Source organism: Phyllopteryx taeniolatus, chromosome 5, assembly GCF_024500385.1.
Source record: "Phyllopteryx taeniolatus isolate TA_2022b chromosome 5, UOR_Ptae_1.2, whole genome shotgun sequence".
In the NCBI taxonomy this organism is placed as follows: domain Eukaryota; kingdom Metazoa; phylum Chordata; class Actinopteri; order Syngnathiformes; family Syngnathidae; genus Phyllopteryx; species Phyllopteryx taeniolatus.
In genome coordinates, this window is record NC_084506.1 from 403,403 (window position 1) to 515,606 (window position 112,204).

The window sequence follows — 112,204 nt, forward strand, 5'->3', positions numbered from 1 at the left end:
CCGAATGACATTCCGATGTCACTCCTGTATATCGTTGTGAGGTGAATCAAGGAGGCGATATTACGCTAGTTCTTGGCATACAGGTTGATGTCATCCATGTACAGGAGGTGTACCCCAAACCACTCTTGGTTATGATCTGACTGAGCGGGGACATTGCATCTCTTTGGAATATGCCACTTTTGATGTTCACCTGTGCAACTGGCTTTGAGTTGGCTTCAACAGTTGTCTTCCACAGCCTCATGGAGTTCTTGCTGAAGGTTCTTAGGATCCTGTTGATGTTATACAGTTCCAGGCACTCCATTATCCATCTGCGTGGCATTGAGTCGTAGGCTTTCTTTTAGTCAATCCAGGCAGTGCACAGGTTGTTGCTTCTGGTTTTACAGTCTTGGGCGATTGTCCTGTCAACCAGTAGCTGGTGTTTGGCTCCCCTGGTGTTATTACCAATGCCTTTCTGTGCTCTGCACATGTATTGATCCATATGCCTCATTTTGGCCTCAATGATGCCTGATAGGAGCTTCCATGAAAGAAAGATTATAGATCAGTAGTTTGATGGTGTTGTTCCCTTCTGGGAGTCCTTCATGATAAGGACTGTCCGACCTTGGGTTAGCCATTCTAGGTGGGTCCCCGTTGTGAGCAGCTTGTTTATTTGTGTTGCCAGGCTTTCGTGGAGAGCAGTTAGCCTCTTTAGCCAGTAGGCGTAAATCATGTCGGGCCTTGCTGCTGTCCAGCTTTTTATCTCAGACATTCTTGCTTAGATATTTGCTTTTGTTATGACTACTGGTTCTTGTTCTGGGAGGTTGCTCTACTCTACTCGCAAGTCCGCCAGCCATTGGGCGTTGGTTTTGTGTGAGGCCTCACGTCCCAGATACTCTTCCAGTATTGCTCTGTCTTAACCTTGGGCGGGTCTGTTTTGGTCTTTCTACCTTGCCATTGAGAGTAGACATTAGCTGGGTTGTTGGAGAACATCATGTTAATTCTCCTGGCCTCTACCTCTCTCATGTACTTTTTCAGGTGGGTAGCTAAAGGTTTGAGTCTTTCCTTGGCAGTCTGAAGTGCCCCAGCTGTAGGCATCTTGATGTATTTCTTGGGCAGTTCTTTCTTAACTTTCACCCTTTGCGTTGCTCTATTACTGGGCTAACTTCTCTCCGGGTCACCCTTATTTTTGCCTCTAGTCTTCTCTTTCATTAAATGTTGACCTTCCGGTTTTTTATCTTGTAACCAAGCACCTCTAGGATAACTGCTATACTGCATATATTAGATGATTGGTCTCATTGATGTTCTCGGTGGGGATGCTTATCACTGCTGTGTTGACATCGTCCAGTCGGGATTCTGATGGTATTTCCTTCTCTAGCCTTAGCAGGCAGGATGTAGCTGAGTCTTTTTTCTCTCAGTTCAATTGCTATTGTTTTGTGCTGTTCTGTTTGTGGGGCTAGGAAACCAGTCTCGATGCTTGGGGGTGATGGTGAAACACAATGACCTGGTTTCTTGGCTCCCTCTTGCTGTAGCAGCTTTGTACCACGATGAGCTGGATTGTACCTCATCGATCTGCAACTTGCTCTTGCAAATATTTTATCACTGAGCCTGTAGTTGTTTCTTTCTCAATTTGGATGTGGAGTTTCCTTCCACATTCTCTGCAAGTATCCCCTTTTATTGGGGTTACGACCATAGGAGCACTACATCAATACCTTGTTTGTCTTCTGCTTTGCTCCATGAATGTCTTGCACTTGTTTGTTCCAGTACCCAATAATACACGCAGAAAAACATCTGGAACTCAGGAATGCTTGGATAATTTTAATTAATATTTGACATGATTATTGAGGCACCTTAGAGCCAATATAACATCCCAAATACTAGAAAAAGTTGTTCTGGTAAAATATGGGAACTTAAATACTAAAATTAGAGGAGTTCCAAAAACCAGACCTGAAGGATGGTGGAGGAGCTTCGATTTAAGGTACATTTAAGGCATTAGCCATGTTGCAATGGCTAGCTTCGTGTATAGCTTCTGTCAAAGCAGAATGAATGTGAGAGGTGCAGTTTATTGGATCTGCGCTCCACAATGAGTTGTGTAGCGCAAATCCTCACCATCAGAAGTTCTATCCATCCATTCATTTTCTTTACCGCTTCTCCTCACTGGGGTCGCGGGCGGGGTACACCCTGAACTGGTCGCCAGCCAATCGCAGGGCACATATAAACAAACAACCAGTCACACTCACATTCACACCTACGGGCAATTTAGAGTCTTCAATCAATGTACCATGCATGTTTTTGGGATGTGGGAGGAAACGGGAGTGCCCGGAGAAAACCCACCCAGGCACGGGGAGAACCTGCAAATTCCACACAGGCGGGGCCCGGGATATGAACCCCGGTCCCCAGAACTGTGATGCAGATGTGCTAACCAGTCGTCCACCGTGCCGGCACCATCAGAAGTTGATAAAGTAAATATAAAATTATGTATCGTTTGATACAGTGGTCTCTGTTCGGTACTCCACTGTATTGAGCGGTTGTGGTGCAACGGAACATCTTTGATCCGTGATCCGTATGGATCACTCTCCACGGTTCGTCACCCACGTGGTCCGCGGATTGGTCCAAGAGTATATGGGTGCAGTGTGGAGATAGATGTGATACATGTTTGGGATGGTCATCTCGTTACATCTGCGTAGCCTGCCGTTCAAGCCAAACCTCTCTGCTCACTCACCCTTTTTCAGTGAGAAGAACACCAAAGTACTGTGTTTTACCAATTACATGGTGTCTGATATCTCTAAAAAAAAATCCTGGAGATCACTAATCAGCTCCCAACTGTGAAATATGTCTTTATACACATAGGGGACCTGGATGTTCTCAAGCAGCAATAAGAGATATTGAAGTGAGATTTCATTGATCTAACAAAAGTGCAACATTTGGATGCTGAGGTTTTTATTCGTGGACATCTCCCAATTTGGAGATGAACGTTTCTCTAGGCTCAGTCAATAAAAATAAGTGGCTCAAAATATTGGGTACATTATCCATGAGTTTCATTGACAATTTCTGCATTTCTGGGAGAGAAGACATCTTTACAAGGCAGACGCTTTCTGTCAGCCGTGGCCCAATGGTTAAGATCATCGCCTGCCACCGTGGGGGACCTAGGTTCAAAAAAATCCCGACTGGACCATCCGCCAACATCCCCCGGACTCAAGGCTGTGGTGTCCTTGAGCAAGACACTGATACCCCGAAATGCTCCCTGGGCGCTTCAGCTGCCCCCTGCTCCAGTGTGTTCCACTAACATGTGTATGTGTTCACTGTGATGGGTTAAATGCAGAGAACAAATTTCGTGTGCATGCATGCATGTTCATGACAATAAAAGATGATTCTTCTTCGTCTTCTTCTTCTTCTTCTTAAATAGACAAGGGGTTAAGTTATTGACAGCCAAGATTTTTTTTACTGTGTACGTCATTCAGCGGCCCAAAAAGAAAACACTGGCCTTGGTGACACGGCTGAAGGACAAAAAGATGCAGTTGTTCCCAAACAATTGGAGGAACAGGAGATAAGGTGACGTTGAATCTCCCACACCCCTCCCTGCCCCATTGGAGCAAAGCAAATGCAATACTCACTCTCTACTAGCCTAAATTATCTGCTAGGTGTGACAGACAGGATGAAGACTATTGTCAATATTGGAATCCAACACACACCACGCCAAGATCTTCCTCCCACCCCCCCTCGCCTGAAACCACCATCCACTAAGATGCGAAGGGCCCCACCTCCACCCATGAAGAACCTTATCTGCGACTCTGACTGATATGTGCGGTGTATTTTCCAGAATAAGTCAGACCCCTATGGAGATCAGGCATTTTTGATCTCTGTAATTACAAGGGACAGAAAGTTGCTGAAAGAAATATGGCACAAAAAAAGTGGAACTACATACTTAGCGAGGATAAAATCTATCGAACCATTGTCTCCAGTTATCTCTGCGAGACTACCTCTTTTCAATATCAGGTCACTGGGTAATAAATCAATGTTGATTAATGACATCATTACAAACTATGATCTGGACCTTTTGTCACTGAATGAAAGGTGGTTAACAGAAAGTAGCTGTAATACCATTTTAAATTAGTCAACACCAGCGACTTAATTTTATGAACAAGTGTCGAACAGGGAAAAAAGGCGGTGGTATTGCTGTTATTTTTAAGTCATTATTTCAGTGTAAACAAATTATGAAGATCTCTGTTTTTTAGTTAAAGGTGACCCAAAGGGTATTGTTTTAATAATTTATAGGCCTCCAAGATACAATAGAAAATTTATGGAGGACCTTTCAGAACTGCTGTCAGTTATTTGTACTGACTACAACTATTTTGTCATAACGGAAGACTTTAACATTCATGTTGACAATAAATAAATAAAAAATCTAAAGAACTCTCTGCTATACTAGACACATTTGACCTCTCTCAACATATTAAGAGTCCAACCCACACTCAAGATCACATCTTAGACCTGGTCATCTCTAAGGATGTTGAAATTCTATCAATTGACATGAAGGATATGGCTATTTCTGACCATTTTTGTGTATTCTTTGAATTACAGATTCTTTCAAAAGTTCAGACAACCTCTGTCTATTAAGAAAAGGTACATAAATTACAGTACCGCCACTAAGTTTATGGAGACCAGTGCTGGGCCACAAACTGAATGCTGAGACAGTTGATGAACTTTTGGATAATTTCACTTGGAAAATGTCAAATGTCATGAATGGCGTCGCTCCTATTAAAATTTTGACAATCTTGAGGCAACCTAGGAGCACAATGATGGTAAAGACCTCTAAATCAAAGTGTAGGAAAGCAGAACGTAAGGGGAGAAAAAGTAAACTCCAAATTGACTATGACCTCTACAGACAAAGTCTTTGTAATTTTAACCAAGCGTTAGTCAGGGCGAGACAGCAACACTCTTCTGAAATCATCAGTAAGAACTTCAACAATACTCGCACTCTGTTTGCTGTGGTTGACAAGCTCACAACTTCCCCGAATCAGATACCTCCAGAACTCCTCTAACAGCAGATAAATGCAATGAATTTGCTGGTTATTTTAGTGAAAAAATACAATCTATCAGGTTACATATTAGCACAAATCAGCAAAATGATAAAATTATACTACATATGAAGCCACACAGGAAAAACTCTATTACCATGTCAGAATTTGATAGTTGACCAAAAAACTGTAGAGAAAACGATTCAGCAGCTGAAACCATCAACGAGCTGTCTTGACTCAATACCATCTGACTTTTTCAAAGCTATTGTGAAGACTGTGATAGCTGATTTGCAGAAAATAATCAATTGCTTACTTCAGTCAGGCGAGTTTCCGAAAGCTCTTAAAGTAGCTGCCATTAAGCCTCTGCTAAAAAATAGAACGCTGGACGCTTCCATGTTAGCAAGCTATAGACCCATCTCAAATCTCCCTTTCATAGCCAATATTGTTGAGTTATTTTTAATCAACTCAGCAATTTCCTGAACTTAAATTGACTTTTTGACAAATTTCAATCAGGGTTCTGCTACTGGTCTATAAATCACAAAACGGTTTAGGTCCTGAATACATGAATGAAATGCTAATGAATATAAACCCAGTAGGGCTCTGAGATCGACAGACTCAGGTCAAATAGTGGAGCAAACATGGTGAAGCAGCATTTAGCTATTATGCTGCACACAAATGGAATAAGTTGTCAACAGAAGTGACGTCAGCCCCAAGTGTGAATGTTTTTAAGTCCAGGTTAAAAACTCTTCTTTTTTCCCATGCTTTCTAGAGCTTTCCATTTTTAAATGATATTTCTTGCACTGTACGCTGTTTTAATTGTATTTTATTTTTTTCCATCCATCCATCCATTTTCTGAGCCGCTTCTCCTCACTAGGGTCGCGTGCGTGCTGGAGTCTATCCCAGCTGTCATCGGGCAGGAGGCGGGGTACACCCTGAACTGGTTGCCAGCCAATTGCAGGGCACATAGGAACAAACAACCATTCACACTCACAGTCATGCCTACGGGCAATTTAGAGTCTCCAATTCATGCATGTTTTTGGGATGTGGGAGGAAACCGGAGTGCCCGGAGAAAACCCACGCAGGCACGGGGAGAACATGCAAACTCCACACAGGCGGGGCCGGGGATTGAACCCGGGTCCTCAGAACTGTGAGGCTGACGCTCTAACCAGTCGGTCACCGTGCCGCCTTATTTTCTTCTCTCTTTGTTTTAAATGTTTGTAAGCTGTTTTTTGTTTTTAAATGCTTTTAATCATGTAAAGCACATTGAGTTACCCTGTGTATGAAATGCGCTATATAAGTAAATTTGCTTTGCTTTGCTTATATACACAGTGGGGCAAAAAAGTATTTAGTCAGCCATCAATTGTGCAAGTTCTCCCACTTAAAATAATAAGAGAGGCCTGTAATTGTCATCATATGCATACCTCACCTATGAGAGACAAAATGAATACAAAATATTCAGAAAATCACATTGTCTGATTTTTAAATAATTTATTAGCAAATTATGGTGGAAAATAAGTTTTTGGTCAATAACAAAAGTTCATCTCAATACTGTGTTATATACCCTTTGTTGGCAATGACAGAGGTCAACTGTTTTCTGTAAGTCTTCACAAGGTTTTCACCCACTGTTGGTAGTATTTTGGCCCATTCCTCCATGCAGATCTCCGTAGAGCAATGATGTTTTGGGGCTGTTGCTGGGCAACACAGACTTTCAACTCCCTCCAAAGATTTTCTATGAGGTTGAGATCTGGAGACTGGCTAGGCCACTCCAGGACCTTGTAATGCATCTTACGAAGCCACTCCTTCGTTGCCCGGGCAGTGTGTTTGGGATCATTGCAATGCTGAAAGACCCAGCCACGTTTAATCTTAAATGCTCTTGCTGATGAAAGGAGGTATTCAAAATCTCACGATACATGGCCCCATTCATTCTTTCCTTTACACAGATCAGTCGTCCTGGTCCCTTTGCAGAAAAGCAGCCCCAAAGCATGATGTTTCCACGCCCATGCTTCACAGTAGGTATGGTGTTCTTTGGATGCAACTCAGCATTCTTTCTCCTCCAAACACAACAGGTTGAGTTTTTACAAAAAAATTCTATTTGGTTTCATCTGACCATATGACATTCTCCCAATCCTCGTCTGGATCATCCAAATGCTCTCCAGCAAACTTCAGACGGGCCTTAAGCAGGGGGACACGTCTGGCACAGCAGTATTTGAGTCCCTGGTGGCGTAGTGTGTTACTGATGGTAGCCTTTGTTACTTTGGTCCCAGCTCACTGCAGGGCATTCACTAGGTCCCCCCCGTGTGGTTCTGGGATTTATGCTCACCGTTCTTGTGATAATGTTTTCCCCATGGGATGAGATCTTGCGTGGAGCCCCAGATCAAGGGAGATTATCAGTGGTCTTGTATGTCTTCCATTTTCTAATAATTCCTCCCACAGTTGATTTCTTCACATCAGGCTGCTTACCTATTGTAGATTCAGTCTTCCCAGCCTGGTGCAAGTCTGCAATTTTGTTTCTGGTGTCCTTTGACAGCTCTTTGGTCTTGGCCATAGTGGAGTTTGGAGTGTGACTGTTTGAGATTGTGGACAGGTATCTTTTATCCTGATAACGAGTTCAAACAGGTGCCATTAATACAGGTAACGAGTGGATGACAGAGGAGCATCTTAAAGAAGAAATTACAGTCTGTGAGAGCCAGAAATGTTGCTTGTTTGTAGGTGACCAAATACTTATTTTCCACCATAATTTGCTAATAAATTATTTAAAAATCAGATGTAATGTTATTGTCTGGATTTTTTTTCTTATTTTGCCTCTCTTAGGGGAGGTATACCTATGATTAAAATTACAGGTCTCTCTAATCTTTTTAAGTGGGAGAACTTGCACAATTGGTGGCTGGCTAAGTACTTTTGTGCCCCACTGTATACACACACACACACACACACACACACACACACACATACACACACACAGCATGCAGTAGGTTCAAAATATCCAGAATATTTTACACAAAACACTAATTGATTTAGACAACAGTGTATTTTAATTAATTATTTTTTTGTTACAGTTTTTCTTGTGAAAAAAATACATGAGTCACATACAGTACATAAATACATAAAGCCTCCTGTAAGAAACAAACTAATCCCAAACACTACCAAACAGCATCAAATTAATTTGGTCTGACCTTCATGTCTCTCTTTAAAATACCGTTTCAAGAGCTTTTCCATTAAGTGGCTGTAAGAAGTGAGGATTTGACTTTGGGACAGGCCGATTTGAGCTGTTTTGAATACTCTATATTTTACATTTAATACAGAATATCCATCCATTTCCTGAACCGCTTATCCTCACTAGGGTCGAGGGCATGCTGGAGCCTATCCCAGCTGACTTTGGGCGACCACCCTGAGCTGGTCGCAAGTCAGTCACAGGGCATAATACAGAATACAGACTCTAAATTGGCCATCGGTGTGAAAGTGAATGTTTGCTTGTCTATATGTTCCCTGTGATTGGCTGGAGGCGGGTCCTGGGTGTACACCACAGCTTGCCCAAAGTCAGCTGGGATAGACTCCAGCTCATCCATGACCCGAATGAGGAAGTACTATCGAAAATGAATGCATGGAAAAAAACATTGACTCGGTATCTGGTATATATGTTGGAAATTATCATGCTCATAATTATAGAAGGCGGCACGGTGGCCGACTGGTTAGAGCGTCAGCCTCACAGTTCTGTGGAGCAGGGTTCAATCCCCGGCCCCGCCTGTGTGGAGTTTGCATGTTCTCCCCGTGCCTGCGTGGGTTTTCTCTGGGCACTCCGGTTTCCTCCCACATCCCCAAAAAAAACATGCATGAATTGGAGACGCTAAATTGCCCGTAGGTGTGAATGTGAGTGCGAATGGTTGTTTGTTTGCCTGTGCCCTGCGATTGGCTGGCAACCAGTTCAGGGTGTACCCCGCCTCCTGCCCGTTGATAGCTGGGATAGGCTCCAGCACGCCCGCGACTCTAGTGAGGAGAAGCGGCTCAGAAAATGGATGGATAATTATAGAATTACAACCCCAATTCCAATGAAGTTGGGACGTTGTGTTAAACATAAATAAAAATAGAATACAACGATTTGCAAATCATGTTCAACCTATATTTAATTGAATACACTACAAAGACAAGATATTTAATGTTCAAACTGATAAACTTTATTGTTTTTAGCAAATAATCATTAATCATTAACTTGGAATTTTATGGCTGCAATACATTCCAAAAAAGCTGGGACACATGGGAAAAAAGACTGAGAAAGTTGAGGAATGCTCATCAAACACCTGTTTGGAACATCCCACAGGTAAACAGGCTAATTGGGAACAGGTGGGTCCCATGATTGGGTATAAAAGGAGCTTCCCTGAATTGCTCAATCATTCACAAGCAAAGATGGGGCGAGGTTCACCTCTTTGTGAACAAGTGCGTGAGAAACAGTTTAAGGGCAATGTTCCTCAATTGCAAGGAATTTAGGGATTTCATCATCTACGGTCCATAATATCATCAAAATGTTCAGAGAATCTGGAGAAATCACTGCATGTAAGCGGCAAGGCCGAAAACAAACATTGAATGCCCGTGACCTTCGATCCCTCAGGCGGCACTGCATCAAAAACCGACATCAATGTGTAAAGCATATCATCACATGGGTTCAGGAACACTTCAGAAAACCAATGTCCGTAAATACAGTTCGGCGCTACATCCGTAAGTGCAACTCGAAACTCTACTATGCAAACCAAAAGCCATTTATCAACAACACCCAGAAACGCCGCCGGCTTCTCTGTGCCCGAGCTCATCTAAGATGAACTGACGCAAAGTGGAAAAGTGTTCTGTGGTCCAACGATTCCACATTTCAAATTGTTTTTTGAAATTGTGGACGTCGTGTTCAAAAACCAGCATCTGTGATGGTATGGGGCTGTGTTAGTGCCAATGGCATGTGTAACTTACACATCTGTGAAGGCACCATTAATGCTGAAAGGTACATACAGGTTTTGGAGAAACATATCCTGCCATCCAAGCAACGTCTCTTTAATGGACGCCCCTGCTTATTTCAGCAAGACAATGCCATTCTGCACGTGTTCCTACATCGTGGCTTCCTAGTAAAAGAGTACGCGTACTGGACTGGCCTGCCTGCAGTCCAGACCTGTCTCTCATTGAAAATGTGAGGCGCATTATGTAGCGTAAAATACGACAACGGAGACCCCGGACTATTGAACAGCTGTAGCTGTACATCAAGCAAGAATGGGACGGAATTGCACCTACAAAGCTTCAACAATTAGTGTCCTCAGTTCCCAAACGTTTATTGAATGTTGTTAAAAGAAAAGGTGATGTAACACAGTGGTAAACATGACCCTGTCCCAGCTGTTTTGGTACGTGCTGCAGCCATACAATTCTAATTTAATGATTATTTGCTAAAAACAATCAAGTTTATCAGTTTGAACATTAAATATCTCGTCTTTGTAGTGTATTCAATTAAATATAGGTTGAACAGTATTTGCAAATCATTGTATTCTGTTTTTATTTATGTTTAACACAACGTCCCAACTTCATTGGAATTGGGGTTGTAGAAGAGCCAAAAAGGCCTCAATCTTCTGAAAAATCTGCTTTTGGAGCCTTAATGAATAAGATATTTTCTTCATTTACATTTAGTAAACACACCAGACATTTTGAGTGCAGCCAACTGAGTGGATAATGCCCCAGTCTGATTATGAGTATATTGTTCCGGACTGGGTCCAAAATTTGGACAATTCTGGGCTAAACATTTGGAACATTATCCTGTCTACTACAGACGGAGCAATTAATCTTCAGCATTCTTGTTTCTTCTCCTGCCCACCTGTTTGGGTTTGAAATGTACAGTCCAACACAGGCCTTGTGTTTCACATTTGCCCCCCAGGCGGTTCTCTTGAACTCTTGACTTCTAGCATCCGAAAATGACTATTACACACTAATAATACTCAGTGGAATAAAGCAAATATATTATATACGACAATACATGTAGTATTCATCAGGTGCAATAATGTACAGTATATATATACTGTATATTGTTTGGCCTACATACATTTTACAGTACTTTTCAGGTTCTCCCGAATCATTTGTTGTGCAATTTATATATAAACTGCTGCTAGGTCTTGAATGTATAGATTGTTTCCCCGGCACCCATTTATGGCCTTATTTTATGTTGTTAACTTCGGTAAATAACGGTTCTGTTTTCTGCTCCCTGAATTGCCCTATGGTATAAGTAAAGTTTTGTGAACCTGAAATGATAAGACCAACATAATTGTTGTCATCTTAAATTGTTTCTGACTACAATCTTGTTTTAAGGAGCATGCATTGTTTGGCAGAAGTCGTCTTTTAGAGCAGGCTTTCCCAAATATTTTCGACAGAAATTTGGCTCGCAGAAACAGGAATACAAGCAGGCAAAACTCAGCATTTTTATTTTCAAACAAAGTTGACTGACCACAACTGTAATTTGACTACCTGACAAAGGAACTGCACCAAAACCTAATAAAATACATATTGTATTTCCATAACCTTGCAAAAGAACACAACAAATGTTTAAAAAAAAAATCTAAATCTGAATTCCATTTACAAAGAAAATGTGTGCCAGAAAATCAATAACAACAGTTTCCACTTACACTGTAACGGCTAAATACTCACTCAGTATCAATTTGGGAAAAGCTGTTGGAGAACTATAAATGGATGTATTCGTGGATATTTCACTATTTGCTAAAGGAATGGTTGGAAATCAAATTGTGATCTACTGTTGCATGGCTCAGATGGTACCATTTACTTGTCATCCATCCATTTTCTGAGCCGCTTCTCCTCACTAGGGTCGCGGGCGTGCTGGAGTCTATCTCAGCTATCATCGGGCAGGAGGCGGGGTACACCCTGAACTGGTTTCCAGCCAATCGCAGGGCACAAACAAACATTCACACTCACAGTCACACCTACGGGCAATTTAGAGTCTTCAATTAATGCATGTTTTTGGGATGTGGGAGGAAACCGGAGTGCCGGGCACCCACGCAGGCACGGGGAGAACATGCAAACTCCACACAGGCGGGGCCGGCCGGGGATTGAACCCGGGTCCTCAGAACTGTGAGGCTGACGCTCTAACCAGTCGTCCAACGTGCCGCCCCATTTACTTGTCGTTCTGTGTTACACGTCAGTGTCTTTGATGATGAGCCTGCTGGGAGCAAGCAATTTGCATTTCAAAACCACTGAATTACATAATCTGACGTGACGTGCATGCTTGTCACTTTGCATCTGGGAGGTAGTACAATATGATAAGCAAAACAATGATCCACAGATCCAAAGTCATCAAAAAAGATTCAACGATAGGAGGGATTACGAATGCAGTGAATCCTTTTGGCCCTTTTATTTCCCTTGAGAGAAACCACAGGTCATATCTTACAAAACATAGTCATTCATAATATATATTGACCAGCCAAATGTTTTTCCCCATTTCCATAACACAAGTCAGGTTTCAAGATAATATCTACAATAGTCTTATGTATGTATGTGCTAATATAGGAGAACAGTACAATAAATCACTGTGGTTACAGTAACTGATTAAACACAGCAGGTAAGATAGGACAATATTAACAGGCTATTGCCTAGTGTCCCCTGTAATAATTCATGAATCATTAACAGAAGAAACCATCAACATTGAAGAGTGTTTTAAAGGACTTGCTGCCATCTTTACTAGAAGCACACCCATGATGGAATGAAAATAAGAACCCCCACCTTTGTTGAGCTAAAAGATTCTTTTGAAAATTCTTTTTTAATGTGTTCCCCTGAGTCCACACTGCAGATGAAGAGGGGCATGATTTCTCAAAGGGAGTTACTTGATGTAGTCTGAACTGAGTTGGTCAGTCTGTCTCATGACTTTTACAGTAGCAGTGATAATCGGAATTTTATATGGAATCATGACTTTAGTAATTAGGAAAATATAGAGTGCACATTTGGTAATAAAGAAGAATTCATATTTAAAAATCCCCCCAAAAAAGGAAAAGCAAAAGTGGGGAAAAGCAGCACTCACACCTCTGTTCTGGCTCCTCAGTGCAATAATGCTAACGTAATCAGACAGACGTTATCATCAGAAAGTTAGATTAGTTAAGGCAACTGCCAATTTTGGTATCGCAAATCCTTTCCCACCACCACTGCATGCTTGTAAGATTTAAAAGGTTTTAAATGAAATGGAATCATTAACAATACATGTATTTGAGAATGGGAGTTATGTTCTTTTTTTTACATATCACATTTGCATTGCAGCATAAACTCTCACTGAGAGTGAGTCTACTTTGCATGCGTTGACCCCGAGTTGAGGACAGACAGTAACAGCTGGAAGTCATACAAAACAAACAGGGTCAGTAGATGGAAAAACTGTACCGACTGGAAAGCCGGATTGGAAATCACCAAGGCAGCAAAACACAACCATTCTAACGACTCCAAGATTCACGTTTGGCAAAGTCTATTTCTGACCCATCTGGGCCACTATTTTTTGACAAAGTACAGTAAAGGATTTGTATACTCTCCATTGTGGATATACTCTACTCAGTCGCAATCTTGATACAATAAAAAGTAGAAGTAAGACAGCAGTGAATGTGCTACACATGCAAATTGCTGCATTTGTTATTGTTGATGGTATGCTGCCATTTATTGAGGGCATAGCTTTTTTCATCCATTTTCTATACTGCTGGTCCTAATTTGGGTCACAGCCACATATGGACAACTATCCACATTGACATTCATGCCTATAGACCATTTGGAGTCTTTAATTAACCTACTGCACCAAGCATGTTTTTTCAATGTGGGAGGAAGCTGAAGCTATTTGAATAAAAACCACACAAGCATTTGGACGATATGCAAACTCTGCAACGGAAGGCTTGTGACGACATTCGAAAAGAGAACCTTTCAACTGTGAGGCGGAACAACCTTGTTCCAATGATTATTATTTTTCAAATAAACGATGATCTTATGCCAGTTGGTTGCCGTGCAACCGCATAAAAGTTTCCTTTATGTGCACTGTAAACAAGTTGTTTTTCCTAATTTCCTACTGGTGCCAACTGACAAGAGTTGACCAAAACAACGCAGACAAAAAGCAATTACAGAAATAAAAAAAGTTCTGATAGAAGCATTTGGCTTTTAACAATGTATAGACATGCAATGCATGTTTTTTATAATTATGGTTTGTCACATAGTACAACACAAAACATCGTTACAGGATTTTCACAAAATGTTATTAGTATTGTCTTCACAAGCTAACCCAAAATGATTAACTCAATGCTCCCCCACAAATCCCTCATCCAGCAGTGGACCACTAGTAAAAATAAATAAAAGCCATGATTAAATACAGTTTGTTAAAAAAATAAACCATTTGATCAAAGCAAATGATAAACTAGACCAATAAAACATCACCCTAAAAAAGTAAACAATTACTGTAAATTGCTGAGTTTAACCTTCCTTCCCACCAAGTTACGCAGCAAATGTACAGCAAAAAAGTCTCCCTAAAACAGAGAGTAACAAGCATAGTTAGCCACTTAATACTTCAGTGTTTATAAATTCCCTAAACCCAGGTAATATGTGGGTGGAGTCGTGGACATTACAAGTGTGCAAAAGTGAAAGAGTGATGTACAGCAGCAGCTGGTTTGGTCTTCCTCAATTCAAACTCTGATTCGAAACATGCCTTGGCTCAACTGAAGGCGAAACAGACGACAGTTGGCGATCCGCAGGGCGGCGCAGGTCGTTTTGGAGAGGTCGCTGGCTAACATCGGCTTGGTACGATGCCAGGTCCCTGTGCTACGGCGGAACTCACGGATGTAGTCGAAACTGGTACCTGTGCATACAACAGCACTCAGATTATTGTTATTCATTTTAAAAATGTTATTATTATTTACTCATTATTATTATTTATCATCTATTATTATTACAATATATATTGTTATATATTATTATTATTTATTTATTATCTTTTATTGTATATATATTTTGTATTATTAATATCTTGGTTAGAAGATCGTCATTATTGGGGCTGTTGTGGCGTTTTACTGACCAGTGTCCAGGTCTCCCACTACATAGATGCTGGCTCCAATGGGAACGGCACCGTAGACAAATGATGAGCTCGTCTGGATACACAGGTTTTGGTCATCTAGGAACATCCACCTGCACAAAACCGCATCATCGCAAGTGTTACCAGAAGGTAAGTTGATCACCTCGCTTACATTCCCCAAAAATACAACATCAAATCAGTAACATTTCTTGTAACGTTGGACGCTCACGGCCAACCCAAGGTGCACTCTCAGGGGGCCGCAGGTGAGCGGGACGGAGCGGTCCTTTCCTCCAGGGCAATTCCAGCGTGAACGGGTTTCTTCCTGGTTCTGTTTTGCTGTCCAAGTTCAGAGCGCTTGTAGCAGAGATACGAGGTGGCGGGGGTGGGGACTGAAATGAGGCTACATTCAAATATTGCTTGAAGTTTGAAAACTTCCAGTGGGAGTCTGCCATCATTTAAAGTGCACCTGATTAACTCCAACTAAAGTTCAGATGTTCTAGTCAGCTTTTCCTCACATTTTTGTAGTCACATCTTATGGCACAAGCTATGGTCCATAGAGGGATATTATTGCACAAAAGCCAGGAGAAGGGTACAAAAAAAAAATATCCCAAGGCATTAAATATACTTGTCCAATGGAACAGAGTGAAGACAGTCATCATCAGGTGGAGAAAATATGGCACAACAGTGACATTACCAAAAACAAGAGGAGACTCGAGTGTAAACTCTCATGCAGCGCAACAGGTGTGGTAAGGTTTGCAAAACATCACAAATTAATGGGCAGTGATGTAACAGCAGGGGAACAGTGTGCCGCTAGCAGAACAACTCAACTGTTTCTTGGCTCGCTTTGAGAATCCACTGCAACACTCATCTCCCCCAAACTGTGCCAGATGTGTGTGTGTGTGTATACTCTTGCGTACTACTTGTATAAAATAATAACAATAATACATTATTAATAATGACAAATAGATTTATACAGTGCTTTTCAAGGGACCTAAGGGTGCTGAAACTATGTTGACATATATTAGTTAATAGCTAAAAAAAATGCATTTGTATGATTTCTTTTATCTATTGCATTTAAAAGTTGGCTCAGTTGGTAGAGGGGGTTGTCCAATGACCGAAGAGTCGCTGGTTAAATTACTCCCAGTGGGCCTGGCAGCTCCCTTGCATGGCGAGTGGTGAGTGAATGTGAGCCTCTGTAAAGCCTTTTGAACACTGTGAGGGTGCAGATACAGTAAAGCACTATTCAAGTGTATTCCATTTACCATTTACTGACTTACAGACAACACTAAAAAAATAAAAATAAAACACTTGTCAACTTGTGTAGCAATGTAGCTCAGAAAGTTGATAAATAATGTAACTAAAACTGATACAAACCGCCTCATGTCATCATGGTAGAATTCAGACTTGCAGGTCATCATATGACGTTGCTCTGGGTTGTCGTTTTCTTGACTTCTCACCCCACCAAACACGTAGAGCTCCTTACCGATGCCACACGCCACTGATCCAAACCTAAGCAGAAAGATTTCATTTTGAACTTCATGTGAGGTCTCAGCAACTCAGAGCCATCATTATATACAGTATATGTTTTACAAGCAAGCTCTTTGATTCTTGGAGATGAAATGCTGTGTTCATGAGTGAAAATCCAGTCAAATCTTTATGGGTGCTTTGTTTGGGCCATATTCTCCCGTAAGTGTGTAAGCCTTCTTTTTATGCGCCTGGCTTGCACGTTGTCAAGGTGCATCGATTCTCCCGTATGTGACCTCTGACGCCCCCCGTGCATACTGGGCGAATACATGCACAACCACCCATGAGGCGTGACTCATCAAAGTCTCAGGGAGGCTTCAATAACTGACAATTGGAATTTCCTTGAGACATGATTGCCATAGAAAACATGTCGACACTTTAAATGTGAAATTAACCCCCATATAGCGGATCTGGAAGGTAGGCGTCACCAGTGAGACGTGAACACAGCTTGTCTTAAGACGCTACTTTGAAGGAGCATGCTGCCATATATTAAATACTGTACAATAAATGGAATTTAATCAGAATAATGTGCTTATGAGTGAACACGTTTGGAAGGCCATCAATAGGAAAGTGAGTGAGCTAGCTGTTGAGCAGCGTTGCCCAGCAACCATACTAGCGCCACACACGCGACGCTTAAACGGATTTTACAACCGACAATGACATTGATCAAATAAAAACAAAATGATTAAAAATGTAACACACCATTGCGCCATTAAGATGACTGCAGTTATTGTAAGTGGTGCTTTCAGACAAACTCCAAGCCACCATTCAGCATGTCCATCCATCCATCCATTTTCTGTACCGCTTCTCCTCACTAGGGTCACCGGCGTGCTGGAGCCTGTCCCAGCTATCTTCGGGCGAGAGGCGGGGTACACCCTGAACCGGTCGCCAGCCAATGGCAGAGCACATACAAACAAACAACCATTCGCACTCACATTCACAACTACGGGCAATTTAGAGTCTTCAATCAACCTAGCATGCATGTTTTTGGGATGTGGGAGGAAACCGGAGTGCCCGGAGAAACCCCACGCAGGCATGGGGAGAACATGCAAACTCCACACAGGCGAGGTTGGGATTTGAACCCCGGTCCTCAGAACTGTGAGGCAGATGTGATAAACAGTCACACACCGTGCCGTGCCATCCAGCATGTTTGAACCAAAAATGCCCCCTCACAGGTTCAGTGCCGTGAAAAGGTACTTGCCCCCTTCTCAAATTCTTATATTTTTCCATAGTTTCTCTACTTTTATGTTTAAGATCATCAAACAAATTTAAGTATCAGACAAATATAACCCAAGTGAACTTAAAATGTTGATTTTAAATGATGATTTCATTTATGAAGGGGGGAAAAAAAACTATTCAAAGTTACCTAGCCCTGTGTGAAAAACCCCCTAAACCTGATAACTGCTTGGGCCATCCTCAGCAGGAACAACTGAAATCAAGCATTTTCTACAACTGGTAATGAGTCTTTCACATCTCTGTGGAGATATTTTGGCCCACTCTTCCTTGCAGAATTGTTTGAGTTCAGTAAAAATGGAGGGTTTTTCGAGCATGACTGGCCATTTTAAGGTCATGCCACTGCATTTCAATTGGATTCAAGTCTGGACTTTGACCAGGCCATTCACAAGTTGACTTGCTGGTGTGTTTTGGATCATTATCCTGCTGCAGAACCCAAGTGTGCTTCAGTTTGAGGTCACAAACTGATGGCTGAACATTCTCCTTCAGGATTTTCCGTTAAAAAGCAGAATTCATGGTTCCATCAGTCACGGCTACTTGTCCAGGTCCTGAAGGAGAAAAGGAGCCCAAGATTGTAACGAGACACACACCTTCCAAAAAGCTCAACTTATTCTCGTCAGTCCATATATTATTCTCCCAAAAGTCTTGAGAATGATTCAGGTGTTTTTTTTGTTGTTGCAAAAGTAAGAAACCCCCCTTTATGTTCTTTTTGGTCAGCAGTGATTTTTGCCTTGGAACTCTGCCATGGATGACATTTTCCCCCAAGTCTGTTCCTTATTGTTGTGTCATGAACACCGACCTAAAATGAGGCAAGGGAGAGCTGCAGTTCTTTAGAAGTTGTGCTTTGTGGCCTCCCTCCTGGATGGTCATTGCTGTTCTCTTGGGGTAATCTTTGTAGGCCGGCCACTCCTGGGAACGTTCACCACCGTTCCATGTTTTCTCCATGTGAGGATAATGACTCGTCCTATGGTTCGCTGGAATTCTAAGGCTTTAGAAACAGCTTTTGTAACCCTTTCCGGACTGACAGATGTCAATTAGTTTATTTCTTGACTTTTCTGGAATTTCTTAGGATCATGTCATTTTGTTGCAGTATTTTTACATCTTTTGTACGACTTGATTTTGTCAGACAGGTTCTGTTTAAGTGAATTTTTGACTGAACAGGTCTGGAGGTAATTAGGGTTGGATGTGATCAGTGAAAATTAACCAAAAATTGTTGCTTAGCCAAAGTTAATTCATGATTTAACAAGGGGGGTAATTACTCTTTCACACGGGGCCAGGTAACTTGGAATATTTTTAAATTAAATTACCATTAAAATACATATTTGTCTGATGTTTATATTTGTTTGATGATTTTCAAAATGCAACATGGGGAAACTATGCAAAAATATAAAAATTTGAGAAGGGGCCAATACTTTTTCATGGCACTTGTACATGAAAACTAGTCTGCGGCGGTGAATTTCTTTTCACCAATTAATATGGTATCATATGTCGACATTCGGACGTCGATTGGAGTAAAGTAGTAGGGAAACATTTATGGCTGTTGGGCAGCCGTCGGAGGCTCAGGGCACGGGAATGAATCAAAACGTGCAATATGATATTTCACCTTCCCGGAGCGCTAGACTTACAATAACCTCTGGAGTGCGCATAAGCAAATGCGCTAAAGTATTTGGGAGTATACGCAGTCAGCCAGATATGAGAGGGAACGCCCACACTTCAGGGTTACTCCACCCACAATGTGCAAATAGCCAGAAGGTGTGCAAATGATAGAATTAAGATGGCAGAACTGGCACAGTTAGAAAAGCGCAGAGGTGCGTGCCTTTTCTGATTTTAAGCATATGGGAGAATATGTCCATTTCTGAGGGGTGAGATGGAGGGATGTGTCCGCTGCATGATGTTCCACATGCACAGTCCACATCATATTCGACCAATGCATTTGGCAGCTTGGTGCTGACTCCACGAGGTAAAATATCTTCTAGCGGCTTGAATATGCTTTGCAGTTTGTACTTGCTTTTTTAGATTTAGGGCTTCAAAATGCAGCCACATCTTGCTACACCCCTCGTTGCCATGGTGTAAAACCCATAATCGCTATTGGCTCAGATGTAGGTGGGATAAGGTGCACGCAAGTTCTCACTTGCATGAGACATGACTTCTCTAATGGGCTGATTTCAGTAAAATAAGAGATAATCCATACAACATGCCACACTAATATGTCAATGGAATATGCTATTCTTTAATCAAGTAAAGTGTGACTCTACGTCTTCATCATTTTTTGCAATATTCTAATATGACTGAGCAGATATTGAAAACAAGTCAAACTGAAACTAAAACTGACACTGTTGGTGCTGTGACAATGACCACAAAGATGCGTTTCATTTCCTGTTGTGCAACACAGTACATTGAAGGTCAGACAGCACAAGTTGAGTGCATTCTTTCGAAATGATAAAAACCTAAACAAATCAAGTCTTCAATGTATAACACAACAACAAGAAAGGTAAAATAAATAACATATACTGAAATGCAAGTTTGCATCAGTAAATGTAAAGAAAGAACATCCATCAATTATCAAACTGCACACTCACAAGACTACGAGATGCAAGACTAGATGATTACCTTCTCTCCTTGAGAGGACAGAGGCCTGTCCATTGCTGGGTTTTGGGGTCAAAGCATTCAACGGAGTCGAAAAGTTTCCCATAGGAACCCCCACCCATGGCATAAATCTTCTTATTCATGGAGGCATAGCAACCCACCTGGGGGGAGATAAGATACAGTACTCATATTCATTATTTGGTCACAGGTCTGTCAGGTTGCTGGTTTCATATCAGAGCAAAAACAAAGGCATGAGTTTCAGCACGGCACATAATGAACGTCACCATGTTCCCGGTGGCCACGGAAACTTTTTTCACCATTATTGTCCCCTATAACCTGTCCAACATAAGTCAAGTAAAATTAAAACTTTGAATGGGGAAAAGGGTACAATAACCTGTTTGCATTAATATGCACACCCTCTAACTAATACAATGTTTCAACACCTTTGGCTTTCATTACAGTCGTCAGTCTTTTTTTAGGTCAGTCTATCAGTGTGGCACATCTTGGTGTGCCAATATTTCCCAGCTCTTCTTTACAAAAAATTCGAAATCTGTCAGATTGCGAGGGCCTCTCCTGTGCACAGCCCTCTTCAGATCACCCCACAGATGCACGATGGAACTGTTCAAAATTCCCTCGACCTCGATGATTTTGCCACCACCAGGCTTCACTTTTGGAACTGCGACCAAAAAAAGTTCAAGCTTTGTTTCATCAGATCATAACCCATTTTCCCGCATTAATTTGGGAGATTTTAAGTGTGTTAATTTTTTCTTTATAAGGTAAGGTTTCTAGCTTGCCACCCAACCCCATAGCCTAGACATAAGAGACAAACGGGATGAGAAGATGGGAAATTGTTGTCACATGTACTAAACAGCCAGTACTTGCTAGAAATTCCTGCAGATTCTTTAATCTTGGTGTCAGTGTCTTGGCAGCCTCCCTGACTAGTTTTTATCGCATCTATTTGTTAATTTTGGAGGGATGGCCAGTTCTTGATATTGCCATTGCTGTGCCATATTTTTTCCACTTGACAACTGTGTTCCATTGTACAGCACCAATTCCAATTAAGTTGGGACGTTGTGTTAAACATAAATAAAAACAGAATACAATGATTTGCAAATCATGTTCAACCTATATTTAATTGAATACACTACAAAGACAAGATATTTAATGTTCAAACAGATAAACTTTATTCTTTTTAGCAAATAATCATTAACTTAGAATTTTATGGCTGCAACACGTTCCAAAAAAGCTGGGACAGGGTCATGTTTACCACTGTGTTACATCACCTTTTCTTTTAACAACATTCAATAAACGTTTGGGAACTGAGGACACTAATTGTTGAAGCTTTGTAGGTGGAATTCTTTCCCATTCTTGCTTGATGTACAGCTTCAGCTGTTCAACAGTCCGGGGTCGCCGTTGTCGTATTTTATGCTTCATAATGCGCCACACATTTTCAATGGAAGACAGGTCTGGACTGCAGGCAGGCCAGTCTAGTAACCGCACTCTTTTACTACGAAGCCACGCTGTTGTAACACAAGCAGAATGTGGTTTGGCATTGTCTTGCTGAAATAAGCAGGGGCGTCCATGAAAAAGACGTTGCTTGGATGGCAGCATATGTTTCTCCAAAACCTGTATGTACCTTTCAGCATTAATGGTGCCTTCACAGATGTGTAAGTTACCCATGCCATTGGCACTAACACAGCCCAATACCATCACAGATGCTGGGTTTTGAACTTTGCGTCTATAACAGTCCGGATGGTTCTTTTCCTCTTTGGCCCGGAGGACACGACGTCCACAATTTCCAAAAACTATTTGAAATGTGGACTCGTCGGACCACAGAACACTTTTCCACTTTGCATCAGTCCATCTTAGATGAGCTCGGGCCCAGAGAAGCCGGCGGCGTTTCTGGGTGTTGTTGATAAATGGCTTTTGCGTTGCATAGTTGAGTTTCAAGTTGCACTTACAGATGTAGCGCCGAACTGTATTTACTGACATTGGTTTTCTGAAGTGTTCCTGAGCCCATGTGGTGATATCCTTTGCACATTGATGTCGGTTTTTGATGCAGTGCCGCTTTAGGGATCAAAGGTCACGGGCGTTCAATGTTGGTTTTCGGCCTTGCCGCTCACACGCAGTGATTTCTCTAGATTCTCTGAACCTTTTGATGATATGATGGATCGTAGATGATGAAATCCCTAAATTCCTTGCAATTGTACGTTGAGGAACATTGTCCTTAAACTGTTCGACTATTAGAGGTAGGTAATTGTATTGTATTAAACTGTTCTTTTTTGCCACCTGTCCCAGCTTTTTCGGAACATGTTGAAGCCATAAAATTCTAAGTTAATGATTATTTGCTAAAAACAATAAAGTTTATCAGTTTGAACATTAAATATCTTGTCTTTGTAGTGTATTTAATGAAATATAGGTTGAACATGATTTGCAAATCATTGTATTCTGTTTTATTTATGTTTAACACAACGTCCCAACTTCATTGAAATTGGGGTTGTATATTTAATGCCTTGGAAATTCTTTTGTACCCTTCTCAAGATTGATACCTTTGAACAATGAGATCCCTCTGATGCTGTTAAAGTTCTCTGCTGACCATGGCTTGTGCTGTAAGATGTGACTACAAAAAAAGTCAGAAAAGCCTACTAGATTAACTTGAACATCAGACCTTTATTTAGTTGTAAAAGTTGACCTTGACTGAGTTAAAAGTAAAAATATCAGCTGGCTCAGTAGAGAACAACAATGTGCAATGTTGGCCATGATTCTTTGTCTTAGGTTTTAATAACTAAGGGGTCAACCTAAAACAGAATCATTTATTGAATGTAATGATTATTATTAATTTTGAATTATTCTGAGATAGAAAAAAAGATCTAGATCTAATTGAATTGCACTTTTGCCCTGCGATAGGTTGGTGACCAGTCCATGGTGTACCCCGTCTCTCACCCAAAGTCAGCTGGGATAAACTCTTGCTGACCCACAACCCTAATACGGATAATAAGTGGTATAAAAATGGATAGATGGATGAAGTGTTCTATTCAAGCAGAGGCATGTACAGTTTCAAACCCAGAACAACACGACTATGGGGCCGAAGTTTACTCCACACTTCCATGTATTATTCATGTTTTTGCCAAACATTTTATAAGAATAAAATATTTTATTGTCAAGATGTATTGTTTTATTAATGTACTAACTGCAAATTGCTATATGCTTAAAATGTACTGTAAATTGGGGATGACGCACCCCTAGTGTTTAGATCCTTGATAGCTCCTGGTGTCGTCCTACATATCTTGCTAACACATTGTAGTTAAATGTGACAGGCAACATTCATTACCTGCTCCGCAACGTTTACCTGCTTATTAAACATTTGACTTTTTTGTACAAGTTGTTACCTTGCGGATCATGGTCATACTGGTCTGCATCTTCCAGGTATTGACATGAGGGTCAAACACCTCTACAGTGGTCAGTTCACTTTCTGCATTCTCCCCGCCAAGAATATAAATCAGACCATCCAGCTCCACCACGCCAAAGTTCTGACGAGTCTGCACAAATAGGTGTCATAACATATGTGAGTGCTCTCCTGTAACGTCCTCGACAGAGCAACATGGCGCAACGACTACACACACTTTAGAAAATCTAAAATTGTAGGACAAGCTATGGAAATATAATTGTGTGAGAAAAAAAATCAACTCAGCTGGTTCGCAAAAATATTCCGAAATAACCTTCAACATCAAAGGCATGTAAGGCTGTTTAACATGCACAGTACAAATAATTACAAATAAAGCTAAATAAAAGTCATTAAGTAATGCTTGTGTGTTTGTCAATGTCACCATTAAAAAATGTGGATGAATCTATTCTAGGAGGGAATTTCCACAGAAGTGTTGTTGAGCACTCTGACAGGTGTTTATGTCTGTCTAGTGACCGCTATTGTCACCACGGCAATATCATAAACCACAAGCTGTAGTCACGACACTTTATAGGTGTGTAATTAAGATGAAAGTGAAGGGTAAGTCCAATGTGTGCTCTTCAACCTCTGACACCTGGCGAGTGACTGGTGACAACAATAAAAATGTGTTGCCTCAGAATGTCTCCATGGTGTTGCAGTTGTGATTCCAGCAGATAACAGGTTATACAGTATAAACAAAGATATATAAACAGTGGGCATTCACACCTCTTAATCGTTGTAGAAAATTCATTTAATGCATTATTATAATTCTCATCATTATTATATTTTTTAAATCCACGTACGGGCCGGCCCACCGCTATGGGGGTCAGGAAGGTGGGGGGTCGGCAGCAATTTTTCACCAGCTCTTTCTCTGTTTAACAAGGGTTTACCGCTAAAGTTCAATGCTCCAGTCTCGCATGGGTCGCTGTGCTCTCTTCCACATAATTATGTCACCATATGCGAGACTATTTGAGCTGCTTTTAGAGGCTATGCAATGACCCGCTTCGATTGGAGAGGATTGAACCCGGCTGCGGTGATAAAGCAGTTCATTGAACGCATCATCACTATTGTCATCATTGTTCGCCCATTTCTATTTATTTAAATCACCTCACTGGTCAGCATACAGATATGGGTGTGGGATAGATTCATTTCGTCCGCGGACATATTTAATTCACCCGCGGTTATCACGTTGCCACCAAGTGACAACCCTCCATCAGGGCTCGAGACTGCGACCCTTTATTCAGTGTGTGCAAGTAAAAATGTTATTTGGTCGCACTTTTGCGAGTGGATGTTTTATTGCGTCCTTAACACAGTCTCACTGTATAAGACATGGTGGTTGAAAGTCAATGTCTTTTTGGTCTTTTGGTGGTTGAAAGAGCGCGTCCTTGTGATTATGAACCGCCAACGGGCGCGTGCGCACGCGCGTTCAGCCCCCTCGCCACGGTGAGAGGGAGCCTCGTGTGGCGCAGCGGTCCTCTGCGTCTTCGGGCGAGGAGGTGCCACTGAAAACAGCTCAGATAGTACCGGTACCCACTCAGATTCATAATGACATGACATCGACCAGTCTACCCCACTTTTTTTCCCCCCATCACTCCCTCTTCCTGAAGTCAGATCTCCAAGGAATCTTACAAGCCCGACATTAAACTCATGCTATCTGCTTCTCACGTAAAACACTACCTGTATAGTTAGGTTTTGTTGTACGTTTGTAAGGCAGAGAAGCACTGGGAGCACATAACTCTGGCCTTACGTGTCGCAAGCTTTATAAATTCTGACGCACAGTGGAAGTTGGACACACCGTCACTGCATCACGTCATGAGTGAATCTCACTACCCACAGTGTAAAACGTGGTGTTTGCTCAACTTAAAACAAAGTAACAATTTACACTGCACTCACATCTTTGTAACTTTATATCTGTTTAACTAGATACGTCTTGTGGCATGTACTGAACACGAGCTGCATTGAAATACCTTCAAAATATCAGTGGAAATAGTTACATCTTTTTCTTTACGTGCGGCTGGTGGTTAAAGTCCTGAAAAACATGTTGCCAGTGGTGCGGTGCCTGATGTATGGTTCAGAGAAAAAAAATAAATAAATTAATTAATTAAAAATTACAGCATTTTTTTCCATTTAAATTTTTTTTTTATGCTCTATGCACTATAGTATATATAATCCGAATAATACTACTTCTGTTATGGAAAATGTGAATTTCATGAACAGTTTACATTATTTTTTATGTAAATGTGTTGTTGTTTAAAATACAGTTCATACACAAATCTCAAAATAAAACATATTTTGCAATTGGCATGAAGTTTTGGTGGGTGATTAGCATTCCAGACAAGTTTAATCATGTATGACTACTGTTGATCAGGTAGGCATTTTGTTAACAACCAATACATGTTTTTTGTGTGATATGGTTTATATACACACGCACACACACACACACACACATGCACACACACGCACACAATATGCATGGTCATGTTGTACCTCCCCAAAAAGGGTGCGACCAAATCATGTGCTGGTGCGACCAACTGAAAACGTTGGTCGCATCAGTGCTACCACTGCAAAAGGATGCAGAATTGCTCTCTACATGCATGCGAGACTGTCATAGTGCTGCACTTAAAGGGAACAAATGAAGTTAAGCTGCTTTGATCAGCGGCAAATAAAGTGTGTTGTGTTTACGGCCACCGGCGCAGACAGCCCCTTTTGTTCAATACACCAGCTACGCGCGTTTTGCGAAATTACGACAACCCGGTCTAACCCGCTCCCTCGCCACGTCGGGTTTGTGCTCATCAGGAAAATAGAGCCCCATGTGGATATACTGAAACAACATCTCAAAACATCAGGCAGAAAGTTAAAATTTTAGACCCGAAGCATACTGCCAAACGGGTTACAAAGTGGCTTCAGGATAACGAAGTCAATGTTTTGGAGTGGCCATTACAACGCCCTGATTTCAATTCTATAGAAAATGTACGGGTAGACCTGAAAAGACATGTGCGAGCAAAGTGGCCTACAAACTTGGCTCAGTGACACCAGTTCTGTCAAAAGGATTTGGCCGAAATTCCTGCCAACTATTGTGAGAAACTTGTGAAAGGATATCCAAAACATTTGACTGAAGTCATACAGGCAATTATTGAAGGCAATTATACCAAATACTACTGTACTAATTAAATGTATGTAAACTTCTCACTTTGAAGAAAGTAATTAAAAACTGTCCCCCAAAAAAAAACAAATCCTCTCATTATTCTGGGATTTAACAAAAATATATTATTCTTTGGGGGTAATCCTAATTGACCTAAAACACAGAAAGGTTTGATTTCATTTCAGACAGTGAGAAAAAAAGTATGTGTAACTTCTGGTTTCAACTGTACATGGATTTAGAAATTAGTGTAGATTGTGTTAAAAATGTGTATACAATAAACCCTTGCTATACCGTGGTTCACGCTTCGTGGTCCCACTATTTCGCGGCTTTTTTTTTTTTTCTCTTATTGCGCAATACCTATTTATTTATTTATTTTAATCAGTTAAGGCAATTGATCGTAAAATAGTACAGGTAGTTTCTCTGGGATGCAAACCAAATTTTTTGTACTGTATGTGTTATTAATTTTGTTTGACTTTTTTTTTTTTTTATCCATTGCTCTTGCATGCTCTCTCTCAATACATTCTGTTGTTTTAAGGGTGTTTGAAGACCCTTAATCAATTTAAAGGGGGGTTTATTGTATTGTACAGCTAAGTAAAGTGAGTATAGTGATGAAATTTTAATTAAATGTTTTTATTTTATTACATTTTTAATCTAATGTATTATCATCTGTCCATTTTCTAACGCTTATCCGAGGTCGGGTCTCGGGGGCAGTAGCTTTAGCAGGGATGCCCAGACTTCCCTCTCCCCAGCCACTTCATCCAGCTCTTCCGGGGGGATCCAGAGGCGTTCCCAGGCCAGCCGAAGGACGTAGTCTCTCCAGTGTGTCCTGGGTCGTCCCCGGGGTCTCCTCCCGGTGGGACGTGCCCGGAACACCTTACCGGGGAGGCATCCGGGAGGCATCTGAATCAGATGCCCCAGCCACCTCCTCTGGCTCCTCTCAATGTGGAGGAGCAGCGGCTCTACTCCCGGATGACCGAGCTTCTCACCCTATCTCTAAGGGAGAGCCCGGACACCCTGCGGAGGAAACTCATTTCGGCTGCTTGTATCCGGGATCTTGTTCTTTCGGTCACGACCCACAGCTCGTGACCATAGGTGAGGGTAGGAACGTGGATCGACCGGTAAATTGAGAGGTTCGCCTTTCGGATTAGCTCCTTCTTTACCATACCGGACCGATACAAAGTCCGCATCACTGCAGACGCTGCACCGATCTGCCTGTCGATCTCCCGTTCCATTCTTCCCTCACTCGTGAACAAGACCCCAAGATACTTGAACTCCTCCACTTGGGGCAGGATCTCATCCCCGACCTGGAGGGCATGCCACCCTTTTCCGACTGAGGACCATGGTCTCAGATTTGGAGGTGCTGATTCTCATCCCAGCCGCTTCACACTCGGCTCCAATGAGAGTTGGAGGTCACGGCTTGATGAAGCCAACAGAACCACATCATCTGCAAAAAGCAGAGATGCAATACTGAGGCCACCAAACCGGACCCCTTCTACACCTCAGCTGCGCCTTGAAATTCTGTCCATAAAAGTTATGAACAGAATCGGTGACAAAGGGCAGCCTTGGCGGAGTCCAACCCTCACCTGAAACGAGTCCGACTTACTGCCAGATATGCGGACCAAACTCTGACTCCGGTCGTACAGAGACCGAACAGCCCGTATCAGGGGGTTCGGTACCCCATACTCCCGAAGCACCCTCCACAGGACTCCCCAAGGGACACGGTCGAACGCCTTCTCCAAGTCCACAAAACACATGTAGACTGGTTGGGCGAACTCCCATGCACCCTCGAGGACCCTGCCGAGGGTGTAGAGCTGGTCCACTGTTCCACGGCCAGGACGAAAACCACACTGTAATGTAACTAATGTAATTATATTTATTATAATACCTCATGTACGCAGTTAGCGCAACAACATTAGCAATAGCATCAGGAGCTAACATAGCAAAGGGAGATGTTACTGATATGATCGCACCAGGCTCATAAACCATTATGGTGACGTAACCTAAGTTTGCATGTAAACACAAAGACTGTTATTCACTTATTACAGTCCATACAGAGAACCTAGTTCCTGTTTACATTCTTGTGACCAATAGGAGAACATCCTCAAATTGTTTGTTGCTATGCATTCAAATAAAATTTGTCACAATAGTTAGTTTAGATGCATAGATCTGTAATTGCATTTTTGGTTGAAATTTCTTTTGTGATAAAATCAATAACTGTTTTATCTGTAATTGAGTGAAAGCTAATAAGTGAGCAATTTGCAAAGAGATGCAGGAATTGATCAGTATACCTGTAACATTGTGGGTATAGGGCTCCATGTATTAGAGTCTGGGTCATACTTCTCACCAGTGCTCAAGACGATATTGTTCTCATCTGTTCCACCCACCACAAATAGAAATCCCTCTAAAACAGAGGGGAAAAACATGTTATTAAAAAGGTATTACAGTACTTTCTGGGCATGTTAGACAACACATTTAACACGTTATTATAAGCCCTAATTCACTGTCGTCCTCTGCCGCCCTGTCACATACCAGCTGCGACCACCCCATGGCCTACACGGGCAATGCTCATAGGCTGCAGCTCAATCCAGGCTTGTCTGTTGGTGTCATAGAGTGGACACATGCAGCGAGTCAGAGCTGTGGGTTTCCTGGTCCTGAATGGAAAAAAACAGATTTGCACTCAGCTAACTTCTTCTACATGCACTCTCATTTTCACACACAGGCCACTGACAAGGCATGATCATTTGACTGCAGTGTATAGAGGAAATTTCATTCAGATGCATTTTTTCCTCTTCTAAATCCAAGGGGGAGAAGTGTAATAAAATCCTATATAAACAAAACAAATTACAACCTGGCAGATGTAATGTCTAAACAATTTAAATCTTTGTTCATTTTAAACTACTGCCCAATGCCCTGCTGCAAGTGCAGGTGGGCTTGATAGCTCAAAAAAAAAAAAAAATTTTAATTGCATATTTGACGGAGGGACATATTTTTTGCCATAAGTAAATAGTAATACTATTAATAATAACAGGAAGGATGTAAATTAAATTTTAAAAAGTCTCCTGCAGTGTTTTGCCACTTTGTAGTGTCATTTGCCGTTAAAAGATACATATTTACCAAACAAAAGAAACACAGTCTTATTTTAGCACAATGGTTGATCAGATTAAAGTGACACAAAACAGGCCCAAAAAATGTCTCTTAAATTCGACACACTACAGAAAAGAGTAATTTTAAAAAGCCAAACAATTAATAAATTGATAAAAAATAAATAAATCAATCGCAAAGTATGTGAAATCAGGCTTCAAAATGGTCAAGAATTGAGACATTCTTTGAGCTTTCAGATGCTGTGGGCGTGTCGCTGGATGCGCTGAAAATCCTGCCTCCAGCTGTCAAACAAATATTTCTTCTATCGCGGATTCGCTGATCCTCTGTCGGCAAGCAGTGCGAGAGAGGCGTGATACACAGCACAGGCTTTCACAGGCCGCAAAAAAGTCATTCTGCCCCTTTGTTTCTGTTGAAATTCAGTGGGGTGTTAATCGATGGACAGACTTGTCAACTGTGAGGCATAGCGAGAGGAATGTGGGGTGGGGGTGGGGGGTGGGGGAAATTCCGTGGTGCACGCATTGTGAGTTGCAACCTGCGGTTGCAACAACTAGATGACCTTTGCCCCTCCTCTTCCTCGCCTGCGATGCGAGTGGCTAAAAGCCCTATGCTGTTGCACCGGACCATCTCCGTGTACGCTAACCACTGTCGGCTGGCGTGGGGTCGCGGGATGGCGCATTCTGTACGGTTCACTGCTGCCTCGCAACACAGCACGTGTGGAGCCAGAGGGCAGAGATATGTTAGCCCAAACAACACCAAACACATTGCACTTCAGGGAAGCTTTTTTTTTTGTTTTAGTCCCACCTACAAAATCAGGAAATTTAATGGGTGAAAAAGAGTTTTAAGCCATATCTCAACAACTCAGTACTATATTGTTCTCAGTCTTTGCACGTTTTCAGCACTTATCTTCAAACAAATGCAATGTATTTAGAAACAAAACAAGGATTTACATTTTGGGGCACTTTAAGTTTGGGGATCACTATGGAGTTTGATTGAAGCTATTTCTACATGAAACAACATCAGACAGTATCTCACCTACGATCCTCTCCGCCAACAACAACAATGCACTCGGAGTAACCTCGAGGCTTGAAAGCAGCAAGAAGTGCTTCGCCTTGCAGCTGACTCTCTTCTAGCACTGGCTGACAGTGCTCTCTGATCACCTCTCTCATCAGCGGCTCCCCCAAGGCCTAAAGGGATATGATGACGCACACACACACACACAAGTTAAAACCTGGCCGAGCAAGAAATATCAGTTCGGCATAGAAACCTAAACCTATAAAGAACTGGATGTGCAGACTGGACATTACACAACACAAAATAATAGGCTGGTTCTGTACCTGTTCTCTCAGGTAGCTCACATCTAAGCCTTGCAACCACACTGCAGACATCACTTCCCTCATGTGCACCTGCAATTATACAGAGATTAGGTTAAACATACAAAAAAAAAAAAAGAAAAAAAATCAGTTCAGTGCTAGTGTTTTCTTTGTATGGCTGAAAACATTCAAACTTCATAGACAAAGAATATTTTTGTGATCACTGCACCTAAAACAAGTACAAACTTTGCAGCTATAAAAGCTTCCACTCCTTTGGTAAGACTTTCTGTAAGCTGTTATGTGTGAGAGTTTTTCTTATTCATCCAGACTTGTGGACTGACTTGTGAGGTCAGAAGCCATGGTGTTGAACCTGAGCGAGGGCCTCGCACTTACATCTCTTCAAGGTGTTTGATGGGCTTGAGGTCACCGTTCAGGGCAAGTTTTTTTCATACCAAACTCCGACAAGCATGTCCTGAATTTAAATTATATACAAATTCATTATGGACAAATTTATGCTTGCAAATTTGTGGGAACCGTTTGGGGATATTTATTTTTCTTCTACTACCATGACTGTGCCTTTGTATACAAAGAAAGCTCCAGTTAGGGATGCTTGGATGAGTATGATGTGCACAATGTTGCACAAATTCATGACCCATCAAACACCTTCTAAATTAACTAGAGCAGAGATGCTGAGCCAGGTCCAACCTCAGTGAGCACATACCCTGCGAGATTCCGGGTCGTGGGCTAACCATCGCACCACAGCCTCCAGCACATGCTTTTCATTGCCGACGTTAAGCTTCTCCTCAGACAGCACCTCACATAGTCTGTCAGGTGGCAACTCCCTGAACTCCTCTGTCAGTGCCACATCGCGGAAATGCGTGTGCAAGTACTCCATGGCAGCGTAGTGGACGTGGTGCAGGCAGTAATGGAGGGAGAAAAGACGGATGCCAATACAGTTCTCTGCTGTGATGCAGCTTTCAAGGAACTGGCAACACAGCAACTTGAGCTCAGTCATGAGAAGCAGGTCAGATGCCTGCACCATGTCCTGGATGGTCCCTTCACTCAAAGTGATCTGTATGTAAAGGTTAGGCGGACGTTAAAACACAAACACGTACTTAAACAATGAACATGGCGAGGTAATACAAGCCAACCAAAAGCAACCACTCCTAAAATCGAAATGTACACTCACTTCACCACTGAAGATGTAGTCCAGAATCTGTTTCATGATGGGCATAGAGACCCCCTGTAGTTCAATTCTGTAGGTTGACCCATCTTCTTTTGGAGGATTGTAGTTCAGTTTGGTCCTATAAAATTGCATCATTAACATCAGGAATGGGTGAGTACCGATACCAGGTATTGGTATCAGGCCAATACCGGCCTTATTTCAATTTATTCGATCCTTGTGAAGGATGACGATTCCAGCCACAGATACTGACATGCATGGCTGACAGAATGTTTTTCTGTGTGAATTGCATACTTCGCCATCATCTCAAATCAGAATCAGAATTATCTTTATTTGTCAAGTATGTCAAAAACACACAAGGAATCTGTGTCCAGTAGTTGGAGCCACTCTAGTACGACAACAGATGGCCATTTGACAGAAAATACTTTTGAGACATAAAAACATATAACACAGTACGGAGAGTCACTGAGCAATGAAGGTTACTGGTAATGCTGATACATTTTTTTTTTTTGGACAATTGTGCAACTGTGAAAGTGTCCTTTTCAAATCTGCAGTAGAAGGTGTTCAAGTCATCAGCTAGTCCTTTACTGTTCTCTGCTTGGGGGGATGGTCGTTTGTAGTTGGTTAGCGATTGTAATCCATGCCAGATTGACAGAGTTGTTAGCGGTAAACTGTTTTTCCATCTTTTATGCATAATTTTTCTTTGCAATGTTCATTTCATTAGTCAGCTGGTTTCTAGCGCAATTTTACAGGGCTCTATCCCCACTTCGATAGGCGTCCTCTTCAGCCTGGCGATGTTGCTGAAGTTTGACAATGAACCACGACTGGTTGTTATTGAACGTGCGAAATGACTTTACTGGTACACACACATCTTTACACAAACTTATATAGGATGTGACAGTCTGCATATTCATCTAGGCTGCCAGTTGAAGTTTCAAAGACACTCAAATCTGTGCAGTCTAAACAGTCGAAGTTCTGTCTTTGTTTCATTGGTCCACTTCTTCACTCTTTTCACCACAGGCTTCGCAGATTTAAGATTATGCCTTTATGTTGGTATTAAGTGAATGAAGCAGTGATCATGCGAGCCCAGAGCTGCACAGGGGATAGCACGGAATGCGTCATTTAGCGTGGTATAGCAGTGGTTTAGAGTGTTGTTTTCCCTGGTGGGACAGTCAATGTACTGCTTGTATTAAGGGAGTTCGTGCTTGAGTTTAGCTTTGTTAAAGTCTGCAAGAATAATGAGAGGTGAAGAGGTGAATCTGGGTTCTTTTTTCAAGTTTGTTTACTTGTTTGGCGAGCGTTAGCAGTGCGGCGTGCATGTTAGCCGGGGGATAAACACAGGAGAGTATGAATTAAGCTTGAACTTAAAGTTTAAAAAACAGCAACTCCCAGTCCGGGCTGCAGTGTGTGTTGAGCTCCGTGACGTCGGTACACCATTTTTCATTGATATAGAAGCATATCCCGCCACCTTTTGTTTTCCCCGATAACTCCGTGACGCAGTCTGCCCGGTATTGTTGGAAGCCCGGAAGCATTACTGCGCCATCGGGGATGCGTTCACAAAGCCATGTCTCTGTGAAGCACAGGGCGGCAGAATGTCCAAAGATTTTACTGGTCTTTGTGAGAAGATGAAGCTCCTCCATTTTGTTGGGTAGGGAGCGTAGATTTGCGAGGTGAATCGACGGTAGCGGCATTCGATATCCTCTCTTACGGAGTTTGACCTGCACTCCGGCTCGCTTCATTGTGTGGCGTCGCATTCGCCTTCATGCGCCATAGACCACGGCAGCTCCGCCGGTGAGTAGTTCCGAGAAAAAACTGAGTGGATTTGTGAAAGTTGGTGAAAGAAAGTAGACCTCCTATTGTTTAGCAAGTCTTCCCTTGTGTAAGTAAGTTGCGTATTGTCTCCAAAGACAAATGAAAAACACAGAAACATAGACAGTACTAGAGAGCATGTCACCGAGGCGATTACACGGTTAGGTGCCATCTTGACCAGACTATGCCCATTAAGATGCCATGTCTGCAAGTATATATTGTATGTTATTGATATATATATATATTATATGATTTATAATAATGCTGAGAGTGCATTATTAGTGTGTTGCTAAGGAAATCTATACATTTATTTGTGAACTCAATTTGGGTGGTGATGATGACTTTTTGAATTGGGGTATTTCATGCATATAAAACCCCAATTCCAATGAAGTTGGGACGTTGCATTAAACAAATAAAAACACAATACAATGATTTGCAAATCATGTTCAACCTATATTTCATTGAATACACTACAAAGACTTTTAATGTTCAAACTGATAAACTTGATTGTTTTTAGCAAATAATCATTAACTTAGAATTTTATGGCTGCAACACGTTCAAAAAAAAGCTGGCACAGAGTCATGTTTACCACTGTTACATCACCTTTTCTTTTAACAACATTCAATAAACGTTTGGGAACTGAGGACACTAATTGTTGAAGCTTTGTAGGTGGAATTCCTTCCCATTCTTGCTTGATGTACAGCTACAGCTGTTAAATAGTCCGGGGTCTCCGTTGTCGTATTTTACGCTACATAATGCGCCTCACAGATGCCGGCTTTTGAACTTTGCGTCTATAACAGTCCGGATAGTTCTTTTCCTCTTTGGCCCGGAGGACACGACGTCTACAATTTCCAAAAACAATTTGAAATGTGGACTCGTCGGACCACAGAACACTTTTCCACTTTGTTCCTGAGCCCATGTGGTGATATCCTTTACACATTGATGTCGGTTTTTGATGCAGTGCCGCCTGAGGAATTGACGGTCACGGGCATTCAATGTTGGTTTTCGGCCTTGCCGCTTACATGCAGTGATTTCTCCAGATTCTATGAACCTGTTGATGATATTATGGACCGTAGATGATGAAATCCCTTAATTCCTTGCAATTGTACGTTGAGGAACATTGTCCTTAAACTGTTCGACTATTTTCTCACGCACTTGTTCACAAAGGTGAACCTCACCCCATCTTTGTTTGTGAATGACTGAGCAATTCAGGGAAGCTCCTTTTATACTCAATCATGGTACCACCCACCTGTTCCCAATTAGCCTGTTCACCTGTGGGATGTTCCAAACAGGTGTTTGATGAGCATTCCTCAACTTTCTCAGTCTTTTTTCCCACCTGTTCCAGCTTTTTTGGAATGTGTTGCAGCCATAAAATTCTAAGTTCATGATTATTTGCTAAAAAACAATAAGGTATGTCAGTTTGAACATTAAATATCTTGTCTTTGTAGTGTATTCTATTAAATATAGGTTGAACATGATTTGTAAATCATTGTATTGTGTTTTTATTTATGTTTAACATAACATCCCAACTTCATTGGAATTGGGGTTGTATTTACCTTACACATTTGCTTTCATCGACTGAGAATAACAGAAAGTTATTATTATTCAGTGCATTAATAAGGTATGTTTTTCCTGTTGAATGCAGTACAGTCCTCATAGCTAGTTTACTTACCTGTGTGTATTATATAGAGTGCTATACTCAAATTTTGACAAGTTTTCTGTACCTATATTTTTTAATAATCTGTGTTACAGTTTCACACTGTAGTTCAATAATGTCCAAAAATAAATTCCGGTCCGACTTCAACTGGATTCATTGAACTCTGTGTTTAACTGACTTGAGTAACCTAAACGCTAGTGGGACTAGGACATTCAGAAAGAAAGGTAAATTTGTTCACAATAATCTGTCATTGTTAGTTGAAATATTATGTATCAAAAGTGGTATCGGTACCCGGTGTTGGTGAGTGTTGGTGAGTACTCCCTAATTAACATGAGTAAGTTCCCCCTTGTACTTTACCCCTTTACTTTATAGACACGTTACCATTAGGGATACCATTAGTGGAATTAAGATAAAATGTCTCACTCATATTGCCTTACCGAATATAAGGGCTGGCTGCAGCCAGGATGTTTTTCTGGACAGGAAGCTCCTCACTGTCCACCACCAGCAGTGCATCATGGAAGCTTTGCTCTTGCCAGAAGGTACGAAGAACTCTGAGGAGGTTCTGGGAATGTTGAGGGTCAAATACCCTTGAACCAGGATCACTCGTTGCAGAATCTGGCATGCTTGGACTTAGAGAAGTCTGGTTGTGCGCTCTTAAATCCTGTTTACTAATGACAGTTTACAGATCAGCGACAGTGAATTTGTCTTTTAATTGTGATGAACACCTCAATGACAAAAGGCTTAGAGTCACATACCAACCACCCCCACATAGTTTCTCAGCCAATGACTTGGCAGCTAGGCTGGCCGAAGTAACCAGAGCGAAATAATCACTTTCAAGCAGCGGCCGAAGCACTATCACAGTCAAAAGGTACGCTGAGCTGCAGTGGTAGTGTTAGCACATTTTAGGATTGGTTTACAGTGTTCCCATTGTGTTTGGTTATGTGTCCATGCACCAAATACACATTATTGTCTATGAACTGCTACCTCCACATATTAATGTGCTTTCAATCTATTTACTCCCACTTTTTTTCCCCAACACTCTGGGCATCGGCGAGATCATTGTAACGAAAGCCTGACTTGCCATTGGCTAATTTAAAAAAACCAACACGTGTCACCCCTAAAATTCTCCCAGTATTTTTTTGTACATTAACTGCTGAGCCATCATCATTCTACCTAAATGTCTTCTTTTCTTTGACTTTTTTTTTTTTTTTTTTTTTAAATGTTATTTTAACATAACGTGTACCCAAGCACAAAGACAAAACAGGCCTCCTTGAACGACATTATCGTCTCTTGAAAAATAAATTACTAAATAAAAATAAATCCAATCCTTTAAATAATAAAATAAATCCTTTACAACAACACACCACAGGGGGGAGTAGTGAGCACATTCATCTTGTCCTGTGTCGGAAAAGCAACATGACTCACAAAAAACTGTTGTTATCGTATACCACGAATGCTGTAAATATGATCAAGCTCTCAAGTCAGTAGAATTCAGAAGATGTATGTCAACTAGAAAGACGGATGCCATAGCTTAACAAAGCCGAGTCCACAAACTACGACGTTTCTAAACGGAATTTGGCCCATTTGCGGTCAGAGACTTGATCGGCTAGCAGAAGGGTTATTTTTTAAATTTGTATCTGACTGGAGTCGTTCCCAAAAGTGTCACAATAGTTAGCAAAATTCACACATATGTGTTCGCAGAAAATGTCAATACTGGTGTGATGAAGTTTAATTTATTCCGCTAGCCTTTACTTACTGTATGTTTACACTTGTCCAAACTTGCTGTGTCATTTTTAAACGACTCCAAATTCAAGTGCAACAGAGATAAGCCTTACCTTGAGATGAAGAAAAGCGTGAGTCTTTCTAATGGGCGCAGTGTGTGAGTATTACCTAACTACATTTTTAAAGCGCACACACCACTTCACACTGTTTTGAGAAGACTCTAGACGTGAGCTTGTGCTGCATTTCTCGCCCAAGGAAAATTGCAGAATCCGATTTACATAAAAAGGCATAACCCTGAGTGGCTTTCATTTTATAATGAAAACATTTATTACATAAAATAGTATTATAATCCAGACAAACCATTGCTGAATACCCTAATACAAGTCGGGCCTCGTAATAAGAATTTATTTATTTTTTTTTTTTTAAGATCGAGGGTTTTCCGCTGTTCATGAACACACCACCAGTGTGGCGGAAATACGTAGATGAAAGGTGTCCAAATGCAGTTTTATTTTGTTCTATTCTAGATTGACCCTTGTGGGACACATAAAAGTATGTTTTTTTTTGGGGGGGGGGGGGGGTGAACTCAAATATGGTTTAAATTATGTGAGTAAAAAGATTGTAAGGTTTCAGAAAGCGGTAACGTTTACATTCCGAGAAAGTGTTTGCAAATTGGGTCGCCTGATTTTGAGAAGTACTTCCGGTTTGTGTACGGCTTCAAAATTTCACACGACTTGCAGTATCATATGGAATTCGAAAAAGTAAACAACACGAGTAAAACCCAGGTAATATAAATGCATTTTATTAGAGTAAAATAAGGAGCGACATTTAGGTGAAACTGCGTGTTGATTAGCCTCGTATATGATCGCTATTCAAATATTTCCACATTACTTACGTGTCCTTGTATAATTTGTTAATTGCTGATGATCTGTCTTGTTGTGTTTGTTCTGTAGACAGTGGAACCTCTGAAACTAATCAATGATTTCCTGACGAAACAGGTGAAGAGACGATTTCAACTCCAAATATGCTGCGCGTGCCTCGGAACGCCCTTTCTCCGTGGATTGAGAGTCTCATCCGGAGTTATGGCAGTGAGGAGGGGAGCAACGGTGGGCGACTGAAAGCTCATGTTACCTCTGTGGGGCAGATGTCTCAGTCTCAGGCCCGGAACTCGGAAGGCCCCACGGGGCTGCTCTTCCTATCTGATGGCGTAGTGCAGATGCCTGCCATTCTCACCTCATCAGCGTGGGAGCATCTTCAGGAGCAGGAGGACAAGGAATGTTTCACCAGTCTGCTCAATACCACCGTCTGTGTTCGAGACTACAGACTGCAGTTTCATATGGCCACGGAACCGACAAGATGTAGGTTCTTCTTGTCAGTTGGAGAGATGCTAACCACTGCGGCTGGCAGAGCCAAAGACAACACACCCTGCTGCACCTCTTCGCTCTCTGTCCAACAGAAAATCTATGAGACATGGAGGACGCTGTTGGTCCGAGAGACGCAGGACTCTCCAAAAAGCCACACTGACTTTGACCTGTCTGATCTACTAGGGGAGTGGCAGCGCGACAGTTTGCAAACCGTACTTGAGGATGTGCGGGAGAGACTGATGGTGCCGAGGAGTGCAAGTCTGCAGCCTTTCACATCCACTGCCGTTGCATCGGTGAATCAACTGGACATGTTCACTCCCACCGGCTGGGACATAGAACGGGCTGCAGATAACGCCACGGGATGTTTCAGCATCCCGATAAAGTGTCTCCTCATTCCAGAAGGATGTGCTATGCAGGGGCAAAAAGCAAATGCCGATGTATTGACAACAGATGGGGACAGGGAGTTAAATTTGCAACTTTCGGAGAGCACTGTTAATACTGAAGGCTGCCAAACAGCTGAGTTGACCGAGGGAGTGGGGGAAACCCAAAACTATGTTGATAACATCATGCATCATGACAACATACATGTAAATTTGACTAATAAGGACCTCACAGCTTCAGCGAAAGCATGGGAAATGTTTCTTCCACCACGATGTTTCTCTTTCTCAGATGGGTCCCAAGAAGCCATTGCAGTACAGTCTATTCAGTTCCACCGACAAAACTGTCACGTGAACAGAACCAGTACCCAACTTCCTATTACGAGCACGCAACCTGAGAATTTACAACACAGCAAAGGGAACCACAGCTCCTTACCGCCGTATCAAAAACTGCCACTCTCATCTGGCGGCAGTTACACAGCAACACCGACTAGTCAAATGCCTCCCCAAGACAAACAGACTTTGATTGAGAATGTTGACATGCAACAAATAACTGTAGGGAGACAATATAGAATGACAATGAGAAAAAGGGATCTGGAGTGTGTGCAAGAAGAGCGAACTACAGTCGCGGTGGAGGAGGCTCGGAAAAGTGGGAGCCCCCCGTCGTGGCTCTTTGACTCTGGGACAGGTTCTGGCACTGTTGGAGGTAGCATTGATATTCAAACTTTGGCTACTGAACAAGGAAAAACTACTGTTCACACCGATAGTGTGCCGTTCTCATACACTTACAATGTATCTGGGCAGAATCTCCACGACTTTAACCAGTTCACAGTGGAAGAATCGCTGCTGTCCTGGGCTGTCAAATATCTTGTCCTTCCAAAGCAGACAACACATCTGTAACATCTCCTCAGACATCCTCTGAGTGGACTATCTATCCTATTCATAGTTTATATTTTAACAGTTAGGTATACTGACTTTGCACGTTCTTGTCTCAATAAATATTTTTGGGACAAAAATGTAAGTGTTCTTCTGGAACGTGGTTAGTTAATATTGGTTAATGAGTAAAACAAATTGGGTGTTTTAAAAATACCCACACGAATCAACTTTCTTATTTGGAAGCTTCAAAACAAGGGTGAATATTGCACACCATCCATCCATCCATTTTGTGTACCGCTTTATCCTAACTAGGGTCGCGGGCGTGCCTATCCCAGCTATCTTCGGGCGAGAGGCGCGGTACACCCCGAACTGGTCGTCAGCCAATCGCAGGTATTGCACACCATGTAGTTGATAAATACTGTAGAAGCTAAATGATCAGTACATAAAATTTCACAACAAATAATAAAAAAATAAAATAATAATAATTGAAGCTCATATAAAATGAAGAGGCGGCACGGTGGACGACTGCCTCACAGTTCTGAGGACCCGCCTGTGTGGAGTTTGCATGTTCTCCCCATGCCTGCGTGGGTTTTCTCCGGGCGCTCCGGTTTCCTCCCACATCCGAAATAGGCTAGGTTAAAATGACGACTCTAAATTGCCCGTAGGTGTGAATGCTGATGGTTGTTTGTTTATGTGTGCCCTGCGATTGGCTGGCAACCAGTTGAGGGTGTACCCCGCCTCCTGCCCGATGATAGCTGGGATCGGCTCCAGCACTCCTTGTGAGGAGGAAAATGGAAGGATTGATGGATAAAATGAAGATTTCTCTGTGCTTAAATATGTTACAACACTAGGAAACTGAAGTCAACCTGTTTCAAATACATATAAAATAAGCAAACATTTCCTTGAAGCGAATTAATATTTTTGTGTTGAATTAACAAAATTTATTTGAAATAAAGGGTTTCATATAAAAGTATAATTCTGCAGTCATAATTAGTACAGTGTAATACATTTAACAACAACAAAAGAAACCAGGATTATTTTCTAAATGTCCGATAGATGTCGCCAAAGTTCCTGAAGGGAGGGAAGTCACTTCAGAAAGTTAACAGGCTCGTGAGCTGTCAGTCTGCCTTCCTGTCCGTCCACTGATAGAGCCGTTGATACGGATGAAGAAGAAGTGTTCTGTGCATATTCATATCTGCATTGCCGTCGCGTGTATCCTGACCAAGAGTCTTTCCCAGCTGACTTTTGGCAAGAGGAAGAGTACACGCTGGACTGGTCGCCAGCCAATTGCACGGCACGTATAGACAGACAAACATTCAGCTGAAAAAAAAAACCCTTGGAGCCAGTCGGGCCACCCCTCTAAAAACGTACTAGGACCAACACTGCACTCGCTGGCAACAGGTAGTAAGGGACCATGTGTGGGGTATTCTTGATATGTTGTCGTTGCAGTGTCTAAAGCAGAGCAATTGTTTTGTCTTTGATATGGGCCAATGTCTGCCATCTCTCAGGGCCTGAGGCAATTGTCTGGGTTGCCTTCCCTGCTGCTGTCATCAGCCAATTGCAGGGAACATGTATAAACATACAAGCGTTTCGTCAGATTCAGAGAACTTAATTTATCCTTGTGGTTTCACACCTATGGAATATTTAGAGATTATTACTAACCACTAGGTCACCCTGCAGCCATGTCTGAAACATGTATTATGTTATTACTGAATATTATTATTGTTGAAAACGCTAGTACAGCCCATTCAAAATCCTTTCCTTTGAAAAATACAACAATTTAGTCATTTGTGCACTCATAAATACATTAGCAAACAGAGGTTTAAGCATACTACAAATTGTTGTTATGAGGGATGCCTCTATTAATGCAAATCCTAATATCTTTTGCACTATGCAGAATGTGAAAGTTCCAGCAGTCATCCTGCATGCCACGTCTCATCTACTGTACTTGCATGTTAGTTTTATTTCCTCTGCTACAGTGAATCATCGTCTACTGAGAGACAAACAGAGAAAAGACTGAGTTTGTAGGTTTATTCCCTGAAATCTCCCAACCTCTAATGTAAGCAGGAGCCAGCTGTGACCACTTGTAAAGTTGTTGTAATTCTCCTTTGGCCTATAAACAGGAAAATACATAATATTAAGGCTTCATACACACATCTACAAAAAAAAATAAAAAAATACTCTTCACTCTGGCCTTGTATGGCAATGGAGTTCATAATGCCTGACTGCAGCCCATTAATGACTATTAAAAACCAAAATTTATTTTGTCCAGCTTTGGTAAAAGTAGTCGATTTGTAGATGTTATGGTGTAATTACTGTTGTTGTAGATCATTTCTGTATTTCTACAGTTATTCAATATGTAACTTTGCAACACTGCATAATCAAGTGCAATTACAGATAGGTTAAAAGGCATCAAAAGTACTGTAAAGTGCCCCAAAATCAAAAGGATGGGCACTGTTTAAAATTCTAACTGTGAGTCAGATTTTGCTAACCACCGGAGTACCCGGAGAAAACCCACTCAGGCACGGGGAGAACATGCAAACTCCACACAGGCGAGGCAGAACAGTGAGGCAGATGTGCTAACCAGTCGCCCTACTTTCTCATCATTATAGTTAATTGTAACCTTTTCGTGATGACCTTTCTTCACTGGTTGGCTGTGTGAAATAACGTAACATTCTATTGCCTTCAAGTTAAGTCCAAGTTACTGTCTCAAAACCAGCTAGTTTGTATATTGCCTCTTTTATAATGAGATCAGAGAGATGTGACAAAAGAAAAACTGTATCCACTTAAAAAATGGGCTTTTGTGTTTTTGTTTAATTTGATTCGTAAGTATTTAATGTATTTTAGTGTAGTGGTTCACTTCCAAGACCACATAGGGGGCTCACAGGGGTTTGGACTGGTCCATCACAGGGCTGACAAGCTGACTACACGTACAGGCAATTTAAAGTGACTAATTAAGATGTGTGTTTGTGGTATGTGGACAAAAACCAGAGCAGCCTGAAGAGAAAAAATTTAGCCAAAGCAAAGAGGAACATGAAAGGTCTACTCAGAAAAGTACAGCTGGACAGCAGATTCACACCCAGAGGCAAAAGCAGTAACCATCAAGCTTGGTAAAATGCTGGACAAAAAGTTCATTGTCAAATTTATAGTGCTTCATGGTAAATAAACACTGTCCCTAAATTCCATGTACAGTAATTATGTTAAACTTGTCTTCTATACAGTAAGATTTGTTAACTATGCTATTGTTCTTAAATTGTTGTTTGTTCTAAATGACTACTGACTTGGAAAAGGGAAAATGGGTTCAGTTGGCACCACTGGAGGATTGATTTAGTTGTACCACTGGTAATCTGAGACGAAAAGGGAATAGAAATACAAAGCAGTATATTGCTGAATGGGTGACATGCAGCAACAGTATGTCATAATCCATAAAATACTTTTTGGTCAAATAATTGGCAACATTAGAGAGTGTTCAAAAAGTAACCCACATGTCTAACAATGAGCCAGTAAAATTTATGACCGATAATAAAGACTTGCAATGGAATAAACAAAAAACACTTTTTGTCATTATTTGTAAAACAGCCATTATGACTTAATTGCAGTACAGTACATGACAAATATGATCTGTAGAAGAAACAACCATGCCCGAGGAAAAACAACCAATAATCAGAATCATCTTTATTTGACAAGTATGTCCAAAACACACAAGGAATTTGTCTCCGGTAGTTGGAGCCGCTCTAGTACAACAGACAGTCAATTTACAGAACACTTTGGAAACATAAAGACATTGACAAAAAATGATGCAGAGTCCTCTAGCACTTAGAGCAGTTCGAATGACTAATATTGCAATAGTCCGGTGCAATGACCATTGTGCAAAGGGCGCTGAGACTTCAAGGAGTGTATGCGGTTTAAAGTGACGAGTAGTGCGATAATCTGGGACAATGTTGGTTGTGCAACTGTTACAGATACTCCTCAATCAGTGTGCAAATGGAGCAGATGCTACTCTGGCATGAGTGGCCAGTATATGCAAATAGTGCAGCATGGCGAGACAACTACAGTGAGTGCACGAGTAATACATAATTGGCCCCACAGAAATGTGACAACGAACTCAAGTCAAAAAATTGCCAGCTTGTTGTAATGGAATTATAGGTTAGGTGTTTAAGAAGTTGATCGCAAGAGGGAAGAAGCTGTTGGAATGTCTACTAGTTCTAATTTGCATTGATCGGGAGCGCCTACCTGAGGGAAGGAGCTGGAAGAGCTGGTCACCGGGGTGCGGAGGGTCCGAGAGGATTTTGCACGCCCTTGTCTTAGTTCTGGCAGCGTGCAAGTCCTCAAGGGTGGGTAGGGGGGTACCGACAATCCTTTCAGCAGTTTTGATTGTCCGTTGCAGTCGGAGTTTGTCCTTTTTTGTAGCAGCACCAAACCAGACTGTGATGGAAGAACACAGGACTGATTCGATGACCGCTGTGTAGAACTGTCTCTGGAGGCCATGCTTTCTCAAAAGCCGCAGGAAGTACATCCTCTGCTGGGCCTTTTTGAGGACGGAGTTGATGTTGGTCGCCCACTTCAGGTCCTGAGAGATTGTAATTCCCAGGAACTTGAAGGTCTCGACGGTTGACACAAGGCAGCTGGACAACGTGAGGGGCAGCTGTGGCGAAGGATGCCTCCTGTAGTCCACGATCATCTCTACAGTCTTGAGCGTGTTCAGCTCCAGGTTGTGTCGGGCGCACCACAGTTCCAGCCGCTCTGCTTCCTGTCCATATGCAGACCCGTCACCGTCCTTGATGAGGCCGATGACAGTGGTGTCATCTGCAAACTTCAGGAGTTTGACAGTCGGGTTCACTGAGGTGCAGTCGTTCGTATAGAGAGAGAAGAGCAGCGGAGAGAGGACACAACCTTGGGGCGCCCCAGTGTTGATGCTGCATGTGGATGAGGTGGCCTCCCCCAGCCTGACCTGCTGTGTCCTGCCCGTCAGAAAGCTGTAAATCCACTGGCAGATGGCAGGTGAGACGCTGAGCTGGAGAAGCTTGGGTGAAAGGAGTTCAGGGATGATGGTGTTGAACGCTGAGCTGAAGTCCACGAACAGGATCCTCGCGTAGGTCCCTGCACTGTCGAGGTGTTCTAGGATGAAGTGCAGTGGGGCGCGAATGCTGGCGTACCCTGAATTTTGTGCAAGCGCAAGGCTCGCTGCGAGTGTTTGGCAATTTGGTAGACCGGTCTACGGCAAGCTGGGCATTCAGACAAAGCGAGGTTATGTCGTTTGATATGTGCCAAGTGACGATTTGGCAGCAGAAAGTCGGTCTAAACCTATGCATGCTGAAACCGCATCTAAATCTTGATGCAGCTGGTCTAAGGCGATTTTGATTAATTTGATCCGAGCACAGGCAGACAGATTCTGAGGTCCGCGGACATGTGTGGTGGGTGTCGGACGTATTCCATTCATAATTATGTGAACAGGGGGCATCAAACCCTCAGAATCTTTGTCGAAATCAATACATTGAACGCGTGATTATTATTATTATTATTATTGTTGCTATCTTTTAAATCCTCTCACTGGCTTGCACAGCTATGGGGGGTACAATTAGTTAGTTACTCGGACATGTTTACATCAACAGCGTTGATCACCAGCTCATTCTGTATTTAATAAGGGTACTGTTGAAGGACGACTTTTTCCTTGATCCTTCGTGTGTTCTTTGAATTTCGGGTGGTGAGAATGTTGGTAAATCAGAAGCTGGAGATGAACTTGTTTTCTCGAGGTTTTAATGCAGAATATTCTGGGCACACATGTAGTACAGACAAAGGCTGCAGTCCTACAAGAGTGCGAAGAAGTACAACCGAGGCAAGTCTTTTATACTTTTTAACAGGGTGGTAACCGAAACTGTTGCAGCTGCCACTGATTTTCCACTGAAGAGATATTTGTCGTTAAAACCGGTTCTAGCTGGTTTGAACAGGCTAAGTCAGACCTCTTGAGTGCAAGACCTCTTGAGAACAAGTTATCAGTTGCACAAGGTTACATGAGGTTATAAAGAAGCGCTTGAGCATGATTATATATGGGCAAGGCATAGCATACAATGTTATACAGTCTTCAGTACCCACTGACATTATCTATTGCCACACCAGCCAAGAGCAGTGACAATTATCCAGTCACGCAGGGATCACTGCGATTACGCATCATCCTCTTCCGCACAGACGTCTCCATGTGAGACTGTCATTGCGCCACATTTAAAGGGAATGAGAGGAGCCGCTTTGATTAGACATGAGTAAAATCGGCTGTGATGACCTTCTTTTAAATACGCCTACTTTCACGCATTTGTGAAATGACCACAACCCAGTCTGACCCACTGTCACGCAGGATTTACACCGTTCACAAAAATATAGCCATTAGTGTTATAGTAACGTAACGCTCATTATGACAAAGGTGCTTTTCTGGGGGTAACAAGGTCAGTGCAAGGATTATAGCTCACTTTACTCATATTAGCCCGCTCAGCCTGGCCGTTGGTCTGCGGGTGGAAACCGGACGAACGACTGGAGGAAGCCCCCAGCGCTTTGCAGAACAACCTCCAGACCCGAGAGACAAACTGCGGCCCCTGTCAGACACCAGATCAGCAGGAATACCATGAACTCGGAAGACATGGTCGACAAGGAGATTATCAGTCCGGAGGTAAAACAGGTTCTTGTGGTCGGTGAAAACTTGAAAAGGTTCCCTAGTACCCTCCAGGTAGTGCCTGCACTCCTGCAGCGCCAGGACAATGGCCAGCAGCTCTCTATTTCCCACGTCGTAATTGGCCTCTGCTGGGCTCAGGCGCCTAGAGAAAAAGGCGCAGGGGTGCAGCCTCCGGTCGACCGGGGACCTCTGGGACAGGACCGCCCCCAGACCTGAATCAGATGCGTCCACCTCGACAACAAAAGGAATGTCAGGATTTGGATGATTTAACACAGGAAACACAGGAAACTTCACTTGTTTAATATGATCAAAAGTGGCATCTGCCTTAGGGGTCCATACAAATGGTATTTTATTGGAAGTAAGTCTAGTCAGAGGTCCCACCTTAAGGCTGTAATCACGTATAAATCGCCTATAAAAATTAGAAAAACCCAAAAACCTCTGCAACTGCTTCCTAGACGTTGGAGTTGGCCAATCAACCAGAGCCTGGATCTTGGCTGGATCGGCCCGAACTGGCCCTTCTCCACGATTAACCCCAAAAACTGTACCAACTCCGCATGGAACTCACACTTCTCAGCCTTGATGTAAAGACGGTTTTCCATCAAGCACTGCAACACCATGCGGACATGTTGGCGATGTTCATGTAGATCACGGGAAAAGATTAAGATGTCGTCCAAGTACACAAAACAGAATACATTTATCATGTCCCAGAGCACATCATTAATAAGACACTGAAACACAGCGGGTGCATTTGTGAGTCCAAAAGGCATGACTAAATACTCAAAATGACCTAATGGGGTATTGAACGCAGTCTTCCACTCATCTCCCTCCTTCATCCTCACCAGGTGATAAGCATTGCGCAGATCTAATTTTGTGAACACCTTTGCAGACTGCAAAGGGGCAAATGCAGAGTCCAACAGTGGGAGAGGATACTTATTCTTTATCGTGATGTCGTTGAGACCCCGGTCGCAGGGTCCCGTCCTTTTTAGCGATAAATAAACCAACTGGCGACGACGAGGGACAAATCAACCCGGCAGCTAGCGAAGTCGAAATATAATTCTTTAATGCCTCTTGGTCTGGCTTGGAAATCTGATACAGCCTCGCACATGGTAGTGGAGCCTCGGGAATCAACTCTATGGAACAGTCGTATGGACGATGCGGAGGCAAAGACTGGGCGCGATCCTTACTGAACACTAGTTGCAAATCATGGTACTCAGCCAGTATGTTAGCCAAATTGATGTGCTTGTCTTGAACACGGGGGGTAGTAGTCAACATGGCAGACTGCAGGCAATGAGAATGACAAAATAGGCTCCAATTCACAATCTGTAGTTGATCCCAATTAATATCTGGGTTATGAAATTTTAACCACGTTAATCCCAGCACAACTGGAGCAGATTGACAGGGCATTACAAAAAATCGCCGCAATTTGATGTGGTTACCCGAAAGCTTTAAACACAGTGGAGCCGTAATATGTGTTGTAACCGCCAGGAGACGCCCATCCAAATCAAGTACTTTTCTAGGTTTGCTAAGTCTGTACAGTGGACAATTTAGAGCCTCTATCACACAGGAGTCCACAAAACACACATCAGCTCCGGAGTCAATTAACGTGGAAACCTTCACACTGCTGCCAAACCCCGATACTTCGCCCAGCAATTGAAGTCTCTTGTTGTTCGATCCAGTTCTCAATTCACTGGGTACCATGTCTTCATCAAAATACTCACACGATGAGACGTTCTTTCCGGAGGCAGAAGGCGCTGTCACCACCACCTGGCCGCTCTGCTTGGAACGCATAGCGTCACTTCCCCGTGAAGGTCTCGCCATGCAGGTGGATACCTTGTGTCCTGGTCGGCCGCAGTACAGACACGCCCCCGCTCTCATGCGTCTCCGACGTTCTGTCTCCGTCAGTCGCCCCCCGCCGATTTGCATTGGCTCCTCCAGGCCAGGCCTGGCTCCCTCGTCGACGCCGAGGTGGATGGGGGAACACAAGTGGCGTCTTCCTTGGCGGACAAAGAATGTCCCGGGGAAGCGGACCCAAAAACAATGCGCCTTTCAGTTGCCCGCTCGCGCTGCCGTTCCCTCAGTCGATTGTCCAGTCTAATGGCTAGTCCGATCAACTCCTCCAAATTAGTGGTCTCGTCCCGGGCCGCCAACTCATTTTTGACGGCAGGACACAGTCCCCGACGAAAAATGCCGCTCAACGCAACATCGTTGAATCCACTCTCTGCTGCCAGGATGCGGAACGAAATGGAGTATTCGGCTACTGACAAGTCCCCCTGGGAATGGTCCAACAACCGGCTACCGGCCTCCTTGCCCTTGATTGGGTGATCAAAAACTCTCCTCAGTTCAGATTCGAGTCTCCCAAATCCACCTCGTTATGCTGGGGAGCTCGGCGGCTGCGGTCAATTTAGTTATCAATGTGTACCCTAGTATTTGACCAACAACCAGTCACGTATGCCCAGGATAAGACGAAGGTTGATTTTATAATGAGTCTACTTACGGGTCAGGGAGACAAGCTTCCCTGGCGGGTGGCACCGAGGCCACCGCGTTGGTGGTGGGTGCTTCTGCCAGAACCGGAGGTGATCCAAGTGCACACACCTGATCAACCCAAGAACTCAGCGTACTGAGATGGGTTGTTAACGCAGTAATTGCCTCCCTGAGCTCGTGTAACGATGTCTCGTGTCTTCCTACCAAATGTCCCTGACTTGCCAAGTCTGAGTCTGTGGGATCCATTTTGGTCGGAATATTCTGTCACGGACGGCAATGCCGTAAGGGCAGATCCCAAAAAAGAGACTCTAGGTAAGAGGTCCGAACATTTTTAATTCAATGACAGAGCATGTGATGGCGAGGCATACGAAGCTAAAGGGACTCACAACCAGAGTGAATCAAAAAACAGATAACGCAGGGAGACACGACAAAAGGTCCGTGTGGTATAATCGTAGAGAACCTAAATTTTGACAGTGGTCAGAACGGTGGCAAACACGGGGCAAAAACGAGTGAATATTCCGACGCCCACACACTGTCACGGTGCCCCCTAAAAAGGCTGATGATTACAATGCATGACAGGTGCGTCACCGATGTCAACGCCCACCTTCGCTCACCCAGACACTGCAACACAAAGAAAAACAATTTGAAACACGGAGCCATGACATTATTATTATATTGTTATATAGGTGATAAAAGTCTTGAAAAGGGCTCTTTACCCTGCATCGCTGATCATAGCATGGGCAGAAATCTTGTGGATATGTGAATGCGGGTGGGATGACGCTGCGTTCAGGGGATTTTTTTCTAACGGCCTCTCCGAACAACTCAAACACGAGCTTGCGGTCCTAGACAAGCCCTCCTTTCTCGAGGATCTTTCCATCCGTCTGGATAACAGACTGCGAGAGACAGCATGAGAGAGGGGGCTCCGCTCGCGCAAAAACCCTCCTACTCTGAGCATCATGGCGTCAGCTTGTCACCCGCCTACTGCACTTTTGTCACTCACCGTTGCACCCGATAAGCCCATGCAGATTGGTAAAACATATTTAGATCCGGCGGCATGGTGGACGACTGATTAGAGCGTCAGCCTCACAGTTCTGTGAACCCGGGTTCAATCCCCGGCCCCGCCTGTGTGGAGTTTGCATGTTCTCCCCATGCCTGCGTGGGTTTTCTCCGGGCACACCGGTTTCCTCCCACATCCCAGAAACATGCATTCATTGGAGACTCTAAATTGCCCGTAGATGTGAATGTGAGTGCGGATGGTTGTTTGTTTGTATGTGCCCTGCGATTGGCTGGCAACCAGTTCAGTGTACCCCCTGCCTCCTGCCCGATGACAGCTGGGATAGGCTCCAGCACGCCCGCGACCCTAGTGAGGAGAAGCGGCTCAGAAAATGGATGGATGGATGGATGGAAGTTTAGATCCACAGGAACGTCAGCGTTGTGTCATCCAGCGGTCAATACGGTCATTTTATTTCCTCTTGCCCCCTCTGACCAAAAGACCAGGCTCACCGCGAACCGAGAGTGTCATGGTGAGCAAAACCTCCATTCCCTCTAGCTCTCCCTCCCGTATGACCGTTCCTGCTTGCATCATAGTTTCTGCTCATAACACCCCCATTACTGCCCTTATTGATTCCGGTGCCGATGACAATTTTAATCATGAAGATATAATTCACCAGCTCCAAATCCCTCTCAAACCACTTCCGTCCCCAAAAAAAGTCACAGCCCTAGATGGCCGAATCATTTCCCCCGTCACCCACCAAACAGTAGCTATCATGCTCCTCATTTCCGGTAATCACCGTGAAAACATTTCCCTCTTTGTCATTCCTCCCCCCCCCAACCCCCCTTTAGTTCTTGGTATTCCCTGGCTCCAACTTCACAACCCAGCCATAGACTGGACTCATTTATCCATCACCGGATGGAGTTCGCATTGCCATTCCTACTGTCTGCTCTCTGCCATTCCACCCTCAGAAGACCCACGACCCCCCCAGTGGACCTCTCACAAATTCCCGAAGAGTATTATGACCTCTCCCCATTATTCAGCAAGGACTTGGCAATCTCTCTACCCGTCCCCCCCAACCGCCCCACCACCCGTACGACTGTGCCATTGACCTCTTGCCGGGAGCTCCACTTCCCACCAGCCGACAGTTCAATCTCCCCCGTCCGGAGAAAAAAAGCAATGGAGGATTACATCAGGGAGTCACTGGCTGATGGACTCATACGGGGTTTTCTTCATGGAGAAAAAAGACACCACTCTCCGCCCCTGCATAGAGGACTTAATGACATAACCATAAAAAACAAGTCACGGCTACCCCTCATTGACCTGTCCTTTGAACCCCTCTGCGAAGCTCAGATTTTCACCAAATTGGACTTCCGTAACGCCTACCACCGCATCCGTATCCGAGAGGGGGACAAATGGAAGACAGCCTTCAATACCCCTCTCGGACACTTCGAGTACCTGGTCATGCCGTTTGGCTTAACAAACGCCCCTGCAGTTTTCCAATCATTTATCCATGACGTCCTCCGTGACATGCTCAACAGGTTTGTTTTCGTATACCTTGATGACATCCTCATTTTCTCCCGCTCCCCCGAATAACACCGCATCCATGTGCGCAAGGTCCTCCAGCACCTCCCCGAGAACCGTCTGTTTGTCAAATCTGAGAAATGAGAATTCCACCTCTCCTCAGTACATTTTCTCGGTTACATCATTGCAAAAGGACAACTGCAACCGGACCCCGCCAAGACCCAATCCATCGCCGACTGGCCCATCCCCACTACCCAGAAAGAACTGAAACGCTTCCTCGGATTTCCCAACGTCTACCGTTGATTCATCTGCAACTACAGCAAGGTCGCCATCCCCCTCACCAGCCTCACATCCACCAGCTCCCCCTACCAGTGGATCCCGGCAGCCTCCCAAGCATTCAGTGAACTCAAAACCCTTTTCACCAATTCTGCGCCACCTTGACCTCTCCCTCCAGTTCGTGGTGGAGGTTGACGCCTCGGACTCCGGAGGTGGAGCTGTCCTCTCGCAGCGGGACGTTCTAAAGTCCTACAGTCGGCCCACAACTCAAAACTAACTTGTCACCCTGGCAACACCCGTACTACCCAGTTCATCCAGCAGCACTTCTGGGGGCCCAGCCTCATCAAAGACACCCGAGAGTTTGTTCAAGCCTGCTCCGTCTGCACCCGAGGGAAGTCGTCACACCTGCCCCCAGCTGGTCTGCTGCGCCCCTTGCCAAGTCCTCGCCGCCCTTGTTGTCACATCACCACGGACTTCGTTACCGTTCGTTCGTAACTCAGTCATTCTCACTTTCATCGATCGCTTTTCCAAATGTGTCCTTTCTGTGCCACTCCCCAAACTCCCGTCCGCCCTCGTAACTGCTAAGCTCCTTGTTTTGCATATCTTCAAACTCCATGGTATCCCCATCGACATTGTCTCCGATCGAGGTCCCCAGTCTTCTTCGCAAGTCTGGAAGGAATTCTGCAAGGCGGTGGGCGCAGCAGCCAGTTTCTCCTTTTGATATCATCTGCAAACCAACGACCAGATGGAGCGGGCTAATCAATCCCTGGAAGCGGCTCTCCGCTGTGTGGCTGCACGCAACCCCTCCTGATGGATTACCATCCTCCCGTGGATTGAATACGCTCACAACTCCCTCACCAGCTCTGCTACCAGTATGTCCCCGTTCATGGCTTGCTACAGTTACCAATCCCCATTAATCAAAGAACAAGAGCAGGCAGTGACAGTCCCTGCGGTTCAAGATCACCTCCATAGAATCCAGGCTGTGTGGAAGGATGTCCGGACGGCGTTGACCCGGTCCGCCGCACGCGATAAAGAGCTTGCGGACTGTCATCGCTTCCCGACGCCCGAATACAAGGTGGGCCAATCTGCCGGGCTTTCTTCCCATGACCTTCCACTTCAAACCGAGTCCCGTAAGCTCACTCCGCGCTTCATGTGTCCTTTCCCCATTACCAAAATCATCAATCTCACTTCCGTTCAATTGAAACTTCTGCAGTCCTGAAATTTTTTTGCATGTGAGTGGGCTCTTTGCTTAAGCCTGTCTCCACCTGTGCCCTGTCTCCAATTAGCACTTGTCACCACCTACATATAAGCCTGCCTGTTCCCGGAAATCCTCGCCAAAGTATTGCAGTTACTTCCAGCAGTACCATGGCCCATTTACCTCACGTAAACCACTCTATTCCTCGTTCCCTTTTGACTCCTGTGTCTCTCCTTGTTCTCAGTGTGTTCCCCTGTGTTCCTGATCCACGTCATTCCTGCCGCCTGTCCTTTCCACTGCCTGCCACCTGTCCGCGCCACTGCGTGCCAACCCACCCAGGACCACCTCCATTACCTTTCCTAAATAAACTGTTCATCATAATCTATCTGCCTACGCCTGCTCTTGGGTCCAGCTCCTCTCCATACCTGACAACAAGCACTTAATGGTTAAGCTCATCGCCTGCCACCGTGGGGGACCTAGGTTCAAGACCCCGACTGGACCATCCGCCAACATCCCCCGGACTCACGGGTGTGGTGTCCTTGAGCAAGACACTGATACCCCGAAATGCTCCCCGGGCGCTTCAGCTGCCCCCTACTCCAGTGTGTTCCACTAACTGTGTGTTCACTGTGATGGGTTAAATGCGGAGAACAAATTTTGTGTACATGCATGCATGTTCATGACAATAAAAGGTTGTTCCTCTTCTTCTTCTTCTTCTTAAAAAAAATACTTTTCCCATATGTCCCCATTAAGGGTGTGTTATATTGTTCTTACACTTTAATATAAACTATGGTTAACTTATTTTTACACGTGTATGACTGTTAAGAATATTAAATTTCTTCAATTGTCTCTCAGGTTGATAATGGGTTTATGTTAGCAACAGTTTGACCATTAATTTGTAAAGTAAAATGAATACACACAAATCGGAGGTCGACCAGCATCACAAAACATGACTGTGTTAAGGAATTCAAATGTGTTTTAGTCCAATAAATATAGACTTTAGATTATCTGATAAAGTTGTTGAACTTTATCAAAGTTAATCTCACGTTCATTTGTTCTTTTCCCCCTCCACATGACCAAACCAGGATGTTTACAAATGTAGCTACACTGTAAAATGCTACCAGGCTTTCACAATATTTTTATTACATTATTTCACAGTAAAATACTGTATTTAGAATGTTATTGTGAAATCACTGTTTCAATGTAATATCTCACAGTAAAGTACAATATCAAGAATTTTATAGTGAAATCCCCATTTTACTGTTTTATTTCACAATAAAGTAGAAATGGTCTAATACAATACACTTTGATCTGGGATCACAATAAATTAGTGGAGGTGCCAGAAATTGGCTAAATACTACTATGACAGCAAGTGATGTACCTATATGCAATTGATCGGCGCAGTTTTTCTTTTGTTTTCTTTTGATTCTCTTTTGTCTTTATCGCACTGTTAGTGGCTGAAATTAATCGATTTCCACATTGGTTAAATAATATTGTAGCGACGGTTGAGTTGTGAAGCCGCTTGGTTCCCTGCATGCATGCCACCATGCAATGTTGAACTGTTGCTGTATTAAGGATATTAATCCTTATCGTTTGTGAAGGTTGGTTTGGAGGGTTGGCGTTGCGCTGTACTGAAAACGTATAGTAAAGTACTAATTTCACAGTTACATAGTTCTATTTCACAGTAATTCCATACTGTGGCAGGTGTGAAATTACAATGTGCAGTTGTAGTTTTACCGTCAATCACTAGTAGTCAGTCATTTACTGATAGATAGAAAAGAATAACAGTTATCGGCTCTGTTTTAGTTATTTTTGCCCTTTAAACAATGTTTTCATTTGAGCAAGTCCCAGCAACGAAGTGTGGTGTTTGCTTGTTCTTTCTGTGCGAGCAACTCTCAGCGTCAGGGGGTGGACGTGACATTTCAAACAGCACATCAGTGCGTTTATGTATTGGGTGGCCGGAAATTTTTCCCAAATAAACACAGCTTGATTCGACTTGGGTGGGCAGACTTATCAAGCGGCTAATTCTATAAACAGATGAGGGAGTAGGGCGGCAGCGGATTGGTCGCGTAGCAGGGGGACTTTCGGCGCAATGAAATTTGAATTCATGTGGGTGGGCTGAAACGGTTTACGGTGGACAACTTATTGCTCGGCGCAAAGTCAACATAAACGAGGCCGAAGTACAACAGTGATGAAGATTTCGAAGTGGAGCTCACGGAGTGAGCGAGAGAAGATCAAGCACTTTTCCTCCGGCGCGCAATCCGAGTGCTCCATCCCCGCGTCATGACGCTCTACCGCGGATGCGTGGCTCCATTCGGCGTGCCGTCCTCCGGTCTGAACCTCCCCGGACCTCCGCTGGTCTACTTGTACGGAGGGGGCAGCGGTGGCGCGGCGCCCGCCGCCCTGAGCCTCGTGTCGAGCCCCCAGGCCCCCCAGCAGCAGCAGCAGAAGCCCCCTTACAGTTACATCGCGCTCATCGCCATGGCCATCAAGAGCGCGCCGGAGCAGCGCGCCACGCTGAGCGGCATCTACCAGTTCATTATGGACCGCTTCCCCTTTTACCACGAAAACAAGCAGGGCTGGCAGAACTCCATCCGCCACAACCTCTCCCTGAACGACTGCTTCATCAAGGTGCCCAGGGAGAAGGCTCGACCCGGCAAAGGCAGCTACTGGACACTGGACGCCAAGTGCTCCAACATGTTTGAGAACGGCAACTACCGGCGGAGGAAGCGGAAGGTGAAGAGTCGACAGGGGCGCGCCACAGCCTCCGGGAAGGACCGTCCGTCATCTTTGCTGGTGGAGATGACGCTGAGGCGAGAGGCGCAGGGGATGGAAACGCACGCGGAGTCGAAGACGGTTCCGCAGCAAAATCCCCGCAAGCACGGACACAAAGCGATGAAGAAGCAGGACCAGAGGCGCACGTCGCCGCCGACCGATGACGCACCCTGCCGGCTCAGTTTCCCAATTGCCGACGACAACGAGTCGACTTCACTTCTCGCTCAGCTGGCTCCCGAGTCGGGTGTTCCGAGCAGGGACAAATGCACCACCTTCAGCATTGAGAGCATCCTCGCAAAAAGGGAAGGCGACCGAGGGCCGAGGCAGCGCCAAAGCACCGCTGGCGCTGCAAACCTGTTTTCAGACACTCGGCAGCATCACTTGGGATTTCCATTTTGCTCTTATTTGTCACTCTCTTGTCCACAAAAACCTCTATACTATAAATGTGAATAATGACTCACTCACAGCATTCGATTTGAGTCACTATAACGGCCTTTCCCAACCTTTATTGAGAGCCAAGGCACATGTTTCATATTCTGGGGGTTATGGAAACAAACAAAAAAAACTTCTCAATGCACACCACCAAACAAAAAATGTCGCCAAAAGTGGATACACTGTAAATGGCTTTAATATAGCTTCTGCCAACTGGTGGAAGCGCATTTAACGTGTTACTATATGCAACTTGCAGAGAGAGTTGAACAACGATACATTATTAAATAACCGATGACGTGAAACTCAATCATTTCCCACACGATAGTGATCTCTCGTGGCACGACGCACTGATTGGAATCACTGCATTATAGTGTACTTTCTATGCAGATGCACACCTAATGATTTGAACATGTATGCAATCTGCTATAACACTCTCTTAAATGTTCACGGACCTCTCATATATACAGCAGTTCCCTCCTGAATAAGATAACATGTTATAAAGCATACTGCAGTGTAACCCATCTAATTCAAATATTTTGTCTAAAGCCTTTTATAACCCTGCAAATAAGATTTATGTATGACAATGTAACCCAGTGATCTTTTGTTATTCCGATCCGCTGTGAATTTCATGTCTAAAATAAAAAAAAAAGAAAATATTAGTTTGGTAGTAATTAAACGTTTGTTTGAGTAGAACTTTTCCACAATGATAGACAAAAATAGTATTACAAGCGCAAGAGACACAGAGCTGGAACAAGGTGATCAAGGCCTTGGCTGTATGTGCCACCCCTTCACCTCCTGACCCCCAGAAGTTGACATGAAGTTCACATAGTTTCTATTTTAAACATGGATGTTGTCCATTAAGATTGAAATAGTTTCACATTTCAATCAAATTATAGTTTTCAATAAGTGGTTTACAGATTCTACAGGAAGAGCCCTAAAGGCACCATGTAGTCTGTGCAGGAATTGGAATAGAATACAATAAGAGCGACTTCTATTACGAAAAGAATTAAAAACTTTATTATACGCTTAAATTTGACAGTTATTTAGCACACACCATACAGCAAAATACTCTAAAGGGATTATACAGTAATTAACTATTGCTTTCACTGGATCATGGGATTTTGGCTGAAGTCACACACAGAATTACTGTATAAAAAAAACAAAAAACTGTAAAACAAAAATCTTGGGCACAGCAATACAGTAACATACTGTATATCAATTTTAAATTTTACTCAAGCAGGATTTAATGCAGACTTGGACAAACAAGTAATACACTAATAATTGTATTATGAAATCACCCATTTACTGTTATTTCATGATAAAATATTTGATTAGACAATTTTCTATGATAACGCAATCAATTAATGGAGGGGCCAAATGCAAAGGCTAAGTTTGAAAGAGACAGAATTGTGAAACCGCGGGACTCCCAGGATGCGGCGCGCCATGATAAGATGAATTGCTCAGGATGACCGTAACATGAGTTCTGTGTGTCGATTTTACCCGTAGTACGTTGAATGTTTCTCTTGTTTAATTCTTGTGTTACATCCATGTTGCACTTTGCTTTCATGAAACCCTGACTGTGGGTTGTGTGTGACGGAGTGACATCCTGGTCAGTTCTGCTGCATGCTAAACTAAACTAAGCTAAGCTAAGCATTATCCGGTGACTTATCAGCTGCATGGATGCAAGCGTGTGCTTTCTTGTGATTGCTCAATTTGGCCTACTTCTACAAGCCATAAGAGCTCTCGTTTGCCTTATGTGACTCATCATCACCACAATGAATAAAAACATAAATTTAGAACAATATAGTAACTCCCTGTTTTTAGTGTGTGATGTCAATCAAAATCCCATGATGCAGTGGAAAATATCTTTAATTACTTTATAATCACTTTACAGTATTTTAGTGTATGGTATCTTGTAAATAACTGTAGAATTTACAGCCATTTCTAAGTGTACGGTAATAAACAGTATGCCCATAATTCCCAGATGCATTGTAACATTCAGGGCTCCACAATGTTTAAAAATTTCAGTGTAAATAAGATGCTTATATAACAAGTGACACATGTTCAAAAACACAATTATACAAGACAGACAATGATCCAAAAATCTATTGTGTAGAAATACTGAACACTAACATTGCAGAACAGTTGCAGGTAAGATAACCAACACAAATGCTGCTCAATACTTGGAATGATCACAGCTGGTGGATGTGTATGACGTGGTGCATGACTCCGGAATCCAATTCAAACTACTCTCCTCCCCCTTTTTATTTATTTGAATTTAATTTACCTTAATTTAAGTTTACTGTAACATACTGGTTGCACTGCTCCCAGTAAGTTACTGTAAAAGCCCTATGAAATGTTTAACAGTGTAATGTGTTGGTCAATTCCCGTGGATAAATGAAAAAAACATCATCTTCTGAAACACTTCTCCAAGTATATGAGGTTTAATTAATTATTGAGGCTTGCTGGAACAGTGTATTGATAATGCTAGCCTGTCCTTTATAGTTACGGTACTTCAAATGCCTACTGTTGAAAATTCCCTTGAAACTCTATCTAGAAAAATACCAAAATAATAGATTTGTAGCTTAAAAGAGCACTTCAGTAAATGGTGTAGTCTAATTTTGGATTCATGCTTTGATTTGCAGCCTAATGAATTTTAAGTAGCATTGAGTTTTCCTTAACTTTGCTTTTCTTTTTGGTTCAGAAAACTATAAAGATTAGGACACAGCAGGCTTGAGGCTCAGAATAAAAGTTTCAACTGAATTTTTGATGACAATGCATGATTGGAACCTCAGTTTTCAATGAATCTCCGACAATGTATAATTTAAATTCCACAGCATGTGGTAAATGTATTAGAACTCCGACTGTATGCACATGTATGACACCTGCATGAAATCAGTGCAGTCAGTTGACATCAACACTGCAAACATACAGTCACCATGTCTAAATATAGTTTTACAGCTTGGACACCCACTGGCCTGAGAAAGCTTGGACAGTGCAAATCAGGAATGTTTGTTGAAATAAATACATCTCCGCTCATTTGAAGGAGGGACTCACAATTGCACACATTTCCTGTGTATACCACTCATTTGGCAAATAAAACATGCTAAAAATGTCAGAGGGGAAAGAATAGAGAAAACACAGATAGCAGCGTAGAAAAATAACTAAGATCAGATCAACAGTTAAGTGGTCCGTTTCTTTGGTGTTTGGGTGCATTAGTAACCAACAACAAATCATTCATCCATCCATCTGCATTTTTGTCTTCTCTGGAGTCCTGTATCAACAAAGTGATTAATAAATTCTACCGTTATCATATAGTGAGCGTTTGTACTGTAGATGATCATCATGAGAAGGCGCACTGACAACAATTACATTTGATGTTACATAGGCAAACAAATGTTTCCGATGGATTGACAACTGGTTCGCTACAACACCGTTTAAATTTATATGCATTTTGTATGTGTTTGATTGTTCTGTTTATCTTTTCCTTTGATATTTAAATATTATACATACCAAGGCTGTAATTTACATTGGTCAATTGGCTTGCACTAATAAAGACAGTTTTAGTATCCAAACAATGGGCTAATAGTAAACATGAAATTCACAAACACGTGTTTATTAAGAACATTTATTTATCCTAAAACAGGAAAATATTTGGTGTAGAAAGTTTACTCTGGTACATTGTTTAATAAATATTGATGTTTGTATATGTGAGTGTGTGCGTGTGTTTGTATGAACACTGGTAAAGGGACTTGTACACAGCAGCAGGATTACCATCCCATGACTGGGACCACCCTGACGCTTAATCCAACGACAAGGTGGAGCTTCATCACTTCGAGCTGCTACCCCCTCGGTACACGCATATGTAAACATGCACACGGTCTCACCGCATCTTCAAGACAAAGCTAAAACAAACTAGTTAAGATTTATACCACACAGCTGCTCTTGTACAAATCTAACATGTTTGCTGAATGTGTTATTGTTAGAGGGACACTGAATGTATCAGTTTTCTTTAAAAAGTACAGAGGCTTTGTCAGTGTGACACTGTGTGGTGTAACACGAATTAATGAACCGTCACCTGTATGTGCATTTTAATACTGCAAAAAAAAAAAAAAAAGAAACATTCCTGTATAAAAAACTTGACCAACAAGCACGGTGCCTTCTGACCATTTCATTTTTAGACATACAAACCCCAATTCTGATTCAAAGTTGAGACGTGTAAAACGTAAATGAAAACAGAATACAGGACAATGATTTGCAACTTCTTTTCAACCTATAGCCAACTGAATACACTAGAAAGACAAGATGTTAATGTTCTCTGGGCCCAAACTCATCTGAGATGGACTGACGCAAAGTGGAAGAGTGTGCTGGATTTTGACGAGTCCACATTTCCAATTGTTTTTGCAAATTATGTACTTACATAGTCACTGATGGTGTAGTGGTACATTCGCCTGACTTTGGTGCAGGTAACGTGTGTTCAGTTCGCACTCAGTGACGGTGTGAACGTTAGTGCGAATGGTTGCCCGTGTCTATATGTGCCGTGCGACTGACTGCCGACCAGTTCGGGGTGTAGTATGCCTTTCACCCGAAGTCAGCTGGGATAGCCTCCAGCGCCCCGCGACCCTGAACAGGATAAGCGGCGCAGAGAATGAATCAATGAATGGATGTACCTACATCGTGTCCTCCGGGCCAAAGAGGAAAAGGGGACCATCCAGATTGTTATTGCCGTAAAGTTCAAAAGCCACCACTTGTGATGATATGGGGGTGTGTTAGTGCCCATCAAATTCAAAATGAGTAAATAGTTGCAAAAAAACTAAGTTTATCAGTGTGAACATTAATTATCTTATCTTTGTAGTGTATTCAATTGAATATTGGTTGAAAAGGATTTGCAAATCATTGGATTCTGCTTTTATTTACATTCTACACGTCCAAATTTCATTGGAATTGAGATTTGTAAAAACTTTCACCAAGTACAGTACTCCTTCACAGCATTGTTAACATCACCTCCCTTAATAGTCGTTTTCAGTGGACGTGACATTAAAACACCTCTTTTGTAGAAAAGTAATCGAAGGCACGGTAAGTTTATTTGAATAACATATTTCACACACAGGAAAGTGCTTTACAAAGGCAAAGAAATACATTAACTCAAAGAAAAATTCTTAGTATAATGTATTACATTAAAAAAATTAAAAGACAAAGGGTAATTCAAACTGAATAACAATTCAAATGACAATAAAGTAGCATTTTAAAAAACAAAAAAACAAAGGCAATTAAAACGAGAATAAAATATTTTAAATGAAGCTAATAAAAATGCATTCAGAAAAATTAAGAGAATATTAAAGGAATAATTCCCAAGAAGGATGAAACAGTATTGCTTTTGCAATTTGCAATTCATCAGACCTCAGATATTTAGGAAGTTCGCACCACAGGTGAGGAGCATAATACCTAAATGCTTTGTCGGGAACTAATAATTTTGGCATGTATTTTGGTCCAAGACCATTCATAGCTTTGGGGACCAGGAGTAAGATTTTAAAATCTATCCTTTGACTCACAGGAAGCTAGTGAAGTGATTTGAGTACCGATGTGACATGATCCAGTTTTTTGGTGCTTGGAAGGAGTCTGGCGGCAGAAGTCTGAATCAGTTGCAGCTGCCTAATACATTATTTTATTAAGACCTGTAAAGACAACATTGCAGTAATCTACCCTACAGAAAATAAACGCAGGAACCTTTTCTGTCTTGTTGAGACAGAAAACCATTAATTAAAGCCATGTCTTTTAGGTGGTAATATGTCTAAATCAATAATTATGCCAACATTTCTGGCATGATTTGTCGCTTCTAGCTTTGGAGTCAAAGTGAGGGTTGAAACAATAACCTCTGTCTTGTCTGGAGAGAATTCTGGTACATCCACACATTAATTTAATGAATACACTTACAGTAACTAATGAAAGTAAGGAAGTAAGGGACAGTAGTCATGTGATGGCACTGAAATGGAAACTTGCCTATCATCTGCATGAGTATGATAAACTACAGTATGTGGTGGTATTCCATAATTTAAGCAAGGGAAAATATGTAGTGATTAAATAAAAGTGGGCGAAGATTGGAGCCTAGTGGCACCCTGCATGTCATCTTTGTTCGCTCAGGCTCATAACTACTAATTGAGACAAAGTAGTCCCTACAGTATCTCACAAGTTAAGATTTGAAACAAACAAAAATGAACCAATTGAACACCATCACTGTGCTGTAAGCCCACAAAACTGTAACACAGGTGAAAACCAGGAGCACCTGTTAATGTCCAACTCTCACTGCTATGTGCCTCACAGCATTCACAACAATAACGTACAAATCTCGGTCTTAATTTTGATTCAGTTACCCCTGTCATAGCTTCCTAAACGATCCTGTCATGAGTGAAGTTTTTTTTTGTGTGCTTGGTCAGGATGTGCGGCACATTAAATAATGCTTCTGTTGATGCACTGTGGGAAAGTACCGGTCAAAGTTGCTGTGGACTTTGGTAAAATGCAGTTCCATGTTGCATCTTTTACCGACTGCTACACTCGTGCCACAGATTGAAGGCCCACACCTGTCTCTCAGACACTTACGTTTGTGAAACAAAAGTCCGTTTCCCACTATTTGTGGAAATAATACATTTAAAGTTAGCCTACTGCAGAGGCAGACCTTGATCAGATCATCAATGAGAATCTTGACTGGTACAATTTCAGTTCGTTTAACTGGTGTTCACATACATCTTAAAAGTTCTGTTTTAGCCGTCTTGTTAGTCAAGTCAGTGATTTCATTTTCTGTAACATAAAATACTGAATGACAAACGAGGCATCTTGTGAACGTATGTCCTCAATTTATATTGTTATACATTTACATTAGTGTGTTAGCAGCAGTTAAAAGGACGTAGCTCAAAATCGTTATACAGAAATAGTATTTATTTGCGTTCACACATACACATTGCGAAAATTACAAATTGAATTCAAAACATGGGGAAATATTCATCACATTTGTAATTTCTTTAAAGAAGGAGAAGAAAATGGAATACTATGGTGTTAAACATAGAACTTGCTTTCCTGTGAATCACGGAACTAATAGTTAGCTGTGTAACCTTGCATGGAGTCAACAAACTTCCAGTGCATTTAAACTGGTATTCCAGCCTAGAACAATTGGAAAACATGCCACAATTATTCTAGCAGCACAAAAATGATCAACTTTTGACTAATGTCCATCCATTCCTTTCTATACCACCATCAATGAATCTGTATTTTTTTCCCCAAACAGAAATTTTAAGTTCCTAGTTAAGCTATAAGTTAATAAAAATAGGAACAGCGACCGCATTCTCCAGTCACGTTAGTTCCAAAAGATAATATACGTCAAAAGAAAGTATCCTAAGATATTGATTAAAGAGATTATTAGAGTGTCCATTTATAAAGTAAGATAATTTAACTCAAATAAACAGAATTTAGAGAATGTGCCAATAAATGGATACATTTAGCATGGTTGTCCCTTATGTAAAGGTCTGGTATTAATTAGATGGACGAGCGTGTTCATGCAGTGACATTGCAAACTGGCCTTTCAGAGCTTGTTAGAGGACGGCCAATCAGAGTGCAGTCAGTGTGACTGCTGTTTATTTTTACACAGCACTGAGTGCAGGCAGCTCCGACTACAACTCAAACACAAGAACACTCCAACACATTGTACAGCTACAGAGCGTCCTAATCAACACCTCACTTCTATTGACACAGTCATATACAATCACTCACAGTCACACTTATACACTCAGAGAAACGCTTTGCTGTGCAGTATTTTTCAAGGAGGGTCTCTTTCCTCAGCTTGACAGGATTTTGCTTTTTCTTGTAACCACACAACTCTCATTAGTCTCATGGCTTCATAATTATAATAAACTTAATTTCAATCTCTCTCAACACATAGTCCATCGTGGATATTGTGACTCATAAGCACATTATCAAGTGAGGTAAAAGATGCAAGACAACTCAGTATGTATCTCACTGATTAATTGAATTGAACACTACAAAGACAAGATATTTAATGTTCAAACTGATAAACCTGATTGTTTTTAGCAAATAATCATTAACTTAGAATTTTATGGCTGCAACACGTTCCAAAAAAGGTGGCAAAAAAGACTGAGAAAGTTGAGGAATGCTCATCAAACACCTGTTTAGAACATCCCACAGGTGAACAGGCTAATTGGGAACAGGTGGGTGCCATGATTGGGTACAAAAGGAGCTTCCCTGATTTGCTCAGTCATTCACAAGCAAAGATGGGGCGAGGTTCACCACTTTGTGAACAAGTCAGAATCAGAATAATCTTTATTTGCCAAGTATGTCGAAAAAACACACAAGGAATTTGTCTCCGGTAGTTGGAGCCGCTCAACAGACAGTCAATTGACAGAGAACACTTTTGAGACATAAAGACATTGACAAAAAACAGTCACTGAGCAATAAAGGATTAATAGTTGTCTGGTAATGCCAGTACAATTTATTATTATTTTTTTTGACAATTGTGCAAAAGATGCAGAGTCCTCTAGCATTTAGAGCAGTTCGAATGACTAATATTGCAATAGTCCAGTGCAATGACCATTGTGCAAAGGGCGCAGAGACTTCAAGGAGTGTATGCAGTTTAAAGTGACGAGTAGCGCGATAATCTGGGACAATGTTCGTTGTGCAAATGTTGCAGATACTCCTCAATCAGTGTGCCAATGGAGCCGATGCTACTCTGGCATGAGTGGCCAGTATCGGTCAACAACAGATATGCAAATAGTGCAGCGTGGCGAGACTACTACAGCGAGTGCACGAGTAATGTATAATTGGCACCACAGAAATATGACAACGAACTCAAGTAAAAAAATTGGCAACATATTGTAATGGAATTGTAGGTTAGGTGTTTAAGAAGTTGATCGCAAGAGGGAAGAAGCTGTTGGAATGTCTGCTAGTTCTAGTTTGCATTGATCGGTAGCGCCTACCTGAGGGAAGGAGCTGGAAGAGCTGGTGACCGGGATATGGAGGGTCCGAGAGGATTTTGCACGCTCGTCTTAGTTCTGGCAGCGTGCAAGTCCTCAAGGGTGGGTAGGGGGGTACCGACAATCCTTTCAGCAGTTTTGATTGTCCGTTGCAGTCGGAGTTTGTCCTTTTTTGTAGCAGCACCAAACCAGGCTGTGATGGAAGAACACAGGACTGATTCGATGACCGCTGTGTAGAACTGCCTCAGCAGCTCCTGTGGCAGACCGTGCTTTCTCAGGAGTTTGACAGCCGGGTGCGCTGAGGTGCAGTCGTTCGTGTAGAGAGAGAAGAGCAGCGGAGAGAGGACACAACCTTGGGGCGCCCCAGTGCTGATGCTGTGTGTGGATGACGTGGCCTCCCCCGGCCTCACCTGCTGTGTCCTGCCCGTCAGAAAGCTGTAAATCCACTGGCAGATGGCAGGTGAGACGCTGAGCTGGAGAAGCTTGGATGAAAGGAGTTCAGGGATGATGGTGTTGAACGCTGAGCTGAAGTCCACGAACAGGATCCTCGTGTAGATCCCTGCACTGTCGAGGTGTTCTAGGATGAAGTGCAGTCCCATGTTGACTGCATCATCCGCAGACCTTTTCGCTCGGTAGGCAAACTGCAGGGAGTCCAGCAGGGGACCTGTGACGCTCTTGAGGTGGTCCAGCACGAGACGTTTAAAGGACTTCATAACCACAGATGTCAAGGCGACAGGCCTGTTGTCATTTAGACCAGAGATTGCAGGTTTCTTGGGGACTGGAATGATGGTGGAGCGTTTGAAACAGGATGGTACTTCGCACAGTTCCAGAGATCTATTGAAGATCCGAGGGAAGACTGGCGCGAGTTGGTCCGCAGGATGGCAGGATGGGGACACATGGTACGGGCCTGCCGCTTTGTTAATCTTATGTTGTTTGAAGATGCGTCTCACATCCTGTTTGTGGATGGTAAACGCAGAAATCAGGTGTGATTGTGGACGGGGGTGCGGCTGGGTGGGTGTGGTGTGTGAAAGTTTCCTTTTCAAATCTGCAGTAGAAGGTTTTCAAGTCGTTGGCTAGTGTGCTATTGTTCTCAGCTTGGGGGGATCGTCACTTGTAATTAGTCAGCGATTGGAATGCATGCCAGACTGATTTTTAGTCATTAGCGCTAAACAGTTTTTCCAACTTTGCTGCATAGTTCCTCTTTGCAATGTTAATCTTTAGTCAGCTTCTTTCTTTTGTTTCTAGCGCGATTATACACGGCCCTGTCCCCGCTCTGATATCTCCTTCGCTTGGCGAAGCTGCTTAAGTTTGGCAGTGAACCACGGCTTGTTGTTATTGAAAGCGCGAAATGACTTTGGTGGTACACAAACCTCTTCACAGAAACTGATATAGGATGTGACAGTGTCCGTATATTCATCCAGGCTGCCAGCTGAATTTTCAAAGACACACCAGCCTGTGCAGTCTAAACAGCTTTGAAGTTCCATCTTTCCTTCATTGGTCCACTTTTTCAGTTTTCACTGTAGGCTTAGGGTTAGTTCTTGCCTGTACGTCAGTATTAAGTGAATTAAGCAGTGATCAGACGAGCCCAGGGCTGCAAGAAGTATAGCACGGTATGCGTTTTTTAGCAGTGGTCTAAAATGTTATTTTCCCTGGTAGGACAGTCGATGTGCTGCTTGTATTTAGGGAGTTCGTGGTTGAGTTTAGCTTTGTTAAAGTCCCCGAGAATAATGAGGGGTGAGTCCGGGTGTTTTTTTTTTCAATTTCGTGCGTGGGAAAATAGGACTACTGTAGTACTACTACAACTATTATTAATAATAATAATAATAATAAATTATTATTACTACTATTATAAAATAGTAGTAGAAAATAGTCGAACAGTTTAAGGACAATGTTCCTCAATGTACAATTGCAAGGAATTTAGGGATTTCATCATCTACGGTCCATAATATCATCAAAAGGTTCAGAGAATCTGGAGAAATCACTGCATGTAAGCCCCAAGGCCCAAAACCAACATTGAATCCTCGTGGCCTTGATCCCTCAGGCGGCACTGCATCAAAAACTGACATCTGTGCCTTCCGTGGTTGTGAGAACTACACGTTGTATACATTGAAAAAGTCTTAGATCTTTGAGTTTAGCTCATAAAAAAATGGAAGCAAAAACAAAGGAATTGCATTTATATTTTTGTTTGGTGTATGTGCTATATTTTTCCAGACTTGAACTGACAACCAATCTCACACAACCTCACCATAAAAATACATTTATTACAGCATCGTGATTCAACACAGACATGTCCATGCATACGAAAACATTCAACAAAACAATATGTATACCTGAACAAATGTCTGATAACACAGGAGCTGCAGTCAGTTGAAATATTCACTTTGTGTTCTCCGCCGTGAGTGCCAAGTTCATGAATTCTATATTCATTAATGTTTCTCGGAACTCAAAATAGTATGCAGTGCTATGAGTGGCAGCGCCGCATTCTAAACAGCTATAAAGATGCTTACTTTATTTACAGCACACCACTTTGAAACATACTGTAGGTGCACTGATATGAACAGAACAAGGCATTATGATTCAGGGGGAACTGGTTGGATTCCTGAAACTGGTATCAAATGTAAAGGCAGGGTATTACTGAATGTACTGTACAGGTAGACTACTGTATATAAATACTTCAAACACCATATCAACACAGGTAATGCGATGAACGGGAAAAAAAAAAAAAAAAAAAACATCCTAAAGCTGCCACATATATAAAGAAGTCAATCTCCCACCAGAATAAAAAGACAAACAAAAAATAACAGGTTTTCAAATTATTATTCTAGTTTTTAAGTGGCCAACATTTGTGCACAAAAGTGACATGATTGAAAATCATATAAAACAGTGCAATCGGGCAAAGAAGCTGAAGGGTATTCTGTATGGGATGTACAACAAATTGTAAAGACATGCATTCATCAAACAAAAAACAGTATTTGAAATGAGCATGGACAACAATGGTGGGTTGTTTGCAGTTTGACATCCGGATCATACACATTAATATTCCTAATGGAGCATAACCACATGTACAAATATAGCTGAATAATTCACAGAACGTAGGACATGATAAAGCCTAACAAAATGGCCACTATATTTTGCACAATGACTTCATCTGAATTACATAAGACAAATTATTTACTACTCTCGAATATTAACAAGCATTCAAAAGCACATATTGTGCTTCCAGTGAAGAATATTGCTACAGTAGTAGTGCACTACTCGAGGATGGCACAAATGTCAAATGTTAGTCAGTCACTCTTCTTAAATCAACACTTATCAAGACTTCATTCATCTTCCGTTCTGCTTCTCCTCACTAGGGTCGCGGGCGTGTTGGAGCCTATCCCAGCTTTCTCCGGGCGAGAGACGGGCTTTGCTACACCCTGAACTGGTTACCAGCCAATCGCAACTTATCAGGACTTGTTTGTCCAATTAAAAGGCATGAATAAAAAAATACAAAGAAATATTTAATTAGATAAATAGAGATATTCAAGGAAAATCTTTAAAGGGATCCTTTTTTGGTGATGGATTTATTGTGGAGTTACACAAGATCGTTTTTCATCACACTTTTGTTTGACTTGTTATAATTTAGCACAAAGACAGGAGCTAAACAGAAATTTTAGAGAGCCTTGCACTACATTATATTTTATGGATTTACAGGAGTATTAGGCCTACACTGAAAACAAAAAGTCAAAGTTTCGAGAATAAAGTGGAATCTTACAAGTTGTATTCTTAAAATAGTATTTTATTTATTATTATTTTATGTTCGAGCTTTGTTTCACACGCGGTTGTGTTTTGCTTATTTAATAAAGCTGTGAGCGTGAAAAGTAAATGTCAAGATTCCAACACGATCCAGAGTCTGAGAGACCAGCAGGCCAAATCTTTCTCTCGAGATGTTCATTGGGTAACACTATTAAATATTTGTTTAGAACAATTACCAATCATGATGACTAACCCCACCCTAAAAAAAATAAATAAAAGGGTTGACATTGTTTCACACAAAGAGACAATAAAAAACTATCACATTTACACTGCTCTGACTAACAATGGTGTTAATGCCACAAAACAATAACTATTTGATTGTTTGTTAAATGTATTCTGAAGTGTAAACTGAAAGCATTCTTGGCAATCCCCATGCTAATGCAGGCACACCTTTATGTTCTGTAATATTACCACTTTATTCTCATAAAATTATAAATTTGTTCTGAAAAGATGACGACATTTTCTTTTAAAAAAAGACCTCTCATAGTGTTACTCCTTAAACATGATGATGATCGACAATGACACAGTGCAGTTTTACTAGGCTAGTAACTTAAGCCCAACTGTTGTAACGGTCAGATCTCACTTTGTAACTAATGCAGTCAGACAATTTGTAACAACTAGATGATTGAACTGAACAGTCTTTATGCTATCTTTACAGTGGCCATAGATCCATTTTAATGTCATTATTTTTTTAAAATTGGCACACTTCAATCACAAATGTCCCTATTTGTATGAATGGAGGGACAGTTTTCAGAACAAACTTTTCTCTACTTTAAATGCTACTCAGACAGTTAGATGCATTATTTTTGTCAAAGCAATCCCTGAACTTGTAAATGTTATGGAGAGCTCGTAATGGGAAAAATATACTCAGTCATTGGTAGTATCAGATGAAAACAGTTATTAGAGGTCATTGCACTGTATACTAAACCTATGCTGAGCTGTATAGTTACAACACAGAAGCAGATAGGATTTTCAGGTTACTGGTACACACAGACTTGTTACACTATACATTGAAGCTGAACCAGCTGATTATTGCTGATGCAGGGTGTGCTTAGGAGAGCACAACCAAACTGGACGGACAGGCTTTGCTACAACTATGATATACAGTAGTTCACTACAGTAATGCGTTTCAAAATTCCAGTTGACATTGATTAGGCATGGCTCATGCGAAGATCGCAGACTTTGAAACTCAGCATGTTGTCCTGACACTCACTCTGTTGCCATTTTCTCAATATGGTCGCTTAACAACTTGTACTGTTCTGCAAAGATTTAAATAATGATTATGTCAACTTGGCATATAAAAAAAAAAAAAAAAAAAAAAAAAAAAAAAGTGGAAAATTTAATAATAAGTTGATGGTCATAAAAGGTCTAAGAACGTGACAGCTTGCAAACCATAGTGTATACATATATTAGAATGTATTACCTTTATTCAGGTTTCCAATGACAGCCTGCTTTTTCAAAAAATCATTGCACAATCTTTTACTGAGCCCAAATGCCAGCATGTTGTGAGTAAATGTCCTGAAAACAACCCAAACATCATACAGTAGCATAAATGATCATTTTAGATTACACAACAAAGCAACTCAAAGTCAAATTCGGGAATAAGAAATTTCGCAAGCCCACATAAAAAAGTGTGGCTAGCAATGCCATTTTAACTTTCATCTTTTCTGCTGGAATACTATACAACAGAAAGTCAAACTCACAGTTGTTGCCATGTGCCATTTCATTAACATGAACAAGAGCTATTTTGCCTTTGAATGTACTGTAACAGTGTATATTAATGTTTGCTCTATTGTTTTGTTTCTGTCTAATGCTTTCTTGACTTCAATGAAAATAAGGGCTTGCTCAAGATTTAAATCATATTTTACTCTTTTGAGTGAATTCCCAAATCCCTTTTTTTAATAGCAGGATAAAGCATTGAACCACTACCTTTGGAGACAAGACCTAGTGTAAGAATTCGTATGCGGCAAACAAGAAAAGCCCAGCTGTGAATTACCATGACCTGGATGATTGAGAATCTATAGACAAGGGCTGTGACGATACACTAGAGTTAAGATTCGACTTGTAACTCCATTTCCGAACCGCAGTTCGATAATTCATTACGACACAGTGCACTATTTTTTGAATCACTCTCTACACATCTCAAATGCTTTTTTAATATATGCTCTCATCTCATTTCCCCGGATTTCTTCTCTCATCGTAGGGACTAAAATAGTTTCTTGTAGCCGTTAGCTTAGACGGTTTTCAATTCGTTTATACATAGAATTGTATTTTTTTTATGCTCTTTTTCAAGCTGCCTCACATCTGGAGTTCTCTTGTGCACCTGACACTGAAAAGGGTTAATCAATGTTGCAACTTCCACAGTTTGAAACAGTAGGAGACAGAACTCGAGGCCATGTTCTACACAACCTGTGATGAAAATGTAAACATTTACTGAAGCATTTTGTGACTCATGACCCAACGTGACATGGATTTTTCATGGTGGGGCCATACAGACAGGATTAGCAAAGATCTGTAATGAAACTAACTCAAATGGTCCAATTTCCACATTTTTCTTGCTTGACAACAAAGAATACACAGTAGGCAGCTTCCTTACCCCAGCTGGCCAAAGGCAATATTCTCATCCATTTTGGAGGTGTCGTCCCTTTCCTCCTGGGTCATGTGACACCACTTTTCCCTGTTGACAGAAAAGGTTTGCCTTGATTTCTCAAAAAAAGGACAGGGCAATGATGGACATCAAACATTATCACCTTTCAACAGGACCGAGCTCTTGAAAATAATAACTTCCAAATTATCGGTTGTGAAGAGATTAAAAATAAAGTCAGCTAAGTGAAAACCTGTGCTTTAAAAGACAGAACATGACATTCATCCCTCTGACTTCTGACTTTTACGAAGTTTCCTATAAGGAAATGCATTATAACAGGGCAAGTTAATCAGCGGTCAGGAAACAAAGAAAACAAACAACCCGACAGACTTCAAAATATATCAACATTGTTAACAGGAGGGTGGATTTTCATGAATGTAATATTTTGACTATGTGACTGCTAATAGAAGGTACACTTCCTGTGAACAGAGTCTGATGTGTGCAGGTCAAAATACAGTAAAGGTCAGGTGGCTACATTTTCCATTACACGAAAACCACTACCTACTAATTATGTAGAATTTAGTGTACAATAGCAATGTATTGCTCAGGTAGTGTATGGTTGTGTCGTTTTACCATGCCACTTCTCTGTACAAGCTGAGAAGAACTTAAACCACTCAAATATCCGTTCATCATTGAGAGACATTACAGTCCCACACAGAGTACTCACAAAAAATTTCATGTAGATTTTAAGGATTAACTTAAAACGCACTATAACCTTAATAGGTGAACGTAATTTTACTCTCACTAAACATTAGAATGCACATGTCCAATGTTTCAAGAATTTTTTTTGGGGGGGGGGCGGTCAACTTGCTGTTCTCTAACAAGGAGCTAAACAAAAATCACAACAGGTGTTTGATCCATGAAATTTTCCAGGGATGTCCAATTCTATGCCTTTCTTTGACTCTTGTGGTCTTTCTGCATCTGTTGCAACCGGCTGATCGAAATCTGAAGTGACTCCCCTTTGAAACTTACTGTTTGAAGCGTCGTAGTGGTGAGGTACTGTTGTTCAGTGGTTAGGTGTTTTCTTGGTCTCATGAAGTCAAAATGATGAAGAGGACTGTTTAGGTACCAATTCGAATTTAACCAGGGAATGTATTGGCCATACATGGATTAAACACTACACGTATTTTTATGAGTAGTCTTTGGTATGTCCTCGCCTGGGACACCACGGGCGGAGAAGTGGAGTATGTCCGATTCAAAATTTGAGAACATTAATTCAACACGTACAACAAGACACAGTCCAACATTTCTGGTACCAAATCTACAGTATCTAACAACAGTCATTTTTCATGTGTTTTTGTGAAATATGTGACTGTAAAATGGTGAAATAGCAGGAGAATGTTACATTTATTTAAAAAAAAAATAAATAAATAAGGCAGCAAAGAGGAAAATGAACATTTGATGAAAGAACAAAATGATGCATTGAGGTGTAAAGTAACAGTGAGTTGGTTGCCGTAGATCTGTTAACTCTAGTTATACTGTAAATATATTTCCGTACAATGTCCAGCACATTCATGATATCAATTGTCGGTTACTGAAGATTCACTGATTGCACAGATTGTTTCAACAGAATCATAATAGCATGCAAGCCATGATGACATGCTAATAGATGACAAAAAGATAAATGAATATCAAGAGGGACCACAAAATTATAGGCTGGGTAAAAATTTTCACAAAAACATGACTATTGAGAAAAAAGGGAAAAATAAATTCAAATGTGCTTAAGGCCTGGTGCCTGTTTTTGTAACGATTTTGCCCCTTCCCAAGCATGTCTAACGCCAGACAATCTTAAGTCTTAGCCTAGAAAATTGTCCAGAGGTATGATGTGTGTTAAGAGTACATTCGTCCCCATTTTAGGGCCCAAAACAGGTCAGGGCTGACAAATATAAATAATGAATGTGTTCAATATTTACGACCAAAACGCTTCATGTGTGTGGGGAACACAGACTACTCCAGAGTCATGAAGCCGAGAATGGTGATGTGAAACACAATGTAGCCCATCAAAGTACCCAAGACTGACGAACACGGAAGTGACCGTAAATGAGAACAAATATGTCTTACCCGATATCGTTTTATGTAGAAAAGTGGGTTTCCCAGACGACAAGAAGTATTTTCCAAAGAAAGACATTTTCAGAGAACATCACCATTTTATAAGGCTCTCGTTTCCGGCAACCTTCAGGACCGTTTTTGATACATCGGCGCAAAGCTGGAAGTGTTTCTTCTTCTTCGGTTTTGTGAGCTCATATTTGATCATGCGATACTTCGAGGTCAGACGGTGCAACAGAATCTTTATGTGTGCGGTCTTCTGCAGTGAGATTCTCGGAGCACGTCACACACGCCGACCAACACTGTTGAATTATTTGTTTTAATCTTTGTGTAGCAGATAAAACTTTGAGTGGAAAAATATTTGTGTGGGTACCAGGGCTAAGTACCTTTTACAACAAGGATTAATACGCTTCCATTCTTCCTCTGATGCACTCCTTTGAGCCCCAGCAGTTTTAGCTTCGTTTTCTGTCCACTTCCAAAATTTGTCATTTTTCCACTCTTAAACTATGAAGGGATATGAAAAAATGTATAGTTGCAATTTGATTAATTTAGTTTATTTATTAAAATATTTTTTATCAATTAAAGTCATGGACAAATGTTTTGTCACTGACTCAAAATTTGCTTTTCATTAACTTTGCTGCTTCAGTTTTCATGTTTATGATGCGCATTGCTTCCAAATTGTTGGAATGTGCAGCTGGAATTATTAGCCATAATTCTCCAAAATTTGTATAAGTGAATAGCAAAAAAAGGTCAACATGTACATAGGGATGAAACGGATTATGCCTTACTGGAAAAACTGTGAATTTTTTTTTCAAACAGTTAGTAGTCCTAATAATTGTTGCCCCTTTTAGGTATATAAAATGGATGTGGATGATTGTATCTTTTCATGGGACAACACTGAAGAAATGATGCTTGGCTACAAAGTTAGTTAGTCAGTGCGCAGCTTGTAGAAGAGTGCAAATTTACTGTCCCCACAAAGTAACTCAACACACAGCCATAAATATCTAAACCGCTGGCAACAAAGGTGAGTACAGCCCTAAGTGAAAATGTCAAAATTTTGTGAGGCCACCATTATTTTTTTTCTTCCCTGTGTTCACCAGAACTTCACAGGTTGCCATCTTGGCTTGACATGCTTGGTCAGTCCATCACCTTTACCCTCAGCTTCTTTACTGGTCATCTTGGAGGTGTGATTGGGGTTATTACCATGTCAGAATACTGCCCTTGCGCCCAGTTTCCGACTAGGGAGGGGATCATGCTCTGCTTCAGTGTGTCACAGTACATTGTTCCGTCAATGATCTGTAGCTCCCCAGTGCCGGCAGCTCTCAAGCAGCACCAGATCATGACGCTTCCAGTGCAATGCTTGACTCTAGGCAAGATACACTTGTCTTTGTACTCCTCATCTGGTTGCTACCACACACACTTGTCACCTTCTTAACCAAATGAGTCATCAGACCAGAGGACATAGTTTTAGTAATCCATGTCCTTAGGCTGCTTGCCTTGAGCAGTCTGTTTGCAGGCTTTCTTATGCAACATCTCTGAAAAGGCCTCCTTCTGGGTCTGAGACGACAGCCATTCAGAGCAATTTGATCCAGTGTGCGATGCATGGTCTGACCACGGAAAGGATGAGCCCCCACCCCACCTCAGCACAGCACTCATACACCGATTTTCCAAAGACAATCTCTGGAAATGATGCTGAATATATACACTCAATTTCTTTGGTCCACTATGGTGAGGCCTGTTCTGAGTGGAAACTGTGCTGTTAAACTGCTCTATGGTCTTGGGCACAGTGCTCCAGTTCAGTTTCAGGGTGTTTGTATTCTTCTTGGAGCATATGTAGAGCAAAAATTATTTTTTTGCAGATGCTCATAGAGGTCTTTGCAATAAGGTGCCATACTGAATTCCCAGTAACCAGTATAAGCAAATATGAGAGTGATGACACCAAATCTAATCCTACTGAATGCCTGGATCTGGAAGTGTTTCTAACCTCTTTTTTTGATTAATGGCTGTATGTTTAGTTATTTTGAGGGAACCATAACTTTACAGTTATAAAAGCTTTACACATTGACTACCTAACATTGTAACAAAGTGTAATTTCTTCAGTGTTTACCCATAAAAAGATAAGAGGATATTTACAGAATTGTGAAGTCTGTACTGTACTCCATACAGGATATCCATCCATACATTTTCTGTACAGCTTATCCTCACTAGGGTCGCGGGCATGCTGGAGCGTATCCCAGCTATCATCGGGCGAGAGGCAGGGTACACCCTGAACTTGTCACCAGCCAATCGAAGGGCACATATAAACAAACAACCATTTGCACTCACATTCACATCTACGGGTAATTTAGAGTCTTCAATCAACCTACCACGCATGTTTTTGGGACGTGGGAGCAAACCGAAAACCCGCGCAGGCACGGGGAGAACATGCAAACTCCACACAGGCGAGGCTGGGATTTGAACCCGGGTCGTCAAAACTGTGAAGCAGATGTGCTAACCAGTCATCCACCGTTCCACTAAATATAGTATAAAATTTCTTAAAAGCTTTTCAAATTATAAATATTTACATAAAATCCAAAACAGAAAAGAAATCTGTTTGAATGCTACAGGATGCTTGTTTAATTTCTGTCTAATTTCTGAAGCTCAATGAGTGGTCTTAGATGAAGAGCCATCCATCCATTTTCTACCGCTTGTCCGAGGTCGGGTCGCGGGGGCAGTAGCTTTAGCAGGGACGCCCAAACTTCTCTCTCCCCAGCCGCTTCATCCACCTCTTCCGGGGGGATCCCGAGGCATTCCCAGGCCGGCCGAAAGACGTAGTCTCTCCAGCGTGTCCTGGGTCGTGCCTGGAACACATTACCGGGGAGGCGTCCGGAGGCATCCGAATCAGATGCCCCAGCCACCTCATCTGGCTCCTCTTGATGTGGAGGAGCAGCGACTCTACTCTGAGATCCCCCCGGATGACCGAGCTTCTCACTCTCTCTCTAAGGGAGAGCCCGGACACCCTGCGGAGGAAACTCATTTCGGCCGCTTGTATCCGGGATCTCGTTCTTTCGGTCACGACCCACAGCTCGTGACCATAGCTGAGGGTAGGAACGTAGATTGACCAGTAAATTGAGAGCTTCGCCTTTCGGCTTAGCTCCTTCTTTACCACAAAGGACCGATACAAAGTCTGCATTACTGCAGACGCTACATCTGATAGATGTAGATATTAAAAAGTAAATTTGGTTTGAAATTCCTAATTCCTGTTTGAAAGTCAATGAAATTGAAAGACCACTTTAATGCACTTATTGACGCTAGATGGTCTCTTAATGGCAGGTGGTCTTATAGATTCATTAAGCACTGTATATACAGTACAAACTGAATATTATAGGAAATTAAATAAAACATCGGACCAACTCTCACTGCCTTTCAAATCTAGTCTAACAAGCTATCCCATCAAGTCAAAGGCCTCTTTTCCAAGCTACGGTCCAACTTGGGTAGCCTAAAGTCCAGACCTCAAACGTAAAGACCACAAACCAGTGTTTAACAATCAAAAATCATTCCATTACAAAGAACCTTATGCGTCACATGAAGCAATGCGCATCAATACAGGACGGCCACAATAGCATCAGATTTTTCCTATAAATTTCAAGGGTCTTGCTTTTTTCTTTTCTTTTTTTACTTGTTTGATTTGCCTTTTTGAGGACAGCAGACAAACAGAAAACAGACCTCTTATCTTTCTCTCCATCTTGCGTTTCCCTGCTTGGCAGCAAGGCACAAGAAGACAAGGGTTAAAGTAGACGTGCAGAAAGAGGGAATACAGAACAAAGAGGAGCAAATTTTGCCTAGACACACAAAAGCACACAAAAGATTGTTTTCAAATATTTTAACAAATTCAGTATCATAAAATCTAGGAAAACACAGTCAACAAATCATTTGTTCATTTGGTGTCATAAAATGTTTAGACTCACCTTGTTGTTGGTGACCTCTTTTTCCTCTCACAATGAACTGCATCGAAGAATGCGGCGTTCCAAAATCGCAATGTGTGCCTGACAGGGAGCAAATATCATATGAAAAGAAAAAGATGGTTGAGGGTTTAGGTTTTTGTTACTTCTAAGTAAATTATTATCACATCAAGCCTGTTCTGCTCGAATTTGTATAAAAAGCACTATTGTTTGAACAGGTATATTTTTTAAATACAAATTTCATTTTAATAGTTTGTCCTAATGGCAGAACAGTGTTTTAGTGGATAGCACATCTGCCTCACAGTCCAGATGTTCCGTTTTCAACTCCCCTTGTGGTCTCATTCCCCCCAAAAATGTTAGGTTACACACGTGGACAAAATTGTTGGTACCCCTCTGTTAATGAACCCCCCCCCCCAAAAAAAAAAAAAAAACAAAAAAAAACACCCACACTGGACACAAAAATAACTTGAATCTGACAAAGTAATTAAAAATGTAATGAAAACCAACCGGAACCACTTTGGGTGGGTTGCGGACAGCTAGTAAAGACTTATTCCTATCCTGATTTCTTCCGCGACAGCACACAGTACATACCAAGTTCCCACACGGAACATAGTAGGAAAGCGACAAGAAATGTTACTTCCTTGTTCTCTAGCTACTAGTTTAAACAAATACAGTGCAGCTCGGCCTTTGCTTGATGGGCGTCATGTCAAGCAATACGGCTTTGGCGGTCCAACAACTCAACTGAAACTGCATTTAAAAATACAGTACATGATGCTGTAAATGTGTGTGTTTAGAGGCTATTTTTAAACAACTAAAGCTGTATTGCTCTTACTGTGACTTCTATGAAGGTGGGTTGCAACTTGGTAACAATAGTAAAATGCAGGTCCCAGGGTGACATCAGTTGAGAACCTCTGCTCTAATTAGCATCAAAAGGTGATTCAAACTTGTAATCAGCTTAGTCGACCTATTTAAAGGGTGACAATCACTGTGTGTTTTGGTGACATGGTGTGTACCACACTAAAAATGCACCACAGGAAGTAAAGGGGAGCGTTGTCTCAGGAGATTAGAAAGAAAATTATAGATAAGCACGTTCAAGGCTATAAGACCACCTACAAGCAGCTTGATGTTCCTGTGACTACAGTTGCACATATTTAGAAATTTAAGGTCCACGAGACTGTAGCCAACCTCCCTGGACATGGCCACAGGAGGAAAATTGATGACAAATTGAACAAACGGATAATATGAATGGTAATGAAAGAACCTAGAACAACCTCCAAAGAAATTAAAGGTGAAGTCCAACGTCACCTCCAGGTCCGTCATTGTTTGAGCCAAAGTGGACTTAAACTGCATGTTGACAAGCCACAAAGCTTCTGGGAGAATGTCCTATGGACAGACGAGACAAAACTGGAACTTTTTGGCAATGCACATCAGCTGTATGTTCACAGACGCAAAAATGAAGCACACATGAAGAAGAGAGCACTGTCCCTACTGTGAAACTGCTATGGAGGAGGCTCTGCTATGTTTTGGGGCTGCTTTGTTACATCTGGCAGAGGTTGTCTTGAATCTGTGCAGGGTACAATGAAACCTCAAGACTATCAAGGTATTCTAGAGAGAAATGTGCTGCCCAATGTCAGAATGCTATGTCTCAGTGTTAGGTCACTGGTGTTGCAACAGGATAATGAAACCAAAATACACAGCTAAAAAAACCCAGGAATGGCTAAGAGCAAAATATTGGACTATTCTGAAGCAGTCTTCTACGAGCCCTGATCTAAATCGAATTGAACATTTGTGGAAGGAGCTGAAATATGCCATCTGGAGAAAGAATCCTTCAAACCTGAGACAACTGGAGCAGTTTGCTCAGGAGGAGTGGGTCAAAATACCTGCTGAGAGGTGCAGAAGTGTGATTGAAAGTTCCAAAAATCGTTTGATTGCAGTTTGCCTCAAAAGGTTGTGCAACAAAATATTAAGTAATGGGTACCATCATTTTTGTCCAGGCCTGTTTCATGAGTTTGTTTTTCTAAAATAATAATGTTGAACAACAATTCAAAAGCAAATATGAGAGCGATGACACCCATTGTGTATTTACAGGAATTTCTTTCGTACATTGGCGTGAAAGACAATTCCAATTGAATCAAGTGCCTCTTTTTCTGTCTCGCTAAAATGGCAAAAATATTGGCATTCAAAAACTTCCATTCCAACCTGAATAAACACATTGAGTTAGGATAAATTAAGTCATAATAAACCAGAAGTCAAAACATCCTTTTAGTTAACATGCGCTTGTTTAGACATTTGGCTAACGACGTACAGTGGAGCAAATAATTATTTGATCCCTCACTGATTTTGTAAGTGTACCCACTGACAAAGACATGTACGGCCTATAATTTTAATGGTAGGTGTATTTTAACAGTGATAAACAGAATATAAAAAATAATAAAAAAATAATAATATAAGTTCACTCGGGGTTATATTTGTCTGATATTTACATTTGTTTGATTTTCTTAAACATTAAAGTGAGGAAACTATGCTAAAATATAAGAATATGAGAAGGGGGGGCAATACTTTTTCACGGCACTGTATATATATATTTTTTTCAATGCAATTTTAATGGCCGTCAATTATTCGCAGATTTTCGTAATTCACTGTTAGGCCCGATCCCTGCCCCTCACGAATAGCGGGGAACCATAATTGGAGTTTTCAGCCCATCTGTCATGTTTGTAGAGAATGTTATGGCAGTTATTGTTATTGCATGCACACTAAGATCATGCTGATTCATGAGTGCGCCCTGAACATAAAGGGACCATATGTAAAATGGATACTGAAGCTCAAGTCAATGAACATTGTGCAAATGGACAAGACAACAAATACCAGATGGGTTGCTGCTTCAGTTGGGTGTACAGGTAAACTTTTTCTCCCTTTTTTTCCTCTGGTGCCTCGGACACTACGGTGAAAGTAATGTGTTAAATGTCAACAAATCAAAAGAAATGAAGCAGTGCAACAGGAAATGTTTAATGTATTTTAAAAAACACACACACAATGCCCATTACCTGGCGATTTGGGTTTGGTCTCAACTGAATTTTCACCATCCCTGTAGTGGATATAAGAGGAAAGGATGTGTTAAATGGGAAAATCAGATTAAGTTTATGAAAATGACCAAAGGAACAAAATACATTTGCTTACTCTGTCTTCTGAGTTATTGAGCTTCTAAGTTTGCTTTCTAGGCCTCCAAAAAATCCTTTGACGTCAGTCTTCGATGAGTTTTTAAGGAGGCGCTCAGCAGCATCCTTCTTACCAGAGAGCCAGGAGTTGGCCTTGTTTAAGTATGAGTCCATACTAGCTGGAGGACCACCTCGATCAAGCAGCTCAGAAGGAGATGGCTGGGACTTTCCTTAATAGGAAAATATTTCAATAGCAAGTCCATTGAAATGTGTTGTCACTTAACCTTGAGTTATACATGACCTTCCACTCTATGTGATGTTATACTTCTTAATATTATAAGTCTCTGGCTGGTTGCAATTATTAAAAAAATTTCTGAGGGAAAAATAACCTTACCACTATAGTAGTACGTAAAGCACATAGTCATGAGGTTTTTGGCTGGGCTGTAGTCATCCATTTGGTAACATCTGCCAAAAAACAGAAGCAAAACACACATTATAATAATGCTTGCACTTGATTCCAACAGCAGTAATCGTGCATTTGATTCTTTTATCTATTGTATAATCCTAAAAATAGCACTTAGTCATAAATGTTCTTACTTTCAAACCACTGCCACAAACTGACTTACTCAAACAGCACGACCGCAAATGACTGCACCAGTCGGTAGAAGGTAGCTTCACTCACACATTTGGAGTGGCAGCGCTAAGTGGGAGGGAAGATAAAAAATTACAAATATTTGCTTCATTTCCTATACAGTATTCAGGTATAACAATTTTCAATAGGGGGGGGGGGGGCTTTGTCATTCAAAAAACATAATGAATGATTACACAGAGAGAAAAAAAAAGGTCATTTCTGTCATTGGGTATCTGGTATACAGGTACATCATCTAACAAAAACATGCTGTTAGAGTCATGATTTTTTCCTGTTTACCTGTGCACTAACGTATTTAGCAAACCATTCCCTGCCTTTGCCATTCTCGCCAGTGCATAGCTCTCCGAAACGAGCTCTCTCTTCTTGGTCCAAGTCCTGCCTGAGAAAATATTGTGCAAAAATCAAACAATGACAACATTGAAAACATAAGCCTACAGTTTAATAACATGTACATTGATTTATAAATTAGATATATATATATAAAAACATAACACAAGAGACAAACTATCAATAACTACTATGACAGATCTAATCTGCAGAAATGTACAAATTGATTCCTGAAAACTAAAATATAAAGTCACAGCGCCATCTGCTGGAACTGGAGGTCACTGTCCCACTTGGCTAAATGCAGATTGACTGTCAAAATAGTAAAAGTAAAAAAAAAAAGAATGTTACAACACAACAATTTAATGTTCTTTGTGCCACTCCATATGGGTTGGGTATGTTTTGTGTAATTCTGCTAACAAACATCTATCCATCCATCTCATTTCCATACCGCTTATACATACTATCCCAGCTAACTCTGGGCGAGAGGCAGGGTACACCCTGAACTGGTCGCCAGCCAATCGCAGGGCACATAGACAAACAACCATTCACACTCACTTTCACACCTACGGCCAATTTAGAGTCTTCAATTAACCTACCATGCATGTTTTGGGATGTGGGAGGAAACCGGAGTACGTGGAAAAAACCCACGCAGGCACGGGGAGAACATGCAAACTCCACACAGGCGGGGGCGGATTTGAAGCCATGTCCTCAGAACTGCGAGGCAGATGTGCTAACAAGTCGGCTACCATTCCAGCCGCTAACAAACAAATTAACTAAATAATCAAGTATCTTTCAGACTAAACTTGCATGATTTACTCTTGGCAGAGAAAATAAGGTGTGCCTTACCTTCCATGAAACACTTTCTCCACATATGTCTTCATGAACTCCCTTCTCTCTAAGACCTCAGCATCAGTCTCCTCACTACTCTGAACAGATGAGGATGAAGACCGTCTCAGCTCCCACATAGTTGAGGGTGGGTCCATGTCATTCTCACTGTCTGCAGACTCTGTTGCATCGCTTTGGTTTTCCTCTTCATCTTCAGGATGGTGATGTGAGCTTGACTTTGTGGGTGCTATGGTCTCAGGTAATAAGGGTTTCTGAGGAAATCTGGAGGACGGGTGCCCTGGGGACAAAAAGTCTGAATACCCAGGGGGGGTTTCTCTTGCCACATTAAGAGTTGTAGCCTCAGAGGGCATCTCAAAATCTATGAGGTTGTCCATTGCAAAAGACTATGCGGGTTCTTTTCTACTAGGTTTCAGATTGAGCGATGAAGCGCATGCTCTGCAGGAACATAACTGTGGCTGAAAGTAAGGCTGCATGAGGCTTCATTTATGTGGATAAGGTTGATTTCAAAGTTCTGGTGATATGGACATCAAAAACACTGCATCTGTAAACAAACGACAGAAAACAATATAACTAGTATTTGATAGCGCTTTGCTTTGAGCAAAATGTTGTTTGGGGATGCTTATGTCTTTACAACAGCAATTAGAAAACACTTTTATTTAGCAGATGTAAAGTGGCACTTACTGCTACTAAAACAAGGATTTGTATATTGAGGATTTATGGGATTTAGTTAAAAAAAAATAAAAAAAGACTTCCTCTTTTGGCAACAGCTGCAGATCATTAAGAGGAAGAGGATTTTTTGATAAGACATTCAATGAACTGTTTCACAGCAGACAACTTGATGTCATGAAGCAGAGATGAGTATCACAGGATGTGGGTTGCAACTTCTCAGTTATCAATCCCGGTTGCACCATTTGTTTATACAGTCAGGGCCATAAATATGGGCACATCAACACAATTTGCAGCTTTTTGGCTCTAAACGCCACCAGAATGGGTTTGAAATGAAATGAAAAAGATGCGCCTTAACTGCAGTTTAAACTTTAATTTGAGGGTAATGTATTTACATCCAAATCAGGTGAACAATGTAGGAATTACAACAGTCTGTATATATGCGGAACCAAAAGTAACGGGACAAATTAATCATAAAACAAACAAACTTTTTAATACTTGGTTGCAAATTCTTTGCAGTCAATTACAGCCTGGAAGTCTGGAATACATAGACATTTATCAATTAACTAATCGATTATCAAATTAATCGATAATTTTGGATAATCGATTAATTGTTTAGAGACCTTGTTTAACAGGTCACAAAATGATGGCCGAACTTTCTCCTTCAGGATTTTCTGGTAAAGAGCAGCATTCATGGTTCCATCAATCACAGCAAGTCGTCCAGGTCCTGAATTAGAAAGCAGCCCCAGAACATCACACTACCACCACCATGTTTGACTGTTGGTATGATGTTCTTTTTCTGAAATGCTGTGTTACAAGTACGCCAGCTGGACGGAGACAAACGCCTTCAAGAAAAGTTTAAGTTTCGTCTTCTCAGTCCATAGAATTTTCTCCCAAAAGTCTTCGGAATTCTGATGTTTTTTTGCAAAAGTAAAATGACCCTTGATGTTCTTTTGGGTCAGCTGTGGCTTTCACCTTGGAAGTCTGCCATGGATGCCATTTTTTTCCTGTCTCTTCCTTATTGTTGACACTGACCTTAACTGAGGCAGGGGAGGACTGCAGTTCTTGAGATGTTGTCCTATGTGACCTCCTGGATGAGATGTCGCTGTACTCTTGTGGTCATTTTCGTAGGCCGACTACACCTGGCAAGGTTCAACACTTATTTCTTCTTCATTTGTGGCTTATGGCTCTTACGGTGGTTCACTGTAGTCGTAAAGTTTCAGAAATGGCTTTGCAACCGTTTCCAGACTGATAGATGTCAATTACTCTATTTCTCATCTACGGTTGGGCATCGTTTCAATTTGAGCGATTCCGGTTCCTCATTTCGATTCCGATTTCAAGCGATTCTCGATTCAGATTCTTTTAGGAGGCTGGGTCAAAAAAGTTTACATGGTTTAAATAAAGGGTGTCCAAATTATGAACATCCATTTTCTTAGCGGCCTGCAGCATAGAATAAAATCAACATTTGACTCGGGGTTCTTTATAACCATTATCAATACCAAACTTATGAACTAAAAAGCAATGTGTGTGGAACTAACCCAATTGACTTAATATTCATTAATTCATGTTTTTGCTTGAAATTAAATATCCATGCATCCATCCATCCATTTTCTGAGCCGCTTCTCCTCACTAGGGTCGCGAGCGTGCTGGAGCCTATCGAAGCTGTCATCGGGCAGGAGGCGGGGTACAGCCTGAATTGGTTGCCAGCCAATCGCAGGGCACATACAAACAAACAACCATTCGCACTCACATTCACACCTACGGGCAATTTAGAGTCGCCAATTAATGCATGTTTTTGGGATGTGGGAGGGAACCGGAGTGCCCGGAGAAAACCCACGCAGGCACGGGGAGAACATGCAAACTCCACACAGGTGGGACCGGGGATTGAACCCAGGTCCTCAGAACTGTGAGGCTGACGCTCTAACCAGTCGCCCACCGTGCCTGAAGTTAAATATAGCATTGTTAAAATTGGTATTTGGGACCGTTTTATCACGTCAAATGGTTTATATGTGCAAGTTTTAACTTGAATTCCTGATTTAAACTTGTAGCCTTGTATTTTGAAGGGTACGCACCGGAACTCACCATTTTGGCACAAAAAGTAACTTCACACGACACCGGTGAATTTTGAAAACGAAAGTAAACCTAGACGGCAAGAAGAAGAGTAGTAAATGGAACCACATACTAGAAAACATTGATTCCTTTACCTACCCACCGATGAGACACAAGGTTAGTGTTTGTGATATTGTGAGAATTTTTTGTGAATTTTGTCCCAATTCATTGTGATGTAAAGTTGCAAGTTCGACCTTTGGTGACGTTTTAGCTCAATGTTAAGCTTTTTTCCCCCTGTCATTGCCTCTTACCTTGGTTTGAAGACTAAAATAAACACTAAAAACCATCAGTGCAATAGTGCAACCCACCGTTTAACTTGTTAGCTGCCTCAATGTTGGCGTAGACGTATTTTATTGTTTCACTCACCCAATTTGACTTGACTGAAGTTCCGCCCAGTATAGGCTGAGGCTCAGAGCGGGAGGGAGCACGTCAGACTTTTAGACATCGTGAAAGCCTCATTTGCACAATATAATCTTATTCCAAGTGTTGCACTGAGGCGACTGGTCATTTATTTTACCAAAGACACACTTTTTCACCGCGATCGTTGGGCACAAGCACATCTTCGTGCACGTTCTTCATTCCGGAATGTTAGTCCCGGTTCCAAACGGTTCGTGATTCTCGATGCCCAACCCTATTCTCATCTTTCTTGAATTTCTTTGGATCATGGCATTTTGTTGCAGCTTTTTGAGATCTCTTGACCAACTTCATTTTGTCAGACAGGTTCTATTTTAATGTGCAGTGGATAATCAGGAGAAAAGAAATACTTTTGATGATATATTTTATAACTCGGCGGCCGACTGGTTATCACATTTGCCTCACAGTTCTGACGACCCGGGTTCAAATCTGGCCTCGCCTGTGTGAAGTTTGCACGCTCTCCCCGTGACTGTGTGGGTTTTCTCTAGGTACTCCGGTTTCCTCCCACATCCAAAAATCATGCATGGTAGGTTAACTGAAAACTAAATTGCCTGTAGGTGTGAATGGTTGTTTGTTTATATGGGCCCTGCGATTGGCTGGCACATAGGGCGTACCCTGCCTCTCGCCCAGCGTGACCTGGGATAGGCAGTATGGAAAATGGATGGATAACTCTCTACATGTCCTGATAGTAAACATTTTATTTAAATGATTAATTAATTAATTTAATTTAATTTAATGAAAACTCATCCTTCTCTGGCATCAGCTAATGCCTCTAATTTAATTAGATTGTCCTTATTAATTTACAAAGTCTCTGTGACGGAGATAATTACACACTGTACAAACTGGAGGCATTCCCCGGGAGTGTGTCAATCATTTTCTCGTGTATGTGCATTTATGCAAGAAGGAAGCTGTGGGAATAATGGCGAACGCAGAGGCATCCGTAAGTTCGGCGACAAATCCAAAAATGCTTTATCCCTTGTTTGCCCACAACTGGGTCTTCTAATACAAAGAAACACAAGGTGAGCGAAAAAACAGAATGGCTAAACAGAAGGAATCTGATGGAGAAATAAACGAAACTAGGATACACATTAGACCTAGTATAAAAGAGGTTGTATTAACTCAGACTCCCTGAGGAACTTGATGGACTCAAGAGCGATGTGGCTTCATTTCTGCTCGTCGGGTAAGTCTATCACATACATTTATTTTTAATTGATTGTGCATCCAAAAATATAACTTTGAACCAGACTTTACGCCGATTTTAATCGGGCTGATCGGTATCGGCCGATATTTCGCATTTTATGCTGATCGGCTTCAATATCATAATTCACCGATCCGATCAATGACGTCATTGATCGGCTCCGCAAAAGACATTTACTCCGCGTCGCCGCATGCACAGTATATTTGAATTCAAAAGAAAGTTTATTTTTAGCCTTGTCGCATGTCTTTTGACGTAGTATTGGAAATTAATTGGAATGAGAGAGGAATATTGGCTCCAATTTTTCTTCAACATACCACCAAATCTTAATTGACTGAGATCAGATTAACTGTCCTCTTCCTGAAGAGTCACATTGTCTGTAATGCACTACAAGTCGACTACAACAATAAATCTGATGACTTGCATTGTTCCAGTAATGCACAAGTATGTCTGCCTCTGCAACCATAGGTGGCCCTTTCATACTCTTATGATAGTAACATAACAATGTAACTGATTACGGAACAAAATACACTCCCCTCCAAAATTATTGGACATGTGAGGCTAGGCCTGTCACGATGACAATTTTTCTAAGACGATATATTTTCCCAAAAACTATCACGATAAACGATACCGTTTTTTTAATGCCTCTGAAATCATGAAAAATAAGGCTCGCCGTTATTCATTCACTCATTCATCTTCCGTACCGCTTATCCTCACTAGGGTCGTGGGCGTGCTGGAGCCTATCCCAGCTGTCTCTGGGTGAGAGGCAGGGTACAGTATGACTTTTGTCAAACCGATCAGAAGTGAATTTTTGGCATGAAAACAGTCATTCCAGGTGTTCCAGTATTTGTGGTAATTGGGGACGAACACACGGAAAAACTCAGAGCGAAACGCTGAAGTTTTAAACGACTTCGCCGTTGTGGAGAGAGTTTTTTAGGTCCTTAACTCACCAGCTTGTTAACTTGCAGGCTAGCTCGTCAGTTCGTGGACACACACAAACAGTTACCTTTCCCTTAACACATTCACTGCCATTGACTGCTTTAGAAGTCAAATATCCATGTTAACTGGGAAGGCTGGCAGCGAATGAGTTTAGTGTCTCTGTTGTCTGAATGTATGCACTGAACTTATAGCAAGGCTGTGGAGTTTTGGACAGAGCCAACACCGGCAAGAGTGTGTTGTCCGCTGGCGTTCCATTAGCCCACGAGCGGCGAATGGCCCAGCCGTCCAACTCTGTCGGCTCACTGTGTGATCCACATGCCGGCTCACCACAACAATGACCATTTATCGAGTCCGGAAAAACTATCGTCCATTTTATTTATCGAAGGATAAGTCGATATAGTAATTATCGTGACAGGCCTATGTGAGGCCTATTCCTTTATTTTTACTGTAGACTTGGGGTTGAAAAAAAAAATATGAATAAGAGATTGACATTTCAACTTCTATTTCGAGGTATTTACATCTATCTAGAGCTTGATGCACAACTGAGACATTTTGTTAAACTCCACCCCTTTTCATGTGAGCAAAGGTTTTCGTGAACAGGTGTATTTTGTATATATTTGTTATTGGAACGGTAAGATCAATTTCTTTGTTTTTGTTGTACACTGAGGACATTTAGGTTTCAGATGAAAAGATGAATATGAGACAAGTTCAGAATTCTAGCTTTTACTTCATGGTATTTACATCTAGATGCGTTAAACAACTCAGGACAGAGCACCTTATGTTTGAAGCCACCCATTTTTCAAGTGAGAGAAAGTATTGGAACAGACATGATTAAATTAACTGAAATAACATTTAATATTTGGTGGCATTATCCTTACTTGCAATAAGTACATCAAGCCTGCGACCCACTGACTTCACCAGACTGTTGCAATCTTCATTTGAAATGCTTTTCCAGGCCTTTACTGCAGCCTCTTTCAGTTCTTGTTTGTTTCTGCATGCTCTATTTCACTGGTGTCAAACTGGTGGCCCGGGGGCCAGATCCGGCCCACCACATCATTTTATGTGGCCCGCGAAAACAAATCAAAATCGCAAATTGTGTTCTGGTGTAATACCATTGAGATATTTGCAAGCATTTTTTTTTGTTACCAATCCCCCTTTGAAAATAAATGTAAAGTTGAAAAACATGTTTTTATAGGCTTCTGATTTCAAAACTGGTTATTCATCAATGTGTTGTGTATACTGTAATTACAGTATATGAGGTAATCTTTCATTTGTATGGGTCCACAGTCATAGCGGCCCTCCGAGGGAAGTCATAACTGTGATGTGGCCTGTGACAAAAATTTGTTTGACACCCTTGCTCTATTTGGTTAAGGTGCGGTGATTGACTTGGCCAGTCTAACAGCTTCAACTTTTTCCCTCTGATGAAGTTCTTTGTTGTGTTGGCAGTGTGTTTTGGGTCATTGTTTTGTTGCATGATGAAGCTTCTCCCGATTAGTTTGGATGCATTTTTCTTTAAATTGCCAGACAAATTGATTTGCCAACCTCCACAGGGCAAGGGTGAAGGTATCACAATCCACTGTTCCAAGAAGACTTTGAGAGAAGAAATATAAAGGCAATGCCACAAGATACAAATCACTCATCAGCAAAAAGTATGGGAAGGCCAGATTGAAGGCCAAAGTATGAAGAAAGAAAGGATCTGCTTGTGATCCAAAAAACACAAGCTCATCTGTGAAGCATGGTGGAGGTAATGTCATGGCTTGGGCTTGCATGGCTGCTTCTGGAATGGGCTCACTAGTCTTTATTGATGATGTAACTCATGATGGTAGCAGCAGAATGAATTCTGGAGTCTAAAAAAACATTTTGTCTGGCAATTAACAGAAAAATGCATCCAAAATAATTGGAAGAAGCTTCATCATGCAACAAGACAATGACCCAAAACATACTGCCAACAAAACAAAGGACTTCATCATGGGGAAAAAGTGGACGGTCTTAGACTGGCAAAGTCAGTCACCGGACCTTAACCCAATAGAGCATGCATTGTCCCTCCTGAAGAGGAGATTGAATGGAGAATCCCCCAGAAACAAACAAGAACTGAAAGAGGCTGCATAAAGGCATGTAAAAGCATTTCAAATGAAGAATGCAACAGTCTGGTGAAGTCAATGGGTCACGGGATTGATGCAGTTATTGCAAGAAAGGGTTATGCCACCAAATATTAAATGTTATTCACTTTAAGTTAATTTAATAATGTATGTTCCAATACTTTTGCTCACTTGAAAAGTGGGTGGCTTCAAAGAAAAAGGGCTCCGTCCTGAGTTGTTTCACACATCTAGATGTAAATACCATGAAATGAAAGCTGGAATTCTGAACTTTTGTTTCATATTCATTAGACTTTACACCGATCTTATCGGCTTGATCGGTATCGGCCGATAATTAGCATTTTATGCTGATCGGCTTTAATGTCATAAATCGCCGATCCGATCAATGACATCTTTGATCGGCTCCGCAGAAGACATTTATCGAATTCCGCGTTGCCATCGTGTACAGTACATTTGAATCCAAACGCTAGTTTATTTTTAGCCTTGTCGTGTGTCTTTGGACGTAGTACTGTAAATATATCTATATCTATATATATATATATATATATATATATGTCGAATCATGCTCTAAAGCTTTGGTGTGTGTGAAGTAATTTGATTACAATAAAGTTATTTACCGTATTTTCCGCATTATAAGGCGCACTTAAAAGCCTTTAATTTTCTAAAAAAAAAATTATGGTGCGCCTTTTAACCCGGTGCACCTTGTGTGTGCACTGAGTTCCAAAATCTGTAAAAATGTTGTGCGATTTTGGTAAGCGCTCCGCTTCATTGACTGTCGGATCATTTCCCGCTGACATAGGGACGTAATACGTACACTACATACGCTGGAAGCGATAAACCAATTAATGAACATTACGTAAAGCTACGTACAGAATGTACGCTTTCCTCCACCACGCCTCCGGTAGGTATAGTGTACTACCGGTATGGTGCTAAACAACATTTGTTTGGCTGAGGACCCCCGAAAATGGCATCAGCGAAGAGACATGCTTATGATGCACAATTCAAACTACAGGCTATCAGGTACGCAGTTGTAAAGGGGAATAGAGCACCCGTGAGAGAATTCAAAATCAAGCACAAGAACAACGATAAAGAACAGTAGAGACGAGTCTCTACAGTCAGCATTCGACTAAAGGCAATAACGATAGCACAAGACATGAAGATGGTGCGGAAAATACGGTAATTACAGTAAGTTAGCACCCATTATTTCTGTCATGTTGTAATGTTGGTTAAGTTTGACCTGACTGATTAGAATACATGATCTGAAGCAGTGGTGTCAAACTCATTTTTGTCACGGGCCACATCCTAGTTATGGTTTCTCTCGGAGGGCCGTTATAGCTGTAAACCCATATGAAGGCATGATCGCCTTATATTATTACAAATGCACAAATTGATGGATAACTACCTTTGAAATCAGAAGCCAGTAAAAACTTTGGTCAACGATCAGTATTATTTAATTAATTTTACAAAAGTGGATTGGTAACAAACAAAATGATTGCAGTATCTTAATATTTTCAAAAGTGAAGACAATTTGCAATTTTGGTATTTTAGCAGGAGACACAAAGTGGATGCACATGATTTGGTTTAGCGGGCCACATAACATGATGTGGTTGGCCGAATCTGGCCCACGAGCCACCAGTTTGACACCTGTGGAATAGAGAATACTTTTGAAGATACTCAGTATACAGTACACAAGTATATACAGTGTTTACGTAAAGTATTCATACGCCCAAACATTTTTCACTCTGTTATATTGCAGCCACTCATTTAAGTTATATTTTTCCTCATAAATGTACACACAGCACTCCATATTGACAGAAAAAAACTGAATTGTTGAAATTTTTGCAGACGTATTAAAAAAAGAAAACTGAAATATCACACAGCCGTATGTATTCAGACACCTTCATTGGAGTCCAGCTGTGTTTGATTATACGGATTTCACTTGATTGGGAAAGCTACACACCAGTCTAAGACCTTGCAGCTCACAGTGCATGTCAGAGCAAATGAGAATCATGAGGTCAAAGGAACTGCCTGAAGAGCTCAGAGACAGAATTGTGGCAAGGTGCAGACCTGGCCAAGGTTCCAAAAGAAATTCTGCTGCACTTAAGGTTCCTAAGCAAAGCAAATTCATTTATATAGTGCATTTCATAAACAAGGCAACTCAATGTGCTTCACATGATTAAAAGCATTTAAAAATAAATGAAAAAACTGCTTATAAACATTTAAAACAAAGAGAAAAATAAAATAAAATAAAAATACAATTAAAACAGCATACAGTGCAAGAAATGTATAAAAGTGGAAATGCTCGAAAAAGCATGGGGGGAAAAAAAGAAGAGTTTTTAACCTGGACTTAAAAACATGCACACTTGGGGCTGATGTCACTTCTATTGGCAACTTATTCCATTTGTGTGCAGCATAATAGTTAAATGCTGCTTCACCATGTTTGCTTAGTACTCTGTGCTCCACTATTTGACCTGAGTCTGTCAATCTCAGGGCCCTACTGGGTTTATATCCCATTAACATTTCATTCATGTATTCAGGACTTAAACCGTTTTGTGATTTATAGACCAGTAGCAGAACTTTAAAATATATTCTAAAGCTGACTGGAAGCCAGTGTAAAGACTTTAAAATTGGAGTAATATGCTCTGACCTCTTTGTTCTGGTCAGAACCCGAGCTGCAGCTGTTTAATGGTCTTTTTAGGGAGTCCAGTCAGAAGACCATTACAATAGTCAAGTCTACTTGAGATAAAAGCATGGATGAGCTTCTCCTGGTCTGCTTGACACATGCAAGCCTTCACTCTGGATATGTTCTTCAGATGGTAAAAGGCAGTTTTAGTAATTGATTTGATATGAGGCGGCACGGTGGCCGACTGGTTAGAGCGTCAGCCTCACAGTTCTGAGGTGCGGGGTTCAATCCCCGTCCCTGCCTGTGTGGAGTTTGCATGTTCTCCCCGTGCCTGCGTGGGTTTTCTCCGGGCACTCCGGTTTCCTCCCACATCCCAAAAACATGCATTAATTGGAGACTCTAAATTGCCCGTAGGTGTGAATGTGAGTGCGGATGGTTGTTTGTTTGTATGTGCCCTGCGATTGGCTGGCAACCAGTTCAGGGTGTACCCCGCCTCCTGCCCGATGACAGCTGGGATAGGCTCCAGCACGCCCGCGACCCTAGTGAGGAGAAGCGGCTCAGAAAATGGATGGATGGATGGATTTGATATGACTGTTGAAAGTCAGGTCAGAATCTATCAGAATACCAAGGTTTCGGACTTGGTCTTTGGTTTTGAAAGAGAGTGACTCCAGGTATTTACTAACAGCAATTCTCTTTTCTTTCTTGCCAAAAACAATTATCTCAGTTTTGTTGTGGTTTAATTGAAGAAAATTTGGCTCATCCAGATATTTATCGGTTTTAGACAGCGACACAAAACCTCAATTGAACTAAAGTGGAGACACTGCTACATATAACTGTGTGTCATCTGCATAACTATCATAGTCAAAATTAACGTTCTGAAGAATTTTACCCAAGGGTAGCATATACAGGCTGAACAGGAGGGGTCCAAGAACTGACCCTTGAGGGATCTCATAGGTCATTGCCATTCGATAAGACTGAACACTTCCAATGGTTACAAAATAACTCCTTTCCTCACTTTTTTGAGCCACATATTTAATTGACTGAGCCTAGAGAATCGTTCATCTCCAAATCGTACAAGTGGGAGAGGTCCACTAATAAAAACCTCAGCATCCAAACATTGCACTTTTGTTAGGAGATCAATGAAATCTCGCTTCTGTACCTCTGATTGCTGCTTGAGAACATCCTGTGTGTATAATGACAGATTTCACGGTTGGGTGCTGATTAGTGACCTCCAGGATTTTTTTAAGAGATATCAGACACCATGTCATTGGTAAAACACAGTACTTTGGTGTTTTTCTCACTGCAAAAACGTTTCACATCCTTGACAGCTCCATCACCAACTATTCATGTTTGTGATGCCATTTCTTTCTTGTATGATTTAGTTTCATACCCTTCAGGGGTGGTATGGGATGAGCATTCTTGGCCAGGTTCTTGTAAAAGTGGCTCAAATGTATTTGTAAGTCTGATGTCAATGTTTGCATTGACTCACGTCCTTTTTTCTTGCCCTTCGCTGTAGCGACTGTCGACGGCCGCTCACTCGGCGTTGAAGCAGCCCGCAACGCACGTCAGCTGGATTCCTCGGTAATATGCTGGTGTTGTGTCCTCCCTTTTAGATGTTGTCCCATATCTTTGGGCTTTGCTCCCAGTAAATTCCAGGGAGAACTGCTGGATGGTCCATTACAGTTTCCTCAGTCCACATTCGTCCTCTTTGTTGAGATAAGTGGCTGTCTGTTAGCACACTCCTACTCACCATTTTGAGATATCAGTAGAGTGGTTTAATTCCCCGACTGTCCATTTACATCCACATACACTTCAAGACGTTTCCAGGATTGACATCCTCTGCAGCAGTCCATGATAGTCCTCAGTGGAAAAGGGAGGCATCTTGATTGCTGCTCTTGTTGCTCATAGCAGCCTTGTGCTAATTAGCAGGCCACGCTCACGTAATGGTGAGAGGGTTTCAGAAAATATTGGAATATAGCAACAACTGACTGTATCTACAAAAAAGTACAGTCCCACAGGTTTTTTTCGGCCGAAGGTTCACTTTCCAACAAGCCAATGACCCGAAACACACAGCTAAAATAACGAAGGAGTGGCTTCAAAACAACTCTGTGACTGTTCTTAAATGGCCCAGCCAGAGCCCTGACTTAAACCCAATTGAGCATCTTTGGCGAGACCTGAAAATGGCTGCCCACCAATGTTCACTATCCAACCTGACAGAACTGGAGACGATCTGCAAGGAGGAATGGCAGAGGATCCCCAAATCCAGGTGTGAAAAACTTGTTGCATCATGCCCCAAAAGACTCATGGCTGTATTGGCTCAAAAGGGTGCTTCTACGAAATACTGAGCAAAGGGTCTTACTTAATACTTATGGCTGTGTGATATTTCAGTTTTTCTTTTTTAATAAATCTGCAAAAATTTGAACAATTCTGTTTTTTCTGTCAATATGGGGTGCTGTGTGTACATTGAGGAAAAAAATTACTTAAATGATTTTAGCAAATAGCTACAATATAACAAGGAGTGAAAAATTTAAGGGGGTCTGAATACTTTCCGTACCCACTTTACAGTAAATGAACAAGTCATTTAAATTGGGCTTTACATGACCAGGATTTTTGGGGGCAATCACCGAGTTTAAAAAAACGATAACTGATCACCGATCCAATCACAAGATGGAGGAATGTGTCTATTTAAAATACCTGTTCATTTACTGTATATACTTGTGTACTTAATTGCTCCAAAAATTATAATTACAATAAATAATGTATCTTTGTTCCTCTATTTATACCATTGAGGCATAGTGACAGACAGAACAAATGAATGGTCTTCCATTAGATGGCAGGAAGTAAATACAGTCATTAATGTATCCACTTTTTGTGACATTTTTGTTTGTTGGTGTGCCGTGAGATTTTTCAATTGTAAAATATGTTCCTTGGCTCCATAAAGGTTGGAAATTACTGCTCTAGTGAGATCGTGTATTCAAATCAGTCAGGTCAAACCAACATTACATGACAGAAATAATGGGTGCTAACTTACTGTAATTAAATTACTTTATTTTTAATTAAATGACTGCACCCACACAGAAACTTTCGAGCATGATTCAACAGAACAGCAACATGTTTACGTTCAACCGTGCGTGGTACCACTAACTGGCTAGGCTACGTAACATTTTATTGCCTACTTGTGAGCGGTATTGTATTAAAAGTACGTAAACATGCCTCAAGCAAGCCTTAAAAGAACGTCCTCTCCTGTCCTGAGCACCGGTGACCACGAACACACGTTTTTCCCATTTTGTCCTTATATTACAGTCAGCTCGCTCCACTCGTATTGTCGTTGCCACGGTAACGAGTGTATCCGGTCGCATTTGAGTTGACAAGATAAAGCCCAATGATCGTAAAAAACGGGATGCGGTGGTATTGGAATACAAGATTCTATTGCAGTAGTCTGACAATAAATGCAATCGTGTAAGAGCAAATTTGTCTTGTAGTCTGATCCGGGCATTATGTGTTGCCTGTCACACACCGCCGACGTGTTTTTTTTTTTTTGTTTTTGTTTTTTAAACCGCTTCATTGGCCGTCAGATATTAACAGTACTATGTCAAGCGACAAGGCTAAAAATAAACTAGCTTTTATATTAAAATATACTGTGCACGCGGCGACGTGGAGTAAATGTCTTTTGCTGAGCCGATCAATGACGTCATTGATCGGATAATATGTGTAGTGTACTGACTAAAATGTGTTGAACTGTATTTGTTTGAATTGCTGTTGTGAAAACTAGTTAAAAGTTTGTTTGGTTCTTTGTGTGGATGGATACTGGGGTGTCCTGCGTTCCGAGGGGTCTGTGAACATTTCAGGTTTTTTTTTGTTTTAATGATTGATTGAAGGGGTGGTGGTCCAATGGGATTGGGGGAAGGAGGTGGGTCGTGGAGAAAAAGAGCGGGAGATGCGGCGCCAGAGAGAGAGTTTTTTTCGCGGGGGTCTGCACCTGGTTTTTGGACACGAACGGATTTTTGGACTGTTTTGAACGCGAACGGACTTTTGACTGTTGGCAACGCGAACTGATTTACTATTTCAAAGCCACGGGTCCTGTCTGCTGAACGCCACGGGTCCTGCCTGCTCAACGCCACCGGGCTGCCGCTTCGACGCTACGGGATCCAGTCGCTGTGCCTACTGAAGCGTTTTGAGGGCTCGTTCCTACGACAATCGTTTTGTTTTTTTTTCTTTTTTTTTTTTTTTCTCAAAACCAGTCACACAAAACACACTCAGTATTGTGATTACAGTACTATTACAACCCCGGTCAACATTGACCGAATTTCTTCCTTTTTTTTTTTTTTCCTCTTTGCTCACCAATACACTAGTGAACAATAACAATCCCGGACGAGCCCCCACATGTAGCCCTCAAAGGCAGTACTCACAAAACCGTTGAACCCTCAGTTCACTGGGGAAAAAAAACCCAAACCGATTGTCGTAGGAACGAGCCCTCAAAACGCTTCAGTAGGCACAGCGACTGGATCCCGTAGCGTCGAAGCGGCAGCCCGGTGGCGTTGAGCAGGCAGGACCCGTGGCGTTCAGCAGACAGGACCCGTGGCTTTGAAATAGTAAATCCGTTCGCGTTGCCAACAGTCAAAAGTCCGTTCGCGTTCAAAACAGTCCAAAAATCCGTTCGTGTCCAAAAACCAGGTGCAGACCCCCGCGAAAAAAAACTCTCTCTCTGGCGCCGCATCTCCCGCTCTTTTTCTCCACGACCCACCTCCTTCCCCCAATCCCTTTGGACCACCACCCCTTCAATCAATCATTAAAACAAAAAAAACCCTGAAATGTTCACAGACCCCTCGGAACGCAGGACACCCCAGTATCCATCCACACAAAGAACCAAACAAACTTTTAACTAGTTTTCACAACAGCAATTCAAACAAATACAGTTCAACACATTTTAGTCAGTACACTACATATGACATTAAAGACGATCAGCCGATCATCATAAAAATGCTAAATACCGGCAGATACAGATCAGCCCAATCGGTGTAAAGTCTAATTTAAATCGACACATTGCTCCATCTTGTGATCGGATCGGTGATCAGTTATCAGGTTTTTTTTTAACTCGCTGATCGGCCCCAAAAATCCTGATTGTGTAAAGCCTAATATTCATCTTTTGATCTGAAACCCAAATCTCTTCAGTATACAAGAAAAACAATGGAATTGACCTTGCTGTTCTTATACTTTTGGAGGGGACTGTATCAATACCTGGAAATAAAAGCAGGACTGTCTGCAGCAGAAATAAAGGATTGACTTCACTGTTCCACTACTTTTCAAGGGGCATGTATGTTAAAAAGAGTTACCTAAAGGCAAATTGCTACCATAGCAAACAGTGTTAAAACTCAGCATCTGGTGTGTGCTGTTTTTCTTTTAATACAAATGGCATGGAAGCTATACTAGGTGTGGCATACAGGCCTGCCACAGCTTGTCTGTAAATCCTTACATAATATGGCCATATCATACGTTTGCTACAACAACAAATAACTAGTACATCACCCAACCCCACCAGCCCCCACCCCCATCCGCTCACAAAAAAAATAAAAATTTCACCGGAACCCCTCATCTGCTTTTCAAAATACGATTTTCAAAATTTGTGCTGCGTTGTCCGCAGGTTGAAGTTGCTGTTCCAGGACTGGTGTCACAAAAGATATACTTCAAACCCAAACGGCAAACTACAGGTTTTCCCTCTCTTTGTAATTGGAGGATATTACTTTGACCTCACATCTCTGCAGCTATTGAATGTTTTTTCACATGCTTTGGCATATCTTCTGTTTCAGGTCATCACGCAATGAGCAGCGTGTGTGATGATGAGAACAATGAGACCGGACTTGCTGGAAAAATTCACCACCGGTGATGAGTCATGAACCTGTGAATCCAACCTGGAGAACAAATGCAGAGGCCGAAGTGGAAGAGTCTGATGGCGCTAAGGCCGAAGAAAGCACGACAGTCGAAGTTCAAAGTCAAAGACATATTTATCGCATTCATCAATGTGAACGTTATAGTCCACTGCAACTTCTTGCCACAAGGCCAGATAATCAACCAACCTATCGACAAAGAGATCATGCAACGTTTGCTTTGGTTAGTGCACAAGAAGAGGAAAGCATTGGGCCAGGACAACTCGTGGCTGCTTCACCATGACAAAACACCTGCTCATCGTGCCCAGAGCATCCCATCTTGTGTTTTAAAAAATAAATGGAAGAAAAGAGAAAAGTAAACTGAAAATATTTGTTTGTATATACTGTGGTGGAGGGGTTTGTGTGTCCCAATGATCCTAGTAGCCAAGTTGTCTGGGGCTTCACACCCTTGGTAAATTCTGGTCCACCATCCGGCGTCTCAGGAGAGGGAAGCAGTGCACCGTCAACACTGTGTATAGTGGGGATGGGGCCTCCTCAATTCCACCGACACGCCTTCCCATGAGGAAGTAGAGTCTGGGGTCTCTGAAGTGGGCTCTCCTATCTCTGGGGTTGAGGTCACAGAGCTGGTTAAAAAGCTCCTCGGTGGAAATGTTTGAGAAAATGCTAGCGACTAGCAAGCTATAAATATTTTGTCCCAAAAAAAGGGCATGTCTGTCATTTGGAAATAATCAGTCTGCAAAACGTTTATAAAAGATTTTACGACGAAGACATATCATAACATTCTAAAATCACCTGAAGATGAAGCACGTTATCGAGTGCGATGCATGTATCACGATAAAGTGATCTATGACTCTGTGCCGCTGCTGTAACATAAACAAAACAACTCAGCTGAGCGCAGAGCGATCATGCTGGAAGTTGAAGAGCTTGTGTTTTTGTGTTCGCTCCGTAAACGGGGCGGCAAGATAAGATAGTAGTTTGCCTTTCACCGACAATGTTCACAGGGCTTGCTTTGTTGAGAGCTTTATTGCTTCAGTATATTCTTTATTATGTCTACGGGGATGTTGAGTATCCAATATATATCTTTTCTTTCTTGCATTTGTCTACCCCGAGATGTACACCTCTGGCCTTTTGGCATCCTACAGTGAAAGGTAAATAGAAAGCATTCACATTCTTATTGAACCCCAATCCCCAGAACTGTGAGGCAGATGTGCTAACCAGTCGCCCACCGTGCCGGCCTCGTGCAATATAGTCAATACTAATGTATGCTTGTTCAATATGTTCAGTACTAACGTCATTATCACTTATTGAAAGCCATCTTTGCTTGTGTCCCAGACTCTCTATCACTCACTACAATATGCATGAACCATGACTTGTTTCCTGTGTCTGGAGTAGAGACGGTGACGTGGAATAGAATGCGACAAAAGATAAGCTGACTGTTAAAAATTGCATCCGCATAAAGTATACTGTAGCTAAAACAACAATAGCCATACCAATACCAACAGTATCTTCTGTGCACTTTATAAGGTGAAAACGCGGCCTCTCTCTCGGGCTCAATATCACTAGATAGGACTGATTTAATACGTGTCCATATGTCCATCCTAGAACTATTTAATCCGTCTGAATTTACCAGGGTAATTGTTGTTCTATTTAGCGGGGGAAACCAAGCCATACTTCACAATGTAGCAGTGCTTGCCAGCCAGTAAAATACTGCGGTCAACAGCCTCCACTCGTAAAGTAGCAGTCAAGCCAGCCGCGCCTAATTTTGTTCATACTAGGCATTACGGTAATAGGTCGCCAACTCGCGGGGAAAGCCACCTTCAAAATAAAAGCTTCCAATAATACGGACATCAGTGCTCTTCGGTTAAGGAATGCAACCAGCAAAGTTAATTTGAATCTTGAGATACATTAAAAAATTTAGTTTATTTGATATCTTCGTAAAAATAAATGGTAATGGACTGCACTTATATAGCGCTTTATCTACATCATCACAGTGCCCAAAGCGCTTTACAAAGCCTCAAATTCACACACACATTCATAAACCAATGGGCAACTGCTGCCATGCAAGGCGCTCCCAGGCCCAGTGGGAGCAAATTAGGGTTCAGTGTCTTGCCCAAGGACACTTCGACACGCGGACAGTCGTAGCAGGGATTCGAACCTGTTCTACCTACCGAGCCAAAGCCACCCCAACATAATCCCATTGGTATCGCAAGACAAGTCCAGATCTGTGTGACAAAGCACCAAGGACTCCATTAAAAGAGGTTTGATGAAGATCTGATATTGTATTTCAAAATAAGTATCTGAAAACTGTATATTTTGCTGTCATTACCCCTGACTGAAAAAATCTGTTTAAAAAAAAATCTATGAGGTATCAGAATCAGAATCATCTTTATTTGCCAAGTATGTCCAAAAAACACACAAGGAATTTGTCTCCGGTAGTTGGAGCCACTCTAGTACGACAACAGACAGTCAATTTACAGAACACTTTGGAGACAGAAAGACATTGACAAAAAAAAAAAAAAAAAAACAGTCACTGAGCAGTAAAGGGTTGCTAGTTATCTGGTAAAGCCGGTAATTAATATTTTTTTTTTTTTGACAATTGTGCAAAAAGATGCAGAGTCCTCTAGCACTTAGAGCAGTTTGAATGACTAATATTGCAATAGTCCGGTGCAATGATCATTGTGCAAAGGGGCGCCGAGACTTCAAGGAGTGTATGCGGTTTAAAGTGACGAGTAGTGCGATAATCTGGGACAATGTTGGTTGTGCAATGTTACAGATACTCCTCAATCAGTGTGCAAATGGAGCAGATGCTACTCTGGCATGAGTGGCCAGTATATGCAAATAGTGCAGCATGGCGAGACAACTACAGTGAGTGCACGAGTAATACATAATTGGCCCCACAGAAATGTGACAACGAACTCAAGTTAAAAAATTGCCAGCATGTTGTAATGGAATTGTAGGTCAGGTGTTTAAGAAGAAGGTATCGCAACACCGGTCCAGTCTGGGGGACAGTACACCACCCCAGGTTTCCAACAAAAGAGGTCCCATCCAAATCTGATATGGCATTTCGAAATAAAAGTCCCCTGAAATATGCATATTTCACTGTCACTACCACTGATTTAAAAAATTCCTTAAAAAATAAAATCGATGAGATATCGCAACCCAGTTCTGGGGGACAGTACACCACCCCAAGTTTCCAACAAAAGAGGTCCCATCCAAATCTGATGTGGCATTTCAAAATAAAAGTCCCCTGAAATTGATATATTTCACTGTCATTACCACAGATTTCAAAAATTCATTAAAAAAAATCTGAGATATCGCAACCCAGTTCTGGGGGACAGTACACCACCCCAGGTTTCCAACAAAAGAGGTCCCATCCAAATCTGATGTGGCATTTCAAAATAAAAGTCCGCTGAAATATGCATATTTCACTGTCACTACCACTGATTTAAAAAATTCCTTAAAAAATAAAATCGATGAGATATCGCAACCCAGTTCTGGGGGACAGTACACCACCCCAGGTTTCCAACAAAAGAGGCAAATCCATCCATTTCAACACCGCTTATCCTGGTTAGGGTCGCGGGAGGCTGGAGCCTATCCCAGCTGACTTCGGGCGAAAGGCGGACTACACCCTGAACTGGTCAACAAAAGAGGTCCCATCCAAATCTGATGTGGCATTTCAAAATAAAAGTCCACTGAAATATGCATATTTCACGGTCACTACCACTGATTTGAAACATTCATTAAAAAATAAAATCTATGACCTATCGCAACCCAGTTCTGGGGGACAGTGCACCACCCCAGGTTTCCAACAAAAGAGGTCCCATCCAAATCTGATGTGGCATTTCAAAATAAAAATCCCCTCAACCCTCATAGTTCAGTCATTACCACAGATTTAAAAAATTCATTAAAACAAATGAGATATCGCAACAACAGCCCAGTTTTGGGGGACACTACACCACCTTAGGTCTCCAAAAAAAATAGGTCCCATCCAAATCTGATGTGGCATTTCAAAATAAGTCCCCTCAACCCTCATATTTCACTGTCGTCATTACCACAGATTTAAAAAAATCCATGATATCGCAACACCAGTCCAGTTCTGGGGGACACTACACCACCCCAGCTTTCCAACAAAAGAGGTCCCATCCAAATCTGATGTGGCATTTCAAAATAAAAGTCCACTAAAATATGCATATTTCACTATCACTACCACTGATTAAAAACATTCATTATAAAATAAAATCTATGAGATATCGCAACCCAGTTCTGGGGGACAGTACACCACCCCAGGTTTCCAACAAAAGAGGTCCCATCCAAATCTGATGTGGCATTTCAAAATAAAAGTCCCCTGAAATTGGTATATTTCACTGTCATTACCAAGGATTTCAAAAATTAATTTAAAAAAATCTGAGATATTGCAACAACAGTCCAGTTTTGGGGGACACTACACCACCTCAGGTCTCCAAAAAAAGAGGTCCCATCCAAATCTGATGTGTCATTTCAAAATAAAAATCTCCTCAACACTCATATTTCACTGTCATTACCACAGATTTAAAAAATTCATTAAAACAAATCTATGAGATATCGCAACCCAGTTCTGGGGGACAGTACACCACCCCAGGTCTCCAACAAAAGAGGTCCCACCCAAATCTGATGGGGCATTTCAAAATAACAGTCCCCTGAAATTGGTATATTTCACTGTCACTAGCACTGATTTAAAACATTCATTTTAAAAAAAATCTATGAGATATCACGAAAAGTCCAGTTCTGGGGGACACTACACAACCCCAGGTCTCCAACAAAAGAGGTCCCACCCAAATCCGATGTGGCATTCCAAAATAAAAGTCCCCTCAACCCTCCATATTTCGCTGTCACTACCACTGAATTTAAACATTCATTTTAAAAATATTCTATGAGATATCGCAACACCAGTCCAGTTCTGGGGGACACTACACCACCTCAGGTCTCCAAAAAAAGAGGTCCCATCCAAATCTGATGTGTCATTTCAAAATAAAAATCTCCTCAACCCTCATATTTCACTGTCATTACCACAGATTTTAAAAATTCATTAAAACAAATCTATGAGATATCGCAACCCAGTTCTGGGGGACAGTACACCACCCCAGGTCTCCAACAAAAGAGGTCCCACCCAAATCTGATGGGGCATTTCAAAATAACAGTCCCCTGAAATTGGTATATTTCACTGTCACTAGCACTGATTTAAAACATTCATTTTAAAAAAAATCTATGAGATATCACGAAAAGTCCAGTTCTGGGGGACACTACACAACCCCAGGTCTCCAACAAAAGAGGTCCCACCCAAATCCGATGTGGCATTCCAAAATAAAAGTCCCCTCAACCCTCCATATTTCGCTGTCACTACCACTGAATTTAAACATTCATTTTAAAAATATTCTATGAGATATCGCAACACCAGTCCAGTTCTGGGGGATACTACACTAACCGAGGTTTCCAACAAAAGAGGTCCCATCCAAATCTGATGAGGCATTTCAAAATAAAATTCACCTGAAATTGGTATATTTCACTGTCATTACCACAGATTTCAAAAATTCATTTAAAAAAATATATGAGCTATCGCAACACCAGTCCAGTTCTGGGGGACACTACTCCTCCTCAGGTTTCCAACAAAAGAGGTCCCATCCAAATCTGATGTGGCATTTCAAAATAAAAGTCCCCTCAACACTGCATATTGTACACAACCACTGAATTAAAACATTCATTACAAATATTCTGTGAGATATCGCAACACCAGTCTAGTTCTGGGGGACACTAAACCACCCCAGGTATCCAACAAAAGTGGTACCACCCAAATCTGATGTCCATCCATCCATCCATTTTCTACCGCTTATCTGAGGTCGGGTCGCGGGGGCAGTAGCTTTAGCAGGGACGCCCAGACTTCCCTATCCCCAGCCACTTCATCCAGCTCTTCCGGGGGGATCCCGAGGCATTCCCAGGCCAGCCGAGAGACATAGTCTCTCCACCGTGTCCTGGGTCTTCTCAGGGGTCTCCTTCCAGTGGGACGTGCCCAGAACACCTCACCAACCGTCCGGGAGGCATCCGAATCAGATGCCCCAGCCACCTCATCTGGCTCCTTACAATGTGGAGGAGCATCGGCTCTAATTTGAGCTCCTCCTGGATGACCGAGCGTCTCACCCGATCTCTAAGGAAGAGCCCGAATACCCTGTGGAGGAAACTAATTTTGGCCACTTGCATCCGGGATCTCGTTCTTTCGGTCACGCCCCACAGCTCGTGACCATAGGTGAGGGTAGGAATGTTGATCGACCAGTAAATTGAGAGCTTTGATTTTCGGCTTAGCTCCTTCTTTACCACAACGGACCGATACAAAGTCCACATTAATGCAGATGCTGCACCTTGAACTCCTCCACTTGGGGCAGGATCTCATCCCCAACCTGATACGGCACGCCACCCAAGGTCGCAGATTTGGAGGTGCTGATTCTCATCCCAGCCGCTTCACACTCGGCTGCGAACCACTCCAGTGAGAGTTGGAGATCACGGCCTGATGAAGCCAACAGAACCACATCATCTACAAAAAGCAGACATGCAATTCTGAACCCTCACCGGAAACGAGTCCGACTTACTGGCGGAAATGTGGAACAAACTCGGTCGTACAGGGACCGAACAGCCCGTATCAGGGGGTTCGGTACCCCATACTCCCGAAGCACCCCCCCAAAGGACACAGTCGAACGCCTTCTCCAAGTCCACAACAGACTGGTTGGGCGAACTCCCATGCACCCTCGAGGACCCTGCCGAGGGTGAAGAGCTGGTCCACTGTTCCACGGCCAGGACAAAAACCACACTCCTATTGAATCTGAGATTCGACTTCCCGACGGACCCTCCACTCCAGCACCTCTGAATAGACCTTAACGGGGAGGCTGAACACACCTTCCGGTCCCCCTTCCGCAAAAGGGGGACAACCATCCCAGTCTGCCAATCCAGAGGCACTGTCCCAGATGTCCACGCGATGTTGCAGAGGCGTGTCAACCAAGACAGCCCCACAACATCCAGAGCCTTTAGGAACTCCGGGCGAATCTCATCCACCCCCTAGTCCTTGCCACCGAGTAGCTTTTTCACCACCTCGGTGACCTCAACCCCAGAGATAGGAGATCCCGCCTCAGAGAACCCAGACTGTGCTTCCTCATAGGAAGGCGTGTCGGCTGAATTAAGGAGGTCTTCGAAGTATTCTCCCCACCGACTCACAACGTCCTGAGTCGAAGTAAGCAGCGCCCCATCCCGACTATACACAGTGTTGATGGTGCACTGCTTCCCCCTCCTGAGACGCCGGAAGATTGACCAGAATTTCCTCGAAGTCTTTCTCCATGACCTCACAGAACTCCTCCCATGCAGAGTTTGCTTCATCGACCACCAAAGCTGCATTCCGCTTGGCCAGCCGGTACCCATCAGCTGCCTCAGGAGTCCCACAGGCCAAAAAGGCCCGATAGGACTCCTTCTTCAGCTTGACGGCATCCCTCTCCCTTGGTGTCCACCAATGGGTTCGGGGATTGCAGTCACGACAGGCACCGTCCACCTTACGGCCACAGCTCCGTCGGCCGCCTCAGCAATGGAGGCGTGGAACACGGTCCACTCGGACTCGATGTCCCCCGCCTGCCCCGGAACATGAGCAAAATTCTGTCGGAGGTGGGAGTTGAAACTCCTTCTGACAGGGGATTCTGCCAGACGTTCCCAGCAGACCCTCACAATACGTTTGGGCCTGCCACATCAGACCAGCATCTTCCCCCACCATCGGAGCCAACTCACCACCGGATGGTGATCAGTTGACAGGTCCGCCCCTCTCTTTTGCCCGACATACGTAAGTCCAATGACACGACCACAAAGTCGATCATCGAACGGAGACCTACGGTGTCCTGGTGCCAAGTGCACGTGTGGACACCCTTATGCTTGAACATGGTGTTCGTTATGGACAATTTGTGATGAGTACAGAAGTCCAATAACAGAACACTGCTCGGGTTCTGATCGGGGGGGGAGTGGGCATTCCTCCCAGTCAACTATATCTAGTCGGAACTTTTCGCCCTCGCACACCAGCTTGGGCTCCTTCCCTGCCAGAGAGGTGACATCCCATGTCCCTAGAGCCAGTTTCTGTAGTCGGTGATCAGATCGCCAAGGTCTCTGCCTTCGGCCACCGACCAGCTCACACTGTACCCGACCCCTCCCATGGGCTCCCACAGGTGGTGAGCCCATGGGAAGGGGGACCCACGTTACCGTTTCGGGCTCTGCCCGGCCGGGCCCCATGGGCGCAGGCCCGGCCACCAGGTGCTCGCCTTCGACCCCCACCTCCAGGCCTGGCTCCGGAGGTGACCCACGTCTGGGGAAGGGAAAACGTCTTCCTGAATTGTTTGTCATCATCTGGGTTTTTGGAGCTGTGCTTTGTCTGGTCCCTCACCTAGGACCTGTTTGCCATGGGTGACCCTGCCAGGGGCATAAAGCCCCAGACAATTTAGCTCCTAGGATCATTGGAACACACAAACCCCTCCACCACGATAAGGTGACAGCTCAAGGAGGGCCCAAATCTGATGTGGCATTTCAAAATAAAAGTCCCCTGAAATATGCATATTTCACTGTCACTGCCACTGATTTCAAACATTCATTTAAAAAAATCTATGTCAATACTACTACTTTTAAGAAATAATTAGAAATAATCCCATTCGTATCGCAATACCTTTCTTTACCCTTCATACATGTAGGAGACAATCACAGGATGCTACTACATTACTGCCATCACCATTTGATGTAGTATATCTGCAGTCTTTAAAAAACCCAGATTGTTTTATCATTAAATGTGATTTTTTTGGGTGTCAACATTAACACTTTAAACACTGAAGTAATTTCTCATGCCAGTCTGACACTGGAAGGAAGACATGCATTGATCCATCCATTTCAACAGCACTTATCCTGTTGACTCGCGGGGTGTTGGAGCCAATCCCTACTAAGTTCAGGAAAGACAGGAAAAACCCTGAGCTGGTCGGCAATCAGTCGCAGGGCACATATACTGTAGAGACCATCATTGAGTGGGAACCAAACCCACGCTGGCTGCATTGAAGTCAGGCGAATGAACCATGACACCATCAGTAACTGGAAGTCCATCCATCCATTTTCTGAGCCGCTTCTCCTCACTAGGGTCGCGGGCGTGCTGGAGCCTATCCCAGCTGTCATCGGGCAGGAGGCGGGGTACACCCTGAACTGGTTGCCAGCCAATCGCAGGGCACATAGGAACAAACAACCATTCGCACTCACAGTGATGCCTACGGGCAATTTAGAGTCTCCAATTCATGCATGTTTTTGGGATGTGGGAGGAAACCGGAGTACCCGGAGAAAACCCACGCAGGCACGGGGAGAACATGCAAACTCCACACAGGCGGGGCCGGGGATTGAACCCGGGTCCTCAGAACTGTGAGGCTGACGCTCTAACCAGTCGGCCACCGTGCCGCCGTAACTGGAAGTAAAACGGTATATTTTAAATAGTTCTAAGAAAGATGGTTTTCTATTTTTTTATTTTTTAAATGTTGATCAAACCTCTTTTGGTGGAGACCTGGTGTGGTGTAGTGTCCCCCAGAACCTGACTGGTGTTGCGATATCACAGATTTTATTTAATTAATGTTTTAAATCAATGGTAGTGAAAGTGAAATATAAGAATTTCAGGAGACTTTTATTTTGTAATGCCACATCAGATTTGGGTGGGGTCACTTTTGTTGGAGACCTGGGGTGGTGTTTTGTCCCTCAGAACTGGACTGGTGTTGCGATATTTCATAGATTTTTTTAAATGAATGTTTTACTTCAGTGGTAGTGACAGCGAAATATGCACGGTAGGGGACTTTTATTTTGAAATGCCACATCAGATTTGGGTGGGACCTCTTTTGTTGGAACCCTGGGGTGGTGTTCTGTCCCTCAGAACTGGACTGGTGTTGCGATATCTCATAGAATATTTTTAATGAATGTTTTAAATCAGTGGTAGTGACAGTGAAATACCAATTTCAGGAGAGTTTGATTTTGAAATGCCACATCAGATTTGGGTGGGACCTCTTTTGTTGGAGACCTGGGGTTGTGCATTCTCCCCCAGAACTGGAGCGGTGTTGCGATACCTCATAGATTTTTTTAAACAGATTTTTTCAGTCAAGGCTAATGATAGCAAAATAGAATAGCGATAGATAGAATACAATATCAGATCTTCATCAAACCTCTTTTCGTGGAGTCCTTGGTGGTCTGTCACACAGATCTGGACTTGTCTTACGATACCGATGGGATTATTTTAGAGTGGCTTTGGCTCAGCACGTAGAACAGGTCGAATCCCTGCTACGACTGTCCGCATGTGTCCTGGGGAAAAATCACTGAACCTCAATTTGCTCCCAGGGTGCCTGGCAGCACCTTGCATGGCAGCAGTCACCCATTGGTTTATGAATGTGTGTGTGAATGTGAGGCTTTGTAAAGCGCTTTGGCCACTGTGATGGTGTAGATAAAGCGCTATATAAGTGCAGTCCATTTACCATTTATTTTTCCTAAGATATCAAATAAACTACATTTTTAATGCATCTCAAGATTCAATAACATTAACCTTGCTGGTTGCATTCCTTAACCGAAGAGAATTGACGTCCATATTATTGGGGGAGCTTTTATTTTGAAGGTGCCTTTCGCCGCGAGTTGGCGACTTATTACCGTAATGCCTAGTATGAACAAAATTAGGGGCGGCTGGTTTGACTGCTACTTTACGAGGGGAGGCTGGCTTGACCGCAGTAAAAAAAAAAGAAAGCTGGGGTGGTGGAAGAGCTCTATGTTTTCATTGTGCCCAATCTAACTGTACTACAGAATGAGGATGCACGTATTAAAAGATTAAGCACGAACGGCTTCAATAAGTGACGATATGTAATTTGAGCCTGCTGAGGAATGAGCTCAAACTGGACGCAGAGCTGTTGATAAAGGAAGCAGCACTGAATAAACACAGCAAAAGACTGACATTTCCTGGAAGCTTGTACGCTGCAGCGTTCATAAGAGTCACTGCCGAGCCCTTTTTGGACATTATACGGTGATAAATTGCTTTCGTTAGGAGGCCAAACAATTTTGGTCAAACGTCTATAACGGTTTCAAAAATGCGCTAAGGGGCAGGGAAAACTCGGAAACCGTTCAACTGAAGAGGCAATCGTTTGAAAATTGCGTTCAAACTTTACACACGGGCGAAGCCTGGTGCATATACAGTGAATATGTACGCTACGAAACAGAAAGTAGAGGTGTACGTACCAAGAGGGGAGCTTTTTGGGGGGGACAGGAAAGGGGGCTGCTCCTCACTGCTGTCCAATGTTTTCGCTTTGCGGCTGGCGTGGAGATGGTCAACTGGGCATGCGCGAGAAAAGAAGGACGCGAGGAGAACCCACATGACGTTTTTGAGCAGTGCAGCCAATCACCGGGGCCGTATCTGATCCAGGCGGAAATTGAGCTCCTTGGATTGCAGAAAACTGTTAACGTTGTTATTCGACACCAAAATTATTATTATTATTATTAAGCCATTATTATTCTTCATTATTTCTTCCTGCTTCAACACTTATTTACCAATTAAAAGCATTCCAACAACAAAATTATTTTGACATTCCCCAAATTCTCTCATGACACAAATTGCACATTTCCTACGGAATCAGAAGACGCTCAAAAAGTTTTGTGTGAATCTTTTTGGAGCTAATCTGATGCCATAATTTCCATTTTCAGTTGTCATTTTACTGTCATAAAATACAAACATTTTTCCCACATTATGATCTATTGTACATTATTCCCTCCTCCTTCATAATTGCTCAATTGATTCAAACCATTCTAACTTGTAACTGTTCAGCTCATTTCACTTCATTCCAGATCATTCAATATCATTCCACATTATTTCATAACATTCCGTAATAGTCAACATCATTCTGTGTCATCCCAATGCCATTCAATATTTTTCCATATGATTTCATTCAGCATTAACATGGAATTTCTCCACAGATTTGAGTCTAGCTTTAGTTATTATTTGTCCATGTAATATACTTAAGACCTCCGGGCACTCCAGTTTCCTCCCATACCCCAAAAACATGCATGGTAGGTTAATTGACAACTCTAAATTGCCTGTAGGTGTGAATGTGAGTGCGAGTGGTTGTTTGTTTATATGTGCCCTGCGATTGGCTGGCGACCGGTTCAGCGTGTATCCCGCCTCTCGCCTGAAGATAGCTGGGATGGGCTCCAGCACGGCCACGACCCCAGCGAGGATAAGCAGAATGGAAGATGAGTGAATGAATGCTTCAAGAATTCTGTGTCTGCGAACTGTCAGCTGAAGCTAACATCTATCCATCCATCTTCTACCGCTTATCCGAGGTCAGGTCGCGGGGGCAGTAGCTTTAGCAGGGATGGCCAGACTTCCCTTTCCCCAGCCACTTCATCCATCTCTTCCGGGGGGATCCCGAGGTGTTCCCAGGCCAGCCGAAGGATGTAGTCTCTCCAGCGTGTCCTGGGTCGTCCCCGGTGTCTCCTCCTGGTGGGACGTGCCCGGAACACCTCACAATGGAGGCGTCCAGGAGGCATCCGAATCAGATGCCCCAACCACCTCATCTGGCTCCTCTCGATGTGAAGGAGCAACGGCTTTACTCTGAGATCCTCCCAGATGACCGAGCTTCTCACCCTATCTCTAAGGGAGACCCCGGACACCCTGCGGAGGAAACTCATTTCGGCCGCTTGTATCCGGGATCTCGTTCTTTCGGTCACGACCCACAGCTCGTGACCATAGGTGAGGGTAGGATAAATCGAGAGCTTCGCCTTGTGGCTTAGCTTCTTCTTTACCACAACGGATCGATACAAAGTCCGCATCACTGCAGACGCTGAGCCGATCCGCCTGTCGATCTGCCGTTCCATTCTTCCCTCACTCGTGAACAAGACCCCAAGATACTTGAACTCCTCCACTTGGCCCAGGATCTCATCCCCGACCTGGAGAGGCCACGCCACCCTTTTCCGACTGAGGACCATGGTGTCAGATTTGGAGGTGCTGATTCTCATCCCAGCCGCTTCACACTCGGCTGCGAACTGCTCCAATGAGAGTTGGAGGTCATGGCTTGATGAAGCCAACAGAACCACATCATCTGCAATAAGCAGTGATGCAATATTGAGGCCACCAAACCGGACCCCTTCTACACCT

General features: G+C 42.3%; 4 protein-coding genes across 14 annotated transcripts; 2 read left to right on the forward strand and 2 right to left on the reverse strand.

Moving 5' to 3' along the window:
- Positions 1-11,404: 11,404 nt before the first annotated feature.
- Positions 11,405-38,024, reverse strand: gan (gigaxonin). 2 transcript variants are annotated; one of them, XM_061773945.1, is made up of 13 exons: positions 37,869-38,024; positions 36,471-36,701; positions 32,574-32,688; positions 32,106-32,456; positions 31,409-31,477; positions 31,107-31,258; positions 29,502-29,623; positions 29,261-29,373; positions 23,778-23,927; positions 20,413-20,549; positions 16,420-16,554; positions 15,049-15,158; positions 11,405-14,832 (listed from the first exon to the last, which is right to left on the reverse strand). In XM_061773945.1, exons 2-13 carry the CDS (start codon positions 36,653-36,655, stop codon positions 14,660-14,662), a joined length of 1,812 nt encoding a protein of 603 aa, XP_061629929.1. In that variant the 5' UTR covers positions 36,656-36,701; positions 37,869-38,024; the 3' UTR covers positions 11,405-14,659. The 2 variants fall into 2 exon arrangements, with proteins under 2 accessions (XP_061629929.1, XP_061629928.1); XM_061773944.1 differs by lacking the exon at positions 37,869-38,024 and adding an exon at positions 37,790-37,808.
- Positions 35,671-43,578, forward strand: acd (ACD shelterin complex subunit and telomerase recruitment factor). 4 transcript variants are annotated; one of them, XM_061773948.1, is made up of 2 exons: positions 35,671-35,786; positions 38,751-43,578. In XM_061773948.1, exon 2 carries the CDS (start codon positions 38,777-38,779, stop codon positions 40,391-40,393), a length of 1,617 nt encoding a protein of 538 aa, XP_061629932.1. In that variant the 5' UTR covers positions 35,671-35,786; positions 38,751-38,776; the 3' UTR covers positions 40,394-43,578. The 4 variants fall into 4 exon arrangements, with proteins under 4 accessions (XP_061629932.1, XP_061629933.1, XP_061629931.1 ...); XM_061773949.1 differs by lacking the exon at positions 35,671-35,786 and adding an exon at positions 38,215-38,304; XM_061773947.1 differs by lacking the exon at positions 35,671-35,786 and adding an exon at positions 38,330-38,537 and having other exon boundaries at positions 38,706-43,578.
- A 2,628-nt stretch (positions 43,579-46,206) lies between these two features.
- On the reverse strand, positions 46,207-110,404 carry kiaa0513 (KIAA0513 ortholog). 7 transcript variants are annotated; one of them, XM_061773950.1, is made up of 13 exons: positions 110,293-110,404; positions 83,083-83,623; positions 82,189-82,288; positions 81,887-81,960; positions 81,655-81,725; positions 81,283-81,490; positions 81,150-81,190; positions 80,971-81,043; positions 78,112-78,189; positions 77,870-77,899; positions 72,071-72,151; positions 70,898-70,992; positions 67,921-70,733 (listed from the first exon to the last, which is right to left on the reverse strand). In XM_061773950.1, the coding sequence occupies exons 2-13, from the start codon at positions 83,454-83,456 to the stop codon at positions 70,684-70,686; spliced, it is 1,275 nt and encodes a 424-aa protein (XP_061629934.1). In that variant the 5' UTR covers positions 83,457-83,623; positions 110,293-110,404; the 3' UTR covers positions 67,921-70,683. The 7 variants fall into 7 exon arrangements, 4 of the variants coding, with proteins under 4 accessions (XP_061629936.1, XP_061629937.1, XP_061629934.1 ...); XM_061773952.1 differs by lacking the exons at positions 67,921-70,733; positions 70,898-70,992 and adding an exon at positions 46,207-47,261; XM_061773951.1 differs by lacking the exon at positions 77,870-77,899.
- Positions 55,557-60,018, forward strand: foxl1 (forkhead box L1). The gene has a single exon (XM_061773955.1). The coding sequence runs from the start codon at positions 55,778-55,780 to the stop codon at positions 56,720-56,722; it is 945 nt and encodes a 314-aa protein (XP_061629939.1). The 5' UTR covers positions 55,557-55,777; the 3' UTR covers positions 56,723-60,018.
- Positions 110,405-112,204: the final 1,800 nt, after the last annotated feature.

Bases quoted from the DNA above. Each gene is read 5' to 3' on its own strand.
- gan (XM_061773945.1), bottom strand. From the start codon at position 36,655: ATGCCAGATTCTGCAACGAGTGATCCTGGTTCAAGGGTATTTGACCCT. The intron at 32,457-32,573 runs GTGAGTGTACAT...CTTTACATACAG, and splicing joins ACTACATCTTCAGTGGTGAA to ATCACTTTGAGTGAAGGGAC. The intron at 14,833-15,048 runs GTCAGTAAAACG...TTGTATGCACAG, and splicing joins AGTGGGAGACCTGGACACTG to GTACCAGTTTCGACTACATC.
- acd (XM_061773948.1), top strand. From the start codon at position 38,777: ATGCTGCGCGTGCCTCGGAACGCCCTTTCTCCGTGGATTGAGAGTCTC.
- foxl1 (XM_061773955.1), top strand. From the start codon at position 55,778: ATGACGCTCTACCGCGGATGCGTGGCTCCATTCGGCGTGCCGTCCTCC.
- kiaa0513 (XM_061773950.1), bottom strand. From the start codon at position 83,456: ATGGACAACCTCATAGATTTTGAGATGCCCTCTGAGGCTACAACTCTT. The intron at 81,961-82,188 runs GTAAACAGGAAA...CCTCCCACTTAG, and splicing joins CTAAATACGTTAGTGCACAG to CGCTGCCACTCCAAATGTGT. The intron at 70,734-70,897 runs GTAATACATTCT...AAATCTTTGCAG, and splicing joins CATTGGAAACCTGAATAAAG to AACAGTACAAGTTGTTAAGC.